The sequence below is a fragment of the Engystomops pustulosus genome, chromosome 6 (assembly GCF_040894005.1).
Source record: "Engystomops pustulosus chromosome 6, aEngPut4.maternal, whole genome shotgun sequence".
In the NCBI taxonomy this organism is placed as follows: domain Eukaryota; kingdom Metazoa; phylum Chordata; class Amphibia; order Anura; family Leptodactylidae; genus Engystomops; species Engystomops pustulosus.
In genome coordinates, this window is record NC_092416.1 from 68,375,916 (window position 1) to 68,499,863 (window position 123,948).

At 41.6% G+C, this 123,948-nt stretch overlaps 2 protein-coding genes across 7 annotated transcripts; one reads left to right on the forward strand and one right to left on the reverse strand.

Moving 5' to 3' along the window:
• The first annotated feature begins 13,687 nt into the window (after positions 1-13,687).
• TARDBP (TAR DNA binding protein) lies at positions 13,688-23,575 on the forward strand. Of its 3 annotated transcripts, XM_072156394.1 has the most exons (7): positions 13,688-13,847; positions 14,126-14,230; positions 17,032-17,281; positions 19,770-19,933; positions 20,013-20,153; positions 20,826-20,996; positions 21,880-23,575. In XM_072156394.1, the coding sequence occupies exons 3-7, from the start codon at positions 17,041-17,043 to the stop codon at positions 22,408-22,410; spliced, it is 1,248 nt and encodes a 415-aa protein (XP_072012495.1). In that variant the 5' UTR covers positions 13,688-13,847; positions 14,126-14,230; positions 17,032-17,040; the 3' UTR covers positions 22,411-23,575. The 3 variants fall into 3 exon arrangements, with proteins under 3 accessions (XP_072012495.1, XP_072012496.1, XP_072012497.1); XM_072156395.1 differs by lacking the exon at positions 14,126-14,230; XM_072156396.1 differs by lacking the exons at positions 13,688-13,847; positions 14,126-14,230; positions 17,032-17,281 and adding an exon at positions 18,873-18,962.
• Positions 23,576-43,224: 19,649 nt separating this feature from the next.
• MASP2 (MBL associated serine protease 2) lies at positions 43,225-91,356 on the reverse strand. 4 transcript variants are annotated; one of them, XM_072156399.1, is made up of 11 exons: positions 91,206-91,356; positions 87,378-87,603; positions 85,470-85,647; positions 73,296-73,427; positions 69,784-69,977; positions 62,725-62,872; positions 56,568-56,689; positions 48,139-48,217; positions 47,489-47,623; positions 47,229-47,306; positions 43,225-45,211 (listed from the first exon to the last, which is right to left on the reverse strand). In XM_072156399.1, exons 1-11 carry the CDS (start codon positions 91,208-91,210, stop codon positions 44,415-44,417), a joined length of 2,094 nt encoding a protein of 697 aa, XP_072012500.1. In that variant the 5' UTR covers positions 91,211-91,356; the 3' UTR covers positions 43,225-44,414. The 4 variants fall into 4 exon arrangements, with proteins under 4 accessions (XP_072012500.1, XP_072012498.1, XP_072012501.1 ...); XM_072156397.1 differs by having other exon boundaries at positions 91,176-91,244; XM_072156400.1 differs by lacking the exons at positions 43,225-45,211; positions 47,229-47,306; positions 48,139-48,217 and having other exon boundaries at positions 47,557-47,623; positions 91,176-91,244.
• Positions 91,357-123,948: the final 32,592 nt, after the last annotated feature.

The window sequence follows — 123,948 nt, forward strand, 5'->3', positions numbered from 1 at the left end:
AAGAGGAGAAGAAGGAGGACAATGAGGAGGAGGAGTGCATACATTATTCAGGTTGAGCTTCTTTCACCTGGTGGAGAATGAAAATCCGGAGAAATCCAGGCTTTATTCATCTTGATAAGCGTCAGCCTGTCAGCGCTGTCAGTTGACAGGCGTGTACGCTTATCGGTGATGATGCCACCAGCTGCACTGAAAACCCGCTCGGATAACAGGCTAGCGGCAGGGCAGGCAAGAACCTCCAAGGCGTACAGCGCCAGTTCGTGCCACATGTCCAGCTTTGAAACCCAGTAGTTGTAGGGAGCTGTGTGATCATTTAGGACGATGGTATGGTCAGCTACGTACTCCCTCACCATCTTTCTGTAAAGATCAGCCCTACACTGCCGAGACTGGGGACAGGTGACAGTGTCTTGCTGGGGTGACATAAAACTGGCAAAGGCCTTGTAAAGCGTACCCCTGCCAGTGCTGGACAAGCTGCCTGCTCGCCTACTCTCCCTCGCTACTTGTCCCGCAGAAGTACGCCCTCTGCCGCTAGCGCTGTCAGAAGGGAAATACTGTTTCCGCTTGTGCACCAGGGCCTGCTGGTATTCATGCATTCTCACACTCCTTTCCTCTCCAGGGATGAGAGTGGAAAGATTTTGCTTGTACCGTGGGTCCAGGAGAGTGAATACCCAGTAATCGGTGCTGGAATAAATTCTTTGAACGCGAGGGTCACGGGATAGGCAGCCTAGCATGAAATCTGCCATTTCAACGCGCAAGAATTCACTCCCCTCACTGGCCTGATTGCCCATTTCCTCCTCCTCCAACTCCTCTTCTTCTGCCCATACACGCTGAACAGTGAAGGACTGAACAATGGTCCCCTCTTCTGTCTCGCCAACATTCTCCTCCTCTTCCTCCTCCACCTCCTCCGATATGCGCTGAGAAACAGACCTAAGGGTGCTTTGGCTATCAAGAAGGGAATCTTTTTCCCCCGTCTCTTGTGACGAGCGCAAAGCTTCCGACTTCATGCTGACCAGAGAGTTTTTCAACAGGCCAAGCAGCGGGATGGTGAGGCTGATGATGGCGGCATCGCCACTGACCATCTGTGTTGACTCCTCAAAGTTACTCAGCACCTGACAGATATCAGACATCCACGTCCACTCCTCATTGTAGACTTGAGGAAGCTGACTGACCTGACTACCAGTTCTGGTGGAAGTTGACATCTGGCAGTCTACAATCGCTCTGCGCTGCTGGTAAACTTTGGATAACATGGTTAATGTTGAATTCCACCTCGTGAGCACGTCGCACAACAGTCGGTGAGCGGGCAGTTGGAGGCGGCGCTGCGCTGCCCTGAGAGTGGCAGCATCTGTGCTGGACTTCCTGAAATGCGCACAGATGCGGCGCACCTTCGTGAGCAAATCAGACAGATTGGGGTATGTCTTGAGGAAACGCTGAACTATGAGATTTAACACATGGGCCAGGCATGGCACATGTGTCAGTCTGTCGAGTTGCAGAGCCGCCACCAGGTTACGGCCGTTGTCACACACAACCATGCCTGGCTTCAGGTTCAGCGGTGCCAGCCACAGATCAGTCTGCGCCGTGATGCCCTGTAATAGCTCTTGGGCGGTGTGCCTTTTATCGCCTAGGCTCAGCAGTTTGAGCACCGCCTGCTGTCGCTTAGCTACGGCACTGCTGCTGTGCCTAGAGCTACCGACTGATGGTGCCATGCCCATGGATCGTAATTCGGAGGAGGAGGTGGGGTGGGAGGAAGAGGAGGCATAGTAGGCCTTTGAGACCTGGACCGAGGTAGGCCCCGCAATCCTCGGCGTCGGCAGTATATGAGCAGCCCCAGGGTCAGACTCGGTCCCAGCCTCCACCAAGTTAACCCAATGTGCCGTCAGCGATATATAGTGGCTCTGCCCGGCAGCACTCGTCCACGTGTCAGTGGTCAGGTGGACCTTGTCAGAAACGGCGTTGGTCAGGGCACGGATGATGTTCTCTGACACGTGATTGTGCAGGGCTGGGACGGCACATCGGGAAAAGTAGTGGCGGCTGGGGACCGAATACCGAGGGGCGGCCGCCGCCATGAGGTTTCGAAAGGCCTCGGTCTCTACCAGCCTATAGGGCAGCATCTCCAGGCTAAGCAATTTGGAGATGTGGTCGTTGAGGGCTTGGGCGTGTGGGTGGGTTGCACTATACTTCCTTTTGCGCTCCAGCGTCTGGGGTATGGAGAGCTGAACGCTGGTGGATGCTGTGGAGGATCGTGGAGGCGAAGATGGGGTTTTCGCACGGGAGGTGTTTGGGCCGGGGTCCTGGGCAGGGGGCTGACTAGCAGATGACACAGGGGAAGGAGCAGTGGTGTGCCCGGCCGGAGGTGAACGGGCTTGGTGCCATTGAGTGGGGTGTTTAGCATTCATATGCCTGCGCATACTGGTGGTAGCTAAGCTAGTAGTTGTGGAACCCCTGCTGATCCTGGTTTGGCACAGGTTGCACACCACAGTCCGTCGGTCATCCGGTGTTTCTTTAAAGAACCTCCAGACTTCTGAAAATCTAGCCCTCGCCACGGGAGCTTGACTACGGGAAACATTTGGCGCTGATGCACCAGCTCTGGCCCTTCCTCTCCGTCTGGCCCCACCACTGCCTCTTCCAACCTGTTCTGCTATAGGACTCGCCTCCGTCTCAGAAGCACTGTGTTCACCCGGCCTATCAACCCAGCTTGGGTCTGTCACCTCATCATCCTCCGATCCCTCAGTCTGCTCCCCCCTCGGACTTCCTGCCCTGACAACAACTTCACCACTGTCTGACAACCGTGTCTCCTCATTGTCCGACACCTCTTTACACACTTCTTCCACTACGTCAATAATGTCATCATCACCCACAGACTGCGACCGGTGGAAAACCTGGGCATCGGAAAATAGCTCAGCAGCAACCGGACAAGTGGTTTGTGACTATGGGAAGGGTCCAGAAAACAGTTCCTCAGAGTATGCCGGTTCAAATGCCAAATTTTGCTGGGAGGGGGCAGACTGGGGGGAAAGAGGCTGAGGTGGAGGAGCTGGAGGAGTACTGATTTCGGTGACATTGGTGGACTGCGTGGAAGACTGACTGGTGGACAAATGGCTAGAAGCATTGTCCGCAATCCACGACATCACCTCTTCGCACTGTTCTGGTCTCAACAGTGCTCTACCACGAGTCCCAGTAACTTGAGACATGATGAACCTAGGGAGTGTAGCTCTGTGGCGTTCCCCTGCTCCCTCATCAGCAGGTGGTGTCTCACCCCGCCCAGGACCACGGCCTCTGACCCCTGCAGTAGTTGGGGTTCTCCTATGGCTATTTTCTAGCCTACACTGAAAGCACACTGCTTTGCCAGATTACTTTGAGTTATAAAAAAAAATAAATCAGAAGACTGTGCCTAATTCAAATCAAACCCCTAATAAATTGTCCCACTTCGGTGTTTGAGGTGGATATGTGTGTCACTAAGAGCTAAACACAACGGTCGCAAGTCTCCCAGCAAATTCCTCACAATATGGTACTAGCTGCACTACTAATGCCAGCAAGCCCAGCCACAAGCAAACAAAAAAAAGGAAAATATAACGCTATTGTAGGCCTAAGTAAGCCGTTGGGGTTCTCCTATGGCTATTTTCTAGCCTACACTGAAAGCACACTGCTTTGCCAGATTACTTTGAGTTATAAAAAGAAATAAACGTAAAAAAAAATAAATCAGCAGACTCTGCCTAATTCAAATCAAACCCCTAATAAATTGTCTCACTTCGGTGTTTGAGGTGGATATGTGTGTCACTAAGAGCTAAACACAACGGTCGCAAGTCTCCCAGCAAATTCCTCACAATATGGTTCTAGCTGCACTACTAGTGCCAGCAAGCCCAGCCACAAGCAAACAAAAGAAAGGAAAATATAACGCTATTGTAGGCCTAAGTAAGCCGTTGGGGTTCTCCTATGGCTATTTTCTAGCCTACACTGAAAGCACACTGCTTTGCCAGATTACTTTGAGTTATAAAAAGAAATAAACGTAAAAAAAAATAAATCAGCAGACTGTGCCTAATTCAAATCAAACCCCTAATAAATTGTCCCACTTCGGTGTTTAAGGTGGATATGTGTGTCACTAAGAGCTAAACACAACGGTAGCAAGTCTCCCTGCAAATTACTCACAATATGGTACTAGCTGCACTACTAATTGCAGCAAGCCCAGCCACAGGCAAACCAAAAAAAAGTAAAATAAAACGTTATTGTAGCCCTAAGAAGGGCTGTTGGGTTCTTGTTGAATCACTCCTGCCTAACACTATTCTAATAGAACAGCCTAACGCTTTCCCTGACCAGCAGCAGCTCTCTCCCTAGCGGCATCCAGACAGAGTATGATGCGAGCAGCGCGGGCAGGGGCTAGTCTATTCCAGGGTCACCTGATCTGGCCAGCCAACCACTGCTATGGACGTGTAAGGGTGGAGTGCAGAGTCTCCTGGCTTGTGATTGGCTCTGTTTCTAGCCGCCAAAAATCACAAAGGAGGGAGATGCCATTTTCTCGAGCGGGCAAAGTATTCGTCAGAGCAACGAGCAGTTTCGTGTACACTAATGCTCGAACGTGCATCAAGCTCGGACGAGTATGTTCGCTCATCTCTACTCTTTACCTTAATCCATCTACAGAAGCTGAGGAGAATTTCAATACAGCCCACCGAAAAACAAGATCACAGACAGAATGGGGGACATTTACTATGGCATTTCTGCCAGTTTTGTGGCGCTCTGACCGCATGTTCTGTTCTCCAACCTATTTATAAGTTAAATGACTTTTTCCTCCTGATCCGACTCTTCTCCGAAAAGGGGCGTGACTCAGACACAATTAATATGTGTCTCTCTACTTTTGGGCGCTGTAAACTGGCGGAAAGTAGACCAAAACAAATTAGGTCTAGCAGGGACACAAAACCGTTCTATTGCACTCACAGGATGTTTGCTGCCAGAAAATGGTCTAGGTGCCAGAAATGTATGTGCACAGCTCCACAATATTACATGTGTATCAGGTTGGTAACAAAGCCAATGCAGACTCCAACACTTTATGTTAATGTCCCCCAATGTCTTTTCAGAAATTTGAAAAGCAGGTTCAGATACTTAGACCATAGCGGTGGAGCCTTTCTTTACAACCCTATCTTTGCAATGCAACATCAGCTTCCGATGGATATTGCAGAAGATTTAACCCCTTCCCGACATTTGACGTAATAGTACTGCATGGCGGGAGGTGCGTTCCCACAAAATGCAGTATTATTACGTCAAACTTCTGGCCCCGGCTCCTGGCCCCGGGGGTTCGCTGCTCTGATCGCAGCCCCGGGACTGCGCGATCCTCCTGGCAGGACCCGGCTGTAACACAGTGTAATACATCTGTAATACATCGCTTGTTCAAGCTTACCTGTAAAAGTAAATTAAAAACAAAAAATTTTTTTATAATAAAAAGAATTAATTAAATAAAGTTAAAGTCCCCTAGACACAAATATTCCCTATACACATGCAATAAGGTGAAAACACAAAATCGCCAAAAAAACCCACATATTTGGTATCGCCGCGTCCATAACAATCCGTACAATAACTAAGAAACATTATTGGATCCGCTCGGTGAACGCCGTAAAAATAAAACCCGAAAAACACGCCAAAAATGTACATTTTTCATAAAATCTCTACATAAAAATGTTCTAAAAAGTGATCAAAAAAAGAAATGTGCACCAAAATGGTACCACTGAAAAGAACAACTCAACACGTAAAAAATAAGCCCTAAACTACCTCTGTCAACCAAATAATATTAAAGTTACGTCTCCGAAAAGATGGCGATGCAAAAACAAATGAGATTTCCTCTATATTAGTTTTTATCCAGTAAAATTGTAAAAATAAATGAAAAACTATATAAATGAGGTATCACCGTAATCTGTAGAATAAAGATAATATTGTATTTTTAGTGTATGGTGTACGACCCCCAAAATATACGAAAAGAAAGTAAACCAAAATTGACAATTTTCTTTTCACCCATACATTCAAGAGTTAATAAAATCTCATCAATAAGCTAATGACCCACTAAAATGAAGTATTTTTAAAGTGCATCTCATGTCGCAAAAAATAAGCCCTTATATGTCCAAATTGCCAAAAAAATAAAGATTGTATAGCCAATAAAAAGTGTCAATGCATAATCTGCTCTGAATGGTGAAGCTCCCCCCTCAATGCCCTGGCGTGTGCCCATACAGCAGGTTACCACCACATATGGGGTATTGTTATACTCGGGAGAGATTGGGTATAACATTTTGTGGAGCGTTTTGGCATTTTATCCACTGAAAATTTGTACATTTCTTGAAAAACACATTCATTTAGCCAAAAAAAAATTTTACTTTCAAAACTGCATCCGATTTTGTTTTAACCCCTGTAAAACAATTAAAGGGTTAACAAACTTCATAAAAGTTGTTTTACGTACGTTGAGGGGTGTAGTTTCTATAATGGGGTAATTTATGGGGTTTTACTTTTATTTAGGTCTCTCAAAGTGATTTGAAACCTGAGCAGGTCCCTCAATAGCAGGATTTTGCCTTTTTTATTAAAATGTGAAAAATTGCACCTAACGTTCAAAGCCCCATAACATCCTACAAAAATAAGAGTATGCATAAAAAACCATGTCCGCATAAAGTAGACATTCAGTGAATGTTAGTTATTAAGTATTTTTGCGGTTATGACTATGTATGGAAAAAGTAGAACATTTTGAAGTTCGAAAATAAAGAATTTTTCCAAATTTTCCCCAAATATCAGATTTTCTCATAAATAAATGCAAAACATACCACCAAAACATGAAGTACAATGTGTCACGAGAAAACAATTTTAAAATCACTTGGATATGTTAAAGCGTTCCAAAGTTATAACCACTTATAGTGACACAGGGCAGATTTGAAAAAATGGGCCGTGTCAGGAAGGTGAAAAGTGGCTTCGGCGTTAAGGGAGAAAATTGAGAATGAAGGTGATGGAAACTATTCCTATTCTTCTGATGGACAACAATTGCGCCGTCACATAACACAAAGCTTTTTTTCTCATGAAATTTAAATATATTTTACTTTTTAAGATTGTAATAAACGTTTTGGGGAGGGAACCTTTCATCCTGACAATTTTTCTTTTTCTGGGAATTGTTTATAAATACATAAATAAATAACACACATTTTATTATGTTTTGAATAGAAACTAATTTTTATAGATCATTTTAGTTACATTATATAAAACTTTGCCAAGCACTCTACCATCTTTCAAATGCGAGACCTAGACGTATATTAACCCCTACGGGACTCAGCCTCTTTTGGCCTTAAAGGGGTATTCTCATCAGGGCACTTACATTTAATTAAATTCATTTACCATATGTAAACATTTCTTCAATTGGATGTTAATAAAAAAAATGTTCCTGTGTGAAGATAATTTCTCATAAATGTAGTGATATGGTCCCTTAGAAACCAGATAGCTTCCTCGGATACGAGCACGTCACACTCTGGCAGCGTTGGCCAGACATGTGCTATTGAGCCCTGCCGGACCACCAGGATTCAGCGATCATTACCACAGGACGGCTGTGGGACATGTAGTAACTCCTGGACATTTCATATACAAAAACTTTTTGTTTCTTTGTGCAATCTCTCCAGTAGAGGTGGCCGTATGCAAGGAAGCTATGTCGTTTCTAAGGGACCAAATGACTACATTTATGAGAAATTATCTTCACACATGAGCATTTTTTTCCATCCAATTGAAGAAATGTTTATATATGGCAGATTAATGAAACTGAATGTGAGTGCCCAGATGAGAATACCCCTTTAAGGACGCGGCCCCATTCTTCAAATCTGGCCTGTGTCACTATAAGTGGTTATAGCGTGGGAACGCTATGAGATATCCAGGGGATTTTGAGATTGTTTTCTCGTGACACATTGTACTTAAAATTAGTTTAAAAATTTGGATGAAATCTTTTGCGTTTAGTTATGAAAAAAAACAAAATTTGGCAAAATTCTTTATTTTCAACGTTCTAAATTCTCTAATTTTGATGCAGATAGTCATAGCACCCAAATAAATTCGTAACTTACATTTCCCAAATGTCTGCTTTATGTTGGATGTTTTTTTTAAGATTCCACATATTTTACTAGAATGTTATGAGGCTCAGAATTTAGGTATCATTTTTCACATTTTTTGTAAAATCACCAAAACCCGTATTTAGATGAACCTGCTCAACTTCTAATTGACACTGAGAGGCCTAAATAATAGCTAGACTCATAAATTACCCCATTATGGAAACTACACCCTACAACGTATGAAAAATCACTTTTAAGAAGTTTGTTAACCCTTTAGGTGTTTATAGGGGTTAAAACAAAATGGAGGTGCAGTCTACAAATTGTAAAATTTTTTCACAATACACTTATTTTGGGTGGAATTACAATGGATTAGATGAAAAAAGGTTTCACAAAGTTTGATATCCAATTTCTCCCGAGTACACGGATACTCTATATGTGGTGGTAACCTGCTGTATGGGCGCACGGCCGGGCATAGAAGGGAAGAAGGTTCCATCCAGATCAGATTTGCTATGTCACATTGTACAGGCTATAATGTTTTTCTTTTTTTAATGTGGACCTATAGGGGCTTATTTCTTTTGCCACATGAGATGCACTTTTCTGGTACGTAATTTTGGGTCATCTATAGCTAATTGGTGAGATTTTATTAACTTTTTGTTGGTGGAGGAAATGAAAATCATCAATTTTTAGGAAAACTTTTATGTGTTTTTTTTTTGGCGGTTAACCATACCATCAAAATAGTATATTATTATTATTATTTTGCGTTTTTTCCTCCAGCGTTTACCGTGCAGGTCCAGTAACGATTCTGTTTTATTATACAGATTGTTACGGACGCAGCAATACCAAATATGCAGGTTTTTTTTGTGTTTTTATGGGAAAGTGACATTTTAGGGGCTTATATTTTTATGTATTTATTTTTTATTTATTATGTGCAGTGTTTAGTGTTTTTACATGTTTTTACTTATATATACTTGAACTTGAACCAGCGATGCTCTGATCGCCGGTTCAAGTTCAATACACTGCTCTACAATACTTTTTCATTGTAGAGCAGTGTAAACTGTCTGAGCATGCAGGCGCAGGAAGAGGATCGGATCCACCGGTAAGCGGCACGGGGGATCCGATCCATAGGGGGAAGACCCTTACACGCTGCGGTCATGCTTAACCGCGCCGTGTAAGGGGTTAACACCCGCGATCGGAGTCGGCTCCGATCGCAGGTGTTACAGCGCGGTGTCAGCTGTGATAGACAGCTGACAGCCGCTGCTTCTGGTGCCGGCTCTGTTCGTGAGCCGGTCCCAGAAGCTGGACGTGCGCTAAGCATCTAGCCACCGGGACGTACTATAACGTCCTGGTGCACCTAGGGGTTAACTAACTAAATACCGTATAAACTTGATTATAAGCCGACCCAAGTATAAGCCGAGGTACCTAATTTGAACTCCAAAAACTGGGAAAACCTATTGACTCGAGTCAATAATTTGACCACTTTTATACAACTGTCCGCTTTTACTCTGAACATTTCCATACTATTTTCTATTTGTATGACGCACCTGCCTGATGGCTTTTGTTACATTGGAATTTTGAGCTGTCACACTGTTTACTGATTTTAGATACTGTAATAAAGATATATTTTTATTTTTATATAACCAATAAGCCAATGCAGATACCGACACTTTATGCAAATGTCCCCCATTAACTCAATGAGTGAATTTGATGTTGAAGGGAAAACCTACTCCACAAATCTCATTAACCCATTCAGCTCATGTCTTTCACATGTTAAATTGATAAAACTGCACCTAAAACCACCTCAAATCTGATTGTGATGCAGTTTTAACTGCAACGTGTGACTGCAACTTAATTGTGGACATGATTATTAAGTCCCATTTCAGCGAATTAATGTTATTGATTTTATGATCACTGTTATGAAAACAGTGAGGAATGAATACAGAAAGTATATTGGAAAATTGTATAACTGTGTCGCCGCTGATGAAATCATAATGTGCGCCGATTTCAGATTGCGTGGACGCGTCTCTGCCGATTGTTACAGAAAAAAGAAGAAAGAAGAGGAGCAGCAGGTACCGGAACATTGGGGAGCTGCACCGCGCATCAGGACTGCCCGAAGGTGAGTATGTTTGGTTTTTTTCGGTCTGGCTGGCTGTATACTAAATGGGGGCTGGCTGTATACTACATGAAGGCTGGCTGGCTGTATACTCCATGGGGGCGGGCTGGCTATATACTACATGGGGCTGGCTATATACTACAGGGGGCGGGCTGGCTATATACTACATGGGGCTGGCTGTATACTCCATGGGGGCTGGCTATATACTACAGGGGGCGGGCTGGGTTTATACTACATGGGGCTGGCTATATACTACATGGGGCTGGCTGTATACTACTGGGGGCTGGCAGTATACCACAGGAGGCTGGCTATATACTACAGGGGGCGGGCTGGCTATATACTACATGGGGCTGGCTGTATACTACATATGGCCTGGCTGGCTGCATACTAAAAGGGGGCTGGCTGTATACTACTGGGGGCTGGCTGTATACTACATATGGCCTGGCTGGCTGTATACTCCATGGGGGCTGGCTGTATACTACAGGGGGTGGGCTGGCTATATACTACATGGGGCTGGCTGTATACTACTGGAGGCTGACTGGCAGTATACCACAGGGGGCTGGCTGTATACTACGTGGGGCTGGCTATATACTACTGGGGCTGGCTATGTACTACATGTGGCTGGCTATAAACTACAGGTGGTTGGCTGACTATGTCCCCAGCAGTGATCACCCTCTTAAAATGTCCCCAGAAGTGCCCCCCCCCCCACCATTAATAAAATGCCCCCAGCAGTGCCCGTAAAAATTATAAAGTCAACACTTACCTCCGGTGCTCCCCTTCACACCTGGCCCTGGCTTCCTCTCTCCTCAGATTCCTGGCAGTGGCACGTCTATACTCTCTGCCAGCGTGCACCCATGTTGCAGGCTGATTACATCATAGTGGGTACACGCGGGCAGAGTGTATATATGTGCCTCTGCCTGCACTGCCAGGAATCTGAGGAGAGAAGAACAGGGGTCACAGAGTTATGAAAACAGTCAGGGCGCGTTCACACATTGCGCTTTGGTTGCGTTTTAAAACGCATTACAACAGCTGAGGAGAGGTGATTTGCCTAATTACATTACTGTTTACATTTGTTAAAGGGATCCTGTCACCAGGAGACCCATTTTTAGCACTCCCTCAGTCCACACAGAGCATAGTACATACACTGCCAAAGTGTTTTTGTATAAAAAAATAGGTTTTACAGAAAAAAAAGATATGTTATATTGTACCTTTCATTAGTATCTGCTAATGTGTGACTAGGCAGTTGCCAAATGGGAGGGTCTGGTAAGGAGCAGTTCCCCCCACCCTTGGGGAACAGCTTCTCCATGTGACCTTTTCAAATATATGAAAACACCCATCACTGGGCTTAGCGACGCCCCCTGCTCCTCTACAGCCAATCCCGAGTGTGGGGAGTTATTCATATATTTGAAAAGGTCACATGTTTCCCAAGTGTGGGGGGGAACTGCTCCTTTCCAGCCCCTCCCATTGGGCAACTGCCTAGTCACACAGCAGATGCTAATGAAAGGTACAATATAACACATCTTTTTTTCTGTAAAACCTATTTTTTATACAAAAACACTTTGGCAGTGTATGTTTTATGCTATGTGGGGACTGGGGGAGTGCTAAAAATGGCTCTCCTGGTGACAGGTTCCCTTTAACGCTATGTTAACGTGTGCGTTAACAAAACGCATGTGTTAATGCATTATTAACACATGCATTAACATCGCATTTACAGTAATGCAAACGTTAACAGTAATGTAATTAGGCAAATCACCTCATCTCAGCTGTTGTAATGTGTTTTAAAACGCAATGAAAACGCAACCGGAGCGCAACGTGTGAACGCACCCTGAGGAATGAATACAGAAAGTATATTGGAAAATTGTATAACTGTGTTGCCGCTGATGACGTCATAATGTGCGCCGACTGGCAGATTGCATGGACGCGTCTCTGCCGATTGTTACAGCAAAAAGTGCCAGCGTGCACCCGTGTTGCAGGCTGATTGCATCATAGTGGGTACACGCGGGCAGAGTGTATATATGTGCCTCTGCCTGCACTGTCAGGAATCTGAGGAGAGAAGAACAGGGGTCACAGAGTGAAGAGTAGCGCCGGAGGCAAGTACCAAGGTTTTTTTTTCCACGTTTTTTTGACGTGGACCGGGTCCAGGTGACCCACGACCTGGTCTTGGGCTGCGGCCCGGTGGTTGGAGACCACTGCTTTAAAGGGTTCCCAGTATTGTAACGGAACCTCAGAGGCAGCCCAACACCAATCTGCTGGAATCGGAGGTCCAAAAGCTACATTTTGATCCTTCACCTTCTGAGCCCTGCCGTGTGCCAGTCTGGAGATTATTGGCACATATGGAGTATTGCTTTACATGGGAAAACCAGCATACAGGCAGTCCCCAGGTTACGTACAAGATAGGGTCCGGAGGTTTGTTCTTAAGTTGAATTTGTATGTAAGTCGAAACTGTATATTTTAGAATTTAAGTTCTAGACAATTTTTTTTAAAATTTGAGCCAGAGACAATTGGAGTTTCTAATTTTTTGATGTAATGGGGCCAAGGATTATCAATAAAGCTTCATTACAAACACCTCAGGGCGCGTTCACACGTTGCGTTTTGGTTGCGTTTGAAACGCATATACAACAGCTGATGTGAGGTAATTTGCCTAATTACATTACCGTTTACGTTCGTAAACGCACTGTTAACGCATGCGTTAACAAAACACGTGTATTAACGCTTTGTTAACGTGTGCGTTAACATAGCGTTTACAATGCGTTTTGTAAACGGAAACGTTAACAGTGATGTAATTAGGCAAATCACCTCTCCTCAGCTGTTGTATATGCGTTTCAAACGCAATGAAAACGCAGGTCAAAACGCAACGTGTCAACACGCCCTTACAGCTGATCATTGCAGTCTGGGACTTTAATAAAGCATCCAGAGACTTCACCAAAGGTAACAGTGGGCAGAGGGGTCCGTCTGTAACTAGGGGTCGTCCGTAAATCGAGTGTCCTTAAGTAGTTTTGAAAAAAAATGCAATTTTTAATGTCTGTTTTCTCAACAAACATTAAACTGCATGTAATTTCCTGTAACAAACATGACAGCGTCATTCACAATGCCAAACCGCATCCAAAAACGCCAGGTGTAAATGCAGTCTTAGACATGGCTGTGTGTCTCCTCAATGTTAAGACACAGGCGCTAGGCCTGTATCCCATCCACACGCACACAGGCCTCATGTCCTCGCTACAGTACAGGCCTCTTCACCCTTTGTTTGACTACAGAGAGCAATGCACATGCTCCACGCACGTTACGCATGCGCAAAGATTCACCGCAGACTCGGACGCTACCATCTTTTCAGCTATAGGGGGAACGGGAACACAACAGCTCTTACCAGCCCGCTTTCAAGCGTACCTTTCTGAATCCCTGCGCCGTTATTAAAGGTAATCTTATTTCTGTGTATAATGGCGTTACTTGTATCGTGTAAGTGTAACGTAGAACAAGTAGTGATAGATTTAAGGTTCGTCACCCCCTCCTGACCATAGTGGTAGTGCGCAGCGGTAGATGAGCGCTTGAGCAGTTGGTGTAGGCGCCATTTTGTGACGGAGCCCGGGAGATGCTAGAAGATTTCTAGGAGAGCAGCGCGACAAAGGTTGTTTAGTTTGTTTCCTAACTGTGAGGCCTTCGCCGACACTCGGGAGCCCGTTACTAGTTTGGAACTGGAGCATGTAAGTATTCAGGGTGCGGGAGTACTGGGGGATAGAGCGGCCTCATGGCCGGGGCCTGCTGATGGAGGGGGGCGGTGGCTGGGAGCCGGGCATGGCCTGTTCTCTGTGAGGCACGGGCCTTCCCGCCACTAACGCCTGCACGGGCCCTGTACTTTGTTGCTGTTAACCCTATAGCTGCTTGCTGGTAGAGCAGCTGCTGAGCTCCTGTAATTCTCATGTACTGAGACAAGTCCTCGTCCACACGTTTCTCCAACTCTCAAATGTTCTTTGTGTTTCAGTTCCCAAGATATATCGTAGCTATCAGCGAATAGAAACCTCATCCCCCGTGTCCTGCTGCCAGTAGTGTGCGGCTCTTGTATCTATCTTTTGTCGCTCCACTGCCGGTAAGTTGGTTCGCCCTCTCCCCTCTGTCCTTTCACCTGTAGTTCCGAGTGATGGCCACGTGTAATCCTGTAGAGCAGGTCTCTGGGAAGTAGTGATGGGAAATGTAGTTCATGTAAAAGATTAGGTAAGAAGATGCTCAGTTCTGATCCATAAATGGCCCATTTGCCCTAAGGAGGTGGATAGGGAAGTTATGGAGGCCACTAATAGATGAATTGAAGGGTTAATTTAAGAAACAGGAAAGGGGACTTTAGCCCACTAAAGTCCGTACCTACCTCTTTCCTATTGAATCACATTTAATAAGACTTTTATCACATGGTGTCCAATAAACTAAATTGCCTTTAAGTGGGTAAAATACAGCCTTTAATTTTTGTTTCCCAGATCTTGGGCTCTGTTTACAACTGCATTAAGGATTTCCCTTAGGGCGCATTCACACATTGCGTTTTGGTTGCGTTTTAATTGCGTTTGAAACGCATATACAACAGCTGATGTGAGGTAATTTGCCTAATTACATTACCGTTTACGTTTGTAAACGCAATGTTAACGCATGCGTTGACAAAACGAATGCGTTAACGCATGCGTTAACATCGCGTTTACGATGCTTTTTGTTAACGCATGCGTTAACAGTGATGAAATTAGGCAAATCACCTCTCCTCAGCTGTTGTATATGCGTTTCAAACGCAATGAAAACGCAGGTCAAAACGCAACGTGTGAACGCGCCCTTAATATAATATCTCCCCTCACTAAATTAACAGTAGTCTATCAGATCTGTAAAATGACCATTGATGTCTGGACTTTTATTGGTTTGCCTTTTTTGGCTTCTATTATTTGTTACCAACAAAAATAGCGCTGCGACTTAAATCCAATTTTCCACTAAAGTATCAGATTCTGTGCAAATGGGCACTCTGAAAGCCTTGGGTGGTTTCACATTGTTTTTTTTTTTTTTTTTTTATCAATGATTTTTCACTGAGCCTTTTTGGGTTGTGGACACAGATTGGTTTTCACTTCCTGGCTTCTGTGTGTAGGGTCAGCAAGGCATAAGTAAAAAAATAATTCACTGAAGCCACTACGTGAAAACCAATCTATATATGTTCATAATCTAAAAAGGTTCTGTGAAAAATCACTGAGGTGCAAAAATAAAACTCATGTGCAACCACCCTTAATTTCCAATGAAGTCAATGGGCATTTAAACAGATCTGTTAGACCCCTGTTTTTTGAGTGAACAGTAGTAGTCTGTAGTTGCCTCGCCTGGTTTTGACTTGTAATAATTCAACATGTAACAGTGATGTGAACAGGGCCCCAGCTGGCCTTGAGCAGGAAGGGGAATACAGCTGTTAATTATGTATACAACAAGTGAATGGAAATTTGTTGAATTTAAAGAATGGAACTGGAACACACAAGAATATTGGGTTGTTGCTGAGCTTGTTCTTATCCAATTATTAAACTTTGCTCCATTTAAAGAGAACCTGTCCCCGGGCGAATATATGTTAAACCGCAATAAGTACCTTGTATGGCCAGTTGCATGCGTTCTGGACAAGTCTTTATAAATTGCAACCGCAGCTGCAAAGATTTACTTGTGTTCATGGTCCGCTTCCAGTCAGGTGGGTGTGGGGTTACAGGCACAGCAATCAAGGCGCCGTCGGCTGCGTCTTTGCATAACCGCGACTCCTTGTGGCCGCAGCAGGTCCTGGCTTCTTGGCCTGCCGCAGTCTTGTCTCGATTCTTGCTCATGCACAGTCCGCCCTTCTCCCTCCGCATATATGAAGGGTTGGGGCAGTGATGACCAGCGCACTGTTGCCTTGACTGCTGTGCCCAGAAACACCATCCACCATGGAGGAAGCAGACCAGGAATATAAGTTGATTGTTCCTGCTAGAGGCAGCGGTCTCCACTGATAAAGTGGAGACTGCTGCGAACACGCATGCGAACGGCCATACAAGGTACTTATTGTGGTTTCATAGCAATGTGCCTGGTGACATGTTCCCTGTAAAAATTATTATTTTTTTTTTTCTGATTGCGGTGTATTTCTATTTTGCCTATTTTATTTATTTTTTTTTTTTTTGACATCCCTTTTGTGTTTGACATCAAAAGTGTATTTTTGTAGGTAATGGTAACCACACAATGATGTGGAGTAAGTTAAAGGGTTGCACCAACCACCTGCTAAGCTGGTCGAGCAAGCATTCTACCACTGCATTCATTTGTATGGTAGTGTTGGAAGTTTCTTAGCACAGTTCACTCTGGCTCGCCTATTCACTGTCTAACGTGAGTGCGTATTCAGCTGTTACAAACACTGACTTACAACTAAATGAGTGGCATGATGCATGCTCATCCTTGCGCTATGCCCATTGGTGAGAACAAAAAGTGCACCAGTGTGTGAAGGGTCACTTTCTTGTGGTCTCGGACCCCTCCATCAGATTCTTATCCTCAATCTTGTGAATAACTAACTTAAATAGTTGGTACAGCACCTTTTTAGATGCAGATTCAGCTGCAGCTTTTAATATCAACGGTGCGTCAGTTTTTCTGCAGATGCTCTGGTCATAAAATTGATTACCAGTGTTTCTTTTCTGCATGCAATTCTTTTTGTAAAATCTGCTCTATTTATACCTGCAACAAGAATTTCCTGGTATTGTGCCCAGTGGAATGTGACCTTTAATCTTTATCCCTATCATACCCTTGCAGGGTATGTCTTGACTTTGAGATTTTAAGTGTGGGGAAGCCTCAATACAATCACTTGTGGACAGCTTGTTCTTGTATGAAATATCCCACATTTTAAACTTTATTCTGATTTTTACTTGTTGCTCCTAGTTTGCAGCCATGGAAATGGAATATATTCGCGTGGCAGAGGATGAGAATGAGGAGCCAATGGAAATTCCATCTGAGGATGATGGCACAGTCCTGCTATCCACCGTAACAGCTCAGTTTCCTGGTGCTTGTGGCCTTAGATACAGAAATCCAGTTAATCAGTGCATGCGTGGTGTCCGCTTGGTAGAGGGCATTCTCCATGCTCCCGAAAGTGGATGGGGAAATCTTGTTTATGTCGTTAACTACCCAAAAGGTGAGCATTTATTGTAACCACATGAATTGGGGAACTATGTGTTCATTCCTATTAGGACCAGTTCTCATCCATTATCTGTGGCTTTTTCTTTGTTTTTTTCTCCTCCATTGTTATGACCCAATGCACAGGCCTAAAACTTTACATTTTTATATAATCTCTGTCCAACCTGTGACTCTTAATAACTCGTTGGAACTGGCCCTTCTCGGAATATTACTGGCTTGGAGTGTTGACACTTTTGCTGCCAGGAGATTTCTGATATTTAGCTCCTCTGACAATTTTTTTTTTTTAATTTGACGTTTACAAATAAAACTAAAATTGAATCCTTTCAAAGACAATTGTCACATTTTATAGCACCCCCTAATGCTGTACTATGTTGATATGGCTCTTTATTGTACTGTGCTATTGCTTATCTACATCTTGTGTATGTTGGCTTCTAGTTGTAAACTAAAAAAATCCACACATCGGGTTAGACATGGACAGTTATAACTTTTATCTTTTGAACTGTACTGAATTTAAAGTGCAGAACTTCTGCATGCCACATAGTCCAGAGGCGTGATTAACTCCTCTGACTGCCCACTAACTTTAGATGTCAGCGGGCACAGGTCTTATACGTCGCTACAGTTTTCTAATGCTCCCGCCCTAGCGGGAGTTGTTGTTTGTTACCACTTCTCATTTCTCTGCTCCTCATAGCATTGGGATGCAAAGAGCTGGTGCTGTTACTGTCATGTGACCGCTGGGTCTAAAGGGGTTAATCAAAACTACTGGGTCTAATTAGTCCCAGTACAGCTCTGATCGGCACCACCAGTAGCAGGTGGTGGTTTTCCTCTGAATGTAGCTCTTATAAATGCCTCAATTACAGGGAAAAACTTGTACAACAAAAAGAATAAAGTAAAATTTATAACGATTACATATATACCAAAACGACCGAAACAAAATGGGGAATTCATTAATTCCGTATTTAAAAAATAAAAAATAAATTAAAATTAAAAAAAAAATACTATAAATTACCAAAGACTTTTTTTTTTTAATTTTTAACTCCAAACAAGAATATAAATGAAAAATTTATTTTTAAACTTATAACGTTTTGACTAACTCTGTGTCCTTAAAAATATTAAGGTAGCATGCAAAAAATAAGTTATGGCCATGGAACCGCCACTTACGAATATTTGCTAAAAATGCCCAATCGCCAGAGACTTTTCAGGGCGCGTCACTGAGTTAAATCCCTTAAATCAAAAGGGACGAAGTTTCTATTAGCCCTTAAATTCAAACTGCAAATGGAAGTCTAAATAATGTAGATTATTTAAAAATTAAGACATTTGCTCTTAAAACTCTCATCCAAGCTGGTTTATCTACCAAAAAAAAATTCTAAATACATACACAACAAACTCAGCAAAATGTATCAGAATATTCAAGTACACACAATTGCGTTTCTGCAACTTTTCAGACTTTTCTGAATTAAATGCATAATAACCTTGGTTCCAATCTTTTGACTTAAATGTGTACTTGTCCAGTCCCCTTGTTCAAACAAACTTTTCATAGGACATTTAAAAAAAAAAAAAAGTGAACAGTTAATACATACCATACGTGTCTGTATTCACAGGAGCGTGTATTAAAAGGAGCGCCAAAACCGCAGGGTGTGACAAACAATTTTTACAAGAAAATTGCACAGGGGATAACATAGGTATATAATTTCTGTCCCCTATATAAACTGTGACCCTAACCAAAAACTACTGTGGTAATAAGGCCACTTTCAGATGGCTGTAATATGAGCACACTTGTATTATAGGCACAATACCAGAACCTCATTGGTTAAGTGTGCTGTAGTTGTGAGAAATAGCAACTGTATTACAACTGTTTGAAATACTGTGTTTTATGTATCTGTTTGTGTGTATGTATATGTGTAAGATATGTAAAATGTTAATGGGCAAAAATGTTCTTTCCCCTTTGGATGAGCTACAATTACAGAAAGTATATTTACCTTCTGCGGACTGTTCATTCACGCCTGCAGCCCTTTCTTGGGGGGACTTCATATGATTACATCTTGTATCTCTGGCACCAAAGTTCTAGTTTGGCTTTAGAATTGAGAGCCACTCACAGTAATACCTTAGTTCTGTGGCAAAAATACCTCCTGAAATGTTTCTAGGTGCTGTAGATTTGACTGGAAATTACCAGACCTAAAACATGTCTACTGAATGTCTGCCATGCCATTATTGTACATTAATGAAAGGGTTAAAGGGATTGCCTTGTAAAGCAAACTAATGTGTAAATATATTGAATTTTTTTAAAAATCCAGCTGCGATCAACCTTGTTCTCCCGTTGTCTTCTGTCAAATTACTCATGCAGCAGCTCCCCTTGTTAAATGTTATGCAAGTGCTGCAGATATTAAAAGTTCATCAATTATTATAGCTGGACAGCATTTCACAAATGGGGCTAATTAATTGCAAGTCACTTGAATCAAAAGTTCCTTTATTCAATTTCTAAATTGCAGACAACAAAAGAAAGATGGATGAAACTGATGCTTCTTCAGCTGTTAAAATCAAGCGAGCTGTAACAAAAACTTCCGACCTCATTGTGCTTGGCTTGCCATGGAAAACAACTGAGCAGGATCTGAAAGACTACTTTAGCACATTTGGTGAAGTCATTATGGTCCAGGTAAAGATTTGTTTGCAGACACTTGCGATATAGCTGCTATTTGAATGTTGCCAATTCACTCACTACTTTGTTTTTACAGGTTAAAAAAGATGCTAAAACAGGTCACTCTAAAGGCTTTGGCTTTGTAAGGTTTGCCGATTATGAAACGCAAGTAAAAGTGATGTCCCAGCGCCACATGATTGATGGAAGATGGTGTGATTGTAAACTTCCCAATTCCAAGGTAAAGATTTATACATGCTTGTAAGTGCGTTTCAAGCAAGTGGTACTTGTTGGCTTCTTTTAAAGGAAATCTACCATTTGTTTTCATGAATTGTGAACCAAACATGCCTTGAGAATGCTGTAGCTACACTGATGCAGAAACTTATCTTGTGTTAATCCCTGAACTGAGTGGTTTTGCTGAAAATAAATTATAAGATTTGTGGTGAGGCTGGAGCTTCATTTCACCCTAATTATACACTGCTTCAAAGTATGATGTAATCACTGTTGTGCCTCACAGCTGCTGGGAGTCATCCAGCTCAGGTTAATTACTCCTTTCTGGACATCTTTATTGTGGTTTTTACAATTTTTTTTTTTTTTTTTTTTTAACAATGAAACTGTAGAACATACCTTCACTACAGTATTCTTAAGGTATGTTTGGTTCACAATGCATGAAAAAAATTTCCTTTAATCTTTGAAGAGCCTCAAGTATATAGTGCTACTTTCCCGGAGTCTTTTATATTCTAAAAGAATACGTTTTGGGAACCATGTGAAGTTGGCAAAATTGTAGATAAGCTGCTAGTATCAGCTTAGCCCTGCTTGAGGCAGCACTCGCTAATCTAGTTGCAGTTGCAAACTACTTCAGTTTTCTGGAAAAACACATTGGTAAATCTCATCTGTTATGACTTCTTTACAGCAAAGCCCAGATGAACCTATGCGCAGCCGTAAGGTTTTTGTTGGTCGGTGCACCGAGGACATGACTGCAGAGGAGCTCCGCCAATTCTTCACACAATATGGAGAGGTTGTGGATGTGTTCATCCCAAAGCCATTTAGAGCATTTTCCTTTGTGACCTTTGCGGATGATCAGGTAAGATTCGAACTTCATGATGTAAACATGCCAATAGATGTGTCCTTACACATGTTTCAACCTTTTTACCCCTCTTGTGGAAATGTTTTGAACCTAAACTGGTTTTGTGACCTGAGAGTTGTAATAGTGTTAGGCAGAACCTGCATATGGATTACCTTTAAGTGAAATGAAGGTCGGCTCCTCAGATATTGACCTTAAATGGTCACTGTACATTTAACACTTGGTAGTAAATACAAGGGAACAGAGCATGTCTTAATGTAATATATATATATATATATATATATTTTTTTTTTTTTACCCTTCTCTCTTCATAAGATGACACAGTAGCATTCAGATCACCTGCTAGATGGGGGGGGGGAGGGCGGGGGGAGATTTGCTGCCTGTTCTGTTTAGTGTAGCCAAGTATATAATTGGTTTTCCTTTTCGGCTGTGTAGGTTAACTTTATTTGCGTAATATAAGTTACGGATATTTGCGTAATATAAGTTACGGATATTGTGTCTTTATATAGTGAACCCTTCATCTATCTTCCTCCTGTTATACAGCAGGAGCACATTGCATCTTTATTATATGATCACAGTTCATGTCCTACCTCCAGCCGTGACAAAGCTGTTATTTTGCAAATACACGTTTCTCAGGGCAATTTTTAAATGTCCAGGTTATCCTTCAAATTAAGCTTTCTCTATCCATATTGGATTTGGAGAGGGGTGGGCGTTTTAAGATTGCTTGGACTCCTCCTCCTCCACCCCTCCACCCCCCCCCCCAAATCCAGCATACAATATAATGGACCATACAAATCGCCTAAATTTCCATTGAAATGTCCAAAAATTTGGATTTGTGTTTTTTTTCTTGCCACTAAGTGAATGTCTTTAATTCTTTTTCAAGGTTGCCCAATCTTTGTGTGGTGAAGATCTAATTATCAAAGGAGTCAGTGTCCATGTATCTACAGCAGAACCCAAGCATAATAATAACAATAGGAGCCCTTTGGAGAGGGGTGGCAGATTCCCAGGACCAAACTTTGGGAATCAGGGGTACCCTAATAACAGGCCAAACAGTGGTGGGCTTGGTAACAATCAGCCAAATAACATGGGGGGTGGTGGTGGTGGCGGCATGAACTTTGGGGCCTTCAGCATTAACCCTGCAATGATGGCTGCAGCTCAGGCAGCTTTACAGAGTAGCTGGGGTATGATGGGCATGCTCGCAAGTCAGCAAAATCAGCCTGGCCCACAGGGTAACAATCAGGGTCAAGGGAATCAGCCAAGAGACCAGTCACAGAGTTTTGGCTCTGCTAGCAATTCCTATGGCTCAAACTCAGGGGCTATAGGGTGGGGGTCTCCTAATGCTGGTTCTGGTTCTGGGTTCAATGGGGGCTTCAGTTCAAGCATGGAGTCAAAGTCCTCTGGTTGGGGTATGTAGGTATATGGCTTGGTTTTGGGAGGGTTGGGAAAGTAAATGAACATTTCCTTATTTTTATGGTAAGTACAATGAAAAATGCATTTACATTTTTTTTCTGTAGAGGTTTTCTTCAAGTTTGCAGGAGGTTCAGCTGTATATCCTCTATGAAGGAAACCAGTTGGCATTTTTCCAATATTAAATAGTTAATGAACTCTAACTGCGTTGAAGAAAACCCCTTACCTTTGGTATTGCCCAGTGATAACTTAAAATCTTTACATGTATGATTTGTTTTTTTTTTTTCCCCCCATGTTTCATGTAAATGAGAATCAACTATTGTTTAGAGCAGTCTTCCTCCTTTTTTTAAATGTGTTTACTGCTTCAAATACTGATCTCTGCTCCGCACGTTTTGTTTCTGTGGACCTGGAACTCAGCTCTTTTATATCCTGCCCTGGAATCATTCCTTCATAATTCCCATCAAGAAATCTGCTGCGGCTCACGGTGATTCTTAAGACGGTGGGTGATCCAATTTTTGTCCACTACTTTATTTCGTGGAAGTCGTACCAGCGCTTTTGAGAACGCACGGCTGTGAGATGGAACCAGAAGGCTGTTTGAACTGTGGGATTGTTGGTACCAAGGCATGAGAGGCTTGGGGTATGAGCGAGATCCAGAGAGCGTGCAAAGACCTGGTGGTGAATTAAGGGATTTTTTTTTTTTTCTAAACGTTGGAGATGTGTCTCTCGATCCGGTGGCCATAGTGAGCGTGTGCAGAGAGCAGTGGGAGCAAGTAACGTACGAATGTTTCTTGCATTCAATGGACTTGTTCATTCGGAAGATTGGGGCTTATTTACCCCCTGCCTAAAATTGTTTGAAATAGGTTTATGTATAAAAAAACAAAAAAAACTCTCCCTCTCCTTGAAATGTCTACTGCTGTGAATGCTGAATGATGTGTGCATTCTTTCCTGTTTAATGATAATGTGAGTCTTTGTGAACTGCATATGATGCTGGTGGGGTGGGTGGTGAACGCTCTGGAGTGAAATGAAAAATGCTCCTGTTCTAGCGTGTTGGGACTGTTTTTGGTTTGTAAGTAATACCAAGAATGCTGTTTGCTGCAGTCATGTGTTATGTGTTTGGATGCTTTTTACAAGACTTGTCTATGTAGGATTCTTAAATAAAACAATTTAACCAAGTAGTGCTTTCGATGTGATTTCTTGCCAAAACGAATATTGTAATTCAAAGACTTGACTGGGATATCATGAATCTGTCAATCACACTGTATAGATGTTTATACACCTGGGGACGATTATTTTGGACAGAAGTTGGCAGCACAAATTGCCACCGCATATAACGGCTCTCCTTATGGGGTGCCTTTGAACACTTGTCACCGCCCTCCATGATGTCTCCAGAGGGTGCCAGGCTGTAGCAACAACAGCTAAGAGTCTATTAAAGGCTGCCATTAGGCATGTATTATTCTGACACTAACGTGTGTATGTGTGTACACATACCCTACTTAGGCTACCCCTAGTTAAAGACAGACCCCTCTTCCCACTGACTGCTGGTGAAGCTCTCTGAATGCTATCATATAGTCCCAGACTGCCATGATCAAGCTGTAAGGTGTCTGTAATGAAGCTTTATTGATATTCCATTATAGCAAAAAATTTTAAAACTCCAATTGTCACTGGGGCAAAAATATTTGTCTGGAACTACAATTATCAAATAGGTTCCATAGTTTGTTCTCAAGTCGAAACTCTCTTGTATGTAACCCGGGGACTGCCTGTATTTTAATAGTCGTAGTAATAATTCCCCCTCCTACCTTTAAAATATATAAAAATAAGTAAAATCAAACATGTTGGGTATCCCTGTGTCTTGATAATCAACATGTATATGTATATAACAGTCAACACCCCACCAAAACAGAAAATAGCACCCATATTTCTGAATTGCCACTAATTCTCATAACACATTTTCGATAGTGATCAAAAGGTTGTACAGCCCCCAAAATGCTAAATGGTCGATGAAAACGTCAGCTTGTCCTGCAAAAAACCTGCGTAAGGTGAATTTCTGTATGTACACTGAGGTATGAAAAGTTTTGGTATCTCGGGGATTGTACTGACCCAGTGAATAAAGGAAAGCTCCTGGTTTTGGCATAAACTGTATCTGAAAAATTGAACATGTGGCTGCACCCTTATGGTGTTTAACCCCTTCACGCTCTGTGACGGATATATTGGCCACAGAGCTATAAAGAGGGCTCACGTCCTGAGCCGCCTTCATACAGAGATGGGCTTTGCTGCATATTGCAGGTGTTAACCTTTTGTATGGCGTCGGCAAAGACGCACAGGCGTAAAACGTAATAAACAGTAAAAATCTAACGCATTAGGAATTGCTGCATCCAAAAAATGCCTGATCTATCAAAATATAAAAACTGTTACTGGCAGTGACCTCCATAACGGAAAATGGCACTTATGCCCAAAATAGCATAAGTGTTCAAAATGTTGCAGTCCTCAAAATGGTAGCAATGAAAACGTTGGCTAATTTTGCAAAAAATGACACTTCACACAGCTCCGTGCACCAAAATATGAGAAAGTTGGCATCAGATGGTAAATTTTTATTTTTTTAAATTCGTTTTAATTTTTGAAAATGTGTTAATGCAATAAAACCTATATAAACTTTGTATCACTGTGATCGTACCAAACCCAAGAATAAAGTAGAGGTGTTATTTGGAGCACACAGTGAGTCTTAAAAACTGAGCCCACAAGAACGTGACGCACATGGGTTTTGTTTTTGTTTTTTTTTCCCAGTACACGGCATGGAATAATACAAAACATCACGGAAAAGTAAAGTTTTTTTTTTTTTTTTTACGCACAAGCCCATACACAGAAAAATGAAAAAGTTATGGCTTTCCCCAGCACCACGACGGCACCAACCAGAGAGAGGGATCCACCCCCGGGGACAGGAAACCTGAGCATAAAAACACGCCCCTCCTATCCTACCTCAGTGGTTTCCTGTCCCTGGCGGGAACCTGAGTGTTAAGAGGATTACTACCTGGTGCCTGTCAGACGGCAGGTACTAGGTTTTGAACCCGGCCAGTGAGCTGGAGGTTATCCAGATCTGGAGCGATCCAAAGCAGCACAGGCGAGGTGCTGCGGGTCTAGGCAAAGTGTCAGCAATGATAGTTGCCATTATGTGTGTCCTAGCCCCAGAAACAACATGATGTATAATGGGGACTAGAGTGTGCCTGTTCTGGTTTTCTGCTGCACGGTACCGACCCCAGAGTGGGAGCAGGTATGCAGGGAGACGTGTCCAGTATCCGACCTCTCCAGAAGGAGGATTCACAGTTGCATGGTGTGATTCCTCCTCTCCAAACACACCTCACGTGGTGAATGGCGCTAACAGGATGGGACTTCGGGCATCCTGTACAGTACACACCTCCAGTGGAATGGGTTGTGTCTGTTGGATTATCTCTTATGAGGGGGCTCACAGAACCTGACAAAAAGGTCACCGTATCCCCACAGACCCGGAAAAACCATCGTACCCATAGGAGAGTTCCGGGTGGTAAGTCTATTTTTTTTTTTTATTACACTCATGATATGAAATGTGTAATATGGATTCTAGTTAACCCATGGATACATTGGAAAACTACCAGCCATTCTAAGCTGAACATACTTGCTCTCGTCAGGTCTAAAATCCTGTTCAGTAGCTTGGGTTACAGCTTGGATTAATTACCCTTGCAGCCAGCTTCAGCTAATTGGCTAACGGCTTGCAGGTTAACCTCTTCTCCCAGTGTGGAGAAGAGTTTAGTGTGGAGGTGCCTCAAGGAAACACATGGTTTCTGTTTATTATGGCGTCCTGCACAGAACTCGCTGATGGTCAGATTGTGGTGTATGTTTAACTGAGCAGATCAGGAGACAAAAAATGCTACATAAACTGTTTGCAAGCATGCTCTGAATTATAGCCTATGAGCGTTTACTACAGCTAAGTGCAACTAAAGGGAATTCTGCACTTGTATGAGAGTTTCAGGTAGTTCAGTCAATCATCTAACGACTTGCAGGTTAGCCTCCCCTCCAGGTATGGAGAGAAGTTCAGGACTGAGACACTTCACAGAGCACATGATTGCTCTTCAGTTATCTTGGGTCTGAACCACATGCCGCTTTCATAAAGCATTGCTTGGACACAGAAAGTGAGTTTCCATCAACATGGATCACCTGGCTCAAAATTACAAGAGGTAGAAAACCCCTCATTATCGGGTGCTTCTATGCCTGCAAACTTGTTTAGTTTGAAAGCTACTCTTTTATGGCATATTGCAGTTTGGTAACTTTGGTGTGCAATTTCCTAACTTAATTCAAACTGCTCTCTCCAACCTTGTTCATCTGCATACAATAGGATATAAAAGGTTTGCTCATATAATACATTGTGGTTGTGGGGCCACTGCACACATTGACTTTATATTAGTTAGGAAGGGGCACTGGTATTATCCACAGTTCCAGTAATTGTATTTGTGATTTTTGAGCGCCAGTGCATGGAAAGATGGGAATCCTCACTAAAGACAGAGCAGCTTTATAACAGGAGGTATAGAAGATATTGTTAATTATGCCTGAATCCTTGTGGGAGCAGTGTTCCAGAAACCAAGCAAGTTATGATAAATAATGCCAAAACCTTTACTGGGAATAGTTGTTCCTCAGATACATAAGATACGGTAGGAGATGTAAATGATAATATAACCCTGGCTGTGAATACTTCCACAGACACAGAGTAATGTGAATGAGGCTATACTCCTTGCTGTGAGCGGTGGTTCCACAAATACACAATAATAGTTGCGATGAATAATTCCACAGGCACAGAGTAATGTGAATGAGGCTATACTCCTTGCTGTGAGCGGTGGTTCCACAAATACACAATAATAGTTGCGATGAATAATTCCACAGGCACAGAGTAATGTGAATGAGGCTATACTCCTTGCTGTGAGCGGTGGTTCCACAAATACACAATAATAGTTGCGATGAATAATTCCACAGGCACAGAGTAATGTGAATGAGGCTATACTCCTTGTTGTGAGCGGTGGTTCCACAAATACACAATAATAGTTGCGGTGAATAATTCCACAGGCACAGAGTAATGTGAATGATGCTATACTCCTTGTTGTGAGCGGTGGTTCCACAAATACACAATAATAGTTGCTGTGAATAGTCCCACAGGCATAGAGTAATGTGAATGATGCTATACTCCTTGTTGTGAGCGGTGGTTCCACAAATACACAATAATAGTTGCTGTGAATAGTCCCACAGGCATAGAGTAATGTGAATGATGCTATACTCCTTGTTGTGAGCGGTGGTTCCACAAATACACAATAATAGTTGCTGTGAATAGTCCCACAGGCATAGAGTAATGTGAATGATGCTATACTCCTTGTTGTGAGCGGTGGTTCCACAAATACACAATAATAGTCGCTGTGAATAGTCCCACAGGCATAGAGTAATGTGAATGATGCTATACTCCTTGTTGTGAGCGGTGGTTCCACAAATACACAATAATAGTGGCTGTGAATAGTTCCATAGACAGAGTAATGTGAATGATGCTATACTCCTTGTTGTAAGCGGTGGTTCCACAAATACACAATAATAGTTGCTGTGAATAGTCCCACAGGCATAGAGTAATGTGAATGATGCTATACTCCTTGTTGTGAGCGGTGGTTCCACAAATACACAATAATAGTTGCTGTGAATAGTCCCACAGGCATAGAGTAATGTGAATGATGCTATACTCCTTGTTGTGAGCGGTGGTTCCACAAATACACAATAATAGTTGCTGTGAATAGTCCCACAGGCATAGAGTAATGTGAATGATGCTATACTCCTTGTTGTGAGCGGTGGTTCCACAAATACACAATAATAGTCGCTGTGAATAGTCCCACAGGCATAGAGTAATGTGAATGATGCTATACTCCTTGTTGTGAGCGGTGGTTCCACAAATACACAATAATAGTGGCTGTGAATAGTTCCATAGACAGAGTAATGTGAATGATGCTATACTCCTTGTTGTGAGCGGTGGTTCCACAAATACACAATAATAGTCGCTGTGAATAGTCCCACAGGCATAGAGTAATGTGAATGATGCTATACTCCTTGTTGTAAGCGGTGGTTCCACAAATACACAATAATAGTTGCTGTGAATAGTCCCACAGGCATAGAGTAATGTGAATGAGGCTATACTCCTTGTTGTGAGCGGTGGTTCCACAAATACACAATAATAGTTGCTGTGAATAGTCCCACAGGCATAGAGTAATTGGAATGATGCTATACTCCTTGCTGAGACCGGTGGTTCCACAAATACCCAAGGTAATATGAATGACTACATAATCCTTGCTGTGAATAGTTTCCACAGGTGCACAAAGTAATGTGAATGATCCAGGCTGTGAGCAGTGGTTCCACAAGTACCCAAAATACACAAGATAATGGGGATTATGTCAAAGACCTTGATAGAGACAATAGTTTCACAGGTAAGTAAGTTAATGTGAATGATGCCAGAGTCTTTGCTGAGAGCAGCTGTTCCAAAGGTAAGCAAGTTAGGGTGAATGGTATCAGAATCTTTGCTCCAAGCAATTTCTCTATAAGGGAGCAAGATGTGGTGAATAAGGGCAAAATCCTTACTGATAAGATATGCTCCTGGCGTTGTGTGCTTTGCGGGTACAGCGAACTCCAAATAACAATGTGTACCCAGACTTGGAGATTCCCAATGGGATATGATTCCCTGATGGTGGTCTGCTTATTTGTATAAGCCCGACAGTCTGCCTCTCTTCTAGGTCACAAAGGTAGAGCAAGAGCAGGTCAGAATAATAATGGTGATGGTCTTTGGTGTAGCGCCCTCATATTCAGTGTCTCTTTTCAGATCCTGCAGATTTAAGTAATATATTGCAGTTTTTAAAAAAAAAAAAAAAAAAAAAAGATTTTTTTGATCTGGGACTACGGTTGTGGAACGTACAGTTCCGATTTCCATGCGGGTTCTGCCTGGGGGCCTGTCTTGTTCGTGACCTGGGGACTACCTGTATATGGACATCATTAAATCATGTGATCATATAAGGTACATTCTACAACCATATTACACTTCAAATTAGCCATTAATAGCTTGTAGTGACCAACATCCATCTGGGTATCAAATATATTCATGTGTAATAACCCCATTATTTACCCATGTCCCTCCACATTCTATGATACAATGTGTACAGGTGCACAAGTCCCTATGACGTCAGGGAGTCATCCACCTATCATATACCTCACATAATACTAAAATAGGGGAGAGGACCCTGATATTCCATTCATATCCAGTCATTCCTCTATGCTGCATTTGTATATAGAGAAAGCTATCTGCCATTAGGGGCAAAGCTGTACCTTCTTATAGGAAGTTTTAAAATAGATAAACCAGTTAATCTGAGTCGGCAGGCCACCCATGTCCCTCCTAGTTCTAACGATGGCCTTTATACCAGCCTTACCCGGTCTTAGTTTATTTGAGATCACTACAACTTGTGTTTTGCATGAAGGGTAGAGGCTGTAATCCTCACTAGAGAGTCTAGTGGTCGGACCTTTGGAATTTAAGCAAGGTGCTGTCAGGATTCCAAAAGAGGTTCTAATAAATTATTATATATACTGTCAAAAAAAAAAAAAGAAAGGTACAGTTTTTTCAGAGAATCTGGAGTCAGTCAAAAGCTGAAGAATATAACAATAGTGAAACAGGGCGTAAGTTGTCACAGGATCATACAATGAAAACAAAGTTGCTCTTTAAACGTGTTCCTTAGGAACACCTAATATAAATGGAAGATCAATCCGTTGTCCGTCATATGTAAATCTCAAGTTATTTTGGAACATTTTAATTTCTAGTATCAGGTTTTCTCTGGGGAGAAAAACCTTATGCTTTCTGGTTAGTATAGTTGACATCTAATCCATGGGTGATTAGGTTAAAAAGACAGTTTCGCTTTTGATCCCACAGTAGGATGTTCCGACTCGCAAAGGTTTTGCCTAATTATGTAGTTACGGAGGAATTGTGGACTGGCCTCCTCTATCTTTCATTTGTCATACAGAATATTCCTTATGTTCCTTGCTTCTAATCCAAAGTCTGAAGTGGAAGAAGGTTTTTCTTTACCTAGAGGCCAATTGTTCGGTCATAATATATCTTAAGATCATGTGTATGGTGTAAAAGAAAATAATCTTTTTACTTGGTGGTCTAGACCTTTATAAAAAATAGAATCTGACCTAGGAAGTAACTGTAGATTCTGCCCCAGAAACTATCCGTGCCTTTTCTACCCGAGCACTAGCCACATCTTGGGCATAATTGAGATGGATTGTCAGGGAGCATGCGGGTTTACTCCCCCACACTTTCTTAAAACACTATCGGTTAAATGTGGTGGGTACTCTTGAACTCTTTGGAGAGAAAAGCGCTCTCCTCTGGGGGCGTGTTTCTTATGTTTTTTCCCTCCCTAAATATTTCTCTCTGAAAATCTCTCTGGTTGGTGCCGTCGTGGTGCTGGGGAAAACAGGAGTTACTTACCGGTAATGATGTTTCCTCGTACCACGACGGCACCTGGTATATTCCCACCCTGGTGATTTTTTTCCTACCTTTTTATTGGTGGTATTTCATGGGTGTCAAAAAATAAAATAAATATTAATATTAATATTGATATTTAAATAAATTTTAAAAATAAATAAAAAAGGTAATAAAATAATTTTGTCAAAATTATGGTTACATGGAAAATGTTTTTTCTGATATACTAATAATAAGGTTCTTCCAAGTCTCTGTAACCCACTGAGGTAGGATAGGAGGGGCGTGTTTTTATGCTCAGGTTTCCTGTCCCCGGGGGTGGATCCCTCTCTCTGGTTGGTGCTGTCGTGGTACGAGGAAACATCATTACCGGTAAGTAACTCCTGTTTTTCGAAGGTGGAGAGCAAGAAAGGAGCTTTTTCGCTTAAGGGTTAAACCCTACTGGGTCTGATTGCTCAAGCAGTATACAGTAATACAGCTATATTCCAATATAAAATCACAAAATCTGCTTTGCAAGTGCCATGTCACCTGGGAACTATTTCCTCAATCTGCCCTCCTAAAGCTCAACTTCCTTTCTTTTAAAAAGAATTTGGTAATTTGTGGGAGTTTTTATTAAATATAATAATTTTAAAACCCCTGAAAAAAATGTATTGATCTCTAAACTAATAGAATTTTGCTGCTTGATTTGTAGGGCTCCTAATCTGTTGTAACATCTCAAATTAGCCATTCTCTACCTTTGAACATAAGACTGAGATTGTGTTCTTGACACTTTCCAAAGCCTTGAATTGTGATCACATGCTGAGGTTACATTGCAGAGGAAACGTAATGTATCCTCAGCATGTGATCAAGGCTGAAACCTTAGGAATGTGTTAGGCCGCGGTCACACGTACCGCTAAGCGTCCGTCATAACGCGACGCTAGCGCACATGGGGAGGTCCTCGGCCCGAACGCACATGCGTTTCCAGGGAAATGCATGCGATTGTTAAGCCGATCGCATGCGTTTCTCTGGAAACGCATGTGCGTTCGGGCCGAGAACCTCCCCCTGTGAGCTAGCGTCGCGTTATGAACGGACGTCTAGCGGTATGTGTGACTGCGGCTTAGAACGCAACGCATTGCTGAATGCTGCCTGAGGGTGTGTCCACATGGTCAGTTTTTGAAGCCAAAAGCAGTTGTGGATGATAATGGTTTAAGACAAATAATTCAATTTCTGGTGGGGATGTCAAAAACGTAGGTTGTGGTCGCTTGTTTCAGTTGAAACTACATCTGTTTTGAGGTAATTTTAGGTGGTTTCTTATCGTAAAAGGTGAATGACATCTGTTGCAAAGGTTTCCCCTTTAAAATCAAATTCACCTGCTCAATGTGACTGCACCCTTTAGGGTGGTGGCACACGTGGCGTTTTGAACCAGTTTCTAGGCCGTTTTTAAGAAGTCCGTCAAAAGCACGTGTGTTAAAAACACGTCAGTTTTTGACCGTTTCTCCCAATCATCTTAAGATAATTGGAAAACGGACAAAAACCACAAAGATGCATTTTCAAAAAGCGGAAGCGGTTTTTAGAAACAAATGTGTTTTTAATGCACTGCTTAACCCCTTAACGGTCTGCGCCATAGCTCTACGGCGCAGAGGTATAAGGGATGTATGAAGAGGGCTCACGGGCTGAGTCCTCTTCATACAAGGGTGGGGTTTTTTGCATAATGCATAAAACCCCCACCGCTAATAACCGCGGTCGGTGCTTGCACCGATCGTGGCTATTAACCCCCCCCCCCCCCGTTGCCGCCGGCAAAGTCGACGGTGGCATTTTTAAAAAAAATATTTTTTTCGATCGCCACGCCCCTGAACGTCATCGGGGGGGCGGCGATCGGTTGCCATGGTAGCCTCGTGTCTTCTTTTGACACGAGACTATCTGGCATCTGCAGATTCGTTACAATGAGCCAGTGGCTCATTGTAATGAATGTGCTGCAAAAATGCCATATATTGCAATACAGAAGTATTGCAGTATATGGTAGCAGCGATCTGACCATCTAGGGTTAATGTACCCTAGATGGTCTAAAAGATAGTGGGAAAAAAAAGTTAAAAAAAAAAAAAAAATTAATAAAATATTAAAAGTTCAAATCACCCCCCTTTCCCTAGAACGGATATAAAACATAATAAACAGTAAAAATCACAAACATATTAGCTATCAAAATATAAAAACGGTTACAGGCGGCGGTGACCTCCGAGCCGGGAAATGGCGCCCAAATGTCCGAAATGCGACTTTTACACCTTTTTACATAACATAAAAAATGAAATAAAAATTGATCAAAATGGTAGCAATGAAAATGTTGCCTCATTTCGCAAAAAATGACTCCTCACACATCTCCGTGCGCCAAAGTATGAAAAAGTTATTAGTGTCAGAAGATGGCAAAAATTTTTTTTTCTTTTTTGTACACATTCGTTTAATTTTTGAAAATGTATTAAAACACAATAAAACCTATATAAATTTGGTATCACCGCGATCGCACCGAACCAAAGAATAAAGTAGGCATGTTATTTGGAGCGAAGAGTGAAAGTCGTAAAAACTGAGCCCACAAGAACGTGACGCACGTGCGTTTTTTTTTTCAATTTTTCCACATTTGGAATTTTTTTTCAGCTTCGCAGTACACGGCATGTTAAAATAAATAACATTACGGGAAAGTAAAATTTGTTACGCACAAAATAAGCCCTCACACAGGTCTGTACACGGAAAAATGAAAAAGTTATGGATTTTTGAAGTTGGAGAGCGAGAAATGAGCCGAAAAACCCTCCGTCCTTAAGGGGTTAAAAATGGGTTCAAAACGCTACCGTGTGCCCCCACCCTAACGCCGGCGGCATATGTGGCGTTTTGGGGCTGTTTTTAAGCAGTCCGTTAAACGCATGCATTAAAAACGCTTCCGTTTTTGACCAGTGTTAATTAAGATAATTTCTAAAACCGGTCAAAAACGCATGCGTTTTTTAATGGACTGCTTAAATACGGCCCAAAATTGGGTTCAAAACGCCACGTGTGCCGTTCGGTCTGCGTACGCAAACGCAGTCCAAGCCGCACACACAGTTTCTATGGAAAGGCCTGTGATCAGGGACGAGCCGCTGGTGTTTTGCATTAAATTAACGCAAAACACCGACGGCTCGTTCCTGATCGCAGGCGTTTCTATAGAAACGCCGATGCGATCAGCCCGCCCCAGTGGGTGCGGCTTGGTTTGTGTTTGCACTAAGGGTGGTGCCGCACATGGAGTTTTGAATCCGTTTTTAAGCGGTCCATCCAAAAACGCATGCGTTTTTGGCCAGTTTTAATTAAGATAATTGGTAAGACCTGTTTTTGGATGGACCGCTTAAAAACGAGTTGCAAACCTATGATGCCACATGCAGTATTTTGGTTAGTTTTAGAGCATGCGTTTTAAAAATGCATCTTTTTTTTTTTTTTTTTTTTTTTTTGAGTTTGGCTGCTTTGAATCAATTTATCTTAGGTTCAAAGCAGCCAAACACATGGAAAACGTAAAAAAAAAAAATGCAATTTAATAACAGACAGACGCCACGTGTGACATCACCCTAATGTCTCATGCACATGGAGAGGGGGATTTGTTAATTCTTTACCGACGTGTGCTGTATTAGTAGGTCACACATCGGCTGCAGGTGTATGGAGAGGACTGAGGGCTCTACTTTCAATTGGTGCTGGTACTGATTGCAGGTGTTAATCCTTCGATCGCGGCTAGCAAAAGGCTTGCGGCAGTAAAAAGCCGGCAGCACGTGGGCGCCGCCATGTTGGCTAGAGTGACGCTTCCTTTGATGTCATCAGGGAGCAACAATCTGTCTCCATGACATCCTTGGATCTTTGTAACAAATGGGCAGAAAACATATGGCCTTGGGTCTTACAAAGAGCCGAGGGGATGATCTATCTCCATTACGGCCTCAGGTGGTTGTAAGACCCCAGGCTGTATGTTTTCTTCTCATTTGTGGCACCTTGTAATAAATGGTCAGTAAAATCCCCATATACTGCTATACTGTAGTATGAAGCATATGATAGGATCAGTTGGACAACCTAGGGTTAAAGTATCCAAACATTAAAAAAAAAAAAACCTGTTGGGTATTGCAGTATCCCAAAATGTCTGATCAAAGTATAATAATGGTTATACCTGGTGTTAACCATTGAAAACATCTTCTTGCAAAAAATGACACTACACACACAAAAGTATGAAAGTTATTAGCGTCAGAAGATGGCAAATTGAAGATTTGTTTGATTGTACAAGAGGTTTTAATTTTCATAAAATCTTTGACTTTGTTATCCCTGTGATCGTTATTTGGGGTGTATTTTTTCACCAATTTCGCCTCATTTTTCCCCCCTGTTTTCCAGCACATGGCATAATCTGTATTTAGAAATGTCATTAAAATTTAGTGTAATGTGTTATTATTTTCAATTCTGCTTACTTTAGCAGAAAAGGGATTTTTACATAACGTTTGTTTAAAAAAAAAAAAAAAAACTCACTGGACCCTTAATCTGTGTGTGCATCTATAGTAATGAAAATAATTGATAATTTATCTCCTGTCACTAGATTTAACCGGTTAATGACCAGGCCCTTTCCCGTTTTTTCATTTCCATTTTTCACTCCCCACCTTCAAAAATCTATAACTTTTACATTTTTCCACATAAAGAACTGTGTGACGGCTTGTTTTTTGCGTAACAAATTGCACTTCATAGTGATCGCATTGAATATTCCATGCCATGTACTGGAAGCGGGGAAAAAATTCCAAATGCAGTGAAAATGGTGAAAAAACGCATTTGTGTCGTATTCTTGTGGGCTTGGATATTACGGCTTTCACTTCACGCCACAAATGACGCATCTAATTTATTCTTTGGGTCTGTGCGATTACAGGGATACCAAAGTTGTATAATGTTTTATTATGTTTTCATACATTTACAAAAATTAAAACCTCATGTACAAATTTTTTTTTTTTCTTTTGCCGTCTTCTTGTGCTTATAACTTTTCCATACTTCGTTGTATGGAGTTGAGGGTGGTGTCATCTTTTGCAACTTTTGATGATGTTTTCAATGATATTATTTTTAGGACTATACGACCTTTTGATCACTTTTTATAGAATTTTTAAATTTTTTTTAAATGGTAAAAAGTGGCAGTTTTGACTTTGGACACGATTTTCCGTTACGGGGTTAAACGCAGTGAAAAACCGTTATTATATTTTGATAGATCAGCCATTTTCGGACGCGGCGATACCTAATGTGTTTATGATTTTTACTGTTTATTTATATTTATATCAGTTCTAGGGAAAGGGGGGTGATTTGAATTTTTTGGTTTTTTTATTATAATTTTTTTAACCTTTTTTTTTATTTTTACTATTTTTCAGACTCCCTAGGGTACTTTAACCCTAGGTCAGTGATGGCTAACCTATGGCACGGGTGCCAGAGGTGGCACTCAGAGCCCTTTCTGTGGGCACTCAAGCCATCACCAGAGATGACTCCAGGTATCTTCCTACAGTCCCAGACAGCCCAGTACTTGCTGTGCAGAGGTATTTTAAAGTGACAGCTCTACCTGGGACTATTTTCTCCTTTATGGGTGTCCTCAGGGTGCTGGTATCAATGAAAACTGACAGAGAAAGGAGTGTAAATCACAATATAAATTTCTGTGTTGGCACTTTGCGATAAATAAGCGGGTCTTTGTTGTAGTTTGGGCACTCGGCCTCTAAAAGGTTTGCCATCACTGCCCTAGGTTGTCTGATCGATCCTACCATATACTGCCATACTACAGTATGGCAGTATATGGGGATTTTACTCCTCATACATTACAATGTGCTGGTAGCACATTGTAATGAATGGATTAACCCGAAGTAGCTTCGGGTCTTCGTGAGTCCGGAAGCTACCATGACGACGGATCGCCGCTCCCCGATGACGTCACGGCGATTAGCAAGCAAACACCTGCAATCGGTGCCGGCACCGATTGCGGTTGTTACCGGTAAGCCTTTGCTGCAATATGCAGCAGAGACTTACCGGCTATGGAGAGGGCTCGGCCCGCGAGCCCTCTCCATGCATCGGAACGCGATTAAAGTATATATGAATATATAGAGTGTAAAGATATCTATTATATATGGATATGGGACATGAATTTATACAGGCGGTTCCCTACTAAAGGACACCGACTAACAGACGACCCATAGTTGAAGACGGACCCCTCTGGCCACTGTGACCTCTGGTGAAGGACTCTGGATGCTTTACTATAGTCCCAGACTGCAATAATCAGCTGTAAGGTGTCTGTAATGAAGCTTTATTGATAATCCTTGATCCAATTACAGCAAAAAACTTTGAAACTCCAATTGTCACTGGGACAAAACATTTTTTTTGTCTGGATCTACCATTATAAAATATACAGTTTCGACTTGCATACAAATTCAACTTAAGAACAAACCTATGGACCTTATCTTGTATGTAACCCGGGGACTGCCTGTAGTTAGAGTAGATGTACATGTGATGTAGAGAGTATATGTATGTATGTGTATATATAATATATTACACATATTCATATCCTAAATCCATATACAATATATATCTTGACACTATATATTCATATATACTGCATATGTCTGTACACCCTTTAAACAGCGTCAAGATGTGTACTGTATATAGTTAGGATATGAATATATAACTAGAATATATGAACATATGAACATATAGTACATATCTATATGCACTGTCCATGTACTGTATATTTCTTTATTGCCTATCCATACAGCATATATCTCTAAACCGGTGTCTATACGGTATATATCTATAAACTATCCACATACTATATATGTAGTATATGGAAAGGACGTATAGATACAGTGTATATATAGATATATTCCCTTTCCATATACTGTATATATCTGTATGCATTCTATATACTGTGTATGTATGTGTGTGTGTGTATATATAATATATTTACACACACTATCCATATACATCTCCATACCCTATCTACTGTATGTATGTATATATATTTTAGATGGGTAGGGTGTAGAGATATCTATATTCCCTATCCATCTACTCTATATGTTTTGTTTATATACTGTACACAAGTAGTCCCCTACTTAAGGACACCCGACTTACAGACAACCCATAGTTACAGACGGACCCCTCTGCCCACTGTGACCTGTGGTGAAGCTCTCTGGATGTTACTATAGTCCCCGGCTACAATAATCAGCTGTAAGGTGTCTGTAATGAAGCTTTATTGAAAATTTTTGGTCCCATTACAGCAAAAAATTTTGCAACTCCGATTGTCACTGGGACAAAACATTTTTTGTCTGGATCTACCATTATAAAATATACTGTTTCGACTTACATACAAATTCAACTTAAGAACAAACCTTTGGACCCTATCTTGTATGTAACCCGGGGACTGCCTGTATATCTATATTCTGCATCCATACAATGTAAATTTATATATACTCTATCTATATACAGGCGGTCCCCTACTTAAGAACACCCGACTTACAGACGACCCCTAGTTACAAACGAACCTCTGGATGTTGGTAATTTACTGTACTTTAGCCTAAGACTACAATAATCAGCTGTAACAGTTATCACAGGTGTCTGTAATGAAACTTTATTGTTACTCCTGGTTCTTATGACAACCCAACATTTTTAAAATCCAATTGTCATAGAGACCAAAAAAATGTTTGCCTGGGGTTACAATTATAAAATATACAGTGCTGACTTGCATACAAATTCAACTTAAGAACGAACTTGCAGAACCCATCTTGTACGTAACCCGAGGAAGGTATATATATATATATATATATATCTCTATACCTTATGCATATGTATTCGTGATGTGTTTGCTACCGTTTTTTTGTTATGGCTGCACTGTGTCTGCTGCTCCAAAAAATTCTGAATCTAAAGTGGCGTTCCAGTGCAGAGTCATCCCTTGCACTACATTCATTACAGCGACTCGACAGAAATGTGGCAAATGCTCATTAAACTGAGCGTACCAAAAGAAAAACTGGTACACTCTAAGCATGATTGGCGCATGCAGAGTGCAGCAGTAATTAATATTGTGGTGCACTCTGCACCAATGGCCCAGATTTATCAAATGTAGTGCAGTTTGCCTCACTATTAACCCCTTAAGGACGCAGCCTGTTTGTACGTTAAGGCTCGGTACTTTTTTAGAAATCTGACTAGTGTCTCTTCCTGTGGTAATAATAACTTTTCAACGCTTTAAGATATCTCTGTGATTTTGAGATTGTTGTCTCGTGAGACATTGTAGTTTATGTTAGTAGTGTCATTTCGGTTATCCGTTCCTTTTTTGGGGGGGGTAAAAATTCAAAAATTTGGGAAAAATTTTTAAAAAAATGACTTCAAAGTTTCAAATGTTATACTTTTTAGACAAAAAGTGATAACCCAATTTTTTTGAAAAAAAACTTGCCATTGATCTTCTTTTTATATCCATTATTTGTTTTACGTTTCCATTTTTTTTATGGATGTGAGAAGGTTTGAAGTTTTAGTAGCAACTTCTCAGATTTTCTTAAAATTTGAAAAATGCGAACTTTTTGGTCATCAATTCAGTTTGGAAGTGCCCTATAAAGGATTCTCTACTATATACCCCCACAAGTAACACCATTTTATGAACCTAACATCTCAACCTATTCAAATCAGCATTTAAGAAGTCTGTTAACCCTTTAATTATTTTTCCGGAAGCAAACAAAAATGGATTGGAAATTTAGAAATTTCAATTTTTAATTACAATCTTTCTAATTTAGCCCTAAAATGGATACATTCAGAAGGAATTTGAGGTAAATATACAACCCTAATTTTTTGCCCTGCTTCTTCCGAGTACGGCAATACCAGACATGTGGATGTCAGCTGCTGTTTCCCCGCACAGTGATGTCCAGAATAGAGTTAGCGATACTGGGAATATGGCAGGCCATATTTGGCTGCAAATGTTTTGTGGTGCCACAGTGTAATTGAAGAGCCCCTGAAGTAAAAGTACAATAGAAAACCCCCAAAAATGTCACCATTTCGGAAACTAGACCCCTCAAAGAATTTATCTGTGGTTGTGGTGAGCATTTTAACCCCCAACACGCTGGTCAAAATTGAATGCAAAGTAAATGGTGCAGAGTGAAAATTGCATTTTTATCTCAATAGAAACCCCCAAGTAGTGACCCCATTTTGTAAAGGGCACCCCTCAAAGAATGTATGTAGGCTTGTATGAGCATTTTAACCCCTAAGGTGCTGGCTCAAATGTAATACAAAGTGTTTGGCATCATGAAAGATTTGTAGATACCAGTACAGTAGAAACCCCTAAGAATTGACCCTATTTTGGAAACTACACCCCTCCATGAATTAATCTAGGGGTATAGTTAGCATTTGAACCCCACTGGTGGACCCCTAAAAAGTGCATAATGGATAGTGCATAGTAAAAAATATCCATTATGTAATTTTGTGCCCAGCTGCTGCCATGGGAGACAAACACCCTAAAAATCATGATGCATGTTTTCCCAGGTAAAGCAATACCCCATACGGGGCAGTAATCTACAGGCTGGGCACATGACGGGGCTTAGAAGGGAAGGTGCGGCATGATGTATAAGCTGTGCATAGTACATCAGGGTACTCTAAAAATCCAGGGATGTATGATAAATTCGGAAGCAATCTTTCATACATAACCCTGGTTTTTCTGGGCATGTCTCACAGTGATGAATGGTGTCCTTCCAAATACCATTTTTGGAGCACACCCTGCACCTCTTCTGTGTCCTTCCCTTGCTGGCTCTTTGGAAAGTGCTGCCCTGGTACAATACGTAATGGGGGCATTCTTGGGGCACTATAGTGGAGTCCCTCCCTTCATAAACCCTGAACTTGTAGGTATATGTAGGTTTGACTGGCCAATCGCAGTGATCGGCGGACAGGACCGATTTGATTGGTTGGGTGACGGAGGCAGGAACTCCTCCTGCTTCCGTCACCCAAGTCCCATCCCGATATCACCACGTCTCGCGACTTGGTGACACTTTGAAGCTCCTATGCGCTCGAGCAGTAGCTGTACTGCGCTATTAGTGGGAACCAGCACAGTACAGCTACGGCGCGGAGCGCTAAGGGTATTTGGAAGGTGGCCTCGGGACGCTTGTAACCTTTAAAATAAATTGATGAAAGGATTGCACTATAGCAGATTTATCATCCAGCACCAGACACTTACTGTATATACTCGCATATAAAGTCAAGTTTTTCAGCACAAAAATTGTGCTGAAAAACCTCACCTCGGCTTATATATGAGTCCATAAAAAAAAATAAACTTAATACTCACCCTCTGGTGCCCCGATGCTCAGCGCGGCTCCTCTACTGTCTTCTCTATGCTATATTAGCCAGCAGAGACGCATCCATGCGATCTGCTGGCCGGCGCACACTATGATGCGGCGGTGTCGCTGTTGATGACGTCATAGCGTAGACGCGTCTCTACCGGCTGTTGCAGCAAAGAGAAGTAAGAAGAGGAGTAGCAGGGACCGGAGCATCGGGACCTCCGGAAGGTGAGTATGTAAGTTTTTTTTTTTTAAATGTGCTTGGCAAACTGCGGGCTGGCTGTATACTACATGGGGGGAGGGTTGGCTGGCTTTATACTACATGGGGGGAGGCTGACTGTATACTACATGTGGGGGGGCTGGCTATATCCTACAGGGGACTGGCTGGCTATATAATGGGAAACTGTGACCAATGCATTTCCCACCCTCGGCTTATACTCGAGCCAATAGGTTTTCCCAGTTTTTGGTGGTAAAATTAGGGGTCTCTGCTTATACTTGAGTATATACGTTATATGAATCTGTTGCAGTATATGTCTCGTCTAACTCTGCACGGAATCTTTTGACTTTCATCAGAATATCCATTGGGACCCTTTTTCAGTTTGGCAGGCAGTGAAGTCCATGAAGAATAGTTTATAGTGGTGGAAACACCAAGTGTGGCATCATTTTTTTTTATTTTTGTGCCCCCTTCACAATCCTGTCTTTGACTCCTATGGGTTTTTCAGTACCATCGCAGCACCTCTATAAAAACTACAGCGATGACTTTTCTTCAACACTAGTCATCACTGACTAATACAGGCGGTCCCCTACTTAAGAACACTCGACTTACACACGACCCCTAGTTACAAACGGACCACTGGATATTGGTAATTTATTGTACTTTAGCTACAATAATCAGCTATAACAGTTATCACAGGTGCCTGTAATGAAGCTTTATTATTAATCCTGGTTCTTATGACAACCCAACATTTTTAAAATCTAATTGTCACAGAGACCAAAAAAGTTCCAGTTGGGATTACAATGATAAAATATACAGTTCCGACTTACATACAAATTCAACTTAAGAACAAACCTACAGACCCTATCTTGTATGTAGCCCGGGGACTGCCTGTATTGGCCTCAACCAATTACTACTGAACAAATCCATTTTTTTCAGACTTGAAATTTTGCAACATTTTACCGAGCAACGTACAGTAAATCACAATAAAATGTATGTTAAAGGAACATCGGTAACAGTTGATTCATTGAATTATATTTGAAGGGGCCTGAGGGTGCGTTCACACATTCAGCTATTTAGGTGCAGTTTTTGATGTTCAAACCACGGTCAGAGTGAGACCATCTGAGTGAGAAACCGCTTTTCTCAATATGGTCAATATATACCCTCAAGGTAGGGGCATGACTGTAGGCTCTAGTAAGGTTCTAGGAATACAATGAAAATTAGTCATGCTCCTACCTTCACACCCTGCACCAGGCATTATTCAATAAATTAGCTTTGTGTGTTGCTCTAAATACTGTTAGGGACAGCACAGTGGCTCAGTGGTTAGCACTACAGCCTTGCAGCAAAGAGTTTGTATGTTCTCTCCATGTTTTTCCATGGGTTTCCTCCCACACTCCAGAACATACTGGTAGGTTGATTACATTGTGAGCTCCATTGGGGACAGGGACTGATTTGGCAAGTTTTGTGCAGCGCTGTGTAATCTGTGTGCGCTATATAAAATAAAGGAATTATTATTGTTTTTAATAACCAGAAACCGCAATTAGTTTTTTTTAAATCAGTAGTACACAAACATGGGTGTAGCAGCACCTAACATGTTTTGTTTTTTTTTGCGGGGAGTTGGGGTTGGCGTATAGGCAGACCTGGTTACCTTCACTGGATTCCCTGGCTGCCAAGTAAGGCCATTATTGTTGACTCATGATCATGACTGTGGAGTGCCACTGGTTGTCAGAGGGAGCCTCTGGAATCACTTAGATGTTATGATCAACAGTTGGGTTAAACAAAAGGAATTTGGAGGGCATTTATCAAACTTTTTTTCAGGGGTTTTTGCACCTTTTTAGTGTTATTTTTCAAGTTTTGGTGCTGTTTTGCAAAGTTCACCATGTTTATTTTTTTTCAGGGTTCCGCCTGATTTAGTTTCCAGATGTTTGTCGTATGAAAATTTTCGTAATTTTGGCGCAAATATGTTTAGTCGCACTGCCTGATGATTCTAGCCATAACTGCATATTCAGGAACATTTTGCAGTGCTGCTTTTTCCGTATTAGATCCCAACTTTCATAAATATGGCTGAGAAATAAAAAATACAAACAGGCACAAATAAGCACAAGACAAAAGAAAACTATGATAAATGTCCCCCTATAGCTTTTTCAAACCAGGCTGTGAAACCACAGATGACCCCATGTCCTGCCAAAGTTTTCTTAGGTATTAAATCAGAAGAACTATGGCGAATGTGGCGGTTATTGAAAGAAAAACTAAGGTGAGCATGGAGACTAAAGTGAGAAAGTCAAGCGACATACAATTAGAAAAATTGAGAGGAAAACCAACAATAACACATGAATCGATAAAAATATTATCTTTATGAAATCTACATATGATAAAATATCGATAATTCTGTAATGAACACCATTTCCTGTTGCCAGGGCAGAGACCTCACATCCTTTGGTGACTTAGCTGCAGTTCACTCGAATAACAATGAAGGTGACTCAGCTGCCGTGATTTGTGTACAGGCGGTCCCCTACTTAAGAACACTCGACTTACATACGACCCATAGTTACAAACGGACCTCTGGATATTGGTAATTTATTGTACTTTAGTCCTAGGCTACAATAAACAGCTGAAACAGTTATCAAATGTGTCTGTAATGAAGCTTTAGTGTTAATATTGATTCTTATGACAACCCAACATTTTTAAAATCCAATTTTCACAGAGACCAAAAAAGTTCTGGCTGGGATTACAATGATAAAATATACAGTTCCGACTTGCATACAAACTCAACTTAAGAACAAACCTACAGACCCTATCTTGTATGTAACCCAGGGACTGCCTGTATAGTGAGGACGCCACAAAGATCATTTGAATCTTCATACAGTCCACCTCATACTGATTAGCATATGACTTGGACTGATGCTAATCTAGATCTATTCTAAGAATAGGTTATTGGTATCCAGTAGTCCTGAAAACCCATTACTTAAAGGGTGAGGTATGTGCATGGCTTGTTTTCTAGGCTTTCTTTCTCAGTCAGTGTTTGTCAGGATTGTCTCATGTATCCAGTCAAGATAGTTGCTTACTCTAGTATATACACCATATAGATCTTTAGCACCACATTTGTCTCCTCCCCAGGATACTATTCCTCCAATAAACCATGTATCGGTGTGCGAGTCTTTAAACGCCAATGCTCCACCACTATCCCCTTCACAAGAATCCTTTTTGGGCATCCCAGCGCAGAACATATTGTCAGTGACCAATATTCTGTTCCCAGCTTTCAGCTTCTTCTGGTAGGCAGCATTGCATTTGGCTCGTTCCACGACATCCACCTCAACATAAAGCAGATCTTTTGACGGCTTTGATCTAGATTTTGTTTTTCCCCATCCAGCCACTTCCCCACTCATGAGACCATCCTGTGTATCGTTTATCAGAAAGCGGTTGTTTTTGGTCGGAAGACAGATTCCCAGGACGTGTGCATTCAATGGGACTTTGTCTTGCAATTTGATCAGTGCGATATCATTATTGAAGGTGTTGTCGTCCTTGTAGTCTGGATGTATAAAAAAGGCTTTGGGAAATGCTGTGTAAGCACTGCTGTCATCTTGGCTGATAAATCCCATCTTTAGTATTGTATTTTTTCGGATTATTTCAAGCTCTCTTTCTTCCTCATATATAACATGAGCAGCAGTAATAACCCAGTTGTCATTAAGAAGTGCTCCACCTCCATTACGGGGGTCATTTTGTATGAAAACCTGCCATGGATAATCGCCCAGTTTGGCATTTTCACCACCAATTATTCTTCCACGGATCCTTGTTGATATACCGCATTCTGAGGTGAAAGAGAGAGTTGGATCATGAATCCACAAGGTACTACATTAAAACTTTCATAAAAAGTGAAAATCTTTTGGAACAACACTTAGCTTGCGCTCAATTGCACTTTTCTAACAGAGGCCTACCAAGCCTCACCAGTTCACCAGAGAATAAATTCATGAGAACACTTGGTGGAATGAGACAAAATCTGCTTCATTCAGACAAAACTCTGCGTCAATGTGGAATGTATATATTTTTTTAAACTTTTATAACTATATAATTTTTTAATTTCGTATCAATACATAATGGAGGAGACTTATGCTTCTTGATGCATCTGTTGGGCGTCGCAGCTGCCGGGCAAAACTATGCCAGGTCTGACATGGAGTAGTTTTGGGGTTTTCAAAATTATGCAGGCACAGGGCATTCTGGCCCTGTGGCCGCCGACTTCACCATCTGCTACTCCCCCCCCCCCCTCTACATCTCCTCCATGCCCACATGGCGTGGAACTGGTGTAGACGCTATATAAATGCACTGCGCAAGAAGTGATTCTTTTACTGCTTCTGCACCAGAAAACTGGGTTAGAAGCAGTGATAAATCTCCCCCATTATGCGGTAGTTAGATTCTACATATTGGTAATAATGGAGCCAGATATGGCTTAATATCAGGAATTGTGGAGGTGACTTATAATAGCCAATAACCTCACAAACTCTGTTTCATCCACTTGAAATAGACCTAAATGTAATATTTTGGCTGTTACCCATCTGGTAGTCTACAAAAGTAGACTAACCATTTAGTACAGTGGTCCCCAAACTACGGCCCGCGGGCCGCAGTTTGGGGACCACTGTACTAAATGGTTAGTCTACTTTTGTCCTGGAATATAATTCTCACTTGATACCAGATGGGTAACAGCCAAAATATTACATTTAGGTCTATTTCAAGTGGATGAAACAGAGTTTGTGAGGTTATTGGCTATTATAAGTCACCTCCACAATTCCTGATATTAAGCCATATCTGGCTCCATTATTTTCATCCGGCCCCCGCCGCTTGGAGCGGCAGTAGCTCCTGCTGAGGAGTGCAGGTCGCGGCAGTCGGCCAGGAGCCTCCATCCGTCCGGACAGGAAGCTCCTGCCCGTCCCTTAATAGTGCTCGATGCGGCCGATGTGTCCGCTCAAGCACTATTATTACAGGTGGAGCGATGTGGCCGGAAGACAACCCCGGCGCACATCGCTCCTTGTACCTGGCTGCGCGGCCGCGTGATGACGTCATCACGCGGCCGCGCACCCCTTCCTGACCGACAGCAGCCCGAAGAAAGAAGACGCGGGAGCCGCTGCCAGAGGTGAGTATGGTTTTAATTTTTTTAACCAGCAGCAGGGTACTATATAAAATGATTAATGATGGAGGGGCAGTATGGACAATAAATGATGGACGGGCAGTATGGACAATAAATGATGGAGGGGCAGTATGGACAATAATTAATGATGGAGGGGCAGTATGGACAATAATTAATGATGGAGGGGCAGTATGGACAATAATTAATGATGGAGGGGCAGTATGGACAATAATTAATGATGGAGGGGCAGTATGGGAAAAAAATTAATGATGGAGGTACAGCATAGGAAATAATTACTGGTGGGGGGGCAGTATAGGAAATAATTAATGGTGGGGGGCAGCATAGGAAATAATTAATGAGGGGAGCAGCATAGGAAATAATTAACGAGGGTAGCAGCAAAGGAAATAATTAATGGGGGGAGCAGCATAGAAAATAATTCATGGAGAGGGGTCCCCGTATATATTTAAGAATTAATTGACCCAATTAATTAATTCATTGGGCCAATATATAAAATAGTTCACAAGGGGGTGCAGTATATTAATTTAGGGAGGTCCCAGTGTATTACAGATGCGCTCACATGTACCGCTATTTATTTTTAAACTTTAGTCCGGCCCTCCAACAGTCTGAGAGGGACCGTGAACGGCCCCCTATGTAAAAAGTTTGGGGACCCCTGATTTAGTAGGTTATCTGGTAACTCTTCATATACCTGGTTTGCAGGTTGGGAGCATTCTGTCCCCAGTGTTTATCTCTTCCCAGTGTCCTCCTTCTCCACAGCGGTACTGTGCTGTTAAAAATAATACAAATCTAACAAAATTAGTGCTTTACAATAAATCCCATTGCTTCCTGTACAGCTTTTTTCTAAATGATCTGATTCACGAATTAAATATATCAGTATTATGTTGTTTCTATGATTGTTGTCTATTTTATATAGTACATTTAGATATACGGTGCAATACATTCTCTTACCTTGATCATCTTTCATTTTGTAAAAAGGTTCGGCACATCTGTAATGGATTTGTGCATTGTACGTTGTCTTTTCACTTTTGGTTTCAAATGTGAAATTTCCATTTTCTAGGTCATCCGGTAAGCCACAGTCTACAACTGGATATAGGATTATGTGTTACAATAATGCACCTGTTACCACCTTATTCTTCTATATCAGGACTGTAGTGCGTCATCCATGCTAAAATGTAATTTAAAGAGACTGCCGTACTCTATGATACCATGCAAACACTGCCATAGATAATGCTGCTGTTGTGCTTAATATTGGCAACATTGTCTCATTCACTTGAATGTGATTGGGCTTTTAAAGTAGACGCAGCTATTGTATTTCGGCTGGATCTGTGTCTAATTCACACAGATCCAGAATTCATCACTTATTTTACATTGGTTGCATTGGTAACTCATTGGTGCATTGGTAAGGTGTATTAGTCTCCTTTTGGAGATAACAGATTTGGCTTTCTTTAGATATGGCTCCTTGGTGTATCTGTTCAATAGGCTTACACACATCTTATTTGTAATAGGACTTGATTTTTTTTTTATATCGAATTTTATACATCTGGACTCCTCAATAAATCAAAGTACATTTTGGACTAATGAAAGTGAGCAGAACTTACTGGTGCATTTTGGCATTGGTTTATCCCATGTCCCATCGCTCCGACATACAGTAGTGAATGAGGATAATATTTTTCCATTCTACAAAGGAAAAAAATATATACTACCATACCATAATATGAGGAAAAAAACCTATGTTCATTCCATTTTTGCACCTTCTGGTTGTGTACACACAATGCATTTAATATTATATTCACACGAACGTGTTCCTGCCAGCCAGAGGTCGCATTAAACCCTCCACAAGCGTCATAGACGCTTCCACATGCAGTATTACTCTTTGAAAAGCCCCCCATGTGTCTAAACAGGCACTGACTTTTCCCTGTGACTGGGGAGACTAAGGAGCTGCAGCAGCCTTCCTGACAGCTCGGCACATGCACAGCTGCTAAGAGGAGATGGAGGAGCCTTGGAGTTATTGTGGAGGCGCAACTGACCTGTCCTCTGTGTGAGCCTGATGCCTCCTGCGGGCCCTCCCTGACCTGATGCTGTGTCTCTGTAGCCAGGTAACAGTGGGTGGAGCTACCGGAGACCACGTCCACTCTCCACCCCAATGTCTCTGTGTGATAGTTGTGGCAGATATGAAAGGCTGGGGATGTACTAGAGGAAAACGTGACAACAGATCAACCAGGGACCTGGGGTCTGACTCCATAGTGAGTAATCACATGAGTGTAACATCTGCAGCAGCACTGCTCAGGCAGGATTATACATGGAGGTGCATGTATCATATATACAATGTACATGTTAGGTGATAGTGGCCTCCTACTCTCAGTCAGTTTTCTGAGACCTTTATTGATTTTTGGTGGATATGGGCACTCCTGGCCATTCATAGTCGCAGCTAGTTGCAAGGAGCTTCAACTTGCCACATTGTTGTTTGGGTCTGGGACTCGCGGTAGAATGCGGACATCGTGACCGCCCCTCAATCAGGTCTGAGTGGCCAGCATCTCCACCCATGCATGGTCAGGAGTATTCTGGGTCGCCATCCATGGTCTGGATTGGGGGGGGGGGTGCGTGAGGAGTCTAGGATGTCAGCTGAGGTCTAGACAGAGGGGTCTGTAGTGTCAGCCAAGGTCTGGACAGGGCGGGCTAGGGTATTAGCCGAAGTCTGGACAGGGAGAACTGGGGTGTCAGCCGAGGTCTGGACAGGGGGGCTGGGGTGTCAGCCGATGTCTGGACAGGGAGGGCTGGGGTGTCAGCCAAGGTCTGGACAGGGGGGGCTGCGGTGTCAGCCAAGATCTGGACAGAGGGGCTGCGGTGTCAGCCGAGGTCTGGACAGGGGGGGCTGGGGTGTCAGCTGAGGTCTAGACAGGGAGGGCTGGGGTGTCAGCCGAGGTCTGGACAGGGAGGGCTGGGGTGTCAGCCGAGGTCTGGACAGGGAGGGCTGGGGTGTCAGCCGAGGTCTGGACAGGGGGGGCTGCGGTGTCAGCCAAGGTCTGGACAGGGCGGGCTAGGGTATTAGCTGAGGTCTGGACAGGGAGATCTGGGGTGTCAGCCGAGGTCTGGACAGGGGGGCTGGGGTGTCAGCCGAGGTCTGGACAGGGGGGCTGGGGTGTCAGCCGAGGTCTGGACAGGGAGGGCTGGGGTGTCAACCAAGGTCTGGACAGGGGGGGGCTGCGTTGTCAGCCAAGATCTGGACAGAGGGGCTGCGGTGTCAGCCGAGGTCTGGACAGGGGGGGCTGGGGTGTCAGCCGAGGTCTGGACAGGGGGGGGCTGGTGTGTCTGCCGAGGTCTGGACAGACTGGGCTGGGGTGTCAGCTGAGGTCTGGACAGTGGGGGCTGGGTGTCAGCTGAGGTCTGGAAAAGGGGGGGGGCTCTGTGGCATCAGCCATTGTCTGGAAGGGTTGGCTGGCGTGTCAGCAATGGTCTGCAAAAGGGGGGGTCTGGGGCGTAGGCCGTGGTCTGGAAAAGAGGTGGTCTGGACAGGGGGGGGTCTGGGGCGTCAGCCGTGGTATGGACAAAGGGAGCTAGGGTGTCAGCAGTGGTCTGCAAAATGGGGGCTCTGGGCCGTCAGCCATGGTCTGGACGACATAGGAAGGAGGTCTGGGGTGTCAGCCATAGTCTGGTCTGTAGGTTGTAATTTTTTAAGGAGACAAAAGAAAAGAGATTATGACCCATTATTTAATGCATGATGTCAAATTAATATAAGTGTCTCAATTGGCTTTTTAAGCTCACAAAACACTGGCTGCAATCATATTCATGCAAAAATATACGCCTTAGATTTATTTATATGTATTACTGAAAATTTCATATTCCTCCTCGCCTATAAATACTCCTCAAAAATGTTGAGAGGAGCATTATTACCCTTCTGGAAAAATGTTAGTGCGACCTAGAGTAGCATGGCGGATACACGTCGGCGCCTGGGAGAGGAGGAAGGGGTGATCGCTGCTCATCCCCACCCCTCTCCATACCGATATATGGCACATTGCGCCATATTTCAGGGATAGATAGGAAATGTCCTATCTTTCTCCCAGGTATGGAACGGTTCTACACCGTTACTACACCGTTGCACGTGAGCTACACCGTACCGGTCCATACGTCCATGTACCCATTGCCTGCCTATGGGGGGCGTTGTCCTAAATCTGCATCATAAAGAACTACATTTAGTTTTTATGTTGCAGTTTCTCAATGTGCAGGTAGAACCTGTTCAATAAATTTGGTTAAATTTACCTCATCAAAAATGAATCCTGTAGGATGGAGTTTTGACTGTAGTGTGTGAATGTAACCTCACAGGTAGAAAGCAGATATAAAGAGATGGAGGGCGAGGGTTTGGGAGCTACTTATCATGAAACAATAAGACTCCTCGCAACACTTGCTTCTCATTGCAATTCATCAACTGTGATCAAATAAATTAATACTGAAATCAAGGTAGTCATCACTTCCTCTTGCTGCTCAAGTAGGGCAACATTTTCTTGGTGACAAACTATGTTTAATTTGTTTGCCCGTAAAGGCTAGCAGCCAATACAACAGACAGATAAGGGGTTTGTTGCATACTTTTTAATATAATGTAAGGACAGTATACAATACTGTAGACTAAATCTAGTGGAGCCTTCAGGCTTGTAAAAGAAGTTGGGAAACTATCAGCACCCTGGGGAAGGATATTATGTATCCCTTTTTTGTGGAAATAGCCCTTTAACTTCACATATTGTTTGTTTTATACCACAGATAACCCTATAATTGTATATTATTGGGTTATTTGATTCTCAGCCATTCACAGCGGAGATCAGAATATATGCATATTGCAATTTTTAAATGTAAAACATTGCTGGTATTTAATGCCATTCACCACCAATAAAGAATGTGTATCAATAAACAGTCTTCATATTTTATTAACCCCTACGGGACTCAGCCTCTTTTGGCCTTAAGGACACGGCCCCATTTTTCAAATCTAACCTGTGTCACTAAAAGTGGTTATAGCTTTGGAACGCTATAAGATATTCAGGGGATTTTGAGATTGTTTTCCCAAGACACATTGGACTTCAAATTAGTTTAAAATTTGGATGAAATCTTTTCCGTTTAGTTATGAAAAAAACTAAATTTGGCAAAAATTTGGAAAAATTCTTTATTTTCAACATTCTAAATTCTCTACTTTTGATGCAGACAGTCATAGCACCCAAATAAATTCATAACTTACATTTCCCAAATGTCTGCTTTATGTTGGCATGGTTTTTTAAGATTCCACATATTTTACTAGAATATTATGAGGCTCAGAATTTAGGTATCATTTTTCACATTTTTTGTAAAATCACCAAAACCCGTATTTAGATGGACCTGCTCAACTTCTAATTGACACTGAGAGGCCCAAATAATAGCGAGACTCATAAATTACCCCATTGTGGAAACTACATCCCCTCAACGTATGAAAAACCACTTTTAAGAAGTTTGTTAACCCTTTAGGTGTTTTATAGAGGTTAAAACAAAATGGAGGTGCAGTCTGCAAATTGTAATATTTTTTCACGATACACTCATTTTGGGTGGAAAATTAAACATTTACAAAGTTTGTTACCCAATTTCTCCCGAGTACACGGATACCCCATATGTGGTAGTGACCTGCTGTATGGGCGCACGGCCGGGCAGAGAAGGGAAGGAGGCGCCATCCAGATTAGATTTGCTATGTCACATTGTACAGGCTATAATTTTTTTCTTTTTTTAATGTGGACCTATAGGGGCTTATTTCTTTTGCCACGTGAGATGCAATTTTCTGGTACGTAATTTTGGGGAATCTATAGGCTAATTGGTGAGATTTTATTAACTCTTTGTTGGTGGAGGAAATGAAAATCATCACTTTTTAGGAAGATTTTTATGTTTGTTTTTTTTTGGCCGTTTACCATACCATAAAAATAGTATATTATTTTTGTTCTATGGGTCGCTACGATTACGAAAAGACAAAAGACCTCATTTATATAGATTTTCTATTTTTTCCCATTTTTACTGAATAAAAAGTAATTTGGCAAAAATGTTGTTCATTTTAGCATCACCGTCTTTCATATGCATAAGAGCTTATTTTTTTGCGAGAAGGATTGTTCTTTTTAGTGGTCTTATTTTAGAGTGCATAACATTTTTTAAATCACTTTTTAGAGCATTTTTTATAGGGTATTAATTGAAAATTATCTTTTTTTTGGAGCTTTTTTTTTTTTTTTACGGGGTTAACTTTGTGGATCTAATAACGATTTTCTTTTATTATGCAGATTGTTACGGACACAGGGATACCAAATATGTGGGGGTTTTGTGTATTTTATTCAATTGTACTGAAAAACCAATTTGGAGAAAATCTTGTTCATTTTAGCATCACCATCTTTTCATATGCATAACTTTTTTATTTTTCAGCTGACAAATCTAGTTAGGGGCTTATTTTTTTGCGAGAAGAGTTGTTCTTTTTAGTGGGCTTATTTTGGAGTGCATAACATTTTTTAAATCACTTTTTAGAGCATTTTTTTTATAGGGTATTAATTAAAAAAGATCTTTTTTCGGAACGTTTTTTCTACGGCGTGTACCGTGCGGGTCCAGTAACGATTCTGTTTTATTATACAGATTGTTACGGACGCGGCAATACCAAATATGCGGGGTTTTTTGTGTTTTTTATACTTTATTAAGTGTTTTTATAGGAAAGTGACATTTTAGGGGCTTATATTTTAATGTATTTATTTTTTATTTATTCTAATGTATTAACTTTAGTGTTTTTGACTTTTTTTTACTTATACATACTTGAACTTGAACCAGTGATGCTCTGATCACTGGTTCAAGTTCAATACACTGCTCTGCCATGGAGACCGGGCAGCTCCGGGGCACATGCCAGTCCTCGGAGCTGCCCAGAAGTGGATCGGATGCTCCGGTAAGCGGCACGGGGGATCCGCTCCACAGCGCAAACACCCTTACACGCCGTGGTCATGACTCACACCCGATCGTGGGTGTTAGCGCAGGCTGTCAGCTGTGATAGACAGCTGACAGCCGCTGCTTCTGGTGCCGGCTCCGTTCGCGAGTGCCAGAAGCAGGACGTTATAGAACGTCCCTGTGCGCTAAGTATCTAGCCACGGGGACGTACTATAACGTCCTGGTGCGCCTGGGGGGTTAAAGTTCTTGGTGTGTTTTCATTTGGAAAGTAATGTTTCCACTTTTCTAATAACAAGAGTTACAGAACTTACAGGGGCAGATCGCCAGCCATGAATTGACATTTAGTGACTACAAATGGTAACTGAACCAAGCTTTTTGGGAAAGGAAGGGGAATTTTAGTTCTGCAATTTATAGACTTTTTTTTGTAGGACCTACTAAGATCCTGGAAGGAGTCTTGTATACATGTGTTGAGAGCCAGCAAACATGTATGGGGATTTCAGGGTTGGTGTTATTTTCTACAGGGTATTATCAAACTCAGTGGATAGTTTTGGTGGTCACGGCCCCCTAGAAACCTTGTGCCCCAGGGCAGCTGCCCAAACCGCTCATTTTATAATTTGTTACTAATAAAGTGGTATGCTCAGTGCATAAATATTCCTTCCTGGCATCTGTGTGTTTCTATGTAAAGTTAATACATTAGACAGTGTTTATTCTTGAGCGAGAGAGCTTGATATTCTAAACTTATATTATAAATGTTAAGTAATAGTAAAGCAGCACTTATTTTTTAAAGGCGATATAAAAAATCAGCTACAGCACACCAGAGATATCTAAAAGCATGTAACCTGTGGTCACAAGGGTAAAATACAGCAGCACAAACCTGCTACCTGTAAAAGTGTCTCATAATAATAATGGCTGGGATATTCTGCCTGTCAGCATGTGACTGACTGGGGATGTACTGAATTGTTAATACAGGATGTAGCTCATGACTCTGTTCTCTGCGGAGATGCTGCCAGAAAAATAATGCTGACACTTTTTTGATAAGTCTTATGCCTCCCATTTATTAGTATAATATGATACAGTATACAGATGCAGCACATGGGGGACACTGTGGAGTGTTTATAGCTAACCAAGTTTATAAAGTAAAACAGTTTTCTAAGGAAGTTGTTGCAAAACTTTAAAAGGGTCTAATATTTACCAGCAGTCATCCCATTTTTACAGAATAAGGTTAGCTATCTGAGTGGTCGGGTACTGACCAGCAATGCACCCACATCCATCTCTATATTACTGCAAGAAAAAGCCAAGTACTCATCTATCTCCATCAGTCCAGGGCTTCATTGTAAACTTGGAGTCTAATCTATCCATTTCTGTATAGCATACAGTTAGACTACTGTTTCATCAGCATTGTTATTTCCTTTCTTCTGTTATGGTAAAAGAATAACTTTACTACACAGCAGCATAAATAAACTCTTTATAAAACTTATAAAAACTTTCCGCCAAGACCAGTTTTTAGAATCTGACATGTGTCACTATAAGTGACATGGCATTACTATTTTATGTCCATTTGTGGGAAGAGTTGTTGAAATGCCACAATGGCTGCTCTGCAGTTTATATCACCACAAGTGTGAAATTGCTCATTGTTTTCATTTTTATACAGATCTTTGTCCAAATTATTTTACTACATTTACTCAATTTTTCTGGTAGTGTGCAACTAAATTTCACCCTGCACTGACCATGCAGGTTTTATGTTCTGGAAATTGAAAAGCCCTCCTGGTGGCTGAATGTCATACAACAAGCGTATAACTGTTTAATGCACAGTATATCAACTATATTATTATCACCAACACATGTTGATACATTTTATCTGGTTATTTTAGATTTAACAATTTTTATTATTTCTTTATGGAAGTCCCTTCTTTTCATTTATCTTATTTTCTATATTGTCTTAGTTGCTTGTCACGGTTGCAGGCTCACTCGTGCAACGCCAGCGGAAACGCTCTCCCCAATCACCTATCCCCATTCCTGTTCCGGCTCCCTCAGCTGTGTGTGCGCGTCCTCAACTCCTAGTGTGCGCGTGCGGCGGCTTGCCAAGATCTAAAGGGCCAGCGCACCGCTGATTGGTGCTGGCAATTTCTAGGAAATTGTTAAAAGTCAGCCTCTCCTAGCAGTCCCTGCCGGATCTTTGTGCTAAATGCCTTGGAGAAAGCTAGTATTGTTGCCCTGTGCTCAAGTATTAATTTCCCGTTGTGACCCCAGACCTGTTCCTTTTTACGCTCCTCTGCTGCCAGCCCTGACCTTCTGCTTAGCCTCTGACGTTGATCCTGTCCCGCCTGTCCCTGACCACGAACCTGCCTTACATTTCTGTACCTCTCCTTAGCTGCCACCGCAGACAAAATCACACCTGTGGAACGACCTGGTTCTACCACCCGGCAGCAAGTCCAACCCGCTTTGGCTTTGGTGAATACCATTTGCCTCTTAGACTCCTGTCCCAGGTGTTCACGGAGGTCCAGTGGGTCCACTACCACTGGAGCCTGACATTGCTCAGTAGCCCATCCATTGAAAGAGCACACCAGTTCCACCTGATGTCACTAGGGGATCACCCTGTATTCTTAGATTGTTAGAAACTTTGTTCAATTGTTAGAAACTTGATCTTGGCCTCTGTTCAGAATGAATGTTTTTCTTTTTTATATATATAAACTTTATTATTTTCCATTGCAAAATATCTAATTTACAATGATCATCAAAGAAACTCTTTAAAAGGCATATAAAACAAAAACAGAATATCTACCTTACTAAAGAATGTTATTATGATGTAATATATTAATCGTTATCACAATATTGTAAGACCATTACACTATTATACTACTTTTATTTTTCTACGTGGGGGCAGTAATATATTACCTATATTTTAGTCCATGGCTAGTAGCATGGGATTCATATTCTTATATATATATATAAATAGAGGGAAGTAGTATTGTACTAGTTATATTCTTGTTGTAAATTCTTGATCAATATTGTTTAGCTAAGTGAAAGGCTCTTTTATCCATATCCTCAAACCTCTATAATGTTCATGCCAGCCGCTTCACAGGTACTAAAACTGCAAGCTTTGCCTTACCAGTTCCTCCAGTACATATCCTTTGTCGCAGGAAAGTGAAAGGTGATCCTTTACCACATAGGTCTTCTGTCGAGGTGTAAAATGACCCCTAGATGGCAGTATGGGATCAGGACATGGGAGAGCTACACAAAAAGAAAAAAAAAAACATAAGAAAAAATATTATAACTTTTTTTTGGCTTTGACTGCTTTCACAGCAGTCTGCAGTGAGTAGATGGCTGATAAGGGCATAGCCACTATCTTCCAGGCTATAGTTGTAATCTGAATATCTAAATGTAAATGTAATTACTGGCTTAGAATAAACCTTCCTTTTGTATTTCATCCCTGACCTTGGATTAGAACTGAGCCAGATATTTATCATCAATGGCTGTAATTATTACAGTAATAGTGGAGGGCTGCCAGGAGATTGCATTCATTACATGTGGGAGCTGTGAACACTCAGTCAGTGGTCATGTTCTATCAGAACGTATGAAGGTAATCATATAAGCACGGTGTCAACAGATATAACCTTCATGGAAAGCTTCTAGTCCATGAAAGCTTGACCTTTCTCCTCCCCTAGTTGGAAATGTTAGTGGCTGACCATGGGGGTTACTAGTGATTAACTTATTTAAAGCACATTTTGGCAAATTTGGCATAATTTTGACACAACATGGTCTGGTCTTCTTTTCACCAAATGTCCTTTTTCAGGAAGCTTACTTTCCCTTTATAAACAAATCCTAAATGTGACTAAACGCTGTAAAACTTTTAATAAACGTGGTACAAGGGATTTAATTAATGAGTTTTTTTTTTGCATAAATCACACAAAGATTTATCGTAAACAGTTTGATAAATATAAACCATGGCGTTAGGTTGACGGCTCAATATCGGAACCCACTCCCAGTCCCTCTGATTAATACAGTGGTCCTATATAGCATATGCTGGATACCCGTTATCGCTGTAACGGTACTTATGGAAAAAGAACAGGCCACATAGTACTCTCAGACATAATTGTGCCACTGTATCCTTTAGTGTAAAGAGGCCATGATGGGAGTATCAATTTTTTAATTCTGTAATTATATTAAAGTGTTAATTAAAGGCAATATATCATTGATTTCATGCATTATGAACCAGCCATACCTTGAGAATGCTGTAGCTACACTGATGCAAAATCATATCTTGTTTAATTCTTGTTTAATCCCTCTACTGAGTGGTTTTGCTGAAAAAAAAAATTATGAAATTATGCTAATGAGGCCCTGTTGCTTCTGTGTCTAGCTCAGTGCTTCTCCTCTCACATTAAGTATGCACTGCTCCTATTTTGTACCTGACAGGCAGAAGTAATCAATCACTGCACCATTTCTCAGCTGCTGAGTAGGAGCGATCCAGGTTGAATAGTCCTGTTTGGATAGTTCATGAAGCTCCATGTGTAAAGTGTTTATGTATAGCAGCACCCAGCTTTCTCAAGGTCCTGAATGTTATAATTGTTCTTTCAGCAAAAACCACTCAGCTCAGGGATTACACAAGATATGGTTCTGCATCAGTGTAGCTACAGCATTCTCAAGGTATGTTTGCTTCATAATCAAATCAAATGTTAGATTTCTTTTTAAGTTTATCCTATTTGTATATTATTCATTATGGGAGGGTCTCTCTGCATATTATAATTTTTTTTTTTTGGGGGGGGGGGTAAATTAATCAGGGAATTATAAATAAAATAATTCCATGAGGGCCATTATTTATATTATTCATAGGATGGACGACCTGTCATTTATTTAATTTGGGGGTATAGCACTCACTGTATAAATATTATAATATAATATAATTCATAAGATAACATATATACTGTATATATAACATAATTTATCAGGGTAGGGTGCATTCTGTATATTCTAATAATGTAAGGGGTGATCTATATATATATATATACACTCACCGGCCACTTTATTAGGTACACTATGCTAGTAACGGGTTGGACCCCCTTTTGCCTTCAGAACTGCCTCAATTCTTCGTGGCACAGCTTCAACAAGGTGCTGGAAGCATTCCTCAGAGATTTTGGTCCATATTGACATGATGGCATCACACAGTTGCCGCAGATTTGTCGGCTGCACATCCATGATGTGAATCTCCCGTTCCACCACATCCCAAAGATGCTCTATTGGATTGAGATCTGGTGACTGTGGAGGCCATTTGAGTACAGTGAACTCATTGTCATGTTCAAGAAACCAGTCTGAGATGATTCCAGCTTTATGACATGGCGCATTATCCTGCTGAAAGTAGCCATCAGATGTTTGGTACATTGTGGTCATAAAGGGATGGACATGGTCAGCAACAATACTCAGGTAGGCTGTGGCATTGCAACAATGCTCAATTGGTACCAAGGGGCCCAAAGAGTGCCAAGAAATATTCCCCACACCATGAAACCACCACCACCAGCCTGAACCGTTGATACAAGGCAGGATGGATCCATGCTTTCATGTTGTTGACGCCAAATTCTGACCCTACCATCCGAATGTCGCAGCAGAAATCGAGACTCATCAGACCAGGCAACATTTTTCCAATCTTCTACTGTCCAATTTCGATGAGCTTGTGCAAATTGTAGCCTCAGTTTCCTGTTCTTAGCTGAAAGGAGTGGCACCCGGTGTGGTCTTCTGCTGCTGTAGCCCATCTGCCTCAAAGTTCAACGTACTGTGCGTTCAGAGATGCTCTTCTGCCTACCTTGGTTGTAACGGGTGGCGATTTGAGTCACTGTTGCCTTTCTATCAGCTCGAACCAGTCTGCCCATTCTCCTCTGACCTCTGGCATCAACAAGGCATTTCCGCCCACAGAACTGCCGCTCACTGGATGTTTTTTTCTCTTTTTCGGACCATTCTCTGTAAACCCTAGAGATGGTTGTGCGTGAAAATCTCAGTAGATCAGCAGTTTCTGAAATACTCAGACCAGCCCTTCTGGCACCAACAACCATGCCACGTTCAAAGGCACTCAAATCACCTTTCTTCCCCATACTGATGCTCGGTTTGAACTGCAGGAGATTGTCTTGACCATGTCTACATGCCTAAATGCACTGAGTTGCCGCCATGTGATTGGCTGATTAGAAATTAAGTGTCAACGAGCAGTTGGACAGGTGTACCTAATAAAGTGGCCGGTGAGTGTATATTGTTATATTAGTGGTCACAGTATTAATATTCATTCAGGTGTACTGTATATTATATGTGATAATGTATTAAAAGAACATTGTATTAGTTTATAATATTATGTCAGGGCACATTGCGGTCATTTGTGAGGGGATATACTGTATTTATTGGCACATTGGGGACATTAGTTAATTAGGGAACACTATACTGTGAGAGTCTGTGGTACTTTCAGGGGCACAGTTTTGTGCGGAAGATATTTGCGGTCCAATTCTGCAGCAACAAGTCATGGCTGATAGAAGTCATCATGCAGGTATGTACCTGATGGAGCAAATATGTCACTTGTGAGTTTCTAAATGTCACTACTGTCTGTGTCTGATCAGTACTTACTAACCTAGTGTGTGAGACAACTCTCAGCATGTATTGGGGGTTGTCAAATGTTGTAAGCATTTGTTTTAATTCAAATGTGGATGCTTTTTTTGGAGATGAGGTAGCCTAATGTAAAATTACCTGAATATGGAAACCTAAAAGACATATTATAGTCTAGGATGTGTGTTTTCTGCCATAAATTTTTTTTTTAGAAATGGTGTACAATGGGAAACTGTTTTTTGCAGGGACGGACCGGGAATTTAAAGTGGCCCTGGAAAAAACTTTAAAGTGGGCCCATTCTGTTGACGGAGTCAAAAAATAGGCGTGGCCATGAAGATGTGGATGAAGTTATTAAACTCCACACAAACTGTTGATAGATGGTCTAAATTAACATGTACAGCGCAGAGAAAGAGACTCATAGTGCCTTCCTTAGGCTGCATTCACACACATGTATGGGGGATGTATATACGGCTGGCGTATATGCGGCCGATATACATCCCCCATACACTTCTATGGGCTTACAGCATGGTACGGGAGCGGTACGGTGCAGCACACGTGCGGCACTGTACCGCTCCGTAGACCGGGAAAAGATATGACATCTTTTCCCGTATTGCGGCGCCGTGGCCCATATCTTCCTATGGAGAGGGGCGGGGTGAGCGGCGCTCACCTCCTCCCCCTCTCCCCGCGCCGCCGTGTGCCTGCCGTGCTACGGTGCGGCGGGCACACGGCAGTGTGCATGTAGCCTTATACAGGAATAACGCTTCTTTTTTTAAAAGAACACAACTTAAAGAGGACCTGTCACCTATAAAAAAAGGCACTAGGAGCTGCTTACTAAAGTAAGGTCCTCTTTAATACTGTCTTATATAAACAAAAAAAAATCCTACTACAATACCTTCTCCGATAAACTAGAATGTAACTACTATAATACTGCCCCTAAGAAAAATATATTATTATACTGCATTTTATGTACAAGAATATAACTACTATAGTACTGCCCCTATGTACAAGAATATAGCTACTATAATACTGCCCCCTATGTACAGGAATATAAATACTATAATACTGCCTCCTATGTACAAGAATATAACTACTATAATACTGTCCCCTATGTAGAAGAATATAACTACTATAATACTGCCCCTATGTACAAGACTATAACTACTATAATACTGCCCCCTATGTACAAGACTATAACTACTATAACACTGCCCCCTATGTACAAGAATATAACTACTATAATACTGCTCCCTATGTACAAGAATATAACTACTGTAATACTGCCCCTTATGTACAAGAATATAACTACTATAATACTGTCCCCTATGTACAAGAATATAACTACTATTACTACTACTTTGCCATATAAAACCACCAGTCAGCCCCCTGTATATAGTCAGCCAGTCCCCCCATATATAGCCATCCTGCCCCCCAGTATACAGCCAGCCTGTTCCCCCAAGTATACAGCCAGCGACCTCTTTGCATACAGCCATTCCCCTCAGTATGTAGCCAGCCTGCCCCCCTCAGTATCCAGCCTGCCCCCCCTCAGTATACAGCCCGCCGGCCCCCCCATCAGTTTACAACCTGCCTTCCCCCTCGGCATACAGCCAGCCCCCCAACCAATATACAGCCAGCCACCCCTCATTAAATAGCCAACCCCTCCTCAGTATGCATCCTGCCCTCCCCCTCAGTATACAGCCTGCCCTCCCCCTCAGTATACAGCCTTCCCTCCTAGGTATATAGCCTGCCTGACAGTCCCCCTCTCGGTATACAGCCAGCTAGTCGCCTGCCCAGCACTTAAAAATAATAAACCATGTACTCACTTTTCCAACGCTCCCCCCGCAGCTCCTCTACTCTATCTAGTTCAGCCAGCAGTGACAGCTCAGTGTGCTCTGGCGGGCGCACACACTGTGACGTCAGCCACTTGCCGACATCATATTCTGTGCGTAGGTTCATATTCTGTGTACAAGGTATATTATTTTCAGACTGACCCCACCAGCCCCAGAGCAGTTGGCCCACTGGGATTTCCCCAGGTGAGCTTAATGTCCCGTTTGCCCCTGCTTGCATGGGTAGAACTTGCTTGATGGAAGCCCTGGTCCTTGTGGTTGGAAAGTGATTCCTTACCTTGTCAATGAGACATAATTTTGGCCACATTTGACACCTTACCACCAAAGGAAGTTTTGATATTGTTGTTGAATGCCACAAAAGTTGGCAAAAAATTAGAAAAAGTCACCATTCATTTTCAAACTTCAAAATGCTTTTACTACATGGCTGCTTTGAGTTTACATAAATTTTTAAGCATCTTCACGTTTTTATGAGGCTTATAAATTAGGAATATTTTTTTCACATTGTCATGAAATTCGCCAAAACTTACATTTTGAGAGATTTTTAGTAATATAAAACTGGCACCTGCTGTGTATGGCCCCTTTGAGGCGGTGCCTAATCTGCAGAAGTAAAACTTCTGCAGTTTGAGCAAAGTTCTTACAGTAGAGCAGAAATATTGGGGCAGATTTATCAATTTATCAATCACAGCTCCCCTTTAAAATATTCATGAGCACTGGTAAAATAAAAGCCGAGCTGTAATTGGTTACCATGGGCAACTAGAAATATTCTGACTTTCAGACAGCTTGATAAATCTGCCCCATTATGTTGTTTTGTGGGAGGGGCTAAGTCAGTATAAGTTTTTCTCTTACCTTTGGTTGTATATTGTATTTTCCATCCTGTATTATGTCCTGATGCATCTGTTGTAAACACAATTTCTACCTTATTGCTTTTTGTGTCCATTTCTGGAGGTAAAGTTTCACCACAGAGAGTTGGAAGGTTTTTTCCACTAGCGATGATCTGAAATATATGATTTAAATGACAAAAACTAGGATATAATCATTTATTAAAACCTTTCAGTATTCCAATAATTCACCAGCAGTGTTTTTTTTATCTTTTATCATTTTCATAAATATTACAGTCTGTAAAATAAGGACATCAACCCCTCACCGCATTTGGAGGTTGCTGTGCGTCCAGTAGCGGAGGGGGGAGTATGAAGCGGGCTCACGGGCTGAGCTCTCTTCACTCTCAGCAGGTGTTTGCTGCATAATGGAGAAAACACCTGTCACTAACGCCCACGATCGTTGGCTATGACAGTCTCGGGTCACACAAAGACCCGAGGCTGTCAAGTTTTAGGCTATATATTACATGTTTTTTTTTTGCACATTGTAACAGATGATATGCAATATATGCACTACCATACTGTAGTAAGGCAGTATATGGTAGGATCAGACAACCTAAGGTTAAAGTACCCTAGGGGACTGAAAAAGTTAAAAAAAATTAATTAAAAAAACTAAAAATTCAAATCACCCCCATTTCCCTTGAACTATATCTAAACCGTAAAAATCATAAACATGTTATGTATCGCCATGTCCCATAATATTTTTTCCCAGAGTTTAACCCTGAAACTAGCGCCCAAATTCGAAAATGACACTTTTTTTGCCATTTTGCTAAATATAATTAATTCAATTAAAAATTATCAAAAGGACTGTAAAAGATATATTCCTTTACAGAAGCTATTTTGGACTCAGCGGGCACCATTTTAGTCTTAGCCGGGGGTTATGATGACCACTGCCAGCCATGTCATGATTCAGCCTTTTATGTAACCTGCTGGCTTGTTTGCCAGCTTCTCCTTGACACTTGTTAGAGATGGTTGTCCTTCAGCCTGTTTTATTCCCCTTATTTTGTTTTGGTTAGCAAGAAGCTTTTGGAGCCATTCTCTATACATTTTGTAGCTGGGATAATTTCAACTTACTGTTTAGAACAAGGCCTCTGGAAGAAACAGTGTATAGTTCATAGACATTTTGGAAGAATATCTTAAAGAGGATGTCCTGAAATATTCATTATGGCCAATAGCATTGCTGTATTTTATCACCTTTTCAAGCGCCTATGAAACTGATTTTATGTGTTGTATATATGCGGCTACCAGCTAATAAACTTGGAGATTCAGCATTTTCTAAGAGACTAGTGTGTCTTGGTTTCTGCTCTCATCCCGGTACCGGGAGCCATGAAAGGGTTAATACGAAAGTCACCGTGCATTTGCAATAAGGGCGAATTAAGCTCTAGATAAAAATATCTTACAAGGATGTACAGTCCTCAAAATGGTAGCATTGAAAACATCAAAAGTCGCAAAAAATTACACCACCCACAGCTCCGTATACCAAACTATGAAAAAGTTAGCGCCAGAAGATGGCAAAATGAAGAATTTTTTTTAGTACTGGAGGTTTTAAATGTATGCAAACATTATAAAACCTATATAAATTTGGTAAGTTGAAAACCTAGTTGTCATCTAAATGTCTCATGAACACATATAACTGAGAAATTACTTTTGGTCACCATATTGGTTGTGAAATATAAATATGAAGATTGTAATTATAGTCTATTTATTGTATCAGTCCAGAGAGACTTCAAGTGTCATCCACTAGGCTTGTGATTTGATGATTTATAGCATACTATATAAGGCCTCATTCACACTGCCGCATGGGAGACGTATATACGGCCGACGTATATACGGCCAATATACGTCCCCCATAGACGGCAATGGGCGCACGGCGCCCTACGGGAGTGGTACAGTGCAGCACACGTGCGGCACCGTACCACTCTGTACCTCGTGAAAAAATAGGACATGTCCTATCTTTTCACAGCATATGGTGCCGTGCGCCATACATTCCTATGGAGAGGGGCGGGGGTGAGCAGCACTCTCCCCTCCTCCTCTCCCCGCGCACTGCCGTGTGCCGTGCTACGGTACGGTGGGCAACGGTAGTGTGAATCCAGCCTAAGGTTGGAAAAAGACACAGGTCCATCAAGTCCAACCTATAGGATTTAACAATCCACCCCCCCCCCCCCCCCCCATAACAAGTGATATTTTTGTTCTCAAGAAAGGCACCCAGGTCTCTCTTGAACATATACAAAGTATCCATCATAACAACCTTCGCTTCTCTTACAATAATAATAATAATCTTTATTTATTTAGCGCCATCATATTCCGTAGCGCTTTACAAATTATTGGGGACATATTCACATGAAATACTGCATTACAGAGAACAAACAGTCATGTGGAACAATAGCAGTGAGGGCCCTGCCCACAAGAGCTTACAGACTATGAGTAAAGAATCCCCGTAAAGAATCTCTACAAAAATAATGGTTTATCTATCACAGTGCATAATTCATGCAGCATCTGGTGTATGCCATCTGGGCCCGGTGATTTGTCTATTTTTATGATTTTCAGGTGGTGCCGTACCTCTTCCTGGGTTAAGCAGCTGACAGTTATTAAGGATATACATTATTCATGATCATGTCATCCCCCATTGGATTTCCCTGGGGCAAGACAGTTGAGAAGATTGGCCTTTCCCTCAACTCCCTACACCATGACTTCCAGGTTATACCTTTAGGGCCCAAACTATACGTTTTTAGTTTCCTGTCTTTTATATATTTTAAAATTTATTTAGGATCACTTTACTTTCCTTGGCAATATTTCTTTCAGTCTCTATTTTTGTTGCTGTTTTATTTTAGCAGAACTTATTTTTCTCTTTATAATCCTGCAACGCCTCATCGCTACCTTTGCTTTTTGGCAACTTAAATGCCTTATCTTTCTAGTTTATTGCTCGCCTTGCCATACAAGGTAACCACATTGGTTTTTTTCTGCTTTTCCCATATGGTATATGTTTTTCAAAGGACCTTTTTAAAATGTTTTGTTTTTTAAAATGTTTTTTTTTTTTTGGGTGCTTTTGTTTTGAGAACATTGTCCCAGTTAATGTGGTAAATAATAAATACATATACTTGAAGGGTTTTTATGAGGAAATAGTGCTCCCCAGAAGTGCTCAGAGCCATCTTGTCATAACAAAACACAGATTTTTATATGAAGACTCTTGTTTTGAAGGGGTTACAGGTCATATTGTGTCTTCTATGTAGCTGGAGGAGTTACAAGGACTTCTGTCGGTTTCTGGACAGATTCTGTCAGGTCTAAAATGAAGATTAAACAGAGCGCAAAACTGGAAAATTACAAGAGTCCCAGAGGACACTGTATCAAATAGCAAAAGTGTTGTATTTATCAAATGGATTTTTCTGTGCTTATAAAGCTGAAGCCATTTCATCAGTGTCCATAGATCACGTTTCAAGCATTTAAAGACATGTGGCCAAGATAAATCTTAACCTTCACTGGCTTTCTCATTTTAGTTGACGATCAACAGAAACAGAAGCTAAGATACATATTTGTTCAGTATACTGGACTGTGCAGCTCCTGCCTCCATAACATCACAAGAAACTCAATGCACATTCCTACTGTAGTTCCTTATAAACTGGGCACTGAAACTATACAGCTGCAGATCAAATATGGGACAAGCACTGCCAATAAGTGAAATACAAGCATGGGTTTGCATAGTGGGAATTGTTGAGCATACCCAAATCACAAAGTTTGTGTTCATACCGAACTTTGAGCGTCCAGGTCCCTCAGAGCTTTATTAGAAGTTCAGGGCTGAGCCGACTCTGGCTAAATCCCCCTGTTAATGCCCACAATCGTTTCCGTTAGTAGCACTAAAATTGATTTGGCCCTGCGCCACCAATTTGGGGAGCATTGTTGGTCCCCGATGACGTCAACGGGAGTGTCGACGCCCCAAAAATAGTTTAAACGCCGCTGGCAGCATTTAAATATTGGTTTAAACACTGATTTCAGATGTTACTGGTGTGAAGTTTGGCTCAAAGGTATTGGCTGGACCTGAATTTTAATGGTCTGTTTATCACTAATATTGGGTAGTGTCTCTAAAGTTGACCATCAACTTTAGATTCTGTCAACCAGACGCGCTTTTATATATGGTTGAGCATGCATGTTATTTCAGTTTGGAGAGGAGAAAAAGCTGCTGTCAAAGTCCTGCATAAACAGAGGATTATGGTGGACCAAATTTGTAACATTACATGTTGTATTGCAAATGCCAACTGGTTATTATTATATTTTTGCTATGTAAATATTTATGTAAGCTATGCCATAGTATTATGTGCTGTGCACCTGAAAAATATTGCTGCTAAGTACTTAAGATGGATATGTAATGAGGCCCTTAATTTCTCCTCTGAGGGACTCAGAGTGGAGGCTTTCATTGGCTTACAATGACAATGGCATGATGACAATAGGTCACTGCCCCACACAAACAGTACTAATACATTTTATTGGCTAAATGTTCATTTCCTGATGAATAGAGAAAAGGGATACAGAAAGCAAAAAGTCCTTACTTAAAGATTTACGAGCACATGGTAAAAAGTACCAAGAGTAAGCAGTCCAACTACCAGTCCCAAAAATAAGACAATAAGTTGTCTACTCAAAAGTTTGAGTAGCTTCCAGCAAACCTTCTTTTAGACTATTTATTCAAGACCAGTCTGAGTGGCAAAGCTGCTAAACTGCTTCAATTTCAAGCCCTCTGTGGCATTCACACAGACTAAGGCCGCATTCACATGACCGTATGGGTCCCCCATAGACGGCTATTGCTGCATGGAGCGGTCCGGTGCCACACACATGTACATGTTCTATCTTTCCCCTTGTGCACGGTCCGTACGCCGTTCATTTCTATAGAGAGGGGAGGGGTCACCCCTTCTTCTCTCCATGGTACAAGATGCGCGCCCACCAAGCTTCAGCCCGGCGGGCATGAGTTTGTGTAAGTGTAGCCTAAAAGTGGGACAGATGCATGCTTTGAGAAATGCTTGGCAGTGCACTGACTTGAGGACTTTAACTCATTACCGACATGTGATGTAGTATCAGACTGAGCCCTCTCCATAGCAGGTAATATGCAATATGCAGAAAAGGCTTACCGGTAACACCCACGATCGGTGCCAGCACCGATCACGGGTGTTTTCCCACTGACCGCCGCCGGTGAAGCTGCCAACGACTTAAAAAAGATCTTGCAGAGATTCGTTGCTTCCCGTGAGCGGCGGGGAGCGGCGATCCGTCGCCATGACATCCTTGGATCTTACGAAGACCTGAAGCTGCTTTGTGTTATGGCAGTATATGATAGCATCGTACAGACAACCTAGGGTTAAAGTACCCTAGGGAGTCTGAAAAATAATAAAATAAAAATTTTAAAAACTTAAAAAAAATTTGTAATAAAAAAACCTAAAAACTCAAATCACCCCTCTTTCCCTAGAACTGATATAAATAAAACAAAAAAATATAACAATGGTTTTTCACTGCGTTCATGCCCGCAACGGAAAATAGAGCCCAAAGTCGAATATGGCACTTTTTTGCCATATAAAAAGTTATCAGCGCCAGAAGACGGCAAAATGAAAACATTATAAAACCTATACAAATTTGGTCATTTGGGGCATACAGTGAAATCTGTAAAATCCAAGCCCACAAGAATTACAACACAAATGCAGTTTTTTCACCAATTTCACTCCATGTGGAATTTTTTTCCGGCTTCCCAGTACACGGCATGGAATATTAAATACCATCATTTTGAAGTGTAATTTGTTACGCAGAAAATAAGTCATAAAACAGCTTTGTACATGGAAAAATTTAAAAAGTTATAGATTTTTGAAGGTGGGGAGTGAAAAATGAAAATGCAAAAACAAAAAAAGGGCTGCGGCGGGAAGGGGTTAAGGGGCACTCTTGTCATTGAATAATGCATGGTGCAGGGCCTGAACGGAGGAGCATGATTAATTTTCATTGTATTCCTAGAACCTTCAGGTCCTGCTCAAAAGATAATCCAATGAATCAGCTGTGACTGGAGTGTTCCTTTAAAGAGACGCTCTCATCCTCCCTCTCTATATTGTTAGTGTTTTTACATATAGGTATTTTAAGATTTCTGTGTATATAGGTCAGAAAGCCATAGAGTTTCAAAAGAAAATGTTTTAACTGTAAAGATAAGACAAATCTTGGTTTGTCCATCCAGTTAACTGGGCTTTTTATGTTACTTTATTAGTTTTTTAGTGTTACTTTAGTATTTTGACACAATTATAACGGTTATTCTAAAGATCAATTGGAGGGAAACAACTCAATCTCTGGAATATCAGTGGTGATCTTAACCAACTACTGAAGTATTTCTTATCTTCAGTGATCATAAGTAGCACTCTGGATTGGTTGGCCAATTTTTGTTTTACAGATAAAAGATTTATTTAGGATTTTAACAAAACAACAAGGAATGGATTACAGATTAGGGGAGGGTCAGTCATTGTCATTCATTAATTTCATTCAATAAATCAGAAGAAGGTCCACTGCAACAGAATACATTCTGACAATTGCTCTGAGGTTTTTAGGCCTGATAACTAAGAGTAGATAAGGTACAATTGAAGATTTTTACAACCCTCTGAGGATGCCTTCCTAGTCCATCACAGACTCACCAAACCGGCCATGTTGGATGATGCCAGGAAACATAACATTCACCACAGTCAAGGGGCGTAGTGCTAGTTCTTATTATGATAAACTACTAGGTTTTACTAGGGGACCCCATCCCCCTATAGGACACTTATTTCTGCCTTCACTTGCACCATAGTAGGGGAATAGATAGAAGCATTTTTTCACTATATTTAAAATAATAAACATCCAGACTATGGCAATGTGCAGCTGACCTTCTTTGGACATGAGCCATAAGTTTTGTTTCTCCAATGAAAAATAACAAGTTTGAGCACTGGAAAATTGGGATAATAAAATTTGAACATGGATCAACTCTCAAAAAATTGTCACTGGGATTTATTTCCATATCTTATGACATATTTATGGTATATCTTACCTGTAGACGGTCATAAGGACATATGACTTCTGGATGCGATTCTACATCAAAGTGTAGAAACCTTAAGACGATAGTGAAACCATCTTCGGCTTGAATTTGATATTTGCAGTTGGCCAGTTTAGGGTAGATCTTTGGGAAGTCTGGGCTTACAATCTCACCTGAACTTGTGGTGTAGGTCACACTGTTACACTTTACTAAAAGAGAGACATCCCTTTAAATGCTTTAATTTTTAAAGGTTTTCACGATAGTTTGCATAATGATTTCACTCAACATTATATGCTTTAATTTATTGGTCCCAGATTATCTTGTGAGGAACATTATCAATTTGCCAAAAAGAATGTGAGTTTTGAGATACTCTCTTGCAGAAAAAAAATTGTGAAAATTAAAAATTTCCATCAACCTTGTCTACCGTGTAGAAATCATTGATTGGTGGGCTTATCAAGTATTTATTATGTTGGAGTTTTTTCCTTTTTGAACAGGTGCAACGCAAGCTGATATATCAGCTTCTCTAAAATTTACAATAGTCCAGCAATAACCCGCACTCTTGTGACATCCTGGCATAAGAAACAAGTACCTTCCTGTTAGGCCCTTTCTCGCCCCTAAGCCATATAAAGGAGGTCATGGCCAAACCATTGAAGAGTGCATGTGTTTCACTTTTTGGTTGTTTTCTAAATGTCATTTAATTGAAGCGTTAGCGAACATATATATTTCACCCCATCACCAGGCTTTTCCTACATATGAAACTACTTTGATTGCAAAAGGCAGAACTGTAAAAACAGTCATCCTAAAGAGAACTTGTCATATAATACAAAATGCTGCAGGGGATACTTAATTTACTTCCCATCTTGCTCCTCATCAATTCAGTGTTTTTTTCAAATTTAAAAAAAAACCCATTAAAAATGTATGCCACCTGGAATTGGATAGCTTTTGCTCACCAAGTGGGCTGTTACTACTAAGGTATATTTCTGCACTCTGTTGCAAAAGGCAGAGTTACCACTGCCTTGTTGAGCAGCAAGATCAAGCACTTACATGCACCAAGAAGAAGTAGGTGAACTCCGGCGGGCTAAGGGAAGGGACGCACGTAGGATATTGGGCGCACAATCTTAGTGAATTGCAGCACAGTGCATTATCTTCAGACAATTCACTTTCTGTGAACTCCTTCAGATGGGTAAGTGTTTTAATTATAATGTATAGAAACATCAAAAAGAACAAGCAACTGTGTATGGACAAAAATATAAAGATCATTTTATTACAAAAAAGTATAATCACTTTTTGATCATTTTTTAGGTTTTCTGAACATTTTTATTTAATGTGAATGTAATGTTTTTGTTATTGTTATGCAGATGTGGTTGTGATACAAGCAATTTCCCCTATGGGGATAATAAAGTATTCATTCTAAGAAGATGAAGGTCAATAATGCATAGGTGTCACAACAGCAATCAAATGAGGTATTTTAAGTTATACTTTTTATACTCGGTTACAGTTCCCTCTTAAGAATATGATAGTAAGTAGTGTACATATTCTATGATGCATATTTAAAAAAGGGTGTTGGCAGAATTATTGATGTTTTTAGGCTTTCATTTGGGCAAACTATGGGCACCAAGGGCCATCTCTCAGGTGACATCCCATGGACCAAGAAGGCACAAGCTGGTTGAAGGTGCAGAGACCAATATAATCTGAGTAACATGAGAGATGGAGCAGGGTACCATTACCTTCTTTTGGCACAAATACAATTATGATGGGCAGAATATAATTGAAAGAAGCTGGAACCATGCCCACCCCCATAAAATTGGTCCTCCACTACATAGTTGTGCTCCTGATGGGAAGCTGAATTACACCTCCCTGACCATAGTAAATGATGGCACATTGCAAGGATTTGACATTACTTCCTCAACATGGGGACTGACTTTTGATACCCTCATTTTTTTTTTAATAATGGAAGGTTTGAAACACTAGTTATGTAGCCCAGTAAGGGTCTCCACTTCATAGTTATGCTTCTGACTGTGTTTGAAATAGCATAAAAAATAGACCTGATTAAGCGTCCAGTAGGTTGATGCGAAACACATTGTCATTTTTTATTAGTTTTTAGATTAGCTGTGTATTTTAGATTATGTGTGCTTTTATGCTATTTAAATAAATTGGGCACCCTATATGCCAATTTTTAATTGGGTCGCGCCAGTGAAGAGTCCATTCTTTTCCTTTACTGCCTGCTGAATGAAACTGTCCTTCTTCTGGGCTTATTGTCCATCTTTATATTTTATAATTGTAGATCCAGACAGAATTTTTTTTTTGTCCCAGTGACAATTGGAGTTTCAAATTTTTTTGCTGTAATGGGACCAATTATCAATGGGACCAATTGCTGTAATAGGACCAGGATTATCAATAAAGCTTCATAACAGACACTTTACAGCTTATCATTGCAGTCTGGGACGAAAGTAAAGCATCCAGAGAGCTTCACCAGAGGTCACAGTGGGGTCTGTCTTTAACTAGGGGTCATCTGTAAGTCAGGTGTCATTGAGTAGTGGACCACCTGTACCTCCCTGCAGAGAGGGTATTTTTCCAGTTACAAGATCCCTGTCCTAGCAATTGGCCATAACATTGCAAAAAGCACACATTAAGACAATGGCAATAGATATTAACTGCCAAGACATTCTTGCTATCCAGGCTTTATTATAAGTCAACAGTATGAAGAGTTGAAGTAGAGGTGTAACTATATATGAGGCTAATTAAATACACATTCTGTAACCATATGATTTATTTCAATGTTACAGATTAGCAAACATTTGTGATCTCATAATTATAAGGCCTGCTTATCACATGGCGTTGGTTGGCTATTGAAGGTTTGGAAAGTTCGGAGTCAGTTTTGACACTCTCTTCTGTATTCATAGGCAGTTTACTGTTCTATAAAACAGAAAAATGACAGCATTCATGGGTGCGTCCTGTACCCCAGGGGCCTCTGCTGTTTTCCAACAAAACCCCATAAAGGCCTGAATTGAATAATTTGTTAATTAGTGGATTTTATAATTGATTTGAATTAGTATTTAATGAAAAATGGGTCTAAAAAAGGGCCCTTGAATGTAACACATACATCATAACACATACGGTATAACTTAAATTCTTCAACTATCACATCTTAATAGGGCCTTTTATGAAGACAAAATCACTCAAGTTTCCTAGGATCATAATTAAATCCAAACAATGCATCCTGTGTCTCGTATTGTCTCTTGGTAGAATGTCATTTTTGATGATGTTAGAACTGTTAGGTGAACTTAGTCTTCCTTTCTATGGCCACTAAATTTTGCCCTTTGCCAGAAATTGCTGTGAACCTGAAATCCACATTGGGCACCTTGGACACATATATGTATCTGAGTTATCAGCTTTTATTACATAAAATTTATTTTTAAAATATTTAAGTTTTGAATATTCAAGATTGTAATACAATCCAAACAAAGATATTATTGAATCCTGAAAACTGTTCTTCAATCACGTCTAATGCCATTTGTCACACTTACCAAGGCAGGTTTTCTTGTCTGTATGCAGGTTGAAGCCAGCTCGGCAACTGCAATAATGTCCTCCAATGTGATTATGGCAGAAGTGGTCACATACCTCTGTGTCCTCATCCGGCTTTTGACACTCATCAATATCTACAGGAATCAAAGATATGAACATTTGTTTTCACAATTTTGCATCCATAGGTAAATATTACTTTACTCACCTCCAGCCTTTAACTCCTTAGTGATACAGATTTCTCCGTTGGTCACTAAGGGGCCTCAGGCTAGGCTGACGTGTGGGAACTGTGCGGGCTCCCCGTGCAGGGAAGAGCAGTGCCCCGGCTGTCTTATGACAGCCATGACCATGCTCTAACAGTCCGGATCGGAATGAGTTCCAATCCGGCTGTTAACCCATTAGATTCCAGGGTCACAGCTCCCTGCCCCCTCCCTCTCCTCCCGGCACCTCCTAGGGTGCCGTCTTCAATTCCCGGCAACCGGGGACCTAATGAAGGTCCCTGGGTCTGTACGAGGCAAAACCTGTAAGCCTGCAAGAACATAGGCTGACACTTCCAATGCACTGCTATACATGGTTATTGCAGTGCATTAGTATGAACTAGTGATCACATGATCTTTAGTTCATAAGCTAGCATTGTAAAAAAAAAAAAAAATTAAAAATAAAATTAATTAAAATGTCCCAAAGCCCCTAAAACATATAAAACAATAAATAATGTAAAGAAAGGGTAAAAAAAACCCCACTACATATTAGTTATCACCGCTTCCCAAAATTCCCAATCTATAAAAATATAAAAACGGTTATTCCAGCTGGTGAACCCCGTGACGAAAAAATGTTGGAATCACCCCTTTTTTTGCCATCTCGCAACACAAAAAATTTAGTGAGTGATCCAAAGGTCGGACTGTCCCCAAAATGGTAACAATTAAAACGTCAGCTTGTCCCGACACCGTAGCCAACTCTGTACTTTTAAGCATGAAAAAGTTTATTGGAGTCAGAATATGGTAAAATTAATATTTTCTCTTTTTTGGTACAAATGTTTTAATTGTTTTTAAACCTAATAAAACCTATATAAATTTGATATCCCTGTGATCGTACTATACCATAGAATACATTAGAGATACCATTTGGAACGCACAGTGAAAGACGTTAAAAAAGGAGCTAAAAGAAAATGGTGCAAATGCCCCCTATACCTCATGATAAAAAGTTTACAAATTCTCTAGGAAAAGGGGTTTGTGGTTCCTGAGGCCACGTTCACACGTGGCATTTTGGTTGCATTTGGAAGTGCAATCCTAAGGCTTCACTAGTGATTACACATTCACGGTATGAGCCCTCTTCATTTATACTGGGTGCATAATGCAGTGCTAGCACCAATCAAGGGTGTTAACGCTTTACATGCAGCACCATTTTGGCTGTGAACGTCGTCATCCATGACGTCATTGGGGAATGACAATCAGTTGCCATGATAGCCTGGGGTCTTTATAAGACCTCAGGACTTGTCATTTTTGAAGATCTGTTACTATGTGCCAGCGGCACATGGTAACAGATCATGTGCAAAATCCCCATATAGTATAGCAGTAGATGATAGGACCGATTAGGCAACCTAGGGTTAAATCGGTTGAATTTCAAATCACCCATCTTTTCCTAGAACTGAGATAAAAATAAACATCTCATAATATGGCAAAATAAAGGTTTTTTTTTTATACAAAAGTTTTAATTTTTTATATCTACTAAAACATAACAAAACCTACCGTATTTTTTGGACTATAAGACACTTCTTACTATAGGACGCACCCCAGATTTAGGCTTCCAAAAAAAGTAAAAATATATTTCACACCAATTAAAATATCCCTGTTGGTCGCACTAAAGCACAGCACACACAGACATACATATACACAGACAGCTCTGCATCATCCATCCACATACACACTCTGCACTGCATCATCCATCCACATACACAATCAGCACTGCATCATCCATCCACATACACACTCAGCTCTGCATCATCCATCCACATACACACTCACTCAGCGATACACATACACACTCAGCTCAGCGATACACAATCGGCTCTGCATCATCCATCCACATACACACTCAGCTCTGCATCATCCATCCACATACACACTCATCTCAGCTATACACACAGAACCCCCCCCCCCCCACACACACACACACTTCCCCCATTCCGCTTCTTCTCACCCTGTCCCAGGACCTGAGTGAAGTTGGACCCCCCCTTGTTCAAATCAAACAAAATTAGTGTCAAACGTTTGTGCTACGTTTGTGATGGTTTGTGCAGAAGAAATTTTCGTTTGTGCCGCTATCATTTTTAAGATTTTAATGAATGTTTCCAGTGGTCATCAGAGGTCAACCAGCCCCCCCCCCCCCCGACACTGCCCAAATCAAACAAAACTGGTGCCGTACAATTCTGCTACGTTTGTGCTGGTTTGTGCTGCTCTAATTTTTGTTTGTGCTGCTATTGTTTTAAATAAATGAACACAAAATTAAAGGTCAAAAGTTCAAGCAGCCCCCCCCCTCCCCCCACATTAACCGAATCAAACAAAACTGGTGTCAAACGTTAGTGCTACATTTGTGCCGGTTTGTGCGGCAAAAATTTTCCTTTCATGCCGCTATCATTTTTAATATATTCGTACTTTTTTTCCAGAGGTCATCAGAGTTCATTTCTTCCAAGGTACAATGTGTTTGCTAGCTCCCCCTGGTGATCAAACCAGGGAAGTGTCCCTAGGTTTGTTTTGTACCAGTTCATCCTAAACACCTTTAACCCCTTAAGGACGCAGCCTGTTTGCAGGTTAAGGCTCGCAACTTTTTTTGGAAATTTGACCAGTGTCTCTTCCTGTGGTAATAACTTTTCAACGCTTTAAGATATCTCTGTGATTTTGAGATTGTTTTCTCGTGAGACATTGTAGTTTATGTTAGTAGTCTCATTTCGGTGATCCGTTCCTTTTTTGGGGGGTAAAAATTCAAAAATTTAGGAAAAATTTGAAAAAAATGACTATTTTCAAAGTTTCAAATGTTATAATTTTTAGACAAAAAGTGATACCACAAATTTTTTTTGATAGAAACCTTTTGCCATTGGTCTTCTTTTTATATCCATAATTTGTTTTACGTTTCCATTATTTTTATGGATGTGAGAAGGTTTGAAGTTTTAGTAGCAACTTCTCAGATTTTCTTGAAATTTGAAAAATGCGAACTTTTTGGTGATCAATTCAGTTTGGAAGTGCCGTATAAAGGCTTATGTACTATATACCCCCACAAGTAACACCATTTTATGAACCTAACATCTCAACCTATTCAAATCAGCATTTAAGAAGTCTGTTAACCCTTTAATTATTTTTCCGGAAGCATATGAAAATGGAGTGGAAATTTTGAAATTTCAATTTTTGATTTCAATCTTTCCAATTTAGCCCTAAAACGGATACATTCAGAAGGAATTTGAGGTAAATATATATTCCTAATTTCTTGCCCTGCTTCTTCCGAGTACGGCAATACCAGACATGTGGATGTCAGCTGCTGTTTCCCCGCACATCGATGTCCAGAACAGAGTTAGCGATACCGGGAATTTGGAAGGCCAATTTGGCTGCAAATATTTTGTGGTGCCACAGTGTAATTGAAGAGCCCCTGAAGTAAAAGTACAATAGAAAACCCCCCAAAATGTCACCATTTCGGAAACTAGACCCCTCAAAGAATTTATCGGTGGTTGTGGTGAGCATTTTAACCCCCGACACGCTGGTCAAAATTGAATGCAAAGTAAATGGTGCAGAGTAAAAATTGTGTTTTTATCTCAAAAATGTCATTTTAGTGCCTCATATACTGTGCCCAACTCATGCCACTTCAGACAAACACCCCAAAAATCATTCTGCGGGTTGTCCCGAGTACAGCAATACCACACATGTGCCAATAATTTACAGACTGGGCACACAGAAGGGATGAGAACGGAAGGAGTGAAATTTTGATTTTCCAGCTCCGTTTTCACATGTTTGGATTTGGAGTGCCATGTCATGTTGGCAGGGCCCGTGAGGTGCCAGTGCAATAGAAACCCCCAATAAATGATACCATTACGGAAACTAGACCCCTCAAAGAATTTATCGGTGGTTGTGGTGAGCATTTTAACCCCCGACACGCTGGTCAAAATTAAATGCAAAGCAAATGGTGCAGAGTAAAAATTGCGTTTTTATCTCAAAAATGTCATTTTAGTGCCTCATATACTGTGCCCAACCCGTGCCACTTTAGACAAACACCCCAAAAATCATTCTGCAGGTTGTCCCGAGTACAGCAATACCACACATGTGCCAATAATTTACAGACTGGGCACACAGAAGGGATGAGAACGGAAGGAATGAAATTTTGATTTTCCAGCTCCGTTTTCACATGTTTGGATTTGGAGTGCCATGTCATGTTGGCAGGGCCCGTGAGGTGCCAGTGCAATAGAAACCCCCAATAAATGATACCATTACGGAAACTAGACCCCTCAAAGAATTTATCGGTGGTTGTGTTGAGCATTTTAACCCCCGACACGCTGGTCAAAATTAAATGCAAAGCAAATGGTGCAGAGTAAAAATTGCGTTTTTATCTCAAAAATGTCATTTTAGTGCCTCATATACTGTGCCCAACCCGTGCCACTTTAGACAAACACCCCAAAAATCATTCTGCAGGTTGTCCCGAGTACAGCAATACCACACATGTGCCAATAATTTACAGACTGGGCACACAGAAGGGATGAGAACGGAAGGAATGAAATTTTGATTTTCCAGCTCCGTTTTCACATGTTTGGATTTGGAGTGCCATGTCATGTTGGCAGGGCCCGTGAGGTGCCAGTGCAATAGAAACCCCCAATAAATGATACCATTACGGAAACTAGACCCCTCAAAGAATTTATCGGTGGTTATGGTGAGCATTTTAACCCCCGACACGCTGGTCAAAATTAAATGCAAAGAAAATGGTGCAGAGTAAAAATTGCGTTTTTATCTCAAAAATGTCATTTTAGTGCCTCATATACTGTGCCCAACCCATGCCACTTTAGACAAACACCCCAAAAATCATTCTGCGGGTTGTCCTGAGTACAGCAATACCACACATGTGCCAATAATTTACAGACTGGGCACACAGAAGGGATGAAAACGGAAGGAGTGAAATTTTGATTTTCCAGCTCCGTTTTCACATGTTTGGATTTGGAGTGCCATGTCATGTTGGCAGGGCCCGTGAGGTGCCAGTGCAATAGAAACCCCCAATAAATGATACCATTACGGAAACTAGACCCCTCAAAGAATTTATCGGTGGTTGTGGTGAGCATTTTAACCCCCGACACGCTGGTCAAAATTGAATGCAAAGTAAATGGTGCAGAGTAAAAATTGCGTTTTTATCTCAAAAATGTCATTTTAGTGCCTCATATACTGTGCCCAACCCATGCCACTTCAGACAAACACCCCAAAAATCATTCTGCGGGTTGTCCCGAGTACGGCAATACCACACATGTGCCAATAATTTACAGGCTGGGCACACAGAAGGGATGAGAACGGAAGGAGTGAAATTTTGATTTTCCAGCTCCGTTTTCACACGTTTGGATTTGGAGTGCCATGTCATGTTGGCAGGGCCCGTGAGGTGCCAGTGCAATAGAAACCCCCAATAAATGATACCATTACGGAAACTAGACCCCTCAAAGAATTTATCGGTGGTTGTGGTGAGCATTTTAACCCCCGACACGCTGGTCAAAATTGAATGCAAAGTAAATGGTGCAGAGTAAAAATTGCGTTTTTATCTCAAAAATGTCATTTTAGTGCCTCATATACTGTGCCCAACCCATGCCACTTCAGACAAACACCCCAAAAATCATTCTGCGGGTTGTCCCGAGTACGGCAATACCACACATGTGCCAATAATTTACAGGCTGGGCACACAGAAGGGATGAGAACGGAAGGAGTGAAATTTTGATTTTCCAGCTCCGTTTTCACACGTTTGGATTTGGAGTGCCATGTCATGTTGGCAGGGCCCGTGAGGTGCCAGTGCAATAGAAACCCCCAATAAATGATACCATTACGGAAACTAGACCCCTCAAAGAATTTATCGGTGGTTGTGGTGAGCATTTTAACCCCCGACACGCTGGTCAAAATTGAATGCAAAGTAAATGGTGCAGAGTAAAAATTGTGTTTTTATCTCAAAAAAGTCATTTTTGTGCCTCATATACTGTGCCCAACCCATGCCACTTTAGACAAACACCCCAAAAATCATTCTGGGGGTTGTCCTGAGTATGGCAATACCACACATGTGCCAATAATTTACAGGCTGGGCACACGGCAGGGGTCAGGAAGAAAGAAGCACAATTTAGGTTTTCAAGCTTCGTTTTCACTAGATTGGTAATGGGGGGTACCAGTACAATAGAAACTCCCAAGTAGTGAACCCATTTTGGAAAGGGCACCCCTCAAAGAATGTATGTAGGCTTGTATGATCATTTTAACCCCCAACACGCTGGTCAAAATTGAATGCAAAGTAAATGGTGCAGAGTAAAAATTGTGTTTTTATCTCAAAAAAGTCATTTTTGTGCCTCATATACTGTGCCCAACCCATGCCACTTTAGACAAACACCCCAAAAATCATTCTGGGGGTTGTCCTGAGTACGGCAATACCACACATGTGCCAATAATTTACAGGCTGGGCACACGGCAGGGGTCAGGAAGAAAGAAGCACAATTTAGGTTTTCAAGCTTCGTTTTCACTAGATTGGTAATGGGGGGTACCCCCGAGGTACCAGTACAATAGAAAGCCCAAGTAGTGAACCCATTTTGGAAAGGGCACCCCTCAAAGAATGTATGTAGGCTTGTATGAGTATTTTAACCCCTAAGGTGCTGGCTCAAATGTAATACAAAGTGAGTAGTGCAGAGAAACAGTTGTATTGCAATTTATCAAATATGCCATTGAAGTGACAAAAGTATTTTGCCCAACTCATGCCACTGGGGAAAAACACATCAAAAATCATTCTGCGGGTTACCCCGGTTAGGGCAATACCCCATAGGAGGCAATAATCTGTAGGATGGTGACACGGCAGGGCTCAAAAGGGAATAACTTGTTGGAGCACAGACATTGTACTTTTTTTTTTCTTTTTGGCATCATGAAAGATTTGTAGATGCCAATAGGGGCCAGTACAGTAGAAACCCCTAAGAACTGACCCTATTTTGGAAACTACACCCCTCCATGAATTAATCTAGGGGTATAGTTAGCATTTTAACCCCACAGGTGGACCCCTGAAAAAGTGCAAAATGGATAGTGCATAGTAAAAAATATCTATTATGTCATTTTGTGCCCAGCTGCTGCCATGGGAGACAAACACCCTAAAAATCATGATGCATGTTTTCCCGGGTAAAGCATACGGGACAGTAATCTAGAGGCTGGGCACATGGCAGGGCTTAGAAGGGAAGGTGCGGCATGATGTATAAGCTGTGCGTCAGGGTAACAACAGGGTACTCTAAAAATCCAGGGATGTATGATAAATTCGGAAGCAATCTTTCATACATAACCCTGGTTTTTCTGGGCATGTCTCACAGTGATGAATGGTGTCCTTCCGAATGCCATTTTTGGAGCACACCCTGCACCTCTTTTGTGACCTTCCCTTGCTGGCTGTTTGGGGAACTACTCCTGGAAAGTGCTGCCCTGGTACAATACGTGATGTGGCCTCACTTCCAGATGTGCTAGCACTCCCCCCTTCCTGGTCTCCAAAAAGAAAGTACTTTATTACCATCTCTTGAAATTCCAGGAAAGTTCCCCTCTGGCCGGCATATCGATGCAGCACATAAGCATTATACAATGCCATCTGCATGATGTGCACGGCCAGCTTCTTGTACCACACCCTCGACTTCCGCATGGCATTGTACGGCTGAAGCACCTGGTCAGACAAGTCCACCCCTCCCATGTATTTGTTATAATCTAAAATACAGTCTGGCTTGGGGGCTTCTGCACTGGCACCTCGTACTGGGACAGGGGTGGTGGTGTGCTCATGTATTGTGGTTAATACAAGGACCTCTCTCTTGTCCTTGTACTTAACACACAATACAGAGTCGCTGCATAGTGCCCTGCTTTCGTGCCTTTTAAGTTTTTGCCCAAGCAGCGACTTAGGGAGACCTCTCTGATTTCTGCGTACAGTGCCGCATGCCGCAGTATTTCTGGAAGTGAGGCACTTGAACAGGGTGGTGCTGGTGTAGAAATTGTCCAGGTAGAGGTGGTAGCCCTGGTCCAGCAGTGGGTGCACTAAATCCCACACTATCTTCCCTGTAACACCCAGGAAGGGGGGGCATTCTGGGGGCACTATAGAGGAGTCCTTCCCTTCATATACCCTGAACTTGTATGTGTACCCTGATGAACTTTCGCACAGCTTATACATTTTCACACCATATCTTGCCCTCTTATTGGGCAGGTACTGGCGGAATTGAAGTCTCCCTTTGAATTGTACCAGGGACTCGTCTATGCTCACATGTTTGGCGGGAGTATATGCCTGGGCAAACTTGGCACTAAAATGATCTAATATGGGCCTGACCTTAAATAACCGATCATAACTGGGGTCACCTCTGGGTGGGCACTGTGTGTTGTCAGTGTAGTGCAAAAACTTATGGATGGCTTCAAAGCGCATCCTGCTCATTGCCATGCGGAACATGGGGGTGTGGTACAGTATATCTGTGCTCCAGTAGTCCCTGATTGAAGGCTTCTTTACTATCCCCATAAGGAGTATTATGCCCCAATACTTGTACATCTCTGCTGCAGTGACAGGGGTCCACCTGTAGGGTTGTGCATAAAAGGACGTGGGGTTTTGGGCAATATGTTGTGCAGCGTAGAGATTTGTCTGAAATATAATAATATTTAGCAGCTCCTCATCAAAAAAAAACTTAAAAAAGTCTACAGCTCTGAGCCCTGTCGTGTCAAAGTTAATGCCAGGATGGCCCAAAAAGTCAGGGACCTGAGGGGTATAATTATCTGGGGCTACCCATGTGGGGTCAGTGGAAGCCCCAGACGCTTCTCCTGCAGAAGTCCCAGAAACTTCTCCTGCAGAAGTCCCAGGCACTTCTCCTGCAGAAGTCCCAGGCACTTCTCCTGCAGAAGTCCCAGGCACTTCTCCTGCAGAAGTCCCAGGCACTTCAATTGCAGAAGTCCCTGGAACCCTACGGCGCCTTCTTGGGGGTCCTTCCAGGTCACTGGAAGATGAGCAGGAGGATGATGATAGGTAAAAGGGACCATCATCCCCACTAGCTGACTCGGTGTCAGAGGCAAGCATGTTATATGCCTCCAACACGGTGTACGTCTTCTGAGACATTGCACACAAAAAAAAATAGAGAACAAGAAAAATTAGATAATGTGCACCAAACTACACGGATAAACCGTCTAGCAGGCACACAAAAAAAAAATATAATGCACACCAAACTACACGGACAAGCCGCACAGATGGCACACACAAAAAATAATGTGCACTAAACTACACGGACAAGCCGCACAGATAGCACACAAAAAAAAAAAGATAATGCGCACCAAACTACACGGACAAGCCGCACAGATGGCACACACAAAAAATAATGTGCACTAAACTACACGGACAAGCCGCACAGATAGCACACAAAAAAAAAAGATAATGCACACCAAGCCACACGGACCAGCCGCACAGATGGCACACAAAAAATAATGCGCACTAAACTACACGGACAAGCCGCACAGATAGCACACAAAAAAAATAATGCGCACTAAACTACACGGACAAGCCGCACAGATAGCACACAAAAAAAATAATGCGCACTAAACTACACGGACAAGCCGCACAGATAGCACACAAAAAAAAAGGTAATGCACACCAAACTACACGGACAAGCCGCACAGATGGCACACACAAAAAATAATGCGCACTAAACTACACGGACAAGCCGCACAGATAGCACACAAAAAAAATAATGTGCACTAAACTACACGGACAAGCCGCACAGATAGCACACAAAAAAAAAGGTAATGCACACCAAACTACACGGACAAGCCGCACAGATGGCACACACAAAAAATAATGCGCACTAAACTACACGGACAAGCCGCACAGATAGCACACAAAAAAAATAATGCGCACTAAACTACACGGACAAGCCGCACAGATAGCACACAAAAAAAAAAAGATAATGCACACCAAGCCACACGGACCAGCCGCACAGATGGCACACACAAAAAGTAGCTATGTACGGGTACACCTACGGCGTTCTGGAAAAAAATATTACCAGGCACCGAAAAAAAACCTATGTGCACCGCGCAAAAAGGCGCTACAAATGCACCTAGCTTGCCCTAAGACAAACTAACTACCGCTAAGATTGCTAAAGATTCTGTGCAGCGCTATTCAGACGGCGCACTGAAAAGTGCGTCCAGTGCAGAACAACGCTAACACAGCGCACTGAAAAGTGCGTTTGGGTTCAGAAGGGACAGACAGGGAAAAACGGAAGACACGTGGGATCACACAAGGCGATCACACAGGGAACACACAGGACACAGGAAAAAACAGATAGGATGGGAATTTGTAGGGAACAATAGGGATCAGATAAGGATCAGAACACTATTTATAGTGTAAAAGTGTATTTTGGTGCACACAGTAACGCTCTTTCCTCTCTCCAGCGATACCAAACCAAAAGCACGTTTTTTAGCCTAAAATCGCTGTAATTGGCCAGTCAGGTTTGACTGGCCAATCACGGCGATCGGCGGGCGGGACCAATTTGATTGGTCGGGTGACGGAGACAGGAACTCCTCCTGCCTCTGTCACCCAAATTTCAGCCCGATGTCACCACGTCTCGCGACGTGGTGACAATTCTAAAATAGTATGCGCTCGCGCAGTAGCTGTACTGCGCTGAGCGCCAATAGTGGGAAGCTGCGCAGTACAGCTACGGCGCGGAGCGCTAAGGGGTTAACCTATGCAAACACCTGAACATACCTTAAAAATGATAGCGGCACAAAAGAAAATTTTTGCTTGATTCGGTTAATGTGGGGGGGCTGCTTGAACTTTTGACCTTTAATTTTTTGTTCACTTTTTCAAAACAAAAGCAGCACAAACAAAAATTTGAGCAGCACAAACCAGCACAAACGTAGCAGAATTGTTCGGCACCAGTTTTGTTTGATTTTGGCGATGTGGGGGGGGGGGCTGCTGGACCTCTGATGACCCCTGGAAACTTTCATTAAAATCTTAAAAACGATAGTGGCACAAACAGAAATTTCTTCTGTACAAACCAGCACAAACGTAGCACAAACGTTTGACACCAATTTTGTTTGATTTGAAGGTGGGGGGGCCAACTTCACTCAGGTTGTCCCAGGGCAGCATGGCAGTATGAGACCTGTGGTGATGTAAGAAGCATGTGATCAGTCACATGATTCTGACATCACCGCAGGTCCTGGACCTGTAGGACATCGGGGAGAGGGGAGAGCAGTGCGGAGGCTCCTCTCTGGGATATCGGGTGCAGCTCTATATCAGGGCATCACCCGATCTCCCTTACAGCGGTCAGGAGGGTCTGGCAGTGCTGGATCCTCCTGACCTCCGGTCTATAAGACGCAGGCACTTTTTAGCAAATTTTTTCTTGCTAAAAAGTGCGTCTTATAGTCCAGAAAATACGGTATATAACCTTGGTATCTATGTGATTGTACCGACCGAATGAATAAAAGGGAGGAGTCATTTGGAGTGCACAGTGAAAGCTGTAATAACACAGCCCAAAATGGCAAAAATGTGTTTTTTTGGTCAATTTCCCTGCATTTGGATTTTTTTTCCAGCTTCCTAGTACACGGTATGGAATACAGCATTAAATACTGCCACTAGGAAGTACAATTTGTTACACAGAAAACATGCTTTCATACAGCTCTGTATGGGGAAAAATTATAAAAGTTATGAAATTTTGAAAGTGGGGAATGGAAAATGGAAACACAAAATTTAAAAAAGGGCTGTTTCCTTAAGGGGTTAACATACAGATTAAAATGGCAATCTCAGAAACAATTCATGGGACAGAAATAATAAGGGTTATACCACAATGCTCTGGAATGTCTTCTGAAAGAAGACCTACATTTTACTGTGAATAGCCCCATTAATGTTTTTCATGTCATCCATTAATAAGCTAGGCACATTTTATCCATTACTATCAATATTAACTTTCCTCCATTCTTTATTGGGCTTATTGTCATTACCTTCAGCAGTGTAGAAAGCCTCAAAACCAGTAAACTCTTTTTCGTTGGAAAAGTCACTTCTAAAAACCAAGGTCATCTTATTATCCAGAGAGTAAAATGGAGCATTTCCTGGGGCTTTCTCAGTATCGGTAGACTCCGTGCCACAGAAATGAGCCACCACTGTCCCCTTAGATCTCAGCTGAGGATTAAAGACAGTGTTTGTTAGTATTATACAAGAGGACAATTGTTATTGAGCTATTTCCCTTTTAGCAACAATAAGTGAAATATAATTTAATGTGATATATTGTTCCAAATTGATAGAGGTGAGAAAATTGAGAAAAGGTAATACTTCCCTAAATGTGATCTCAATTGATGTAAAGACTAAGATGGTAGTGCATGGCAAAGGGATTCCCTGCATCATATCCTCATGTACACTCCTCTCCGCACTTTACTGGAGCTGCGATAATATATCAAAGACAACCTATGAACATACATGGAGCTGTTTCTGTTTTTTGATTTGTTTTTCTGTTGTTGATTTCTAACTACCCTTAAAGGACATCTACCACCAGGATGAAGGATTGTAAACCAAGCACACTGACATACTGGCAAACATACGAGGCAAACCATCTATGGTATCCAATAGATCTCTTCATTATGCATAAGAAGGATTAAACTACTTGTTAGATGGGTTCCATGCCAATAAATGGACCACAAAGTGTCCCTCTGCTTCTATGCTCTGAAATGTTTTATTTGTGGTAATCCCATGATCCTGCAGGACCACCAAAGGGAAAAATAAAAGATTAGGGATTCCTTGATAAACCTTTAAAGAGTGGTCCCCAAAACACACAAAATTTATTTTCCTTCTGGTCTCCTCTACTAATAGCCTGACCATTCATTGGATCCGATTCAGCCAATCAGTGGCCTCCTCATTCCAAAGGGAGTGTCACTTGTGACATCAGCAGAAGTGATCTCCAACAGTCTGAGAAGGCCACTGATTGGATGAAGTGGATCTGTGAACGGCTGAGCCATAAGACTTTGTAAGCAGGGTAGCAATACCTTCTCTTTTTGGCATCCCATTCCTGGATGAGGTCAATATTAGGAGGGGAAAGGAATGCCTATGAACTGCTGGGTGGCAGTTTCTATGGCAGTCCAAAGCCTGGGGAAGGCCTGTCTCTGCCACAGGCTTTAGGGTTTTTTGGGCATTGTTAATTAGCAGCTTTGACAGCCAGCACCCCCCGGTGCATGGAAATGACATATTGAACATAAAATGTATTATTATATCAAACGTAAAATATGTTTGATAGAAATGGAAGCCTCATGGAACATAATTCATACTGAAGGTCTGACTGGCATGACAATGAGACACATTTATAAGTGTACAGTAGATTTTGCGCTTAGTCAGTTTTCCTTATGTAAAATGTGTTGGGCTATGAATTAATGATCGGCCAATTATAATCAATCTGTCACAGCACGTTTTCTGGTAAGCTGCAACATTACATTTTGTCAGGAGGTAAATCACCATTGTTAGATCACATTGATAGCGGAGAAACTGCAAATACTTTGCTTGATGTACATTTTGAGGAAACTAACTTTTCCGCTCCACATCCTGTATGTAATGGTCAACTTAGGTCCCACATTGCACTGGTCCCCATTAACTAGAGAAATCTGAAAATAGTGTGCCCTTTATATGCCAGAATGGTGCTTTTTTTACTGTAAATTATTTAGGTTCCTATTGAATGTGGTGTATGCTATTGCTACTCTTTTAGATGTAGACCTATGGCCAAAACAAGTACTGCAGAAAGATGCTGAATATCACGCAAGAAAATTATGCAAAATTTTGGCAAATTGCCATTCTTTAAATTTTCCCTTGCTTCTACAGAAATGTAGAATGGCTACTATTTCCTTAGCTTCACTTCCCAAGCTTTGTACCTCAACATAGTCATATTCACATAAATATGACAATTCCAGGTTGAAATGGGTGAAATAAATCTTGACACGATGTCCTTCAGGAACTTTTATATCCCAAGTCATAGTCTGGTCATTAGGATAAGGTTTCGGGAACCCAGGAGAGGAGATCCTTCCAAACAGACCAGTTAATTCAATGCAGAATCCATTGGAACATAGTATGATGATGATACCTAGAAGATGCCAGAGTCTGGAGACAGAGATAAAGCCAATATAATATAAAAACATAGATAAAAAGGGCAGAATCCAGACTTAATTATTATTATTCATGTGACCACTGCAATGTTTCGACTCCTGAGGATTGGAGTCCTTCGCAACCAAATCAAACAGTGCAAAATGTGAAGTATATATACATAGTCAAGTGAGCCATTAGTGATGCTAATGCAGTATGCAAATTCAGTGACATCAGTATAATTAGCACTTGTAAACATGGAATGACATGTGAACATCCAATACATATGATCTATAAAAAAACATATTCTATTAATATATCCATAATTTATAGTAGTGCATTGTGAACTGTACATTGCCACAAATGTGAAAATATTTATAATAAGCAGAAACATATACTGGCTGTGACAGTTACCATTCATTGGATAGACTGAGTCTGGGTCCTAGGCCTTGCACCTGAGTATTACTTTTTGCATGTGCTGCTATCTTTTTTGCTATTTTTATATCTAATATATAAAGCTGAGTGTATGTGTATGTATATATGTATGTGTGTATGTCCGCTAAAGGAATCTGCACCGTTGCGTTTACTGACACCAAATTTTGCACAGTCGCTCTCTGTGACTTAGTCAAGTTTTGACCCGAAATTTTCACCCTGTGCTTTCCAAAATCCACTTATTAACCACCATATACAGGAGCCATTGTCTGCTGCTGTGGCAGTTGGCAGTTTGCACAGGTCATTGAGTATAAGACACTTACATGTGAGGTAAGATGGAGAGAGACAGAGATAGGGGGAGATTTATCAGAAGTGTCTGAGGTAAAACTATTTCAGTTGCCCATGGAAACCAATCAGAGATCAGCTGTAATTTTATAAACAGGGAAAATGAACATTGAGCTCTGATTGGTTGCCATTGCCAACTAGAGTAGTTATGCATGCAGACACTTCTGATAAATCTCCCCATAGACAAAGTGACAGTCAGAGACAGAAACAGTCACTGGAATGAGAGCCAACAAACAAACACAGCGAAGTAGCCAGCTCACCCTTATGGTTCTCTTTGCAATCCTCCAGGTGCACTTATACAGCGTGTAAGCCTTCCATGAAATTGCAAACCAACATCCAAGAGAAATCCAGTCTCAGAGACTATAGATTTTATATTTGTTTGTATATATGTTTGGAATACACTATGGATAGGAACGGGATCGCAGGTTATAGTTCACACTTAGGTGTGTTAGATGAGTTTAATCCTTCGCCCTTTTTCTAATCATGTCATCCTTACTTGATCCAACAGGTAACATACACTAGGTTTAAATAGGTGAGGTGTGCTTCTGTATAATGAGACCATGACTAAGTGTGTAGGTCTGCTCTATGCTGTCCGTTTGCTGCTGAAATGTTAACATGGATTTTTAAGATTTTTAAATAAAGAAAATCAAATTATTATGCATCTTCCGTGTCTGAGCTGGATTTCTCTTGGATACTGGAATGAGAGTTCCCAAGACTGACTGTCACTGTAATGAGAGTGTCCGGGACCGACAGTCACTGGAATGAGAGTGCCTGAGACAGACAGTCACTGGAATGAGAATGCCCGGGACAGACAGTCACTGGAATGAGAGTGCCCGAGACAGACAGTCACTGGAATGAGAGTGCCCGAGACAGACAGTCACTGGAATGAGAGTGCCCGGGACAGACAGTCACTGGAATGGGAGTGCCCGAGACCTACAGTCACTCGAATCAGAGTGCCTGAGACAGACAGTCACTGGTAAGAATCTGCCAGAGACAGCCAGTCTCTAAAAGAGACTGCCAGAGACAGATGTCAATGACAGAGAAGGTTAGTGACAGAGACAGTCTGAGACAGTCTATATATACATATAAAATATTTTTTGTTAACCCATTCTATTTTGTTATAGCTGAGAGCACAGCTAGTGCTCTATATTGTAAACCATCACTTGTTAGAGTGATAGATGGGCAGTATGTCCCCTTAAGCTTCTTGATCTTCGTGTCATAGGGGTCATGTTTTGTTAACTGTACTTTAGCTCCATGGCTTAGATGTTGCAGGTCTCCTGCCTTGATAGCTCCTCTCCATACTCCTTTACATGTGTTATATACCTTAACCTTTAGCTACAGGTTAGTATTTTTGGATTTATGAGGAGCAAATGGAAAGAGGCAAGAGTTGCTATGTGCTGTTCTAAAGACAAGACCAACTGCAGTTTTCAACCTGGACTTACATAGTGGAAGTAAAAGCCAGAAAAGTTGGGTGAGAGCCATTGTTGACCAATTTGGCATACTTTGTGCAGTGAGGTGTAATCTGTAGGCGCTATATAAATAAAGAATTATTATTATTATTATTGTTGGACTAATCATTTTGTACTGCTACCCTGAAACTAAGGAGATTGTATTTCATTTCATGCTGAACAAAGCTTGTTGAGTTTCTGTTGGACTATGTTTAATAAATCTTTGGACTGTTAGACGGTTATTCGGGCAAACCTGCCTGTATGTGAATTTGTGCCAGACCATAAGTCTGTTGGAAGGGTCCCGTTTTTCACTATATATAGAGATTTATCAATCACTGTAAGCCTATCTATAGCTTGTAAAAATATAAGTTGGCGCTACTTGGAAAGATTTTGGTTATTCAAGAGATAGATATAGTAACCATAGATAATATTGTCTGTTGTAATGTGAGTGTAAAGCCAAAACATTTAGCTGTGGTTTTGTTGTGCATGTACCTACTTTATGTCATACTTAGCCCTAAACTATCGAAATATATAACAAAACTATCAGCTCCCACAGGACTAGCGTTGCCACCGACAACAATAACCCTTTGCTCACCCCACATCCCGTGCATTCGTGATTCTATATTTGTGTGTTTGCAATTTTCCCTGTGTTTTTACATGCTTTGTGTCTATATGTAGTCCTGGCTCGGATGATGTGTACAAAGCTATTTTTCTGCTCTGAAATTTTTTTCTCAAGAAAAATGGGTTATGACTAATTTAGTGTCCAACATTTTGGCACTTGCACATAAAGTTTGGATAAATAACACCAGAGACCGTGAATAATCCAAAGTAGACAAACACAGAAATAAAAAGTCACAAACTATAAATGTCTCAAACTACATCCTAATATCATCTTATTGAATGGAAATAAATGGAAATATAATTTAACAAAAGTGCGCTATACTCAAGCACATGACTTGGGATCGGATACTTGGCACTAATGCATTTCCATATCACAATTACAACAACAAATTTTACTATTTCCTCAGCAATCTCCATTCACATCTTCCCCTACCAGCAGCACTACAGATACGGCATTGGATTTGTGCAGCACATTGCCAGACATAATACAATTGGACAGTTGATTTCTATGGAATATATGGGAGCCAACCACCCAAAATTGGAACAAATAGTCTTCTAGAGATCCATGACAAGTGGCAATATAGGATAGTATAGGATATGAGGAAATGGTAAATTGTAAACACCAGATTCTATCACTTCTACTGAACACTCTTTGATATTTCTTTTCTAGGCAATATGAGAACTATGCAAACCAGTTTTTTTACTATATTGGAATAATATATACACCTTAAAATACAGACATACATCATTCCTAGAATCGTCTGATTAACTTGCCTCATGTTGACTGTTCCCTGTTGTTCTCTTTTCTGCTACGGGTCTTGTTTGTTCCTGTTATACCTTTGCTCGGTGCTACAGTCTACAGGCTAGTGACCTCTTTAATGGTTTATTTTGGATGGGTTCTTCCAAAGTTTAACTTTAGTTTTGTGATGTAGAATCCGATCATTGCATGCAATATCAAGTAAAGAATCAACATTGGCTGGTAAATCTTTAACTACAATATCGTGGCGCTTATTCAGGAATAGTATGTATCATTAGCCAAAATAGCCCCCATTTCCATTAAATCTATTTTAGAACAGAATTCTTTAATAATATTAAATTGAATACATAGAATTTCAGGGTCCAAACTATGGTTAATCAGCTGATTTCTGTATTTTTTCTTCTATGTTGTGTCGGAAACCTCCGATAAAGTTAGCAGACACTGCAGCGCTGTACAATAGCTCACAGCGGTCTGGCGTATTCATGAGGGGGCAGGACTAGGAGGCGGTTACTGACGCATAAAGCTCGGCAGTCACCGCGGCCCATGGCTTGGGAGGGGCGGTCAGGGGAAGAAGCAGCGCCTCAGGCCCCCTCATGAACACTCTGGGCCGCTGTGAGCTCAATCCGGCGTTCCTATTGTACGGCGCTGCAGTGTAATATAAACAGGTTATATTACATTAAGTTGTTTTTAATTCACATAAGTTGTCACTTTTGACTGGTTGCTAAGGATTCCTTACTTACATTGTACATCTTGTAAGTGGTTTTATTATATGTGTGTTTTTCAAGTGATGTAATAAAGATTTTTCTATTTTTGGTCACTTGTTGCATCCTCTTTCCTTTGTTTGCTTATTAGTACATATATTGGTTCATGACCATCCTACTATTGCAGTGCCCGTCTCCTTCTTTTTGTACAGTGCTGCTGTTATCATCAGCTGATACACAGAGTATGGGGAAGGAGGCCGACGGCTTTATTGTGGGTGTAGTGGCTGAACAAAGTAACTGCGGCATAGCTCTCATTTAAAAAGGAGCTAGTCTGCATTAACAAGGCCTGGCCGCTACACAGAGAGCTGAGATGTCTGCTTCCCAGTCCACTATCTTCTATTAGCAACTGAAAAAAGATAAGCTGTAGGGCAGTTATGGCGAACCTTTTAGAGACCGAGTGCCAAAACTACAACCAAAATCCACTTATTTACCATGAAGTGCCAACATGGCATTTCAAGCAGTAACTTGCTACCAGTTATTCTACATCATTCAATTGTATTGGCTCTCCTAAGACCATGACACCATGAGTAAGAATTGAATGTCTACAGTCAAAACGCGTAGGTATCCTGGATTATGCAATGTAAATTCCTATTTTTAATGGATATGGCATAAAGCTAAAGATTTTATTAGAATGGAGTGCTGGTCACCGCTTACTTTTTTACATTTGGATTTCATACGGGCCCTCCGACAAGCCTCCTTTGCTAACCTGTGCACCGGATTACGCAGAAGATATTGCTTCCTTGCCTATATTGCTCCATGTGAGTGAGCGGCAGGCTCAAGATTTCTTGTATATTATGTTTTACTGTAATGCAAATGTGATCTAGGGAAACTCTCCTGCACTGTGCTAGAGTTGTCTTTGTAAATGTAATTCAAGTACCGAGCGTGAACACAGACGGAGGCCGCATTCTGATTATGTGTTTACAATTCAGAGGCATTGGGCAAAATGCATCAGATCCATATAAGTAGCATAAAAGCGCCCCAATCCCAACTTGTCCCCCTTAACCCTTAGGTTCCTGATAGTGGGCTCTCCCTTGCCAGGGTGGTTTATCTGCTGTAGGCAGGGCCTTAGCCCGCAGGGACGTTGCAGGTTAAGTTTGCCACTACTTACCTAGTCTGACAGCTAGCGCCAAGCCTGGTTGTGGTTGCGCAGTTGCTGGACAGGATTCTGATACATACCTTTCCTTTTTCCTTGTAAACTTTCAGGGTAGAGAAAATTTAAAGGACTGTCACCAGCTTCTCCACCACTAAACTAAGAACACATTGACAAAGGGTCTGAAATATAGCATTCAACTTTTTAATTAAAAATTTGCACATTTACCTACAGAAAAATAACTCATGATCAACTCCAAAGTCATAAGCAAATGAGCTGAGAAGAGTCACTTTTTGCATAAGAGGAAGTCTCTAATTCGGGCTGTATAGCTTGTGATTCTGTGGAATACTAAACCAGATATGTGGGCAGTTATAGACATAGGTGTTGAGACTGCAAGTGAGTTGTAATCGGAACGGTGCCAGGGATCGTAGGAAATGTAGGTTGGGTCCACACCATAGCTTGTTTGGTTAAGCTTAGTTTATTAGGATGACGTGTCGAAGGTGAACTTCCTCCTTCATCAGATCCTTTTGGAACTGGAGTGCTGATGTCGAAGTGGACATAGGTGGGCTCATTTTCATACAAATTTTGAGGTGATTATTTATAGCTAGTTTTAACATAAAAAGGTCCCTTAATGTTTTTATCTTGAACCACAAGAGCCTCTTGTAGCAAAAAGATTGTAACCATATTTAATGTACACCTACTATTGCACCTGTATTACAATTCAATTATTATGTAGAGGGACATTGTTAAATGAGCAATAAACAACAATGGACATGACATGCCCCTGGCTCACTAAGCAACTAATTTGTTTAAAGATAAAAACTTGACCAGAGCACCTTTTTGCACATGCTTGCTGTTTGTTCTGAATGGCTTTTTGCTAACTGAAAACGGGACTTGTTATGGCTTGCTTTCAAAATGGCCTTCTTCTAGCTATGCTTCCATAATGGCCAGATTTGGGGAGTGCAATGTCTATGGACAGATACCTGAGCTGTGGCTCTATGCAGCTCCTCCAGTAGAATCCTTGTGCTTTGGCTAGTTAATTAAACAGAACAATATACAGTACATATACCATACTCATACCGCAATGGTGTGCTCCTTGTTTTTCGTAATGCTGTTTGTTCACTAATGTTGTCTAATTTATCTCTGAGACCTTCTCAAAACATCTGCAGTTAAACTGAGAATACATTACATGTATATGTAAAATTAGGTGACTTCTAAAAGCAATCAGACATACTGGGGGAGATTTATCAGGGCAAATATCCCAGTTTTCTGGCGTATTACATTTTATTTTGTAATATGTGAGTACAAGATCCTGAATAAATGTGCAGGCCACAAGCACATAACATGTTCTTTATACTTCATAAATACTTGGTACTTGGTAAAATATCCATAAAATAAAATTAAGCCAGAATTTTCCAGCACCTCATTTACCAAGACCACGCCCCTTTCGAATAAGTCAGGAAAACTGCATATAAATTGTTTACAACCCTCAATAAATGTGATGCAGTGCATTTCAGGTGCAAATAACTCCAGAATTCTGTTTTTAGACAGGTCTTCCCACTGCATCTGTGTGGGACATCCTAACTGTCTTTCATTTGCAGATACTGGGAGGGGGCAAGAATCTTGGGAGTTAAGCGGCTGCCATGTACATCTTAATGCAGCTGTTACCATTTAATATTCTCCGTCAAGCGAGTAAGGAAGGAACGTGGGAGATACATCTTTAAGACCAATGAAATAGATGACATTTATCAGTGTGGAAACATTCATAAACTCTTTACGAGGGCGTTTAGATTTTTGATTGACAACATATCATCTAAAAATTGACATTCTGACTTTTTGTGTGTTACCTTGTAAAATGACATGTTTCATTGCATCAATGGGAATAAATGTTGTATTGATAAATTACCTGGAACACAAACTGGGAAGTCTTTACATGAATTGAAAATATCTTCCCAGATAAGTTCCTAAACAAAAATAAGAACATTTTTTAAAATTTACTTTAAAGAGTACCGCTCAGGCACATCTAGCCCCCAAACCAAAGGTCCTACTTCATTTACTGTAGTAAGTTGCTCTGCAGGATGAAATTGAAATAAGTCAGCAACTCCAGTAAGTTATAAAATTAGCCCCCCCCCCCATTCTGCATTGTAATCCTGTGAATTGAGTTACCACCCTCTTCCTCCTCTGTCATCTTGTAAACACGCCCCCTATACATATCATTCACACCCCTTTCTGTGCTGCGGAGGTGAATGCAGGAGGCGTGCAGGGAGCATGTTTACCAGAGGATATAGGGGGTATTGCAGAACTCACACCCAGCACACCCAGCTGACTCAATTCACAGGATTACAATGCAGAGTGGGGGGGGGGGGGCTTCATTTTATTATTTTCAGGAGCCACTCACTCATTTCAATATCATCATGAGGAGTGCATGTATGTCTGCAGTATCAATTTTGCTGGGATTTTTCCAAATTTGTTTTGTCTCATCTAAAATAAACATAGGATTCATACTGTCATTATCAGGGGTTGCCCTTAAGGACACAGCCATTTTGTAGCTTAAGGCTCAGCCCCATTTTTTGGATTCTGACTTACGTCGCTGAGATTTTTCCCCACATATTGTACTTCATGTAAGTAGTAAATTTTGACTGATAAGTTGTGTGTTTATTTACAAAAAAAAAAAAGAAAAAATGATGAATTTTTTGAAATATTTGCCATTTTCTAAATTCGAAATCATTGCGTTTTCAGGCAGATAGATTTACCACCCAAATAAGTTGCTGATTGACATTTCCCATATGTGTACTTTAAATTTTCATCATTTTTTAAATGTCTGGATAATTTATTTTGACGTCACAGTACAAATCGAATATAACTTTTCCAGATTTTCAGAATTGACTATTTTGGGGATAAATACAGTTTTGAAACTTTACATATTTAGCATCAAAACCCCCTGTCCACCCATTTTCAAATCTGCACCCCTCAAGCTATCAGAAACAGCTTTTAGGAAGATTATTAACCCCTTGAGATCTTCAAAGTAATTGAATCCAAATGGAGGTGAAATTTAGAATGCTCAAATTGTGTCAGTTATACGTTCATTTAGCCTTACTCCGTTCATTTAGTCACTGCTCCAAAGCTGGAGCTGCACAGGCACGGGCCTGCTGTTCTGCGCTTGCTGTTCTACACTCAGCTGCGGCTACTCCACGCCCCAGTAGCCGCATAAGAAAATTTACATATAGGGACAATAAAACTTATCAAAAAAGTGGGGGAACGTGAGGATTATCCCTTAAAAGGGCTATCCTCTAGTCCTATTGATCCACCTACCACCCGATCTACCTTTATAGGTAGATTCGTGGTGGTAGGTTCCCTTTAAAGATTTTTGGGAGGTATGGTAAAAGGATATTATTAAATGGTAAAAGGGCCATAAGTGTTGAGATGAAGGCCTATGATAGGGATGGTAGTTGGAGCTTCCATAAGAAGTCATTTATGGTGGCCATTGGCTGGGGAGTGGCGGGTCATCTTTATAATTGTATAATTGGCGATAGAAAATACTGAATCTGTTGGTTATGTCATTGGGGTGGGTTAAATGGGGTGAGGGGTTGTTAGGATCTGATAGAAAAGCAATTCTTGCCTTTTCTGCTTTAGTCTTAAACTTGTTAGCCATTAATTTTAATGCATTGTTGTGGGAGGTGTATACATAAATACAGGAGTTGTTTCTTCAAAAAGGACTTCTTGTAAAGGGGATTTCCAGGATTTTATTATTGATCACTGTGATGAGTGATATACAGCAAGAGGGTAGCATGTCAGGTCTTTTCATGTACATCAGTGCATCACATAGAACAATCCCTTCCCTCCAGCTTAATCTTTTGGCTAGCTTTAAAACCGCTGGGCATCAAGCCATTGAACCGACCTTGTGACACTACAGTCTTCATAGAGTTCCCTCCAAAACTTCAAAATGGTATATGCTGGGAACAACTGCAGCTCTTGTTCACCAGTCTACCAGGCACCCCCCAGAAGGGTGCTTCTGCAACACCCCTGCCAATGCAAAGCAGAGGAGTTGTTGCAAATAAGCCCCTAATATGTGTGTTCCCCTAGTAGAGAGTCTGATCAGGACACTATACATGTACAGAGGTAATTGTGCAGCGGTATACTGCCTGGATAGGCAAGGGTTAAATGTTATTTCATGTTATGATCCAATGATATGCCTCAATGCACTTAATTGTGAACTGGAGTGTGATTGGAGAAGGAGATCTCCTGACCAGGGATTAACTAAACCCTTAGTCAGGGGAGGAGTAAGCTTTCTTGAAACCCAGCTCTGCTAGAGAGTAGAGAGGTCTGAGGATCCAGCTTCTGACAGAGAAGCACCACCTCAGAGCACAAGCTCTGATCACAGGCCTCCTAGGCCTCAGCAACTACACACAGAGTGACACAGGACAAACAGGACAAAGCGGCAGCTTCCAGCATTGGACACAGCTACATCCCAGCCTGCCCCTGCATCCGGGCTGGTGATCCAACTCCTGAGGTTCCCTCTCCAAGATCACCTCAGTACTGCATTTGTACAGAATCTTTTGGCTTGTTGCTGCGGTTGGTTTGAATAAAGAACTGTAAGTTACTTTTATGCACAACATTGCCTCCGTCTGGTTCCTGCTACGGCTGTATCACCATCAAGGGCGCCCCATCCATCTACCAAGGACACATACTACAGACTCTAAGGGCTGCCCCAGAGAGAACCAGTACCTCAGCCTCTCCCTCATCTAATTTCTTGCACACACCACCTGCTGGAGACCTGCCAGGCTGTAGGACAGCCCTCCGGTCCCCATACCAAGCACCATGACACTAGCGTGCTTAGGCCGCAACCGCCAGCCACTCCGGTATTCTGGGCCTCGGCTGCCTCCAGGTCCCAAGAAAAGGCTAGGCCCCAGTGGGGGAGACGAAGCACCAAGCCATGCTGAAAAGGACTCCATGAGGTCAATCCCAGCTTCTATGACCTCCTGGCTCATCCGATTTTATTTAGACCCAAATCAAATAATTTCAAAAAGTTTGACAAATGGGTTGGTTTGAATTTTCTTTTAATTCACTCAATTCTACACAGTTTTACTCCCTTGCTTTTCTTCCCTTATGCTGTGCTGCACACATCAATGTCTTCACAAGGCCCCAGTAGGACACTATATTTAGCAGACTAAGGTTAAACGAGGGGCTCTTTCCAGATCTTATCAGTCTGTGCCATCATCTCTCAGAATATAACACTAATATCTCCTGATGAGGCATACGGCTGGTTCTGCAGATTTTAATCTGTCTCTTGTCTCCCTTAAAGGCCACACATTGGGCTTATGTACGTAAATATGATTTAATTGTTACAGCTATTTCAGCTACAAAGGCTGGGGACATAAAGAGACAGTTTCTCCCTAAGGGCTGAAGATAAGAAAGTCACATAAATGCAACATAAAAAGTGACCTGGAAAAGGACAATGAAAACAAAAGATGTGTAATGGTCAATATAAACTAGGGTATTAGGTTCTCATGAGAAAAAATAAACTATAGTACATGAACTGTTGCTCTCTGTTATCGATAATTTTGGGGTAGAGAAAGGAGAACATGACATAATAGTTTTCTATTCGGTAAAATTTACCTTTACTACTTTGTATGTGGATTATTTATCTTGATTGGGACAAAGGGAGGGCTTTTTTAATTTATCTAATATAGAAAAGCTGGAGGTCATGTTTGTTCAGATTTCAAAAGTTAGTCAAATACAAGTGTTTGATTATAATTCAACAAAATATTTTATACACTGTAATTGGGTGATGGATATGTTAGCTAGATGCAGAGTCTAGCTAGGCGGCTTAAAGAGGACCTGTCACCCTGGCTACAACGTACGGAGGGCTATGGTAGTGCCGTGTTTGCTAGCTTTATCGGTATGTTCTGATAAAGCGAGCATTTTAACGCTGCCTTTACTGGGATAGGGCTAGGGAGTTGCTTATTTTAGTAAGAAGCTCCTAGAGTAAGAAGCTCCTTTAGTTGGGGTGACAGGTCCTCTTTAAAGGAAATCTACCATCAAAACCAAGCATGATACACCAGTCATACAGTGATTGTGGTAATCTTATTTTGTTATTCATGGCCTCTTTCCTTCTAAAATCAACTTTTTACAGAATGCCATTGAACCAAAAGGGCCACTGGGGGTTACATATTCTGAGCAGAAGATAACCACATTGTATGGTTTCTTGTGCTACACATTGAATTTTTTTTATCTTCAGTTGAGAATTTTTTGGCAACTGTGGCAAAAAGTCTCAGGAAACCAGAATGTATTCATTCATTATATACCAATTGTACATTATATCTGATATCTCACCTGTAGCTTGTAAAAAAATGGCATAATGTATTGTCCCCACCATCATCTAGGCAGAACTCCAAATTTAAGATGGACAGTATGTCCTTCCTCCACATAAATGTTGTATATGTTACTCATTAAAACCCATGAAGATCCTGTGTATTCACTTGTCCTACAATATCCTGAAACATGTCCCGAAGGGATACTAGGGGTGTTACGAGAGCACCTCTGTGCTCCAGATTCATAGACTGTTAGTGTACAGGAGCACTTGTGGGCTTAAACTGCTTCCGTCAGATTATGTAAGGCAAAGGGAGGTTTGAAGCGCTGAGGGAGCAGGGGGGGATGTAGATAGTGAAACAGCCTGTGAAGCTACAGCACTCAGGGGCTCTTGTAAAACAGCCCTTCCAGCTCACTTAAATGTCAAATTTGCTTTTAGAAAGAAGGAGGCCATAAATAACAGATTTAAGAAGATCACCACAGTCTTGGTGTCCCAGGTTTATTATTTTGATTGTAGATTTCCTTCAAAGGGGTTTATCCACAAAGCAATCCATAGTATAGGGCAGTGATGGCAAACCTATGGCACGGGTGCCAGATGTGGCACTCAGAGCCCTTTCTGCGGGCACCCAGGCTTGACTCCCCAGGACAGTGTTCACTAGACAGGACTCGAACCTTCATGCAATCGCAGAAAACTTGAGATGCTGCTCTCAATCCTCTTTTAAGGTGACACATCCTTTACTGATTGAAACTGCAGGAAGAATGAGAAGGTGTGAACAGGGCTAGATTATCTTTTGAAGTCCCCTTACTGGTCCCATGATTCTTCCGGTACAGAGAGATTCTGGATCGAAGCTACAATGATGTCTGAATTTGCCCTCCTGCTTTCAACCATATTGGTGTACTCAGGGGGCCGATACAATTAAATGCTGTGGAAGAACAGGGAGCAATAGGTTACTGTTTAAATTGTCATGTTTTGGTTGTAGTTTGGGCACCCGGTCTCTAAAAGGTTCGCCATTGCTGGTATAGGGCCTAACTTAATTATCGGTGGGGGTTTCAGTGATAGGACCCCCACAGATACCTAGAACACAGCGTGGTCCAATGTACCCCTTTGCACCCCTCGTAGCACCACCGAGATGGGCGAAGCAGATGGTCGCTCACGGCTGGGCTACCCAATTCATCTCTATGGAGCTGATGGATCAGCAATCTCTATTAGCTCCATAGAGATAAACAGGGCGGCCCAGACAAGCTGCTCCGGCCATCTCAGTGGTGCTACGAGGGGTGTGTAGGAGATGTTAATGTTAACATGAAACAATGATGATAATTATTTAAATGAATGAAAGGCAAATTCTAAAGTAGCAACATAATTCCATGTGCAACATCCCCCATCGGGGCCTAGTCTTTTCTTGTTGGCCTGGAGGCAACCAGGGCCCAGAATACCGGTGTGGCTGGGTAGTGTGACCTTGGGCACGCTGTGGTCACGACGCTTGGTATAGGGACCGGAGGGCTGACCTACAGCCTGGCAGGTCTCCAGGAAGTGGTGAGTGCAAGAAATAAGGAGGGAGAGGCTGGTGTACTGGTTTCTCCCTGGGGCAACCCCTCAGTGTCTGTAGAGTCCCTGAGTAATGGATTGTGGAGCCTGTGGTGATAAACAGCCATATGCAGACGGAGGCAATGTTGTACAAATCAACTTAAAGTTCTTTACTGAACAGCAGGCAACGGGCCAACAGGAGATTTCAGATTACTGGAGTTGTCATGGTGAGTGGTCTGCAGGAACAATGCACCAGCCTGATGGTATATGCAGGCTGGGATAGTTGAGGTGGAGCTGTGTCCAAATTTTGGGTAAGAGTCTCCTGACTGAGTTCCTGGTATATGTAGCAGCACTTAAGGTGTGCTGCACATACTGGGGCACATTTACTTACCCTGTCCCTGCGCAATCCCCGATCAGGAATGTCCGACGAAGATGAACTCTGACGAGATTCATGTAGATTGTGCGCCCGATATCCTGCATGTGTCGTTTTCCCGCTCAGGTCCGCCGGAGTTCACCATCTTCTTCCCAATGCATGTAACTGCTTGGCTTGCAACACAATTTCAAAGTTAAATCCCGCGCTTAGTCCGTATCAGTCGAATCACCCGACGGACCGCCCCCCCCCCTCCGATTTGTGTCGCATGAAAGCCGGCACCTATGCGCCAAAATCCGATTGCGTGCAACAAAATCCTTTTCTAGATGCGGCGCAAAATGGAGACCGTCGGAATATCCGCCGAAAGTGCTGCCGCAGGACCCTTAGTAAATGTGCCCCTTTGTCTCCTCTGCAGTCTGACTCCAAGATGGAGTCTTTCACTCTGACTGAACCATGTGCTCTCACCCAGGGTTTTTTTTTTATACTCCCCCTGGTCAGGTCTCCAATCCCACTCCAGCTAACAATACAACCACATCATTGGATAATTACACCAATTAACTCTAGCCTTACCAGGCAGTAGCTTCAAGCTGCAATTACTAAGTTTCCCATGTTACAGATTCTGACATGGAGAGGGAAACTTTTGCAACACCTACATAACTCTTTGCATCTGCATAGGTGTTGCCCGTGTGTTGTGTATTCCATCTCTCACCATAGTTTCTTGTTGTCATGAATTTCAATGTTAGCCGGTAAGGTGCCTCCACAGATCTGAAAGATCTGTGATCTGAAAGAAAGGTAAGTTATGAGAAAACTCATCCTAGTGAAGCAGCACTGCACCCTATTAATAAAATGTGAGCGTTGTATGGAAGGCTCTGCCTGCAGATGTGTATGGATTCAGTATAGCAGCAGCCAAGAATCAGTCAGGGTTTAAATGAAGATTAAACGCTGCATCAAGTGGAAAATTGCAAACAGCACTAGAAATAGGGAATCACATAGCAGGACTGGAATAGTTCTGAAATAGGATTTAAGTGATTATAAACATAAGATGTTGGCAGGAACCTTCCAATGCTTTAAACTTCCAACCCAAGTACAAAGACGAGAAACAAGGAGGGATGTTTTGCCGGTCCTACTCTACCTGCAGTGCATATGATGTGGAGTATTTTCCCATTATACTTGATGAGTAATCATTCCTGTATTTCCTCAGATGCTATATGTTAAAATCCGTTCTCCCTTTTAATGCTATTAGGGGGTGATTTGCCACCCCCCAAAAAACTTGTTGGTTCACCAGAACGGAAGAACTAAAAAGCAACATAGTCTGAGCAGAAGATCCCCACATTGTCTTGTAGTTTGTACTGAAACTTTTTGCCTTACGGTTTTGTCAACTGCTCATATAATAATAGTACATAATATCTGATCTCTCACCTGTAGGGGCATAATGTGTTGTCCACACCATCTAGGCTGAACTGTACCAATTTAAGATAGATAGTATGTCCTTCCTCCACATTGATGTTGTATATGCAGACATAGTTTTGGGTGATTTGGAATCATAGGGTTTACTCATCAAAACCACTAATGATCCTGTGTATTCAATCATCTTTAAACAGAAAGTAAATGTATGTATTTTCTCAATTTGAAATGTTACCTGAAACAGATATATAGCCATCCCATTGTATGACTTCTTAGAGCTTATCCTCCCTATCCTATCCCCATCTATGCAGTGGTCAGAATTCAACTTGCTGTGTTATGTTTCATAGGTAGGTGCATGAATAAGCAGCATGGTTACCAACTGAAGAAGACATTTTTTATGGCTCCTGTAGCATCTAAGCGTAAACATGGATGCCCCCATTAACTCACTATAAGCAGATATATTCAACAACAAAAAATATAATCCCTTTTAAAGGGAAACTGTCATCATTTTACAATGCTGATTTAAAAAATGCCTTTGTGGTGTGTCTGAATAATTCCAACGCTTTTTAATTGTCTCTTTAACATTACCTGGCTCAATGCCACCAGTGTGTAGCCGGGGGTTGGGCAGTTCAAACTACACAAATCCTCTTCTCCTTAATGCCTCCTCCCCTTCTCCTAAAGCATCAACCTAGCTCTCTCTCTCCAACTCTCTCCTGCTTCATCTTCTCACTTCTTACCCTTCATCAGCTCCCCACTGCAAGCAATTCTCGTTTGAACTGCCCCTTTGCCCCAGGGACTCAGCACGGGTTGCTTGTAGGGAGCTAGGTAATTCTTAACAAGCTATTTAAAAGCAAGGGAATTATTCAGATACACAACAAAAGCATTTTTAATACCAGGGCTATTGGAACCTGTCTTCATGTAAAAATGACCTTCCTAATAAGGTTCCCTTTAACAAAAGTAGACATAATGAAACAATGTATTACATAATGGGGCACATTTACTAAGGGTCCGCACACCGCATTTCTGTTGGGTTTCCCAACTATTTCCAATTAGCGCCGCATTTAACAGGGTTTTTGGCACACACGATCGGATTTTGGCACAATTGTGACGACTTTCATGCGACACAAATCGTCGGACAACGCACCTCTGGGATCGCGACAGGACCATGTAAGTAAATGTGCCCCAATAGGTTAATAGAATAAATTAATACCTTCTCCCACAAAAATGGTTTAAAGAGAGGTTTACGTGGTCCTGAAGGCTCGCTGATAAATTTGACAGTAACCCTAATACTTTGAAGGTGATATTCACGGTCTCTGCAGATGTTTGATGTAGGGCAGATGTGGACTTATAACCCTAAGAAGTTATCTTAAAAGGAAAGAAATAATCCAATGAGAATCCCAAAATAACCAAAGCTGATTTGTGTACAGAAAGTCGAGTGGCCGCACCGCAAAAAGTTCCTGCCCTGAATTGCAGTGTGGCCACTAACCTCCCTATTGAGAGGGGTGAGCAGCACTGAGCCCCTCCTTCTCCACCTGGCTTGCGACTCACAGTACACATTTCATTATGCGGAAATGTGCATGGGGCCTGGGGCTATGTTCATAAATTATTTTAGGCATCTATGTCCCATAAGATATAATGACCGCTGCTTATTACAGGTGGGTGAAAAAAGTGTCTTCTTGTCAATACAAGGAAGAAGTGCAAGCCTTGCTCTTCCCACAACCTCTTTCCCTGCTGCTTGCCCACATCGGCAAATCTGCTGATGACAACTGGATGGTGGATCCTACACTGGGTACATTCACAGAACAAATAATCACTAGAGCAAGGTACAAAATTGTTAGGCAAATAGAATTGTCAAAGCTCCAAGAAAAGCCAGAAAACACAGCATAGATACAATAAAGAATGTCCTTAAACTGCTCTGCTGTAAGATGTCTATACTAAGCAATTTCACAGCCCCTAAAGAAGGCTTCTGGTAGAATACTACTAAAGTCACTTGAAGGGGAGGGATTGTGGAGCAGCCCAATGCAGAGATCTAACATCACTATGCAGTCCTCAGCATATGGGGATACTCCACCAGTCCATCATGTAATATAAATTTATTTTTTAATAGCCTTTCTACTAACAGTATACATAGGTATGGTTACACGGCTCTCTTCCCAATACTTTATGTACTTTAAGTGCCTATATTCCTTAACTGTTGAATTTTTAAAAAAAATGGTCTAAGCCAGAAATCAAAAACTGGGAAAACCTATTGTATAAGCCGAGGGTGGGAAATGCATTGGTTACAGCCTCCCAGTATATAGCCAGCCAGCCCCTGTAGTGTACAGCCTGCCAGCCCCAGGAGAATATAGCCTGCCAGCCCCCAGTAGTATACAGCCTGCCAGCCCCCTGTAGTATATAGCCAGCCCCTGTTGTATATAGCCTGTCAGCCCCCAGTAGTATAAAGCCTACCAACCCCCATGTAGTATATAGCCAGCCAGCCCCCAGTTTGCCAGGCACATGAAAAACAAACTTGCATACTCACCTTCGGGCGGTCCCGATGCCCGACGCAGCTCCCTGATGCTCCGGTTCTCGCGGCTCCTCTTCTTTCTTCTGTCTGCTGTAACAGGTGCACACTATGACGTCATCACTGTTGCATCATAGTGTCCGCAAGTCAGCAGATGGAATGGACGCGTCTCTGACGGCTAATACAGCATAGAGAAGACAGAATAGGAGAATAGAGGAGAATAGTTTCTCTGTGTATCAAATACTGATACAAAATACTGACCACCTTATGGCTGTGTGGAAATAGCTTAATAGTGAATATATCAGCTCTTCGTAAGCAGAGTCATATCTAATGTGCATTATATTAAGTTCTGGAGGAGAATATGTGGGGAACGTCTGGTCTCAATGTATGTCATGGATAAATTTGCAGAGCAGAGAAGCCATTCTCTACTTATTACAGGTGAGGACAGGGACATAACTCTCCATGAAATCATATTAATCTTTCTTTGCCAGTAAACAGCATTATAATCACTGGAAATGTGAGCTGATGAATCAGTGTTGAGGGCTGCAGGCTCCACACAAGACCTCATTACTCTTCCATTTTTGAGATGATTTATTATGGTCTTTGTGTATTGTCTTTACCACTGAGGTATAGAGAATATGACTCCTTAAAAGAAGAAACATTTCAAGCAAGTACAGTAAATTCCAGGTTTGCAATCTTCTTGTTTTCTTCTCTAGTTATTCATCACAGCTTTTAATATCTCTGCTTGCTGTAATTGGGTAGACACACAGGCGCGCTTCTTATTACTGAGCTCAGTCATGTACTGCACATGCAGTGTAAATCTCATGATCACATGTCAAGCACATGAAAACATAAAGGATCAATAAAGAAATTGTGTATAAACATTGTAAAATGTTTATATTCCAAAGAATGGGATTCATGTATTAGTTTCCTGTTGGAATTGGGGGACAATCAAATTGTGTGAGAGATTAAATATATGGAATTAGCCACCCATAAAACTGGTGTGGTTTAAGACTTCCAAGTACAGGCAGTTCCCTACTTAAGAACACCCGACTTACAGACTACCCCTAGTTACAAATGGACCTCCGGATGTTGGGAATTTACTGTTATTTTGTCTTAAGCTACAATAAACAGCTATAAAAGTTATCAAAGGAGTCTGCAATTAAGCTTTATTGTTAATCCTGGTTCTTTTGACAATCCAACATTTTTAAGATCCAGTTGTCACAGAGATCAAAACAAATGTGCCTGGGGTTACAATTATAAATTATAAGGTTCCGACTTACATACAAATTCAACTTAAGAACAAACCTACAGAACCTATCTTGTACATAACTCAGGGACTGCCTGTATATACTTCCCATATGGAATCAGCTTTGCAGGGAATATTATTTTAAGAAACTCTAAAATGTTTCCATTTGCATCTACATGAAAGTAACTTTCAAAATTGTCCGTTTAACTGTTTTTGTACACATTTCTTAGTTTTATCTGTTCAGGTGTTAAGGATAATACAGCATTAACCAGACATATGCCATGGATCAATCCATTTCTGAGTTAAGAGATAACTAATAAAGACCTACATCTTCCACTCACATCTTGAGCTATATTCCTATAGATTTCATTACTCAAACCAAATTTTGAGATCTAATTGCTTCATGGAACAAGAGAATTAATGTAAATTGCTTATATATTCAGTATTCAACATGAGTGAATTTATCAAAAGAACGGCAACAACGTATTCGCAAAATTTTATCACCCTTGCCCCCCATTTACGTAAGTTTATTCAATAAAATAATATGATTTGGAGAGGAATGGTTTAGATTTACAGAGAAACAATAGATCCAGACAACTAAATATTTAACTTGCTAGATCCTATTTCATTTGTTTCCTGCTGTTTGAAGACTCATCCCATACTATATTGTATCCTTGAAAAGCAGCTACAGGGCCTGTAAGGAAGTGCTGGTCACTGACTCCTAATCTGTTGCAGGATCTCTTTTCACAGCTCTGAGGCTTTTTCTATTTTTGGAGTGGAGGTAATTTCATTCATTGTTACTGTACCTCTTGTGGCTTTCCATATATCATACAGACAGGTGCATGTCCTGGCTCTGCTGCAGTTCTTTTGTGACATTTCATCTCTCGGCTGTGAAAGGTAATTAACAGTTTAGACTAGAGAGGGGAGGACTCATCAGCTTCTCCCCAGAGCCATCAAGACTCATTAGTTATCTGACCCAGTGATGAGTGACAGAGTCACAGCTTGTTGGATCAACTTAAGATCTGAGCAAATGACATTGGAACAAGAAAGCTATTGGAACCATTGGCCCTGCCTGTGTGAGACTGGCACAAAGTGGACTCATAGGCAGGGAACAAGTGTTGCAGAATCACTGCAGAATCCAGTGTTAGTCATTGGTCCACGTTAAAGTGTTTGTGCCAGTTTTGCTTGCACATGTATGTATTAAGTGTTGGCAACACAAAGGGGCAATCCGGTATAGAGTCAGACCATGCACCACATTTATTATTGTGTTACATGCTCTGTGTTAAAAGTGCACCAAAAAGAAAGTTGGTGCACACTTCCGGAGCAGTACAGGGTGTGCCAGATTAATGAAGACCGAGCGCCACTTTTGATTAACCTTTTGAACAAACCTGTCGATGCATACGGTGGGTAGTTGTTGCGAATAGTGCCCTCTCCATGTAAGGAGCTGTCTATAGAGACTGATCACCTCTCTAGGAGGTTTCCAAAAGTGGAGAACTTGGTAATTGCAGCTCGGACCAATGCCTGTGAGGGCAACAGTTAACATATCTATTGTCTGCAACCAATGATATGCCCTGTTCTTATTATAAAGCAAGCTGGAAGCTGTTTTGAATGAAATTTTACATATTTAACATAAAAAAAACCCTATATAATCAACACATTTTTAAATCTGCACCCCACAAACTAACAGAAACAGCTTTTAGGAAGATTGTTAAACCCTTGAGATCTTCATCGTAATTGAATCCAAATGAAGGTGAAATTTAGAATGACCAAATTTGGTCAATTATTCGTTCATTCAGCCCTAAAATTTACACATTTCTAAAAGATCAAAAGAGAAAACCCATCTTACAATTTGTTATGCAATTTCTCCCGAGTACAGAGACCCCACATGTGGCCGTTACTTGTTTTAAGGGTGCACAGCGAGGTGCAGAAAAGAAGGAGGGACCTGCAGCTGCCAGGATTTTACTTAGTTTTCTCATTGGCCCCTTTTGCAGGCTATTAAATTTTAGCTTTTCCAATATTGGGGCCATGTGATGGCATTTTTTTGTGGAATGAGATGGTTTCAGTGGGGTTGATATCCCCTATTGTTGAAAATTTAGGAACTTTTTTTGAGGGCAGGAGTAGAAAATATACAAGCTTATATCGATTAACCAAAAATAAGGAAGTGTATCCTATAGTCCACTGTGATTCAAGGAATATGTACTAGCATGGCAGTGAACAATTAAAATTTAATAATCTTTATTATCACTTAATTTAAAAACATCACCCTACCAACGATGATCAAACAAATAAGACAGCACAGGTTTAAGAATAAACGTGTGGAAACCTATGGCAAACAGGTATCCTAACAATATACAAGGTAAATAGAGGACCAGCAGGATAATAATCGGCAATCTAGTATGTTAATGATAGAGAGATATGATAGTCTTACCAGTTCAGATGCCGTGTATCATGCAGTGGTACATCAGGGTTGTGCTCTATCTGAAAAGAGGACCGGGAGTCCCAGGATGCATCCAGAGGCGTTCCAGCATGCGATGGGGTAGGCGGTTGGGGTAGAAAAAAACACCTATTCCTGTCCCTAATCCCAGTGCGTATGAACTCCCGCCCTAACAAGGGTAGTACCAAATATTGCCCTGTACTACTCACCCAGCATCCCCCCTCCCTGACGCGTTTCCTCCTTCATCGGATTCATCAGAGGGATTTCTGGCAGAAATGCTAAAAAATAGTGATTGGATGTCCCTGGGGTGAAATGTATAATGGGTGTCTCCAAATATAGGTTAACCCTCCAGGTGTCCTGTGTGGAGGCCTGGTAACTGATCCCTGGCTGGTCTAGTGGGGATAAGTTTCCCTATAAAACAACAGAATATAAATAGGAGTAGGTACACGCCCCCCAAAGTCACTTATCAATCCTGAGCCCGTTGCCGGTCGGATCATCGGCATGTACAGCCGCATCTCATCATGAAACGCACGCCACTGCTGAATGCCGTAGGTACTTCCGGTCACGTGACCGGGTCATGTGACGGTGCGGGGGAGGGTGCAGATGTATGTAGCCCCCTTGATAACTCTTGGGGACTACAAAAAGCAGGTAAATTGCAGTTGTTCATTTAGCCCTCCAGGGGACACCGTTCCCAATCTGTATATCCACTTAGTCTCGACCTGCAGAATTCTTTTATTCCAATCCCCACCTCTTAGTGGGTATGGTATCATGTCAATACCCACAAAACGTAAGTGTTTGTAATCACCCCCATGGTACTGTTGTATTTGTTTCGCTAAAGGTGTATCTCTGGTGTGTCTGATATCACCTAGATGGTCCCCAATGCGTCTACGGAGCTCCCTGTAGGTCTTACCTACATATTCTAATCCACATTCGCATGTGGCTTTGTAGATGACCCCTGTTGACCGACAGTTAATAAAACCCTGGATCTCAAAGGTTTTGCCTGTAACATTGCTCCGAAAAGTTTTGGTGTTTAGAACGTATGGACAGGCGACACAATTTTTTCCACATTTGAAACAGCCATTGGGCCTACGATCCAGCCAGGTACCTTCTGGTTTCTCCGGGACAAAGTGGCTATGAACCACCCTGTCACCAATGGATCGTCCCCTCCTGTAAGTAACCAAAGGTCTAGGGCCCACCATCTCTTTTATGTCCGCATCCAACATGAGTACCGGCCAATGATGTTCTAGTATGGACCTAGCCTCTTCTGCACCATTATCGTAGGTGGCGATGAGTCTAGATAATTGTTTGTCATCGTCCTTCTTCCTTGCAGTGCTTTCAAAGAGCTCAGACTGATCAAAGCGCACGGCGTGTTTAAATGCCATGCAGAGTACCTTATCTGGGTACCCTCTCTCCTTGAATCTTTCCCTCAATTCATCTGCCTGATGTTTGAATTCTCTGTTGGTACTGCAGTTTCTCCTCATGCATAGGTACTGGCCCTTTGGTATTCCCCTACGGAGTAGAAGTGGGTGATGGCTTTCCCAACGTAGGAGGGAGTTAGTTGCCGTTAGTTTGCGGAAGATCATAGTCTCCAGTGTCCCTTCTGCAGTCCGTAGCAGTAGGACGTCAAGAAAGGGTAGGCTATCAGTACTGATCTCATATGTGAACCGTAGCCCGATCTGGTTTGTGTTAAGACTATCCGCAAATTTGACAAAACTCGCTTTGCCCCCCCTCCACAAGACGAAGATGTCGTCAATGTATCGAAGAAAAATCTCTGCTCTTTCAATACCTGGAAAGGGGATATCGCCAAACCGGACTGTGTTCTTCCACCAGCCCAGGAGTAAGTTGGCATAGGTGGGGGCACTAGGGCTCCCCATAGCCGTGCCCCTGAGCTGGTGGTAGATCCTGTTATTGAATAGGAAAAATTATGTTTAAGGGAGAAGTCAAGTAAGTTCAAAATAAATTGATTGTGTCTGCGGTATTGTATCCCGCGACTTGATAGGAAAAAGGAAACAGCCTCAATCCCTTTGTCGTGGGGTATCGAGGAGTATAGCGCCTCCACGTCTATACTTGCTAGCAGATGCTCCCTCCCCACAGTAATGCCCCCTATCCGTTTAAGGAGGTCCGTGGTGTCTCTTATATATGTAGGGAATGAGATCACAAATGGTCTCAAGAACTTGTCAACATATATGCCATATATGCCAATTAATATCCGGTAATTAATAAAACCCTAATGTGGGGAAAAATCTATCATTTTTGCATTGCCGTCTTCCAAGTGGCATAACATTTTTACTTTTTTGGCTATGGAGCTGGTTGATGGCTTGTTTTTTGCAGGACATGTTGTACTTTGCAACACTATCATTCTGGAGTACATATGTTTTTTTGATCACTATTTATTGCATTTTTTTGTGGATTCAATAGGTAAAAATCATAATTTTTTGGCTGGTTTTTAACAGTTTTTTATGGCTCTCATTGTGTGGGTTTAAAAATTATTTCCTTTTATTCTATGTGTTGATATGGATGCAGTGATACTATATATGTGGGGTTTGTCTTCTGATTTAGAGGTTTATTTTGTGTTATATGAAGAGATGGGTGATTTTTTTAGAATTTCAGGAAAACTTTGGTTCGACACGAATCCGATGTTTACGCTTTTTTTTTTACCCTTTACTAGCAAAATGGCCATGAGCACAATGTGTTACATGGGGCAGAGAACTCTGGGAAGAAGAGATGAACACCTTCGATCACATGTGCAGACATGTAAGCCAATCAGCGACCGGCAGGCTTATGTGATGTCACAGCCCTATAAAAACAGACGGCCATTTGCAATTCAGGGTGTAAGTTTTTGTGGTTCTGTATTCCCCAAATCTTTATTCTTTTTTGTTGCTAAAGTGGATACCATGAAATCCGTGTCAAATCCACATAGTTATTGCACATTGTGCCACTCTGTGGCCTACCATGTTGCTGCCACCACCAGAATTTGTCATTGTGCCACTCTCTGGCCTCATGCTGCTGCTACTGCTGCCACCCACCTACACACATTGTGATTGTGTGCTCTCTGACCTCCTGCTGCTGCTGCCGCCACCTCCGCCCTTTGTCATTGTGCCACTCTGTGGCCTACCATGTTGCTGCCACCTCCAGAATTTGTCATTGTGCCACTCTCTGACCTCATGATGCTGTTGCCGGCACCTCCACACTCTGTCATTGTGGCACTCTGTGGCCTAAGATGTTGCTGCCACCTCCATAATTTGTCATTGTGCCACTCTGCAGCCTTCTCATGCTGCTGCCAACTGACTGCTGTCTCCCTGAAACACCCTGTGATTTCCCTAATGCTGTTTTCACCCTCCACCACTCTATGACATTGCCACTATGTTTGGTTTTCCACTTCATTTCATCTGTCAGAAGGAATGAAAAACCTCAGGATTTAAAGCCAAAAGCAGGAATGGATACAGAACACAGAGGACATGCAAATATCCCACTTACTGGTCATCTCTGTTTTGGATCAACTCCTGTTTGTTTTGGGCTTTAGCTAAGTGGTGACAGAGTCAAAGAGAGCAAAGAGAACAAAGAGGTCACTCCCATTCTCCAGCCCGGGTTTTGCCACTTATCAAAAGGCAGCAAGGGCTGCTCAGGTGAGAGGAACTGTGTATTTGTGAGATGAAGCTGGTGTCCTCCATGTGCTGTGGAAGGAAAGCTGTCTCAAAGTTCCTGAGATGCTATACTTCTGCTCTGACATTTTCCAAAGAGATCTTAGCGAATATCTTTTATACCTAGGCCTGTGACCAAGACAAGGGGGCATTCTTGACACCTCGATGAGAGGTGCCTCTACCATCGCCATAGACAAAGGTTCTTTACTGTAAGAGCAGTGAGAACTCTCTGCCGCAATAGACTTTACTATTGGTGACTTGTTTAGTATATATTAGGTAGTTATATTTCTCAGTATGCACGGTCGTATATTAGAGCAAGGAGGTTACAGTCAGCAGAGAATTTAATAACATAGATTATTTCAAGCAAAATAAGTACACTTAAATTTTAGATCAATCGCCTGTGTTTGTTATGTTTGCAATCGCTTCTATAGGCTCACACTGTGTCTGGCTGATTTAAAGTCACTTTCCCATAAATTCATTGCTTGGCTTGCTAGAAGCTAACATTGATAGAGATGCATGAACTTTAAGGGATTATCCAGAATAAAAACCGTGCCACATCAGAACCAGGTTGTGGTTGGTATTACAGGTTAGGCCTATTCGCTTTATTGAAGCTAAAATACAATATTAGAAGCATTCCATGGCATAGACAGGAGTGGCTCTGCTTTTTTGAGAAAACAGCCATATCTTGATATCAGGACAACCCATTTAATGTCATGTGTTAATAAATTTAAAAAAAAAAACACAATACAAACTCTTATTGCTGGACGACTTTTTTTGGTTTAATATGGAAATCCACAATATGAGGAGACAGGGAGACAATGTAATGATATATATAGTCCTGTTTCTCTCACACAATCTAGAAATTAAAAACCAGTTTGAATTCTTTAGCCGGTCACTAGCACATGGTGAACGTCTTCCAGAAAAAGTTTTTGCACGGAGCTTTTCGTTCACGCTGAGGAAACCTCACAGAGGGAATCAGCTTCATGTCAAGGTTGTTAGGAGCTGCTCTTTCTAGCTCTAGTGAATTACTCTCTGTGCTGTCTGTCCATCCAGAAAGCAGCTTTAGGAGAAGATCTTCCTGAATTTTACCAAGTTCCTAAGACAGGAGACAAATCATGGTTAGATGAACATAGATGCTTTTATACAAAAATGGTGCCAGTCGTGTCCATGGGCTCTGTCTGATACCTAGACACAGTCCATGAATGAAAATGAGTCCTGTTTCTAATGATGGACCATTTGCAGCTAATTCCAGGGCTTCCGGGTTCCAGAGAAAACAACTTTATAAAATTATGTAAATGAGCCTGAGGAGCTGACAGCACCTGAGCATCATGGCTCCGCCATGATGTCAGTCGCTCGTTTGAAAATCATACGCATGTGCAACAACTTGTCCCTTACACAGCCCCCAGGTTACTAGTAAGGCTGCGCAAGGGACAGGTTCTCATGCATGTGCGAGATTTCCAGAGTATAGTGGGCCAGGGCAGTGGAGTGAATATTGAGCATGCAAGGGCGTGCATAATTAGGGAACGGCAGAGCCATGAGGCGCTCAGGTGATGTGAGCTTCATTTACATCATTTTTAAAAAGTTGTTTTCTCTTAAACCCGGGAGCCATGGAATTAGCTGCAAACGGTCCATCATCACCTAGAGATAACAAGCATAAGAGGTCAGTCTACCAATGGTAATCTGGTGGTAGGTGTGTGTGTTCTTATGTATCTTGGTCTTTGACCAAGCTTTGACTTGGGTTCCAGTCTGCAATGGTCAACATAAAACGTATGAAAGGTGTCTAAGTAAGGATTCCCTCAAAGCACCATATGTAACAATATTAAGGTAGAAAGGGTCCAGCCTTGATTCTCTTGCACCTGGATACAAAGGTCATTATGTCTGACAGCAGATCTAATAATAATCTTCTTGGAGATATCATGCTGTAATATGAGGTCAATGACCATTAGTCAGAATGGATTAGGGTCAGGAAGTAAGAATCTTGGACAACTAAGGTCGCCTTGTAGGCATGTGGAGACTTATAGCAATTTATGCTCCACTAAGGGATTCTGGGAAAATACGTTTTCCTGGATAGGATAAGGAAAGCCACCCCTCTTTTAGCTACTTTGCAACATCCAGCATGACTTTCAGGAAGCCTAATAACATGATGCGGGATTTAAATCGAACCAGTATATCTATTCCAGAAAGAACATATTCCCAACTGCATTAAAGTGCTGTTTGACATTTCTTCAGTACAAGCCGGCCTTAATTAACAAAGTCTCCATAAGGAGACCTTATATGTCCTGACCCTAAAGTATCTCCCTCAGCGAAATCAGTTGGTAACTGTACTGAAGAGATGAAACCACATTGAAAAAGTGCTGTCTACAGTTGGTAATCTGTTCCTTCAGGAATAGATACTGCATACTGGTTATAATCCTACATCAGATCATCAGTCATGCTTCATGTTATTGGGAGCTGCCTTACAAGAGTTATCTTAGAAAACGTATTTGCATATTTTCTCAGAATGGAATAAGCAGCCTTACTACAGACCATATGGAGACACTATGGCAGACTGAATGTATTCTTAATCATGAAAGCAAGGCAAATTTCCATACACTCAGTTCCCCACCCCCACCCCTTCCCTCCCCCCCCCCCTTTCCCCCGGTGCTGGCAGCTATTTTTATCAATTATTAAGGATTTAGTGTTTTGCAATGAAAATAATCAATGTATGGCAGCAGTGGTCTGGGATGGAGTTAGGAAAAGGACATAATATTTCTGTTGATATCTTTTTACACCTCTGCAATTATCCAATTAACAGCTTTGAACATATGTAGCTATGTATAGGGGTTTTAAACCTCTGTACCTAAACAAGAATCTTATCAGTCAATAACAGCATAAAAATAAAAATGGGGAGAAATGGATACAAAAAGTTAATTACAACATTGTAAAGCTTTTCATGTATTCAGCAATTGACCAAAAACTGGTGATCCCTTTAGGAAATTGATCACTTGATCTATTTTTTTTCCTTTGTAGTGATAATTTGGAGGGAGCAGGGCATTGGACATAAGCGACTCCTCTAGATCTCATTACAAGGATGCTTTATACAACAATTAATAGCAGATGTCCCTGATCTCCTGTATAATGGCCTCAATATCACAATATAAACAGAACATTCTGCTTAAGATTAAGCAGAGTCAATTAGATGCACACTGGGCTCACCACTGAGAGATGTGCTAATCATCTACCAGCTGTTACTGTTCCCCACCTAAAATTATCTGCATCGCCCCTGATTCACAGCATTACCATGTGTACATTACACCTTCAGCAGGGTCTCATTGCAATTATATTTATAATTGAAGTAGGTAATGATATCAGATGAACCCAGGGATATAGACAACCCCTGCAGCCGTGCTGTGAATTTCTTAGTGTATAGTATCTTGGCTTCGTAAAAGGATACAAATAAGGTACAAAGGGACTGAATCTTATGGAAATAAGGAAGCAACAGTTGGCAACTACAGGTTCCAAACCATCAATAACTGACAGAAGGCAATGTTCTGGCATATTTGGTGGGATTGCAGTTAGAGAAGTATAATATTGGCTTGGCTGGTTAAATTTCCAGGACAAAATTTGGATATTTCACCAATGGGACTGCTCAAATGAAATGTAGCATTCCTCACAGCCAATTTCTTCAGTCAGTAGATGACCACATATACCTTGTCCAAGTAGACCATCTTCCATGATAACATTTAGTTTCCAATTATCAGGCAAAATACATTAAATAATAGACCTAGGTCATAATGAGCCCTTTCACAAGAAATAAATCAAAACACCTCACTTAGAAAGAACTTCCCACAAACATCCCATAATTCCATGCACTTGGTAATCCGTGGCCAGTTTACAATGAGATTGTAATGTGAAACTCCATTACCAACCACTAAAAAGAACAGATAGTAGCCAAAGTTAAAATCAAAATCGGACCCTATCCTTGTTCTCAGTTCATGTTCTAGCAATAGCCCCCTTCTCCATATGTTATAGGGTAATCGGTTCTATGTACATAGGTTCCTCTTCTCTTTCATTCTAATTTTTGTGACTGTAGGATGGAGTTCTTATACAGTTTCTCCTTATCGATAAATGAATGTTTAATTAACCCAGCAACCTCCTTACATGTGACGTCATCATAATAGTAGTCGTGTAGGTAGAAGTCATGCTCGTAGAGATGCTTGGGGCAGGTAATGAAGAATGGCTAACAGAAATGTATCCTTCAAATTCAGGTTCTTTGTGAATACTAAGCTAAGTAGATTTACCATTCAGCAGTCTAAGAACATGAAGTTCAAAACGCTAAAGGGATTTAGAGGGAAATATTGTTTTGTGTTGTGAATGACAGTTTTACTCTAGTTACGCTATCATGTAGGAGAAGGGCACACCGTCAGTATCAACCAGCTTTCTGAGGAAAGAAAATTCTAAAGAAACTTCAAGCTAAGACTATATATATATATATATTGATCTACTGTACAGTACTGCATCTATATCACATTTCAGGGTTGAGATATCACTTTATTTTCAGCCGTAATATTCTGGTCACTTATGTCAATGGGAAAATCTCATTATCTGCAAATGCTTCAATCTATTTGCACTATCATGAATGGACTAAGGACAGGGACCATGTATAACACTGGGTATCAGATGATATCTACTGATGATGTCCATTTATTTCATATAATATTATACTGACATGTAATTCAAAGCTCTTGGATCCCAAGACAAATTGTCCCACTTGCTAATAACATTGGAGCTTCATCTGATGGAAGAAACCTTTTGTCCTCCTCAAACACCAGGACCCAGATGTGACTGATTTTACTTCACCCCTTATGGCTACACCCATGCACCTGTTCATAGGTTGTCCTTTCATTGCACTTTTGAATCCAAATCAAGAATTGCAAAAATATCTTGTTGGGAAACTTCCAAATATACTCAATACAATGGATGATATGCTTGACCTGGGTCTGACATATTTCCATGTTCTGATCTGACATATTGCTTGTCATATGACATAAGCATTAGAGATTGTAGAGATTGCTCACGTATATATCTATGTTGGTTATAAATCACCATAGGTTTTGAGTGATGTTCCTTCTTTGAAATTTGTATGTCATATATATATAAAGAAGACACCCTAAAAAGGAGTTTGTAAGTCCCTCAGGTAAGAGCCTGTTGCAACACACTAGCCAAAAAACTCCCAAATACCATTAATTCTATTCAGAAGAATCTAGAAAAGATAGGGTTAAGGTAGCCAAGATGTCATGGAAAAATGTGTTACATTAAATTAACTTTACCTATTTGGTGGATGAGTATATAGAATGTGCGGTCATGTTGGATGTGAACTCACCTGGTTGTGATCTAGCCTCATTCTGTTGTCATATGGCTGAGAGAGACCCCTGGCCCCCCACATGAGCAGCACCAGAACAGTCCCTGCAGAGCCCAGGAGCAGCATCTTGAGATCTGGACTAAGTGAAAGCAAGGAATATGCAGAAATGAGATGGGAGAATAAGGAATCCTCTGCTTTTTATACCCTTCCTCAAACCCAAATGTGACGTCAGAGCAAATCATTAAACTTGGTCAGCAAGGGATGTGTGTGGAGGGGGGATCTCACACAGCATCAGCATCATCGGGAAAACCAGCAGCAGCAAGGAGATGTCCTACTGTCACTGAGACACGGGAACAATGCAGCCTGCAGACTTCACTGGTATTACACCTGGTAATACTACTAACAGTAGGTACATACCTATTGAGGAAAAATGAGAGCTACAAAATAACTGTCAAAAGACAATTTTTAGTTATAGTTACAAACTAAAAGAGATAATATATGGAGAGCAAGTCTTAATAGAATTGATCAGTGACTTAAAAAGAAAGAGGGGAGACAGGAACTCCACAACGTGGTGCAGTAACTCGCTATGACTTAGGTAAAAATATATACAGGCGGTCCCCTACTTAAGAAAACTCGACTTACATACGACCCCTAGTTACAAACGGACCTCTGGATATTGGTAATTTATTGTGCTTTAGTCCTAGGCTACAATGATCAGCTGTAACAGTTATCAGGTGTCTGTAATGAAGCTTTAGTGTTAATCCTGATTCTTATGACAACCCAACATTTTTAAAATGCAATTGTCACAGAGACCAAAAAAGTTCTGGCTGGGATTACAATGATAAAATATACAGTTCCGACTTACATACAAACTCAACTTAAGAACAAACCTACAGACCCTATCTTGTATGTAACCCAGGGACTGCCTGTATAAGGGCAATACCAGTTATAACATGCCCTTGTATGTATACCTAAAATACTGTACAATATGTACAATATCCATACAATAGCAATATGAAGCTGAAAAATATTATCGGAAAGGGTCATTAAAGGTAATGCAGTGTCCTCAAAAATGCACTTTTATGAGTCGCAAACTTTTCACTTATGTTTCAGTTTTTTGCTTTTTTTGCGACTTTTTAGGCACAGATGTACACCTGGTCCAGGGCAGGTTTTTTGAGGCAAATAAAGGATTTTTTTTCATGGACCCTGTTTTAACATGTAAATTGGAATTATTTCACATGCTTTAAAAGTTTAAACTTTGCACATTAACCAGTTTTTTTAAAATTCATACATTTTTGCATTTACATTTTTTTTTAATTTATTGGTTACTTTTAAGGTAAGGTCACATGTGGTATATTGGTTGCGTTTTGAAATGCATTACAACAGCTGAGGAGAGGTGATTTGCTTAAGTACATTCCTGTTAACATTTTCATTTACAAAACGTAATGTAAACGTGATGTTAACTCATGCATTAACATTGTGTTTACATTTATGTAATGTCTTTCAAAATGCAATGAAAACGCAACCAAATGCAACATGTGACCGCACCCTTAACAACACATGTGACCGCAAATATAAACGTCGTGATCTCCCTGGGGTATGACTAGAGTGCTTAAAAATGCAGGACCCAGCCTCAAATCCAAAATTTACAGTAATGTCCACTCCTGTATATAACCCCCTAACATGGCTTGTGTCCCCTCTCCTGTATATAACCCCTTACATGGCTTGTGTCCACTCCTGTATATAACCCCCTCACATGGCTTGTGTCCTCTCCTGTATATAACCCCCTCACATGACTTGTGTCCTCTCCTGTATATAACCCCCCTCACAAGGCTTGTGTCCACTCCTGTATATAACCCCTCACATGGCTTGTGTCCTCTCCTGTGTATGACCCCCTCACATGGCTTGTGTCCTCTCATGTATATAACCCCCTCACATGGCTGGTGTCCACTCCTGTATACAGGCGGTCCCCTACTACAGACACCCGACTTACAGACAACCCATAGTTACAGACAGACCCCTCTGACCTCTGGTAAAGCTTTCTGAATGCTTTGCTATAGTCCCAGATTTCAATGATCAGCTGTAAGGTGTCTGTAATGAAGCTTTATTGATAATCCTTGGTCCCATTACAGCAAAAAATGTTTAAACTCCAATTGTCACTGGGGCCAACATTTTTTTTGCCTGGATCTACAATTATAAAATATACAGTTTCGACTTACATACAAATTCAACTAAAGAACGAACCTCCGGACCCTATCTTGTACGTAACCCAAGGACTGCCTGTATAATCCCCTCACATGGATTGTGTCCTCTCCTGTACATAACCCCCTAACATGGCTTGTGTCCTGTCCTGTATATAACCCCCTCATATGGCGTGTGTTCTCTCCTGTATTTAACCCCTTATATGGCTTGTGTCCTCTCCTGTATATAACCCCCTCACATGGCTTGTGTCCTTTCCTGTATATAAACCCCCTCACATGGCTTGTGTCCTCTCCTGTATATAACGCCTCACATGGCTTGTGTCCACTCCTATATATAACCCCCTCCCATTTCTTGTGTCCCCTCCTGTATATAACCCCTCACATGGCTTGTGTTCTCTCCTGTATATAACCCCTCACATGGTTTGTATCCTCTCCTGTATATAACCCCTCACATGGCTTGTGTCCTCTCCTGTATATAACCCCCTCACATGGCTTGTGTACACTCCTGCATCTAACCCCCTCACATGACTTGTGTCCTCTCCTGTATATAACCCCTCACATGGCTTGTGTCCACTCCGGTATATAACCCCTCTCACATGGCTTGTGTACACTCCTGCATCTAACCCCCTCACATGGCTTGTGTCCATTCCTGTATATAAACCCTCACATGGCTTGTATCCTCTCCTGTATATAACCCCATCGAAGGGCTTGTGTCCTCTCTTGTATATAACCCCCTCACATGGCTTGTATCCTCTCCTGCATATAACCCCCTCACATGGCTTGTGTCTGCTCCTGTATATATCCTCCTCACATGGCTTGTATCCTCTCCTGCCTCACATGCCTCACATGGCTTGTGTCCACTCTTGTATATAACGCACTCACATGGCTTGTGTCCACTACTGTATATAACCCCCTCACATGGCTTGTATCCTCTCCTGTATATAACCCCCTCAGATGGCTTGTGTCCTCTCCTTTATATAGCCCATCACATGGCTTGTGTCCTCTCCTGTATGTAACCCTCTCACATGGCTTGTGTCCTCTCATGTATATAACCACTCTCACATGGCTTGTATCCTCTCCTGTAAATAACCCCTCACGTGGCTTGTGTCCTCTCCTGTATATAACCCCCTCACATGGCTTGTGTCCACTCCTGCATATAACCCCCTCACATGGCTTATGCCCACTGCTGCATATAACCCCCTCACATGGCTTGTGTCCACTCCTGCATATAACCCCCTCACATGGCTTGTGTCATCTCCTGCATATAACCCCCTCGCATGGCTTGTGTCATCTCCTGCATATAACCCCCTCACATGGCTTGTATCCTCTCCTGTATATAATCCCCTCACATGGCTTGCGTCCACTCCTATATATAACCCTCTCACATGGCTTGTATCCTCTCCTCTATATAACCACTCTCACATGGCTTGTATCCTCTCCTGTATATAATCCCCTCACATTGCTTGTGTCCTTTCCTGTATATAACCCCCTCACATGGCTTGTGTCCTCTCATGTATACAACACCCTCACATGGCTTGTGTCCTCTCCTGTATATAACCCCCTCACATGGCTTGTGTCCACTCTTGTATATAACCCCTCACATGGCTTGTGTCCTCTCCTGTATATAACCCCCTCACATGGCTTGTGTCCACTCCTGTATATAACCCCCTCACATGGCTTGTGTCCTCTCCTGTATGTAACCCTTCACATGGCTTGTGTCCTCTCCTGTATATAACCACTCTCACATGGCATGTATCCTCTCCTGTATATAATCCCCTCACATGGCTTGTGTCCACTCCTTTATATAACCCCCTCACATAGCTTGTGTCCTCTCATGTATACAACCCCCTCCCATGGCTTGTGTCCTCTCCTGTATATAGCCCCTCACATGGCTTGTGTCCTCTCCTGTATATAACCTCTCACATGGCTTGTGTCCTCTCCTGTATGTAACACCTCACATGGCTTGTGTCCACACCTGCATATAACCCCTCACATGGCATGTGTCCTCTCCTGTATATAACACCTCACATGGCTTGTGTGCACTCCTGCATATAACCACTCACATGGCTTGTGTCCTCTCCTGTATATAACCCCCTCACATGGCTTGTGTCCTTTCCTTTATATAACCCCCTCACATGGCTTGTGTCTTCTCCTGTATATAACCCCTCACATGGCTTGTGTCCTCTCCTCTATATAACCACTCTCACATGGCTTGTATCCTCTCCTGTATATAATCCCCTCACATTGCTTGTGTCCTTTCCTGTATATAACCCCCTCACATGGCTTGTGTCCTCTCATGTATACAACACCCTCACATGGCTTGTGTCCTCTCCTGTATATAACCCCCTCACATGGCTTGTGCCCACTCCTGTATATAACCCCTCACATGGCTTGTGTCCTCTCCTGTATATAACCCCTCACATGGCTTGTGTCCACTCCTGTATATAACCCCCTCACATGGCTTGTGTCCTCTCCTGTATGTAACCCTTCACATGGCTTGTGTCCTCTCCTGTATGTAACACCTCACATGGCTTGTGTCCACTCCTGTATATAACACCTCACATGGCTTGTGTCAACTCCTGCATATATCCACTCACATAGCTTGTGTCCTCTCCTGTATATAACCCCCTCACATGGCTTGTGTCCACTCCTGTATATAACCCCCTCACATGGCTTGTGTCCTCTCCTGTATGTAACCCTTCACATGGCTTGTGTCCTCTCCTGTATATAACCACTCTCACATGGCTTGTATCCTCTCCTGTATATAATCCCCTCACATGGCTTGTGTCCACTCCTGTATATAACCCCCTCACATGGCTTGTGTCCTCTCATGTATGTAACCCTTCACATGGCTTGTGTCCTCTCCTGTATATAACCACTCTCACATGGCTTGTATCCTCTCCTGTATATAACCCCCTCACATGGCTTGTGTCCACTCCTGTGTATAACTTCCTCACATGGCTTGTGTCCTCTCCTGTATGTAACCCTTCACATGGCTTGTGTCCTCTCCTGTATATAACCACTCTCACATGGCTTGTATCCTCTCCTGTATATAATCCCCTCACATGGCTTGTGTCCACTCCTGTATATAACCCCCTCACATGGCATGTGTCATTTCCTGTATATAACCCCCTCACATGGCTTGTGTCCACTCCTGCATATATCCACTCACATAGCTTGTGTCCTCTCCTGTATATAACCCCCTCACATGGCTTGTGCCCTTTTCTGTATATAACCCCCTCACATGGCTTGTGTCCTCTCCTGTATATAACCATCTCACATGGCTTGTGTCCTCTCCTGTATATAACCACTTTCACATGGCTTGTATCCTCTCCTGTATATAATCCCCTCACATGGCATGTGTCATTTCCTGTATATAACCCCCTCACATGGCTTGTGTCCTTTCATGTATATAACCCCCTCACATGGCTTGTGTCATTTCCTGTATATAACCCCCTCACATGGCTTGTGTCCTCTCATGTATACAACCCCCTCACATGGCTTGTATCCTCTCCTGTATATAACACATCACATGGCTTTTGTCCATGTATCTTAAGATACATCCTGGTATATCTATCAGCCCTATCTGTAAAGTCTCTCGGCTTCTCCTAACGTGGATGGGGCTTCAGGGAATTCACATGAACGTGCATGAACAGCGCAGCCAATCAGGACACAGAATTGGCGTTACTGCTTGTACAGTGATCTAGTGCAGAGCAAGGCAGGGAAGACAGCACAGAGCACTTGATCTCTGCATCATGGTCAGAATTGATCATATAGTAATCTACTACACCACAAAAAAAAAAAAAATAATAAAACAAGTCAACCTACCCTATAAAACCCTTCAAACCCCCCTAAAAGACTTGTTTTAAATTAAATCACTGAAATCATTAAAATTGATTATGAGACTTAGCCTTGTCTTTATTTGTGCTATA

Bases quoted from the DNA above. Each gene is read 5' to 3' on its own strand.
- TARDBP (XM_072156394.1), top strand. From the start codon at position 17,041: ATGGAAATGGAATATATTCGCGTGGCAGAGGATGAGAATGAGGAGCCA. The intron at 17,282-19,769 runs GTGAGCATTTAT...TCTAAATTGCAG, and splicing joins TGTCGTTAACTACCCAAAAG to ACAACAAAAGAAAGATGGAT. The intron at 19,934-20,012 runs GTAAAGATTTGT...TTGTTTTTACAG, and splicing joins GTGAAGTCATTATGGTCCAG to GTTAAAAAAGATGCTAAAAC.
- MASP2 (XM_072156397.1), bottom strand. From the start codon at position 91,210: ATGAGGCAAGTTAATCAGACGATTCTAGGAATGAT. The intron at 85,648-87,377 runs GTACAAAGCTTG...TTTAATCCTCAG, and splicing joins GTGAATATGACTATGTTGAG to CTGAGATCTAAGGGGACAGT. The intron at 48,218-56,567 runs GTAAGGCAAAGC...TTTCCTTTGTAG, and splicing joins GATATGTACTGGAGGAACTG to AATGGAAAAATATTATCCTC.